The sequence below is a fragment of the Drosophila subpulchrella genome, chromosome X (assembly GCF_014743375.2).
Source record: "Drosophila subpulchrella strain 33 F10 #4 breed RU33 chromosome X, RU_Dsub_v1.1 Primary Assembly, whole genome shotgun sequence".
In the NCBI taxonomy this organism is placed as follows: domain Eukaryota; kingdom Metazoa; phylum Arthropoda; class Insecta; order Diptera; family Drosophilidae; genus Drosophila; species Drosophila subpulchrella.
The window spans coordinates 11,081,227-11,225,405 of record NC_050613.1 but is presented as its reverse complement, the minus strand read 5'-3'; the positions used below and the strand labels follow the sequence as shown (position 1 = coordinate 11,225,405).

Here is a 144,179-nt window from a genome sequence, read left to right as displayed (position 1 = left end):
AAAACTTTGACAGCTCCATTTTTTCTCTCTCGCTCACTCTCTTTTTTTTTTTTTGGTACGCTCATTGTAGTAAATTTGACAGCAATTGTTTTGTTTGACAGTTTGTCGTCTCTGGCAAAATGATGATGTCAATATGCAAAGCAGTTTTGCGGAATTGCGAGGGTGATGCCAAAAAAAAAACGAAAAAAAAGAAAACCCAATCGAGGGTTCTCAGCCCGAATGAATGCATGCATAAACGACCGAATGAATGGGTTATTGGCGAGTTGACAGCAGACGTTGACAGCTTGCAGAATGTCTTGGCCTGGAAACAGATTTCTTTGATCTTTGAATATGGGTTCCGGTAGCTTAAGAACTTTTAAAAATCAAATAACAATGGTAGGTCACTATAAATGTTGTATATATTTTTTGAGAATTTTTAAAGGGCACATATGACTATCATTAAAATGTCAAAAGGTTTTTCAAGCTTGACCTAAAATGCTAGGAAAATTAGGAAACAGCTATTTTTTTCCTCTGATTCTTACAATCCAATATGACAATAGGAATATCTATTTCATTTTGAGAGGTAATACCATTATATACATTTATAGAACCAACATATCTTTTATCCTCCCATTGAACCTTAAGCTTTTGCCATTTCACGTTGACTGGTTTTATAAATCGTTGAATATGGTTTCTAGTAGCTTAAAGAATTTAAAAAAAAATTAAAAAACAATAATAGCTACAATCATGACAAATGGCTTATAAAATTTTGAGTATTCTTTTGGTCAACGTCCAACAAAATTTGACCAAAAATGTAAACTTATTTAACAGGTTTCTTTATTTTTGAATATATAGATATCAACAGCCTTACAATACCAAATCCTATCTAATTTTGAAAGGTAATACCATCACATACATTTAAAGAACCATTATATCCTCCATCCCCCCATTAAACTTTAAACTTTTAGCCATTGAACTTTGACTGGCCAAGACCATCTTCAATTTTCTTTCCAATTCGAGTAGCAAGCACCTAAGCCACCATTTTCCCCAACATTTTCACAATATTTATGTATGAGCAGAGCACACACACAATCGCCAGAGAGGGAGAGGAATATTTTTTATGAGACTGTTTCGTTTTTCGCTTAATCGCACTAGAAAATCTCTAGAAATGGTAGAAGGAAGATGGTTAAAACAAAAAAAAAAACGCGGCGAGCGTTCAACTTGAAAATATGCCAAAAGACAATTGGTTGTCGGGTGGTTTGGTTGTTCGGTTGTTTGGTTGTTTGGCTGTTTGGAACGCTAAGGGCACGGCCCAGTCACCAGTCTTCGGTCTTCCAGCCCCCCAGACTCCCCTAGTCTCCCCCCGCAGACCCGTCGACCTGTACATAGACTCTTCTTCCGACTCTTGTCTTAGTCGCAGTCTTAAGTTTTCTTCAATGATTAGCGAAGCGTGAATATTATTAGAGAGCCGAATGGGGAGGCTTCTTCATCGCCAGAGGGACAAAGGGTGGGCAGGCATTTATTAATAATTACCACACCGACTGCGAAAGAGCGAGCGAGATCGACTGTATATAGTTGGAAATTTATTTGTTATTTATCTTTTTGGCATTATGCATGAATGGCAATAAAAAAGAAATACACACACATATAGTTTTATTCTAGCTGCCTGGCATAAATAGTTAACCAGAAATATGCGGCAGCAGCAGCGAAAAAAAAAAGAAACGTATCATAAAAAACCTATAACAATCCATTCGCTCTCGGGTTCTCAGTTCTAAGTTCCAAGTTCTCAGGTGGGTACGACCATCGTACCTCTCTGGGAGTTCAGTCAATAGATTTAGATCACTTTGCAAAGCCAGAAGATGAAAAAAGACTGGGCCCCGGCACAAAGAGTCATAAAAATAATGAGCTGGGCACGACGACGATGGCGACAATCATGATGTAGATGATGAACAGCAAGAAGTTTTACTGGGCACAAAATACCGGGCAGTGCGTATCATAATTATACGGGTTTTCCCATTTCGGAACAGGAAGCTTGTGCAAACTTAGCGTTACAAATATTTAGTAGAAAAAACAATGTTTACATGAATCATATATATGTATTTATTATTTATTTTATGTATTTGGATTTCTACTCAATATATTTCTAAATTCCCCTAAAAGAAAATTCTGGATCCGCCACTGATTATTATATTCCATTACGAAACGCACCTTATATGCAAGAGAGCATTTCGAGGTCCTCTAATTTTGATCATGACGAGTTGACTGATGCTAATCTTATTGACTTTCGTAACTGTACTAACCACATGTCAGATGTGAGGAAAAATAATTGTACTTTTTTGTTGTTGAGCTTCCACTTATTTGTGGCTGAGGAATTCCTTATCGCAGGGCAAACAATGAAATAATTTCTATGATTCCGAATGTGAAGTGCTATTATTGTTTAGGCATTCGCTCTATTTACTTATTTGTTCGGGGGGACAACATCCCCTTAAAAAACCGAAAACGAAATCACAAATTATTCTTGGAAAATTGGCCTCATGGCTTTGGCATGCTGCGGTTAGCTGATGAAACCCAAGCTGAAGCTGAAATCCACAAAGAAATAATAAAAAAAAAAAGTGAAGTAAAATAAATGCCCAGGAAGGCGGAGAGTTCTCGGTTCTATATCTTATCGCTTTTACCGGAGACACAGGCATATACAGAGACCAAATAAACCGAATGCCGAACAGAACACCCCCGCAATTCACGCAAGCCGGGCCTGATAATTCAGGGCTTATCAGTATCAGAGACCCGAAAGTGTGTACGTACTACGGAGTACGATACCTACGATCAAAACAGGGTGTGTACTTTGTCAGGGATCGCATTGTTCAGCGTGGAACTATTTGATATTTGCACCAGATCAACAGGTGCCAGCGAGGCAGCAGCGTCAGCATCCCGAAAATGAAAGATGACAGCGGTTGCGCAACGATAATGGGGCGTACACTGAGCGATATGTTGTGTAAAGTCTGAGATTAAGTTGGAAAAAAATATATTTAAAGGGTTATTAAAACCTGTTATCCTTTGGCTTATTTTAAAAAATTTATAGCAATCCTTAAAGACGTATGTGCTTTTCATATCCCGTATCCTTGCTTAAAATAATCTTAGCTGCTTATATTGTGGCATATGAATAGATAAAAACAATACAATACTTAACTCTACCATCAGAAATAACACAATTTCCTAAAGTATGTTTATATGAGCTTTTTATATCCTGTAGCTTTCTTAATAACTAACTCACCTGTTTAAAATTTGACTTGTGAACAGATAATTACAATACAATACCTAACTCTTCTCTACCATCAGAAATAGTACAATTTTCCAATCGCGTATCTTTTTTAAAAACAATCAGATCTACTCAAAATTAGGTATATCAATTGGAATTAGTATTAATTACTATTAGAAATAATATAATTTTCCAATGAGTTCCCCAATTCTATACTTATAATCACTTTGAAACTTTTCCATCACCATCACCATAGTATCCCTTGAAAAATACTATTTTCCCATGAAACCAATCGCACTAATCACACAATCTTCTACCGATTTCAACAACAGCGAACCCAAAAACGAAAAAATCTCATCAAAAGTTTTATAAGGAAATACCCACAAACACCTCTCTCCTGAGACCCCACCACCATCTCCCCATGGGCCGTTGCATTCGAGAAATTTCAATAATTGAGGCTCATTAAAAGTGCCCGGATAATGGGGGCCCGCCGCAAAATACAAACACACACATTCTCCTTAAAAAACAACACTTGAGCCCACCTAACACTTCCGATTATGAAATTTGTTCGTTTGACAAAATGCCATAAGAGAGTCAGTCAGTCGTCGCTGGAAGTTGTTGCTCGTTCGACAGACAACGGTAATCACAACATGGAAATATCTATAATGTAATTACGGCCAGATCGAGGTGACTGTCGGTAGTTGTTGAGGAGAATCAACTAAAACGCCAAAGCGATCACAGAGAAAAAGGCAGCCAACCAACCAGCGAAGACGACAACGAAAACGACTAAGGCTCATTAAAACAATTTTAAAAAATAATACAAAATAATTACAATAAATTATGATTACGCTTGACAGTGACAGTGGACCTGGACTCCATCGATGGTGGTTTTTGGTGTCTCAGTTGGCATTTTATATGGTCTGAGTGTGGAGTAGTGAGTACTAGAGTGCCGAGTACCGAGTACCGAGTACCGCTACAGGTGCAACCAAGAGACGGCGTCACCGGCTGGTGACGATGAGCAGGCAACCGCCGAAGAAGCCCTGAAGACCAGAAGACCAAAGACGATGACGACGACAACCAAGAATCACTCAACTGTGGCCAAAAAGTTCGTTGTTCATTTGCGCTCAACTCCCGGCTTCATTATGCTGGGTAAACGGAATAGTTATGGCAGGGTATGTTGGGCTATGGCGGGGTTTTAGATATTGCATCTTGTATATAACATTATAAAAGGTTTGTATCCCAAAAATTCTAGTAATATGTAGTTAATTTTAAAGAATCTTGTTAATAACATTATTAAAGGTTTGTGTCCCAAAAATGCTAGTAATATGATGGTTAATTTTAAAGAATCTTGTTAATAACATTTTAACAGGTTTGTGTCCCAAAAATGCTAGTAATATGATGGTTAATTTTAAAATATCTTATTAATAATATTATAAGAGGTCTGTATCCCAAAATTGCTGATAATATGATTGTTAAGTTTAAAGAAAGTTTGATAGAACTTTATATTTAATATAGAATTCTATAATACATGAAAAGTGGAATATAAGTATCGATATAGCGTGTGATTTTATAAGCATTTACATTTATATATTATAATATAGTAGCAAAATATCATTATTTAATAAAAAATAGTCTCTATTAATTTTTTTTTCGAAATTTCCTGGGGACTGAACTTGGAACCCTGGGTATCTATAGGTCGAGTCGCCCCTTCTTGAGACCCATTGCCTGCCCTGATGGTTTCTGCCATTGCTCTCCGTGTGCACTTCACCTCTTCGCTTTAATTCAATTCAATTTGGCCACAGAAATAATTACAAACTGTCCAGGTTAACGCGCAGCGTGTGAGCGTAGCAAAGTGGCGCCGCCCAGCGCTGATGACATGTACTACCCGTTCCAAGGGCAAATATACATACATATACATATATATATAGTCATCCGGTATTTCACATCTTCGAGGAGTTCTTTAGGGGGGTTTTTGGTAGTCTTCGTGGTCTCCAAGGTGGGGGGAATTTATCAAAAGGCCATTAAAATCAAATTGAGGCGCAGACAAGCGACAAACAAGACCAAATAAATGGAGAGATGGAGATGTCGAATGTGATGGACTGATGGAATGATGGACATGTGTATTGGGCCCATACATCAGGCGACTCGATGCTCTGTCAAATGCATTTCTGGCGACATAAAAATCTCCTCGAATCGTTAAAAATGCATCATCATCAATTTTTGATGCATATTTAATGTAACGAGAGGCTCGCGAGTATCTTTGTATCTCTTCGATGGCATCTGTGCACGGAAAGAAAAAAATGGGATATAGTTAAAGCATAAAGAAATTATTTTAGCTATCCATTTGTTACATATTTATAATCTTTTAGGTTTTGTTGTATCAACTTTTTAAATTTTATGGATCACTGAATTGTTTTACCGTGCAAGGTGTGGCACAAAATAGAGTTGATAAACCTATAAATTAATACTATATGCCTCCTATTTATTCATATTTATTTTATTTTGAAGATAATATAATCCAGTTTAAAAAAATTTAAGATCTATTACTTTATTTTCTATTATCAAAAACTCTATAATTTTTTCCCGTGCAGCTGTGTGTCCCCACTTTAACTGCAAAGTGCGGCATAAAAATTGATTTACTCTCAACGCTGCGTCGGCACACGAAAAGCGAGCCAAAAGCCGAACGACTACGATTTTGGGGCCATATCGAAGACATTATGGCTCAATTAGAGGCGTTAAATCGCTGACCGATGGCATCTGATCCCCCCACCCGCCGGATATCCTAGGAAACGAGAATCCAATGATCCTTTGCCACTCCTTTGTCGGCATTTCCAACTCATAGTACCTGTTTGCCAGGTCGATTAACCTCAGGTCTGGTAATCTATTGAGCCTATTGAGCACACAATGCCCCTAAATGCGACCGCAGCAAGTGAACGCGAAATTTCACAGGCAAACACAAATATCCACTTCCCGGAATCCTCAGATCCTTGGTGTTTTATTATAGGCTGTGGTCGGTGAAAGTTCTTAGGGAATCTGTAACATATCAGAAATAAATAAACGAAAACCACACTTCGATGAAAGTCTATGTGATCTGGAATCCGCCTAGTTATACATATTTGCCTGCGAAACACTTGGCTGCTTTCCGGTGGTCTGTTTCGTCTCTTCCCCTAACCAAAATGAAAAAAGAGAAAAAAACCAAAAACCCAAAATTAAAGTCAAGTCAGGCCAACTTTCATAAATTAGTCATTGAACCCGGCAAATGGGCAGCCACAATGGCGGCGTGAAAAATACAAAATCATAATAGTAATAAGCTAAATGCGAGCATAACAACAAAGAAGGGGCACAGCTAATTTTTTTATAGTGTGAATCTAGCGCCAAAAGCCCACTAAAACAATATATAAGTATATACGCATCGAGAGCGGGGTCTACGCTTTAATAACTTTCGGATCTCTTGGGTTCGCTACACGACTTTTGGTGGGATGTTTCAATTGTCAAATGTAGTAAGATAACTAAAAAAATTGGTAAATGGTTTTCCAACCATTTTGTTTTTATTATAAAAATACATTTATTATAAACGAATATATTTAAACTAAGAACTATTAAAAAATATTTCTATCATATTTCACCCCTTATATTTAAGTTTTTCTTTAATTTCCTATCTGGAACATAAAGTTAATCATCGTTTTACCATAATTTATAGTTTTCTACTCCCTAAATAACCATGTATAGTATCTCCTCACCTGTAATGGCACTAGAATAATTACGTATCTTTCGAATTAAGACCAGAACTCAACCGAACCTCTCACCCATTATCCAAAACCCAGGCCCACACCCCATTGCCACTCGACTTTCCTCCACCATTTGCCATGGGCAGGCATTCCCCTACAAACTCTTGAGATTCCCGAAATGCTCTCGGCTCACCTTCGAATGCCCAGTCAACTGGGCCAAAAAGCCACCCACCGGCAAATGGCCCAACCGAAAAATATTTAATTTATGCAAAAAAAACAGAAGAAAAAAAAAGAAACGACTATAACCTGGATATGGATATGGATGTGGATGTGAATGTGGGATTATGTGTGGTGTAGGCACTACTACTACGTGTATTCAAGGGAAACTCGACTTTTGAGAGCTGCGGGCGGAGGCCGAGGCTACGCTAATTAGCCAAAAACAAAAACCCGAAAATAAAAAATACATAACTAACAATGAGCATAAAATTTGAAAAATGTTTTCATTTCTTTTCCATTTTCTATGTTCTGCTTCTTTTTTTTGTTTATATGTATTTCTTTTTTTGTAATTTTTTGTTAACTCATATTAGAGGCATTCGTCCAGAAAACGAAATTCAAAAATGGCGCATACTCGAAAAAAACGAGCAGGTGGAATTTGAGCAGCCACCGATAAGACAACTTGAACTCGGAGACGCTTGGCTGACCGACTGACTAAGTGACTAACTGACTGAATGACTGACTGACAAACTGACAAACTTACAGACTGACAAACCAAGAAACCAACTGAATATCTGACTGATTTCGGCTTATCCGCGACTGTACGCTGTATTTTTTGGCTTTTTCGTCTGGGTTTTCTTGTGTTTTTTTTTGTTTTGGGCTGTGATCCATGACCATCGCCATTTTTATGATTTGCCAAAATAAACAGAAACTTTCTTTTCACCTTTGGTCGGGTCAAAAAGCCAAGAGATTGCCGCCAAGTTGCGTGAAAATCAAAGCTATGATCAAAGGTCGCCCAAATGAAATGCTGGGCGGTGGAAAGTTTGGAAAGGCAAAGTAGACACATAAAAGTGGAAGCAAATTTGCTTAAAAATAATATAAATTATGCCTTAATTATGGCTGCAAGAAAAGTCTTTGATAAAATAGCACATGAACAATTTAAAAAAATATTTTCAAGAACTAATTCGAATTAGTTCGAATCCGTAGTTTTAAGAAAATGGTAAATAAAATACATTTTATCAGCGGAAAACCTTGGTTTTTAAAAACATTTCTTATTAAATTTGAAGCTCCAGATTGCTTGGTTTAGTTTATTTCCAAGAACCCACAGTTTAGTTTGCCCCATTTAAATAGGAATTCCTCACAGATGACGCCAAACAATAAACACGTGTTTTAGTTTTATTTAATTGTTTGTCATGGTCTTTTTTATGAATATTTTTGGGGCGCCAGATTTGCAAAATAAGAAAAAGAAAAGCGGATGCAAGTCACAGGATGTCTTCAATAAGCAAATGATCTGCATCAGCATACGTATTTCAATCTGTAAATGTATCTTTTTCGCCGCTCTGCATCTGTATATCTCGGAGACCACGAGAGCATTAGCCTACAGGCACACACTGGCAAGTGCAATGCATTTTTAGTGTAAGCAATAAAATTTACTTTTATTAAAGAAAAACGAAACAAATTCAAAAGAATTTTACGCGACTTGTTTTGGCGTCGACAACGACAACGACAACGTCGACCACATAAATTTAAAACCACCTACACATAAATTTTTGCTAGATACAAAAAATAAACTGCAATAATAATCATTGCAGCAGCAACAGCAAATGCAAGTGCAACTGTCAACTATTAAATGACATTTAACATGCCCACGAAGTGTCGCAGGGTGGAGATCTGGTGGGGCAGTTGTGGGGGCTGTTTGAGGGTGGATAAGACAGGCCACCGCCCCCACCCCCCACATCCCCGCCGGGCATTAGTTTCTTAAAATATCATTTCAAATTTGAAATCAAGTCATCAACAGCACCGTTTCGTTTCGCCTCGTACCATTCCCCCTGCATCTCCTCCACTTGTCATGATATATCATATATATCTCGGATTCAGATTCAGATTCTGATTCGAGGCAGCGCTCTTTATCAGCCAGCCAGTGTATGGATAATTTCAATTATAATTTATATGCGATCACATCGCTATTTTTAGACAAGTGACATCTCTGCCATTTCCCCGGCGTTGCCGAACTTCATATGGGGGAAAAGCCGGGCTTTACGGAGGGTTGCGAAAATGCCCGTCTGCTAATCCCATTCGTTTTTCATTGGATGATCTCCTTGATCATGGCCTTTGTATATTTAAAATAAATATTATTTCTATACCAATAAATTCGATATTGACAAGCCAATTATTAAAATATAACATTAATGACGTTGTTTTCATTGATATTATAGTTAAGATTCCTGTGAAAATATTATGATCCAAGCATAACCAATTAGCAAAACCAATAATCATAGACACTTTTTGGGTACTCCTCAATTTATATTAAATTTACAAATATATTTATTTTACTTATTGAGGCGATTTCGACAAGCCAAATTTTAAAATAGAACATTAATTATGGTTTAAGTCTTCTGAAAAAATGTAACTAATTTATGAACAAAATGATCGAAATCATTATTTCTTATACCATTTGATTTGATATATTGATTTTAGTTCCTCTGAAAATACCTATTAGCCAAATCAAGCAAATTAAATTTTTGTACCAAATTATTATTAATTTCTCAGTGTATATGAAACATATTAGAGTGGCCAAAGTTTACAAAAAATTTTAAATGCTAAAAATCGCCATAGCCGAATATTCGGAAGCTGCAGCTCTCACTTGGACTTGGAATCGTGATTGGGATCATTATTGGGATTTTTAGGGGAGCTGGGCGAAGAATTCTTCAGAAACAAAGATTCCTCTAGGTCAAGATAGTTCTGCATGATGATTTCGTTCTTCTGCCTTTCGGTTTGCAGTTCCCTGGCCAACTTTATGATCTCCTTGGCCAATGCCTTGGGATCACTGACCTGTTCGAGGAGCGCTTCGGGACTGTCGTAACGTCTCTTCAGGGGATTCTCCGGACCAGAGGGAGTCTTGACGAAGGGCACACACTGAATTGTCATCTCAGAATCCGAGGTTCTTTGATGGAGCAAGTCCTTGAGATGGGACTCGTATTGAACTTTCCGTATCTTTCGCTGCTCGAGTTCATTGCGTTTGGGGCCCAAGTGCTGCATTAGTTCCTCGGGTCTACGAGGCTCCTCGGGAAGCAGCTCCGTCTGCTGATCCTTGGACAGATGGCTGGTGAGCACTGTGGCCGAGGTCTTGTCACATCCCTTGGTCCTGCCTAACATCTGATGATGCACACCCAAACGAAAGGATCTCACTCCTGCCAATGCCAAGGCCCTTTGCTTCGTGGAAAACATTCTTGCCAAACACTGCGATTCTATTAAACGTATGGCTCAAGAGCAGGAAAACAGAAGAACTTATTTTGCACTCACCAAAAAAAAATATTTATTCAAAATTATAATATTTTACTTTTTTCCAAAACTAATGCTTTTGTTGTGAAAGGCAATGACTGACTGAGCCCAAAGGTTCACAGCTTGCCTATGACAGCAGGAATTAGATTTCAAGGCCTACTGGATTCCGAAAAAAGGCCAAAAAATCGAAAAGCGATGGGAGTTGGGTGTTGGAGAGTTAAGAGTTTCTGCCATATGGATTTGCGGCATGGCATAGAGCACGCCATATGAGCATTACCACCCCACTTTGCCCAGAAATCGGGCACATTACTCATTATTTCGAACAACTTCATCAGCGACGAAGAAAACGTTGGGGAAATTCTTGCATGAACTATTTGCCACATATACACATTCGATGAAAAATTAGATTTACGTTTTGCATACAGCTAAGGGCTCGAATTCCCCCCTACAAAAATACAAAAAAAAAGAAGAAATAAGTATATAAACATAACTGTTAGAAGTCGCAGTAGCATTTTGATTGATTTGAATGTTACGTTGAGTGCGCAGCTCTGCTCCGACTTGGATGTGTGACTGATGATTGATGGACTTGCCAGTACCCTGCACTCCCCCCACTCCCAAAACCCGATTACCGAACCCCAGACGACCCTCAAAAAAAAATATTCTTATACCCGAAAAAAAAACAGAACAGCGTTTCCTTCTTCGGGAGAAAAAAATACGAGAGAGAGAAAAAATAAATGTAATTTCCAGGGTCTGACAGGCGAATGTCAAATTCGACGACATGCGAATTTTAATAAACAACAAATTGGCAACAGAAAAAATGCAGGAAATATAACAAATATTAGTAAATATAGTGACGAAACCTCAACACTGTTTTCTGGGAAGGGATTTTGAGTGTGAAATTATATTTTTATTTTATCGATCTATAGATCCTGTAACATTAAAAGGCATATTAGCAAAAAGGTGACCCACAACTATTGTATAAAACCCCATATATTAGTCGTTATAAAACCTATTTCAAAGTGAAATGACTTTATAAGTTGGTCGATTCATTCTTAAAAATTTGCATTCTTTTTTGAGCCATTATATGACAACTATCTTACAAATTTTTCAAAACTTGTAGAATGGTGACCCAAAACTTGACTTTTAAGGCTCATAACTTGTCCATCTGTTAATCGATTTAAAAGTAATATACCTCTAGATTTTTCTAGCTTAATATTATATTACAAGTAAGTTAACAAATATTGTGATTTAATAGTCCCATCTGAAAACCACCAAAGTTCACACATTTCCCACAGTCGACGACTCCTTTCGAAACTGCCAAGTGAATGACCGAAAGCAATGTTCTGGATAATATCTTCAAGTGATAACTGGCCCTCCATCCAGCCGATTTGGGCCTGACCCAGTGAACTTTCTCGTGTTTTCCAGTAGCAGCTCCACAACACTCACGTGTGTGGGAGCCGAGACTCCAAGTCAAGCTGAAGACTTGGTCTCAAAGCCAGCTCACTCACTCACAACTTCCCCCAGAAGACTGGGGCCGGATGTGGTTGCGTAGAAAGAGTGGTGACCCCACCACCAAGTCAGCCTCTTGAGGGCCACCGAAAAAGCCACCACATAGAAAAAAAAAACGCAGAGAGCCAGCCACTGAAAATGTCAGCGGCATGCAATGCGGACTTTCTGTTTGTCTAAGGCCGCTCCGGGTAACTAAAATAATAACAATAATAGTACATAATACTAAGTCAAAATGCCAACTTCCGAAAGACGAACTCCGTCATTACTCCATTTTTACCACAATTAAAAGGTGGATGTTGGATGTCTTGAGTGTCTGGGTGAATGTCTTTCCTATCTCTCCCCACTCTATTTCATTTCGTTTTATTTATTTTTTAATTTCCATGTGTAGACCTTTCATCTCGCCACTCTCTGTGTTTGTCTGCTTTTCGTTGGACTTTTTTTCTATTATTTTTTCTTTTCTCCCTGGGCATCATCACCCGGACTAATGTCAACTTCCGTGGGGTGAACCCAACCAAAGAAAAAAAGGGAGTGGGGATCGAAAAGCTTATCGGAGTTAGGGATAGATATCTAGATGGGTGGCATACCACTTTCATCAAATTAGGTATAAGATAATTATAATAATCCATTACCATTGAACTTATAGTTCATACTAAAACCTCTAAACGTGCCCATTAAATACAAACAATATTTAAATATCGACTAGATACAATTGACAGAACCAAGAAACCATTGAGTGGTGGGAAATGGATGGGGGAATCACACGCATCCATGGGATACAGATTCACCTTCTCCTTGGTTTTCCCATCGCAAATTATAAGCCACGATGGGAACCCAGCCGATCCATCCAATCCCAGCCAATTCAATCCCAGTGCCCCAAGTATCATTCCAATCCCTCGGTTTCGTGCGTGTAAGGTTTTGCTTTTGTCGCGGCATTGTGTTTCGAAAGTCGCTTAACTGACAATTTAAGCGAAAGATAGATGGAAATGGTATAAAACGCGATCCGTCGCACGCAACAAAAAAAAAATCCCAAAAAAACGGGATGGGCGAGATTTTGAGGTGGGCGGAAAAGTCTGTGGAAAGTCTATAAAAAAAAAAGGATTCAATATAGAAATTAATGTTGGACCGCCTTGCCAGGAATCGCTCCACAAAGGGAATGGGTAACAAGAATGCCAAATGAATTACGATAAGCAGCAGGCGGCCACCCACCAAAAACAACAAGGATAAACAAGCAAAACGTCCAGGGGCGGGGGCGTGGTGAAAGGATTTCCAGGGGGCCGCCAGCGAAAGGGGCGAAAAATTGCACCAAAATTAATAAGGAGTCGGTGGAAAAAAAAAACCCTAAGAAATTTCGACTTGGGTAACAAAATCTTCAGCGGAAAGTTGAGTGAAAAATGTAGGTTTTAATGACTTGGGTAATGACCTTAAAAAAATAAGATCTTAAAGGAATCTATTTCTGAAACATGGATTATATTAAGATATTTTATAATACATTTTTTGATATATGGAATTTTTCTTTTTAATCCTAATTTTTTGTTATACTATATATATTATGTATGGATTTATTTAGGCAGATCCCTATTATCTTTTCTAGGATCAATATAGTCCACTCTTTCGATTGCAGCAATTTTATAATATATTTTTAAATATTCTTTTAAGGTACTATATATAAGGAAATATTTAGCCATACCTCTATTATCCTTTCTAAGATCAATATACCCCACTCTTTCGATTGCAGCGCACTTCAGCCAATGGGCAAAAGTAAAAAATTATTGAAAGTTTATGAAAATAACAAGAGAAGAAAAAAAATGAAGAATGGAAAAACCAAACCAAAAAAAAAAGTGGAGAAATAACCCAAACACAGCCCAACAATTGCTTGCCGGTGTCGGTTGTGGCTTTCTTTCTTTCTTTTTTTATTCTTTTCTTTTTTTAACTACAGCAACAGACGGTGTCGATGGGGGTTTTGGTGGGCGGTTGGGGGCCAGTAGAGGGTTAAGACGGCGTCAACATTGCTGGGCGGCATATTGCAGCCTTTGATTCCTTTTCATTTACTTTTCTCCGCTTTTTTTCCCTGGCCTCAGTTAAGGATACAACCCACAAGGAGGCGGAGAAAGGGGAAAGTAGGAAGGAAATTTTATTGTTACACCAGAAAAATAACAACAAACCAGTGGCGGGGCCAAAAGGGGGGTTGGGCGACTGCAGGGCGTCGCATTTTGGCTACGTTTCCGTTTCCGTCGAAGACGAAGTCAAAAGTCCAAAACCCGAAGTCGAAGTCAAGGGATATCGAAGGCGATTACCGGGAGAACGAGAAAAATTGTAAACAGTAAATGCAGGGGGTATATTATATCCTTATATATATGGGCAAACGGTTGAAGGCGAAAAAAAGAGGAAATTATAATACGTTTTTTTTCCTCTTTTTTTATTTTTTGCCTGCTGGTCAACGGCAGCTGGCGGCCAAGAGGGGTTAAGGAACACTCGGTGGGTTAAGGGGGCAACAGATTGTTAGTCTTGCCTAAGAAACGCTGTTTACATTTTTAATAATGCAAAAGCACCGAATGAAAGCAAAAATCGAAAGGCAAAAAATTAAAATTAAACATTGAACGGCGTTGAGAAAAAATGCCAAAGAAACGATAAGCACTGAGAAAAAATACTAGTTATTTCGATGATATTTGAGTCATAAAATCTGTTTTTTAAGGACCCCAAAAAAATGTCTAATCGGTATTTCAAATATGTTTAATAGTTGCGAGCTTTACAAATGCGTACATATATTCATAAAGTTTTTACCTATAAGATTTTATAGAAAATAGATAAAATATAGTTTATATTAACCATGAACAAATAATCATTGCCTCTATATATTAAGTATAGAAAAAATATAGTTAGGGAATATTCTTAAAATAATTTTTAGAAATAGATTTAAGTTGAATAATTGTAGCCAGAGAAGGATTTATTCGTTGGCGATTAAATAAATAAATAAAATATAGTTCTGCTGTATCGTGAATAAATAATCATTGTTCAATTTCTTCTGAATGTGTTGAAAGCTCTATAGATTTTTTCCATTTCTGTAAGTGCAAAAAAAGGGAGTTCAGCTCAATAAACCCGCAGAACAATTGCCAACCCTCTCCCAATCCTTCGAGCAACTAATGATTGAAGTCTGGAGACCCCCCCGACCACTCCCCTGGTTTTCGCTACAATTTACAATTTTTATTACCCAATTTCTGCGAGTCAAATTAAAAATTAATTATATATGTACCTCCAAAAGGGAAACTGGCGAAAAAAAATGAAAAGGAACCAGAAAATCAAGCACAGAAATCTTTTTGATTTCTTGACGACGTTTTTTTTTCTTCTTCATCAGTATTATTGTTGTTGTTCGAAATAATTCAATTAAATGACGCCACACGATGATTGCCCCCTCCCCCAAAAAAAGGGGCGGTGGGTAAATAACGAGGGGTTTGAAGGGGGCGGGTTTGATATGGTTATGGTTAGCTGCCAGTTAAAACGTACGACGCAATTAAAAACTTCCTGATTAAAGCCCCAAACGAAGGCAACAAAATAATGAGACATCGCAGAAACAAGAGAAATAATAAAAGCACACAGAAACCGAAAACGAATCTGAATCTGAAATGGTATCTGAATTTGAATCTGAATCCGAATCTGAATCGACTACTAAGAGCTACGAGATCGCCGGGCACACACAAAGATATCAATTAAGTGGCCGCACGATGAGTAAGTGAATGTGAATTTCGACTTTATTTGAATTTGAATTTATGATGCAACCGAACTGACAAACCCAAATCCCGCATTTCGGCTCCAGAAGCGGCTACTTAAATAATCCAGTAACTCAATTAAGTTGAAGGAAGTGAAGCGAAGTATGAAATCGAATGAAATAATAAATGTGTCATTTCATTATTTGAGGAATATAGGAAACAGTCCATAGTTTATCCTATAATGATACCTTTTCCATTACATTTCTAACCTTATACTTATAGCAACCGTAGTATTTCCCCACGATCGCCTTGAAAACGATTTCCGAAAACAAAATCACAGACCTACAATACCTTTGTTTGCTGAAAACTGAGGCAACATTTTTGAATTAATCATTTAGCAGGTAATGCAATAACAATAAAATATTATTATATTAACAACCAGTTTGCCCGGCGACTATTATTATTATTGTTATTGTGATTGCTGCTGTTTATACTTTATTTTTTCTCTGGCCTGTACAGTACAAAATGTACAGTCTGGCCCAAAAGTCGCCTTGGTTTCGATGGGCAAAGGCTTTCGGTGCCGTGGTCAGTTTACTTTTGGCAGTCAGTGTGCGCGCGGTCGAGTCATGACAATAAAGCAAATAAGAGTGGAAAAAAGTCACCAGTTTATGACAGCAATTAAGTAATTTTTTAAACACTCTCCGCACTTGGCCAACAGCAGTAGCAGCCCCAAAAAAAAACCAAAAAAAAAAAAACACAAACCTCCCAAGTTAAACAAATATGGATCTCGTATCTGGTTATAACTTTTTGTGTCTTCTGTGTGCGAGTGTCTTACTTAGGCAACAGCATAAGCAACAAAAATTGTCATAAAACTGCCAAAAATATACGTTAATTACCTTTTAAAGGTTTTTCAAATTAAACTCGTTAAAATATGATGATTCCCTCTGCATCTATCCGTCTCTTTCTGTGTGCGAGTGGGACGGCAAGAAAGCACCGTTCCAAAAACAAAAAAAAAAGATCGGAAAGGGGGATTTCGGTCGAGACATTGCATATATAACGTGTGAAGTTAATTAAACCTGTGTACAAGTTTATTACAAAATATGATTTTAGTTCACACACATCCAAAAAAGATCTTAGGGAGTGAGTGCGATGGGTAGATCGGCGTTGGAGCGAGATATACGTCTTGAGTCAAGGCTTTTTAATATGGCGCACAATATGGCGTTCAGTTTTTTTTTAGGGTTTCTTGTTTTTACCATTTGATTATTACGGGAATTCTGGGAATTTCGGAGTCCAGAAATTCTGTGGGAAAATTTCTTAGGTGAATGAAAAGAAAAGAGATTATTAAATAAAGTGCGTAAGGGAGTCGTAAACTCATTAAAGGCATTATATGATAATAAGTTTAGGGAGCCAAAACAATATTATAATGCATAATTAAACCTAATGCAATCCCTAAAATACAAATCAATATTTCTGACCTTACTAAAAACGTGTCAAAAAATATATGAAAAGGGCAATGGAGCTGAAAAAATACGAAAGAGGTTGAGGATACTGCGGCCAACACATGCACTGACGTATGAATGCCGGTGTTATTAATAAATGAATTGCATGTTAACAATAAAAGTTAAGAGCGTTGGCCAAAATGGAGCAACATGGGAATGAAAAGCAGCTGAAAACCCCTGAAAATGACGACGTGAACGGGGATATGTGTGTGTACTTGTTACCGGGTTCCGTTCAGTTTTCGGTTTCGGGTATCAGGTTAAAGCCACCGGCAAAGCAACAACCGCGAATAGTTGGTAATAATAATGAACGAGGTTCGCCTCGAATGAAACGAATAAAACGCTTGGCTCTTTGGCCCTTTTCCCTCAAGGGGGGGGTAGAGAAAAAAGTAGATTAATATCTCCCTCGAGTCCTTTTAGTCAAGTTTATACCTATATATTTGGGTCTATATGTGCATATATATTTTCTGTGTATTCAAGTTGCTTTGCATATGAATTGTATGCGCTTCACATGTTTGGAAGTGGGCAAAATTGGAGTCCTGGAATTGAAAGAAAAATATATTTCTCAGGAGTTTTTAGATAATCATTACTATAGATAATCGATTTTCGAATCATAAGATTAGTTAGACAATGTAATGGTATCATTATAATGATCTTACACATTGCTAATAATAATCGACTTGGTTATCGATAGAAAATCGTATAGTATTGAAGTCGGTTATTCAAGTTATCGATCAATATAACTTATTTGGTTATCGATATCCAAAATATAATCGTTTCATGATGTATTTTTTTCAATATACCCTAAAAAATGTTATAATTTAAATATGTAAACATGATTACTTATTTTTCCCCATTTAAAGCTTACCAAAATCACCCCACTGTTCTTTGTCGCAGCCAAATTTCGGACTTCTTGAACAAAAGCTAACGAATGAGTTCTCACATGCAATGTGTGTGAGTTGGCCACATCGACTTTCGTCATCTATTGGCTCTATATGCAAACACAATACCACCCAATGTAAATGAACACACAAAATGTAAATATATATGCGATATATCCGTATATATAAAGTCAACTATTATCGCGAACAGAGACGGCGAGTTAAAGTCGCCAATTAGGGGGAGGTCATAGATAAAACAAAGGACGATCTGCCCTACACCTTCTTATATTTAATTTGCCTAAGCTGTCATTAGCTTGAGTCCCAATTAGGACCCCCTCCAGAAACTACGCCACTGATCCGAAAAAATAATATAACCAACAAAGAAAAAAGTCCCACAATGCCGTCGTTGACTTTATTCGTATTCGTTTTAAATGAAAATTAATTTATGCGAATCGATAAGCCGTCGGCTGGAAGGTGAACAAAAAGAGGAGAAGAGGTACGAGGGAGTTACGAAAAACCCCCCTTGCGAGTCCCCTAGATGGCCGCTAGGTGGCGCCACGATCATTAGGGCCGCAAACGGCCGAGCAACATTTCATTTAATTTCCAGGACCTGTCAACCCTTCAACCCCTGTAAATACGATGTGCGTGTCCTGCCACAGGGAATTTGTTTTTTCTACCCTCACCACCCCTTAGACTAACCATTTTTTGGTTAGTCACTGGTCAGTCGAATGGTTAATTGAAGTCATTTCTCTGGCCCTCGTTTTGGGCCAACTTGACTCCTCGACTGTTGCCACCAATTGGTCATGTGCATTTTATTATTGAAAGGTGATAACAGTCCTTCGTTGGACGAAACGAGAAACGGGGGTGTTAAACGGGGTTAAGTCCCTGGCAGTTTGGACGCATGTCTGGGCATACCAGGCGGTATTAATGGGGGTCTCTCACCTCTTTTGGCCAAAGGTGGGATAGCCCTTTTTATCTGCTTGAATGCTAATTTTTTTGTTAGTCGAAGCCATTAATCTTTGGGAGCCAAGCAGTTAGGAGAGTTAGTAATTGGTTAATTAAATGCTTAACTTAATATATAGATTTTATTATTGTGTTAAAATTAAGAGGATAGAGGCAAGACTCGGAATTGAGCCATTAACAAAATGTTTTAAAAGAAAGCCCAAGCAGCCCAACCCAAGTTTATATATTTCTCCTAATTTGGCAGCTGGTCCCTCAGAAAATTATCACAATTTGGCACGTTGATCGCAACAATCGTTAACCCCGAAAATCGATAGACCAAACAATGGTGATCCAAAAAAATAAAATAAAAGTCGGGGGCCTAAGAATACCGACACGTGCCCCCGCGATGCCAAAAGCTTCGGACTGGAGAATTCTGCGTAAAGATTCCCATCATCATAAGGCGATCACGATGATGATCCGTACCAATGCAACGCACGCATAAGTCATAAGGGAGAACTGAAGTAGGGATGTGGATGGGGATGTGGACTTGATAAAAATTATTACACCTTTATGGGTGATCACGTACGCGGAGTGAACAATAAATTTCAGCTAGAAGAAGCAAATAAGCTGATGATGGAGCGAGATGACAGATAAGGAGAATCCCGGAGAAGTCAAGAACAAGCCTCTCGACTCTCAACTTTTGCCCTTAATTACACAGAAAAAATAGCTATAGCCTATAGGATAGTTTCACGATTAAATAACCATATATCAAAAAGATTTTATAACTTTTTTAGATTTCTTATTAGCAAAGCATTTGATGTTGTATGAAAAACTAGTAGAAAATGTTATGATATAGTATTAAGAACTAGTGAAATATGGTATGGGGCCCACGAAAAAGTAAAAGGTATTGTGTCACGTAATGAAAATCCTCCCCGATGGCATATGTTAAACCAGTAATAACGTAATAAATATTCAAATTACACTATTCTTCTCCATTCGAGCGGCCATTTTTTCACCATTTCTCGCCTATTTCGCCCATTTCGAATTTCCATTTTTCCACCTGGCCGGCGGGCAAATAGCCAAACGTCAACATTAACACAACTAAATGTATATATCAAGAGGCACACTTTCCTACAAATATATGTAGGAACATATATCCCCGGGTCGCGATAAAAGGTCGCGGTATTGGTAAAAAGTAAGCTATGGCACATTTATAGTTGCATTATGCTAATCAAATGACACCCAATGGTGGCATATCGAGTCCCCGAGCTGGACTTTCGACTGACCCCTGGGTTTTTTCTGTGGGACCCTTGGTCGTACATTTCGTTTATATATATATATTTATATATGTGTATGGGGGTTGTTGCTGGGTCGCATTTATTTTGACATTCAAGTTAATAGATCGGTTTTGGCCATAAATTAGCATTTTATATAGGCATAGGTGTGTAAGGTTCGTTATGTACGAATACATTATTATATACGAATAAACATATACCCACCTTTATAGGTTCGTGTGAGTGGCCAAGCGGGCCGAATGGTTTTGTTCCCCGGTGGCGGGTTTTACTTTTAATTCTATAAAAAAAAAAACAGAAGTTATCGCGACTTAAGGGCGTTGGCGTTGTTAACTTTGCTGTGGATATACGATAATAACACAGAATTCGAAAACCAGCAGGAGCCAAAATTTTATATTCGACTTTAAAATATTTCTTTTAAACGAGAATCAAAATTTAAGTCCATTTTCATGTCCGATTTTTCCGTACTTCTACTGGTTTTTAGAAGGGGAACCCAAAACTGCACTTCTAAATTCCATAACTTTGACGTGGGATACCTCTATGAATTTGTGGTTTAAGCTTCTAATATTCTACATTCAAACATTTCTTTTTTTTAGAGGGTCCAAATTTTAGCCCTTTTTCATGTTCGATTTTTCCGTATTTCCAATGGTTTTCAGAATGGGAACCCAAAACGGCACTTCTAAATTCCATAACTTTCGCTATTGTAACCCGATTTTGACGTGGGATACCTCTATGAAATTGTGGTTAAATTTTCTAATATTCTACATTCATACATTTCTTTTTTAAGAGGGTCCAAATTTTAGCCCTTTTCCATGTTCGATTTTTCCGTATTTCCAATGGTTTTCAGAATGGGAACCCAAAACTGCACTTCTGAATTCCATAACTTTCGATATTGTAACCCGATTTTGACGTGGGATACCTCTATGAATTTGTGGTTCAATTTTCTAGAATTCTACATTCAAACATTTCTTTTTTTTAGAGGGTCCAAATTTTAGCCCTTTTCCATGTTCGATTTTTCCGTATTTCCAATGGTTTTCAGAATGGGAACCCAAAACTGCACTTCTAAATTCCATAACTATCGCTTTTGTAACCCGATTTTGACGTGGGATACCTCTATCAATTTGTGGTTCAATCTTCTAATATTCTACATTCAAACATTTCTTTTTTAAGAGGGTCCAAAATTTAGGCGTTTTTCTTGTTTGATTTTTCTGTATTTTCAATGGTTTTCAGAATGATAACCAAAAACTGCACTTCTAAATTCCATAACTTTTGCTATTGTAACCCGATTTTGACGTGGGATACCTCTATGAATTTGTAGTTCAATTTTCTAATATTCTACATATAAACATTTCTTTTTTAAGAGGGTCCAAATTTTAGCCCTTGTCCATGTTCGATTTTTCCGTATTTCCAATGGTTTTCAGAATGGGAACACCAAAACTGACCTTCCAAATTCCAAAACTTTCGCTATTGTAACCCGATATTGACATTCTACGTTCAAATATTTGTTTTCAAAGAGTGTCAAAGTTTTAGACCTTTTATCATGTTTGAATTTTTCGTATTTTCAATGGTTTTCAGAAGGGGAACTCAAAACTGCACTTCTATATTCAGTAACTTCAGATCTTAGAGCCCGATTTTGACGTGGAATACCTCTATGAGCTTGTGGTCAAATGCCCTAATAATATGCATTCAAGCATTTCGTTTAAAATCCAAATTGATACCCAAAGAGTATTTTATAATTAGTCAAGCTAAGGAACCTCTTTAAGAACTAGTTTTCCACTCCAATAAATCCAAGTAATATCAATATTAATTATGCACTGGGAGGAACCTGAAATTTCACACATTTTTTATCTCGTTGTGTGACCATCAAGTGGCTTTGTAGCTCGATCGGCTACCGTTTCACCTTTATGCGGACGAAATTCAGCTGCCATCTAAGATTTACATATGAAACAAACTGATGAAACTCCAACAAAATTCCGGGCGGAAAGGAAGGAAGCAGGGATCAATCAATAGGAATTTCGGTTATGTAAATGACGAGGAACATATACATATTTTCACTTCCATCCGAGGACCCAAAGTCTGAAATATATCGACACCGACTCAGAAATGGGCCTGCATTTATAATTATGAGAAAATAGCGCTGGCCAAAGGCATCGATCGGGCAGACATCTGCACCCATTAGAAGGAAAGGAGACTGGCGAAATCCGAAATGAGAAATACCCAAAATAATGAAAATAAATAATATCCGCTGGCATTGATATGCAAATGATCGGCAACGCATCGGAAGTGTATTGAAATCGGAATCGGGAAAGGGATCGTCGAGATTCCAGATTTCGTGATTCAGATCAACCCTTAACCTTACCTTAAGACTTGCCTCAAGATTATGATTATGCAAATCGGGCGGAACAACTGTCGCCGCATTATTTATTCGGGGGTTGAAATTCCCCGATAATATATCTCGCATCCTTTGAAGGACCTTGCGATTTGGCAAATTTGCCAAAATCAAATTGATTGTTCGCTTTGTGCGATTTGTGACAATTTCGAGTGGCATTTTGTGGTAATTGATATGAGTCCGAAAACCATTATCGAACCCAAACCCAAACCCAAATCTGAACCCAAATTCTTTTTGTGCGAAAAATTTGCCGGCTTGGAGAATGGAAAGTTGGCAAAACAGCGAAAAACATTTGGCGAAAGGGTGAAAGTGCTGAACCCTAACCCTTTTACCCCCCACCAGAAAAAAAAGGCAATGTGTCATGTAATGAGATCAACTTGGCATTGTTTGGAAAGTGATATGTGAGATCCCAAGTGCCAAACAATAGATCCCGCTGGGATTGTCTCGTTTTCGGGAGTTAATCTGCGTTTATGTCGGGTGACTTTCATATGCTAGATTGGATCTATAAGTGCCAAATTTTTGAAGTGATTTGGCCAAATTAACTTTGTAAGGATCTCAGTTGATATAGAAAATATGATACAAATTATATAAGAATGGGGTTAAAAAAAACAAATTGGCAATATCAAAGAACATCAAAGTGATGGAAAGCTTGTACTTTTATAAGAAATATAGATACTTTATCTTAGAAATCGCCAAGTTATTTTACTTACTCGTTAAGTTAGTTTTATGTAACTAATCAACTTAGTATTAAGGTATTTTAATAATGACATTTATGGCTCTTTGGATTTATTTAGAAAACATTTGGGCAATATAAAAAATCCTTAAAGGAATGTTTGAACTTATATAGTATAGATCTATAAGTATTTAAGAGATCCCCAAGTTATGCGATGTACTAATTAGTTCGTTGTAATTACTCAACATGATATTGAGGTATTTGTATAATGACATCTGTGGCACTTACTTTGGACATTTATTTATACCATACTCTCTGTATCTCACCCTATTTTCACCCTCCCCCCCTTTTTAAAGATTATATCTTTGATATTCCCACTTTATCTGCGCTTTCATCTTTATTTGCCCGATGGGGAATGTCTTGCATTTCGAGATCCACCTCCAAAGTTTTTTTATGGCTGCTCTAGATGCATCCATAACCAATCTGCTGTCAAGATCATCTGTCGATGGAGAACTCTTGATGAACAGCGAAAGAAAACGTGTGTGAATTTTGCAGCAATTCAGTTTTTATTGAGTGGATCAACCAGTACGTGTGTAGGGGGGGGTCACAATACCCCCCCCCCTTGCCCCTTTTTATAAGCCCAGATGGGGATACTACGTATACCATGGGGTTCACGTAAGCTTCTGTGGTCGCAACTGTTTGTCTATTGTTCTAGACAACTCCGACTGTTGCACGAAAATTAATTTCCAACGGCAAGTGCAATGGTTCTATGTGGGGTTTTCAGGGGGTTAAGGGGGGCTGCCAGTGGGTTAAGGGGGTGGTGTTGTGGGAGGGGGCATTGCAGATTTACCAGGCACTGATAAAAACCAGACACTAAGGCTTGAAAAGGTCGTCGTTTGCGGCTGTTGTTGCTGCTGGGTATGTTGATGTTGCTGCTGTGTGTGTTGCATGTTGCTGTTGGCCATGTTGTTGTTGTTGTTGCTGTTGCTGCTGTTGTTGTTGCAAAGTTTTCGCGGGCCGCATAGCAAAATGCACCGTTATGCGAACGGCAAACGGCGTATTGCGAATTGCGAACCATGTGCCCTGCGTATCTATGAGATACAAATGGGCAAAAAGGCAAGTTTACATATGCCGCATCTCAACTGCCGCTGCCTGCTGCTACCACTGCCACGCCCCCATCCACAGCCCATTCCGGCCGCCCCCATTTTGGCCAATGTTATTTAGTAGTTAATAATGAGCATGTTGCCGCTGTCGTTGTTTGTTTTTCGCCCACACTTGCCTGTTTCTTTTTTTTTGGATTTTAGCCAGGGTATCTTGGGGTTAGCCGAGTTTTTAAAAAGGCTTTATAAGCATGGTCTTTAAATTAAAATGGGTTAACTATATAAAGAAGGTGTTATGGGGATTTCTTAATAACTGTATATTGAAATGTTTAATGTAATAGATATGACTGAAATGGGGATAGTAAAATTGTTAATATGGATCTACTATTAGTAATATTTTGAAGTACCTGAACTAAGGAATTTTAAAACATAGGCTGATGGAACATTTTTTAAGTAGCCAACGAATTCTGTTTTTAAAATATAAAAAATTCCATACAAAATGTTTTTGAATATCATAATATTTTTTCGGATTTTTTGTTTGAGGAGAAATATTTTTAACTTGAGCACTGATCCTAAAACTGAAACTTTTTATAGTGTAATCTTTAGTTGGGCTAAAGCAAATTATAATAAACTATATCGAGTCCCAAAATAGGTGTCATTTATGTTCCAAATAGTTGAAATTGAACATGAATACTTATAAATATTTTTTAAAAATATTTTTTTCTAAATAAGGTTGTAGGATATTTATCAGGTGCAACCCTGCATCGAATACGTACCTTCGGCACGCACTTGTTGCCCTGCTTCGCATATCGATGCGTGCATCTAGTGCACTTTCTCCACCCATTTCCCCTTACCCAATAATCCAGCAGTCCTGCTCTAAATTCGCAGGGAGAATCCTGGCTGCCTGTCCTGGCATAATGTGATATAGGTATAGGTATACGAATTCGTATAGGTATAGGTATCTGTTTTTGTGGCAGCGAGGAGGCGAGGAACTCAAGGACATGCCGCTTCTCACGGACTCACAAACCCACCTCCTGAATGGTTATGCAAATTTGGAGCAGTAAATATGTATACCCATAATGCATTGTGCGCTGGAATTCCCACCGTATAACGATAAAGTTAAGGGGGGGGCCTTCGAGGCTTAGGCCAAAAAAGGGAGCCCATTGATTGGCTCACGCACTTGTTGTTCGGGGCCATTAATCAATAGGCCAAACGAGATGACGTCGGTTTCTTTATGCTAATGCTTACCCACGATTCCACTTGGATTCTTGGATTCTTGAATTACCGGAAAATAGGGCAGAGAAAGACTTTTTGCTAAATGCCAGAAAATGCCAGAAAATGCCAATAAATCACATACGAGTGAGGCAGTTGCGGTTTTCTCCTCGCTTCACTTGTCAGCGGCATCATTAATAATCCTTTACTTCACTTGCGCCATAGCCTACTTAACGGCGGAAAAGTGGGGAAAACTCGGTGTGTGCGGAAAAACGGGAGAAAAGTCTGAAGTGGATGTGGAAGGTAAATGATGCAAATAAACAAATGTCATATGCGCTGCGCATCTGCAGACGGTGGAAAACCCTTTTCGACTGCTGTCAACCTCAAAAATGTCATTAGGCAGGACGTGCTCTCTCCTTGCCTCCCTTCTCTCTTCACTTTCACCACTGCTTTCTCCTTTGGATCCTTTTCCCAGCCGCCTGTCACACATATGCTCAATTCGTGTAATTCGATTCAAAAGGACTCGCATTCCTTGATTCGGAATTAATGCAAATTAATGATGCCCAAAACGAATCCCCGAGTTTTGTGTGAAATCAAATGCTTCTTTTTGCCCAAGACTCTTGCAAATAGTTTTTTAATGATTTTTCTTTAGGGTTTTTATTCTTTATATTTTTTGTATTTTCTGGCAAAAGTTTCATGGGAATTTTTGTGCAAGAAGTGAGTTTTTGTGGTAATATATCATTTATTCTGCATAATATATGTTTTAAGTTTTAATTTAACTTATTATTTATTTACCTATTTTATTTATTTCTAAATGTATGTGGATATATTTCACTTATTTCACATACTATATATTTTTAGATAAATTTAAAATAAAACTTTAATTTATTCTTTTTCGAACAACTCTTCCTCAGATCTTTTACTTCTTAAATAAAAATGTCTTTTTATATAAATTTCGCTTATTCGGCATATTAAATATTTTTAGTTGAATGTAAAGTAATTATTATTCATAGCTTATTCTGCATATTATATATTTTTAGTGAAATTAGTAATTATTATTTTTTACCAAACAACTCATCTTCAACCTCATTTTTTCCATTAAAAATCACTCAATATCTTCAAATCTAGCTTGAATCTAACCATTTAAAATTCCCCACACGTTTGCCAGCAAATCTCCAGCAATTTTGGCACTTAAAAATTAATAATCCACCTGCCATCTGCCCTGGCAACAAGAAATAAAGATCTCGAGTCGAGTTGTCGAGTACAATCGACCGGCGAGTGGCACTTAAGAGTGATGGAAACCGAACAATCAAATCTGAATTATTATACAAGCCGTAAATGGGAATTAACAGAAGCTGAAACTGAAACTAAAGTTGATACTGGAAATGGAAATGAAAATGAGACAAGCCAAAAAAACAAAAACAAACGAATGTGCGAACGTATCAAAGTCTGAGCGGGCAATTTATAGTTTGAAGCTGACAATCAAGGTGGGCAAAGGGAAAAATCTCTGCCTTTATTTTATATACATACCTTTATAAATATATATACATTTTTTGGAAGCTGAAACAATTTCAAGAAGCCCCATTAACCTCAATTAGTGACTTCGGCCACGAACGAGATGCAAAACAATGGCAAACACAAACCAAACGCCAAAAAAAAAATACAAAACACAAAACTCGAACTGAAACTGCTAATTAAAATAATGTCAATAAAATTGTTGTCCATTATATGCCAGCCGAAAATTGCATCCGAATGCCGGAGACTCGGATTGCCAAACGCTGAGAGGGCCAAAAGTCGAACGAGAAAACCAAAAAAACCTTAAAAAACAAATACAGAAAAATAATTCAACACAAAACAGAAAATAATCACAAGTTGGCCATAAAAGTCAAACTCAAAGTACAAAGCAAGCCATAAACGAAAAACGAAAGATGAAAACAATAAGTCAAGGAGTTAACTTATTTACTCACACGCCAGCCACAGTGCGTGCCATAAATGTATAGCTTAAAAATAGGCCTATTTATGAAAATTTAATTAGAATTAAAGACATTTATCCTAAATATTATAAGAATATATTAATCAGTTTTCAACAAAATCACACATTTCGTTAAAGGTGATTTCTAGTTAACAAATGTATTATTTGTATCTTTACTTTAGATTTTTAGGCCATTTTTATCATTAAAAGTTTTTATAGTTAACCATTTTTAAAAATAATATTTATACCTTTAAATATAATCAATATTTTAATAATAAACCTATTCTAACGCTTTGAAAACCACTGTATAGCTTACCATATAAACTGAACAATCGAACGGGAAAATATTCCCACAAATTTCGTAAGTCGCTGTCTGCAATTGTGGCTGCTGGCAAAGCTAATTATTAGTTAACTTGTATCTTTAAGATACGCGGCTCAGGTCGCAGCATTGCTTAATAGACCAGAACTCCCCTGCTTCTTCTGCTTCCATCCTCTTCTTCGGGTTTTCCGTATGCCCAGTAATAGTAATCTAAAGACCCCGAAACCCGAACCCCGAACCCCCAAGCCCCGAGATTCCCGCCAAAAGTCCGTTTGTCTGATGGCTCCATTGTCATAACACGTTTCCGTGCAGTTCGTCGCTTAGAGGTTTTGTATCTCATGGATGCACACACAAAGTCCATCCAATAGTACAATTCATTGGCTTTCCCAGCGCTGTCAAATGCATGATTTTCACATGTATCTATTAGATACGTTTGTATCTCTATGATTTTTCCTTCTGTATCTTTTTTTTCTCTATTTTTTTTTGGCGCACTGAGCGTGTCAATGCGTAGCAAACGACACAGTTTACTCCGTCAACTGCCACGCCCACCACTCGAATGAAATTATATAGTCCAAGTACTATATATAACTGCAGCTAGTTGGTAATTTTCCAAGAAAGATTTCTCCCCCTGTGGGAAATAAGAAAAAAATGGGTATCTCGAGAGGTATTGAAGGTGGGCTCTCTAAAAGCTAACAGCTTGCTAAAAGTAGAAAAAAAGAAAAAGGTAAGCGATCATCGCTGGAAATTTGGAAATTTGCATATTTGAAACTGATTGCAGGACACAGATACTTTTCATTGCACAGTGGGTTTGGGGTGGTAAAAATAGGGTGGGAAAAATATTAAAGCTATATTGAGTTATGTTTTTTTTTTTAATATAATTAAATTGCCTTAGTTCTTTTTGATTAAATTATTTATATATGTACATATTTCTGGTAATGTATATTATTATTTACAAATGGTACAATACTACAATCTAAGTTTCAGTTTGAAGACCAATTTTTTTTTAATTTTCATGGAGACTAACATTTTTTAAAGTAAAATAATTCTTTTAGAATCTAGCAATTTAATAAAATCAAAAGGATAACATTTTTACCTTGTTTTAATTTTATTTTAAATATTTTATGCATATACAATTTATTTTTAGGTCCCATAATATTTATTTCAGCCCACTGTTCCTGGGATAATACTCAGAGGGTTGAGGCTGTTGTTGTGCACACTCATTAGAGAAAGGTCAGAAGTGGGTTGGAAAAATCAAACATTTGTGCAGTTGATGTTCCCGCAGGAATCGCGGCTATCTATAATGCGTTATAGAGTCTATCTGCGATTGCCAATTGTGTGTACACTCGTATAGATTTAAATGTTTCGGGAGTCGGTGGCATATGCAAGAGTCATAAATCTGCTTCGAAATGCTGCTGATGATGAGCTATGCGTTTTCCATGCAAATCGCAGCGGGGGAACGAAGGAGGCATCTCAGTTTAATTGAAATGCAAATGCAGGAGATTGGCAACTGGCAACTGGCGACTGGCGGCCATTGTGGCCAGAAGATCACGCTTTCAAAACAATTCCAAAACGAATCCAAAACAAATTCAAAACACGATCAAATGCTAACGAAATCCGAGATCGCTGACGTCGGTTCTATGCACCATGTATCTATCTGTATCTGTAGCTGTATCTGTATCTGTATCTCCATCTGTGGCTTTGGCTTTTGTCTTTTGTCCGTCCGACAGTTATCCAATAGCCCAGCTATCCGCAATTCACAATCCACAATTCACAAGTCCAGGTATCGGTGTCCATTAGACGTAATTAGAACGAAAAAAAAGCTCGAAAAAGATGCAACGGAAATTTAGTGTGCGACTGAAATGCATCTGGCGGATTCTAATTCCAATTAAAGAGGCGCTTACCCAGGCGTTGAAGGATGGTTACCAAAGCGTAATGCGATCTCATCTATCAGAGGCACTCTGAGAAAATAAATATCACAAAATTCGAGTTTATAACTTAGTAAGATTAGGTTTTCGTATCAGTATATCAAATCAAATGTTCACTTTAATATAAAAGTGAAATCTAATAAAACATTTAGCTTATTAGAAATAAAAAATAGAAAAATGGACTCTTATATTAAAAAAAAAAATATACATACTTAGCTTGTTTAATAAATAATGTTTTTTTATAAAAAGAATATATGTATGTGTTAGCAAGTAAGTATTTCTAATTTAATTTACTTTATTTGCAAATATATTTTTATAAAAAAAAATTTCTTACAAGATGGTAATTTTTAAATGTTTGTGTAAATTTATCTTATAAAAAACAGCTTTCTTAGTTTAGTATCTTTTAAATTCTAACTCTTTTTAATATAACAAACTCTTTTAAAAGTATTAGATTTATATTCAGTTAATCGAACTGGGGTACCACAACCTACACAACCTACGGAATGAGTCCTAACCTACAAACCTGGTAACTGGTAATCTTACTCTTCATATTTTTTGTTACATTTTGTATCCATTTGTCAAAGCAATTTTTTATGCAGTGCAGCCGCGTGATCACTCCGATCGAGAGCCACGTTGCCGATTTTCACGGCAATCGAAACTTGAGGCAGCTGGCATCTTCTCGGCACCCTGACACCCTAGACTCTAAACTCGCCACCCTCCCCCCGCTTGATTATAATAATTTAAGCCCTATAAGAAGAAACCGAACCGAAGAAAGCGCCTTCAACAAAGGACAAGAAAGAAAAATTGCTGCCTAGGAAGTGGATGAGGAAGTGGAAGTGGGATGGTTTTAAAGGAGCTCCGAACTGCGCCTGCAATATGCAAATTAGCACGAGCCGAATCGAGATATGTACCTACACAATATATATATATACATATATATCGTGTGTATAGGTTCGAATAAAATACACCCGGCTCTCGTGCGGGCACCCTTTCGATTTGTATTTTATTTTTCTTCACTTTCAAAAAGCGGACAAACCCTTGGAATCGAAGGTGAGTCCAAAGTTCCGAGTTCCAAGTGAGGCGAGTAATGAGCAAAGGTGTTTAATTGTCGGCTGGCAGGACGAGGGAATTCATTATAATTTTATTTTTTTGTATTTTTCAAAAGCAGCTGGAGTCCAAAAAGCGGTTGCTTCGCCAAATGTAGCAATTGCCCGGTAATGGCTAGCTTTTTGAGACGCAATTTTCATTGTGTGAAATATCAATCGCAACGAGGGGTAGCTTAAATAAAGTGGTAAACGATTTTTGATGGTCCAAGAAGGAAATCTCAAACGATTAAATATGGTAGACAAGTTCTCAAGAAAGATTCCTTTTAAATCCCACTTTAAATCGAAGAAAATAGGGTTCGTTTTCTCGACCTCATGTTAAATTAAAAGTAGGTTGTAAACGCTAGGGGGCGTAGATTTTAAACTGCAAACTTTCTTACGGTTTCAATTTCTTTAAAACCCACTATAAGATTCACATACTCACTTGAAACAGACCTTAGAGTTTAAAACCTAATTTTAAAACCTACCGTTAGTTTAACATGAGGTTGAGAAAACGGACCTGTTTTATTTAAATTTTGAGCTGAAGAAGCTTCTTTTTTAATTTTTTTTTAAATTAAAATGTATACTAAACTTTGTTTTTCATTAATCTAGCACTCATTTTTAAAATAGGTTTTTTTAATTAAAAAAATTATTATTTAACCACTAAGACTTAAGTCCCATATCAAAATTGTGCTTTTCAAGCACTTGAGAGTGCTTAATTAATATTAATTCCCCTATCGAAGTACCAACTTCCCCATTAACTCCTGCATTTCATTTCACTCCATCGTTTTTGGCCTGCGGCCGTGTAAACAACAATTCGCGAATCATTTATCTATTACGCAATTACGACGGCGCAACAATTGCCGCCTGTTGCTCGTTTTTACCCCCTTCGGTGAAATTGCCCAGCCCTTCGAAACCTTTCTGCTGGAAATTCGCATTGCTAAATTTGGTGTAATTTTTTTTTTTGCTGCTTTTTTTTTGTTGTTTTTTAAACCACAGCAACAATGCAGAAGCAACAATGGCACGCACTGTTATTACCCCTTGTCTTGAAGTTAAGCACCCCGCACCCCGAAACCCCTTTTGCCACACAACCCTTTACACACATTTTCAGGTTCAGCACCCCTCTTTCGGCCGCCTTTCAACCCCTTGCAATTGCAACACCTTTGCGTACTCGCCACCCCCTTTCCATTTCCCTTTCTACTTTCTCCTTTCTCCTCATGTGTGCAATTATCGCGCATTTATTGCGAAACAATGCAAAATACACGGCGGCAACTCGGCAAAGGTCCAGTTTTATCAACTGTTGCTATATCTTCTTTTAAGGTCCAGAAGTTCGAGTCCCCTTAAACAAAGAATTTTTTTTTATTTTTACATTTATTAAATGTTTTTACTTTTCATTTATGTCAAAAGAAGTAATCTCTTCAGTTCAGTAATGCATCTATAAAAATAGCATGTTTAAAAAAAACTTACATCAACAAAAATAATGTAAAAATATTTTTGGGTGGGATTCGAACTCGGTACCTTAGCACATTTTTGCTATAGTTTGTTAATTTTGGTAAATGGTAGTTTGGCAATTATTATGTCATATAAATATCCATAATTTTAAATGTTTCTCATTTTGTTATTAAGGAAATTATAAAATATTTTATAAATAAGGTGAAGAATTTTTTTTAATTTAGGCCTCATACTATTTACAAAAAGTGTTTTAAAAACTGTAGACCTCGATTTTTTTCATTCTGTATATGTGTGTTATGCAATTTGCCATTCTATTATTTTTTTGGCAAAAAGGTCAAAGGGCAACCGATGTCCTGCGGCGCTGCTGACGCCGGCAGAGCAACTCCTGTAATTGCTGTCAATCTGCAGTCTGGTTGTTGTTGTTTTTTTTTTTTGGCAGCGAAAGGGAAAGCAAAATTTTTTCGGTTTTTTTTTCGTGAGATTTTTCATGTTTACGTCTAATTAACAGTAATTAACGCATTAAATGGGCGTGTGTATGGGTTTTGTTGAGTGTGTGTGAGTGCGAGTGAAAGTGTTTCGCAGGCCCTTAAATAATTATAGAAACCGGGTGTGAAATTTGATTAGCACACAAACATTTTTAGAAATAACAAGGTTAGAATAAAACCAATCTTTTAAAATACTATTGATATATTAACAATAAAGTGCACTAGATTAATAAAATATTGCAAAAAACCTAGAAGAATTATGGAATTTGAGTGTAATTATGATGATTTTTAAACCAAAAATAAATAATAAAATATTATAAAACAAATTTGAACGACATGAAATGACTAACATTATTTAATCAAACTAAAAAAATTAAATAAAATGGGTTAAACTATATTATCCAGCTTACAAAAATCAATTATTATTATAAAAATTCCAAAAATAAACTGAAATAGTCGTACTTTAAGATTAGATCACCTTTTGATTTAAAAAATAAGAATAGAATAACCATACACTGTTCAAAAATGCATTGATTCATTTGTTGCCCAAGAAACCCGTAAAAAGTCAAAACAAATCAAATCAATTTGCGACGCACACACACACACACACACACACGCGCAGCACATGTCGAATCAGCCAACCAAAAACAACGCTAATATGACACTTTAACAGTTAGACCAACACACACGCACACACTAGCCCGCACACACACACGCACAACTAATAATAAAAAATCATAATTTCAATCAGCGACAACAACAACAACGACTGCGAACGTGCGAGCGAGCGAGAGAGGTAGCGAGTTGGAGAGCAAAAGCATCATCGGCACCTGCATATCGCTCACTCCCTTGCACTCGTGCACTCACATTGACGCAGTCGGCAGCGCAGTCGACGCAAAAAGAAATAAAACAAAAATAATAAAAGTAAAGCAACAGCAAAAAAAATATCACTCAAATATTTTTCAAAAGCCGAAGAGAGAGCGCTTGCGCGCATCGAAAGAGAGTGAGTGAGTGAGTGTGTGCGAAACTGAGTGCGAGAGAGAGTGTGATGGCGGTGGAGTGAGTTTTGTTTTTGGAGCGTGAGCGAGTGAGAGAGGGGCAGTGCGTGCGAGCGAGAGGGCGAAAAGTAAACTTGAAAGCCGAAGAAAAATCAAAGCCAAAAGCTGTTCGAAAAAAGTGGGAAAAAAGAAATATAAAGAAGAGACATTCAATGGCGTTTGGTGCGAGCGAGATAGAGCGTGGCAGTTGTTGTTTCTCCCTCCCTTTCTAGCCTTGTCTTGATTTTTTACTATTTTATCACCTTAGTTTGTGCCCTTAAAAATAATAGTTACTTAAGTTAGTTTCTACTTTATAATTTTTGAATTTCCTTGATTTATTTCTTAAGCTTAACCTTAATTTTGGGTTTCTTGTTTACCTGGTTTTAGTAGTTCTTGTAGAGTTCCCTTTTTAAATTATTTTGTTAAATTTAAATTTCTGTTTTTTTTGGTTAAAAATATAGTATTATATATTTTTATTCATAGTTATATATTTTTTAAAATTCCTAAATAGTGAATTTGAACCAAAAAAAATTATGTTTTATTTTTGATTTTTTATGTCGTTTTATTTTATTGGATTTAAAAATAACAGCTTATATAATATGTAATTCCAATTTAATTATTTCATTTGGCCTAAATATTTAAAATAATCTTAATATTATAATCCAAATTCAAAAACCGGAACTCTTATTAAATTTTAAAACATAATTTGATAACTTCAGTTTACTGAATTTTGTAATCTACATTTTATTATCGGGCTTTAGTTGTTTTCGTAAATTTCTAAAACGGAATATTTTTACATTTTAAAACATAAATACAAATGTTTGATAGCTTTATTTAAGTGTGAAATTAATGTTTAATCTACATTTCATTTACTTTGTGCTTAATCTTAGTTTATTTTTTTAAATATTTTTAGCGGAAATAAGTATTAAATATAAGAATATTTATAAAATAATTTAATACTATAAGTATTAAGTGTGTATATTTTTAAGATGGTCCCAAATTAATATATTTTTGATATTAACACATACATTTTAAATATATGAATTAACTTTAATATAGCTTTCTATTTTTAATAAAACAAGGAATTAAGTGATACGATTTTTTACTATTTTTTTTTTAATTTTCCCAGAACTAAATATTGTTTCTCTCGGGAACACCATCATTTGTTGTCGATTTTTGTAAGTTTTTGCGAGAGCAACAGATATTGGATGCTCCTCTGCCGCTGCGCAGGTAGCAGCGACGTCGGCAGCGGAATCGCACACACACATGCACTTGCCACATGTGTGTGTGTGTTGTCCATTGACGTTGTCGTCGTCTACTTTTCTGTTTTTCTGCTTTTCTTTTTGCTCGCCAATCAAATGGGGCGGGGCTTAAATCGTTTGCCTCGCTTTTTTCTTCTTTTTTGTCTGTCTTTTGCCCTCTGCCACTGCCGCTGCCTCGGTCGGCGTCGCTGCCGCCGCGCTTCTTCTTCGACTTTTTATGTGACACTTGTCTGTGTGTGTGTGTGCGATTTGGTTTGGTTTTTATTATGCGAATTATCGAAAATTGAGAGCGCCTGTCAACTGAGTGCTTTTTTCGGCGCTTGAGTGAGCTTTTTCAGAGGCGGGTTAATCGCGCGATCGAGGGTTAAGGATTACTTCGGATTTTTACTTATTCGGATTTTATACATTTTTATAAAATTGTATTAGGGAATATAACTTTAATTAGTAATTCTATTGGTTAAAACAAAAAAACTAAAAGTTTTCCAAAATAATATGTTCTTTTCATACTTGTTTTATGAATTTAAAAATAAATAAAAATATTGAAATAAATAAATAAAAATCAAATAATAATAATACCTAATAATAATGTGCCTTAAAACCTCCTTGATAAGCCCTTTCGTAAAAAAAAATAATAATAACTAATTAAACTAAAACCATAAATTCATTTTTAAAATCCAACATTATTTTGTTTTATAAGAAATTACAATCCAATAACTATCTGGAACCCTTAAATCAATTGATCTTATTCGATCTGGGTAAGCGCTGTTTCAGTGCTCACTTTTAACTGAATCGATGTTGTATTATTGTACTGCCAATCGACATTATCGATAGGAAATATATTCTATAAGATATCAAGCTACTAAGGAATAAATTCTAAAAATACTGGATCGGGATAGAAGCAATCGAACAGGTAAGAGAATCGCCTTCCAATAAATGGGAATTCTTCATACAAGCCTTATCGGCTCAACAAGTTCGAAAACGTTTCGAAAACAAGTTCGAACCCCTTGGAATTTCGACTCAAGCGAGAGACTGGGTGAGTGAAAATATTGAGTGCTTTTTAGATTGAGTGCTTGTTTGGGTTTCGCTGATTATAATCCAGTTGGAATTTCGTTGGTTGGCAGAGACACTTGATTTTTGTGGGAATTTTAAGGGGCTTAGGATGCATTTTATTTATTTTTTGATTTAGAGGGGAAATAGGTATATATTTTTAGATTTTAAAAAGATATTTAGTGTATAATAAATAGTTGCAGGTATGTTTTGTTAACATAATTAGGATAGTTACTAATAATAGATTTATCAATAGATTATAATTATTATTTTAATATATTTGTAAGGTCTTTAGCCAATTATAAAAAAATGTAATAATTTAATTTTTGGGTATTTGGGGAAAATCCTTAATAAAAAAATATGTAGTTATTGTAGGGACTAAATACTTATTTTTAAAAAGGAGTACCATATTTCGACTTGGTTTTTGATAACAATTATTCTATTAAACATGATCATATATAGAATCATATTAAATAAATTGATCAAAGTAAATATCATTTGTATTGATATCTTAGTTTTGAGATATTTTAACATATTATACTATTATAGCCTAAATTTATTAACGAAATTATAGAATAATACCAAAGGGCATAACCAGTAATATGTGGCTAAGAACCTTACCTTTGGATTAAAAAACCAAGGGTAATAAAATGAAACGAGTATTTTTTTCGGGGTGAGTATATTTTTGGTCGGAGTCGGCGGAACCGAGCATCGTTTTTTGTCTTCGTGTAGGTGGCGCTGCCCTTTCTCTCGGCTCTCCCGTTATTTTCGTTATTTGCCAGCCGACGACAAAGTCCCCGAGCAGATCCAAGCCCCCAATACTGCCCGTACACCCCGCTTAACCCATACTGCCCCCCATTTTTACCCGCCTTTCAGCCGAATTTCCTCTCAGACTGCAGCAACGCATCTGCGACTGCGACTTGGTTTCTGAGTTTTGGTTTAGGTGTAAGCCATAACCCCTTGGAAAATCCCAAAACCCCCGAATACCCCCTCCCCCCGAAATCATGGGTTAAGAGGAAAAATAGGGGCGGAAAAAACCAGGGGGCGGGGGCGTCTGCATTGCACTTGGCGCTTCGATACAATTTGAACTTTTCTTTATGCGAAAATCCCGCAACGGGACAGCAAAATTCCAGGGGTGTGCGGAAAAAAGACGAAATACCAGGGGGGGTTGGGCAGGGGGCCCATTTAATATTCCATGGATTTCTGAGGAGCCAAACAGAGGCAGTCATGGGAATTTAGTTGGGATTGTAATTTAAGGTACATTACAAAATTACTTCAAAGGGGTCAAAGATAGATTGTTCTTAATCAAAAAATATTTTTGGAAAATCATAAAATTAGTTTGGGAATTCAATAACAAGAAATAGAAAACTATTTTTTAAAATACATATTTGAATATAATAATAATATTAAGAGCATTAAGCATTTATTTTTATCCAGGCTTTTGTAATAGGTTATCTTATAAATTGAAATATTAAAAAATAACATGTTTTTTACTACATATTATGTTGAATATTTTCAGTACTTTTTTCTAAGAATATACCGTAATATTTTTGTTATTTTTATCTTTGAAATATTTTTCTTTTAACACCTGTAAAAATGTCCCACCTGATTTTAAGTTCCGGATATTACAAAGAAATTTTCGCATTTCCTTAAAAAATTGCATTAAAACCCCCTGGCAATTGCCGAACTCCCGAAGCGAACTTAATACTAATTTCAGGTAAACCCCCTGCACTCAACACCCAAAATAAAAAAAATCATAAGTTTTGAAAAATCCGCAACCGAAATCCCTCTGCCGGCGTCGCAGTCGACGTTGCACTCAATCCTGCGCTCAATAAACAGCAGCAACAACAAACGGGAAGGAGAGGAGCGGAGCGGAGAGAAGAGAGCGGCTGGCTCGTTCGTTTCCAATAAGAAAAGCGGCGTGCGAGCGAGAGGGCCATAGGCCAAGTGTCTGTGAATGAATGAATTTCAATACATGCAACTGACATGCGGCGGCGCAGAAAAATGCTCAAAATAAGAGTAAAAAAAGGAAAATAAATGTAAAAAAAAAATGCGAGAGAAAAAAGGGGAGATGGAGAGGAGAAAAAAAGTGAGAAAATCAAAAAGCTATTGAAAGAAATCAAAAGCAGTGCAGGAAAATTGAGTGAGATTCTCACGAGAGACAGAGAGAGCGAGTGAGAGAGAGAGCGAGAGCGTGAGCAGAGGAGGGCGGGCGTGCGTGTGTGTGTGCCTGCTTGTGGCGCCCTCTGCCGCCGCCGACGCCGCAGCCGGCGCTCTCGGCGGCAGAGGGTTGTCGGCGCTTCGTTAACGTTCGATTTGTTCAGTCATCAACAGCATTCGTGACTGGCAACGTCGCTTCGTTCGTCCGTCGCCGAAAGAAATCGAGAATTTCAGAAGATTTTTTGGATTCTACACGGCCCCGCTGAGAAGGCAGTGCCTGCATTCTTCTGCTGCTGGTTCTTCTTCTTCTTCTCTGGCTCTTCTTCTTCAGCCGCGGCGCGGGTGTGTGTGCGTGTGTGCCCCCTACTCTCCAAAAACCGTGTGTGAGCGTGTGCGTGTGTGTGTGTGTGCGTGTGCAGAAGAATCGCATCCCCCCCCTCACCCCACCCACACAATCAATCAAAATCAAATTATATCAATGGAAATCAATGAAAGAATCTCGCTTGCCAAGAAGAAGAAACGGTAAAGATCATCCAAAAACCAAGCACACAACAACCACAACAACAACAACATCAAAAGCAACCACGAAGAAGGACTAAAACGAACGAAAAGCGAAGAAAGGAGAAACTGTTTATTATTTTTTTCAAGTGTATTTCTGTTCGCTAACAAAAATATGTGCGCGTGTATGAGTGTCAAGTGTAAACAACAACAGCAACAAAAGCTACAGCGGCCACAACAACAACGACAGCAAACATGTGCAAAATAAGCCATAGCCAAAAAGCAACAACAGCAGCAACACAATAATAATAATAATAATAATATTTGTTATAATAATGGCTTGAAAACGAAAGAAAATCACACACACAACAACAACAACAACCAAAACAACAACAGCAAACCCTCACCATTCGACAACAACTACAACTACAACAATCCCCCACACACAACAACAACAAAAGCCCCCTTTATAAGAAATTATTTTTCGGAACTAAAGTGAAAAAAAAATCAAGAAACATAACCATTACAATAATAATAACACACAGAAATTGGCTTGTTTATGAATTTTTTTGAGCACGTAACAAAAACATAATACTTAAGGTGTAAATGTGATGACTATAACAAAAAAAAACAACAAATAAACAAACAAAAATCCAATATAACTAACAACAAAAATCGAGAACACATATAATGCCAGGCCTTATTAGCCCCAAATTGGTAGAATCCAAATCCAAAAACTAAGAGAACACAAAACGAAAAAAAACCAAAAACCGAAACAAGAACTGACTGAGAATTGAATTAACCCAAGAAAGCCCACGAATGCAGCCAACATTGCCACAAGCCGCTGGGACAGCCGATATGGATCTGACGGCTGTTCAATCAATCAACGATTGGTTTTTCAAAAAGGAGCAAATTTATTTATTGGCACAGTTTTGGCAACAGGTAAGAAAAGTCGCGAAAATTCGGAAAACTTGGTATCATAATGGATCCATGCCATATCAGCATCATAAAATGGTCAATTGGAATTTTTAACTTACTATCTGAGTGAAGTTGGTATCATAATGGATCCATACCATACCATATCAACATCATGAAATAGTCAATTGGAATTTAAAACTTACTATATTAGAGAAGTTGGTATCATAATGGATCCATTCCATACCATTTCAATATAATGAAATAGTCAATCGGAATTTTAAAATTTCTATATTAGTGAAGTTGGTATTAAAATAGATCCAAACCATACCATATCAACATCATAAAATAGTCCATTGGAATTTTAAACTCGCGATATATGGGTGATATTACACCTGTTCCTATAAAGGAAGCCAACTAAATGGCTCCCATAAATTTCCATTCCTATAAATAATATTACATCTGTTAATCAGTGGTTTTAAAAACAGCATCTCAACTGTTTTTATTTTTGTCAGTTCCAAAAAGATGGTCTTTTGTTTATCTCAGGTTCTATAAGTGCATTTCAGTTTAGACAACAAAAAGGTGAAATTACACCTGTTATAAGCGGTTTATAATTTGATTCTTGTGGTTTGGCAATATTGTTATGAATGAAATCAAATTTGATTCACAAAATGTGACACCCAAAGTTTTCGAGTGTTGTATCTCAAAAAAATTCCCTGCATATTTTCATATAAATATAATGTTTTTGGTATTTTATAAACCATATAGGATCTTAAGTGAATGTAATAAATTTCTTTTGGGAATTTTAAGTGAAAAGTTTTAAGTGAATTTTAAGTAAATGGAACTGTTTGATTTAGGAACAAGGAAATATTAAAATTTTTAGGAATATATGATAGAAAGTTTTCATTAAAATAATATTTGTTTAGTTTGGAAAACAATAATATTATGAAAACACCGAAATCTAGTTTCATACACAGTTTTTAACGTATGTGAATAGTTTTCCGAGTTCTATGATATTGCTTTTGCTTGAAACTCCCACAATTGACAACAATAACCCTTGAGCGCCCAGCCGCCCACTTTAACCCCCTGCAGCCCCCATATTTTTGCCCCGCCAACTGCTTAACTTAACTTAAGTTAACTAATTGAGTTTGCGTGTCTATGGCAAATGTGTTTTTATTGTTGCTGCCCCGTTATTGTTGTCTAATTTCTTGTTGTAAATTTATTTTCTTGTTATTTCTTTTGTTGTTTTTGCTATTATTGATTTCTGAAAAATTTGTTTACACAAGACAAAGGGGAAAAATGCAAAGTGCAACAAGCAAATAATAATTGAACAATTTATTGCTTGAATAAGTTTTGTTTTTAGCTACCTCAGTATTTTTTTTAAATAGTGAGCCTAAAAAAGTTAAAGCCAGACAAGATCGGCCAGACAGGAGATAATGCTGAGGGATGGGGGCGTGGAAAATCGGGGGGCGGGGGCCAGACGTTGCTAAGAATTTCGCTGGCCAAATGCCAGACTCCCAACAAATAAGGCGGCAAAATAACATTAGATGCACAAAAAAAAAGGGAAAAATAAAAACTGCCAGACCAGACATGGCAATATCAACTCGAATTTATGTATATTTTTGAATATCTCTTTCCTATACATGTATATAAAAATATACCCTCTATATGGTTTGGCAAGTTAATTAGGTTGCGTCGACAGGCGGGTACATTTTTAATTGGAGTCTCTTCTTCGATTGATCCTGAAAAGCGAGAGAGACAGACAGCCAAGAAAATTTCCCGGAAAATCTAGACATTTGCCGTCGGTGAATGGCGTTTTCCCCGCTCTACAAAAATATTTTCCTACAAGATGTGGCGATGCAAACTGCAATCAATAAAACTTGAATAAGCAAAACGCAAAGCCATCCTATCGACTTTTTCTCGAGAACCACAACAAAGAAATAAAAAAAGCGAAGCCGCAGAACTCGTTAGGATTGTATAAAGTCAGGGGTGTACGCAGGATTTTAGCAAAGGGGATTTTAAAATGTCAGAACGAGCTTTTTATAATCATATTAAAATATTTAACTAAATAATTTGTATTATTATATTTGATAATCCAAAGAGAAACCACAGAACTCGTTAGGATTGTATAAAGTCAGGGGTGTACGCAGGATTTTAGCAAAGGGGATTTGAATATATCACAACGGACTTTTATACCATATTAAAATAAGTATTTAAATATTTTGTATTATTATAGTTGATGATCTAAAGAGTTTTTCATGAACCGCAGAACTCGTTAGGATTGTATAAAGTCAGGGGTGTACGCAGGACTTTATCAAAGGGGATTTCTTTAATGCCAGAACAGGTTTTCTGCATCCTATTATAATATTTAAGTAGATGTTTTGTGTAATTAATTTTAAAGATCCAAGTAAACCTTAAAAACCCTATAAAAATACACCCATGTCTTGTGATCTTTTTTCCCCTGTTCCTAACGATCATTTGATGGCTTTCAAAAGCTTCGAGACTCCCAAAACTTTCAAGACCCCTCCACCAATGATCGATTGTAATCAATGAATCAATATTTGAAAGGTTTCGTCATGCCTTCGCAAGCTGATCAACTTATGTATCTTTTTCATTTTTTTTTTGTGAGAGCACAGAACAAAATTAGAACTCGATCCATAAATACCATTTCTCTACGGCGAATAAAAAGGTTATTCAAAATTTCTTAATTTGCCAACCAAAAATAGAAGTTTATTAAGTAAATTAAACAAACCGCAGACAGACGTCTACAGCTGTCCAAATGAGTTGATGAAATACTTTTTATAGTATATCTCTTATTTATTTATTTACATTTCAAGAACAGAGCGCGCACGAAAAAATTGACACAAATCGAAATCGAAAAGGCAACAATAAAAAATGTGCTTGATTAACACAAAGTTTTGTCATTAAATATATAGAACGGTGGCACCGAAAAAAACGATCACAAAAAAATAGTAATAAAAAACAAGAGCAAGAACAAGAAGCAGCTACCAAAGAAGAACCAGAAGTTAAAAAGAGCAAAATTAATTTCCGTAATGCAATCTATAAACTTGACCCATTAACATCGAACAGATTTTTTTTTGTTTGTAGCTTCTACAATTACCGAAAACCAAAAACTAGACGAAAGATGAGGTTTTTTGTCATTGATTTGATTTGTGCTGATCCAAACGAGAAATACTGAAAATAGGGAAAGAAAACAAAACCGAACTAATTGCCAAATGCATTTGCTGACTTAAAAAAAAAAATACAAAATCCAAAATTAAAATGAAAAGATGAGAGAAAATCGAGTTTGGGTTCCGTTTTAATCGAATTGAAACCGGTTTATAGGGTAGTCACCACCACCATCCGGCACCATCACAGATGCAGATACGGATATAAAGTACGAAATACGAAATACGAAGTGCCGGGGACGAGCATTGATAGTTTATAAAGTTTAATTTTCAAAGATGGCGTCTATCCTCCGGTCGAAGGCATTTGCATATGCCGAAAATCGAAAATGAGCAGCCAAGGGTTGTCCTTTAAGCCCTTCGGAAGCCCGGGCGCACACAGATACCCCAGATACGAGTTGCCATATATACCATACCATACCAGATACAGATACAGATACAAAATACAGATAGAGATCCGATCGGTGGACGGAGCGGCGTGTGTCGTATAATTTTTAGCGTTTTAAGTGCAATTTACTCGCTCTCGGGCACAGAAGCCAGCTAATGAGTCAGAGACCCCGGGAAAAAAAGGGGGTTATACCAAGAATCACAGACCGAATTCAACCACCCACACACAACGCACCAGATACGTACGACATATAGACAAACAGAAACACAAAAAACAGACACACAAACGATATACGAAAATATTTCAGTCGGTTCAATCGTTCGATCGCTGGAAAGATATGTTAATATAATTAAATTAATTTGTCAGCACGGAAATTAAAACAGAAGCGAACAGCAACCGAAATATCCATACCATACCATACCGTCCATACATCGTACAATATTATATGGTATCTATAGCAGAATGCGACGAACGAATCGAAACGAAACGAGACGAATCGAAATGAAAATCGAACAATTAAAAGCTTGTGGGTGGAGATGGCGATCTGAACCCGAGAACTCGAACTCGATCTCGATCTGAACTACCACGCAACTAATAATGTGAAATAAAAAATCATTTGGAAATTATTATTAAAAATTGAGTTCATGAACTATGTGTGCCTGTCTGTCTGTATGTGTGTGTGTGTGCTTGATCAATTTTTATTATGATTATTATTTGCTGTTTCCCTCTCTTTCCGGTTTATGGCATTAATTATGAATAGCCATTGAAGCTAATTGAAGCCGGCCGAGTGGAGTGTCCTCAAGTAACTTGGGAACTAGCCATCAAACGCACTTCAAATTTCCCATGTGATATGTTTAGGCGGTAATTAGCCGATTTTCAATCGAATGAAGCATCCATCTATGCAATGACCTCAAGTAACTCAGCTTGCAGTCGTCTTAGTCAATTGAAATTTCACATCATACTAAAGTGGGCATTGAGAAGTATGTGGGTATTGTGTTTGAGCGGTTTTTAATAGCTATCCACAGCTATCCACAAAATGAATCTCAAGGAACTCAGCTTGTGGTCATCAAATCAAATTAAAATTTAACTTATTGCTTTTTAAAATGAAAATTGGTATTATAGTATTCGTTCATCTGTAAAATACCCACATTAAATAACTCAGCACTCAAATAGCTCAACTTTCAGCCATAAAATCAATCTTATATCTGCCATAAACACCGTAATCAGTACCTGTCTTGCCACCAACCTCTTGTAACTCCGGTTCCAGTTATTAAATCAACCTGAAACTTCGCATACTTGTAGTAAACACCAAAATTAGTACATATAAATAGTGTCCAGCAGTCGTCTCTCGACTAACCCCATGTAACTCAGCTTGCAGCCATCAAATCAAGCTGAAACTTCACACTCGCTTTGGGGGGGAGACTGGGGGAAAGATCTCCAGCTAAATCGCCACACGGCAACAGCGACACTAATTGAGCATAAATATCATAAATGCTAAATGCGCTTTGCGTGGTGTGCATCAATTGTCATTGCATCATTAATTCCGCATCTAGAGGACCGAACCAAACTGAACCGAACCGAACCGTCTCACAAAAGCTGGCGATGCCAAAAATGAAGAAGCGGCATTGGCATCAGCGGAAAAGAAAAGATTCGACGGCTTTTGTGTACAACTTAATAACAACTAATTGTCTTTTTATATGCATATATATGTACCTATATATACTTGTACATCCAGAGGGACATAGGAAAAAGCCAAACCAAAAACCGATTGTGGAGCGGAAAAAAGGGGAAAGGATGGCAAACCTGTCTTGGAAATCTTTGTCTTTGTTTTTCTGTTTTTTTTTTTTTTTGTGTGTGAGCCCCGCGCGCTGATGCTTCTTTCATCTTTCAGTTGTCAGTAATTTGTGCAGCTCAATATATCAGTCGATATCTTATGAGTTTTTAATTTCAGGTTTCTCATGTGTGTCTCGCCATCAATTTGATTTCCTACACGGCGAGTTTTTCTTTTTCTCGCTTGAAAAGGACAAATCGTTAAAACGAAGAAGGCAAAAAACTCAAACAGACCTACTGATGTTGAGGATATTGAATAAAATATCATTTTGTGCACGCCCCTTTTTCGAGAGGAAAGCAAAGAGGAAGAATATACATATATAGAACCGAACGAACCAACTGATGATGATGAGTTTTGTGAGCTTCTCCTCTCTAGATCCCCTTGGTATTGGCAACATTTTGTGTGATCGATACGTTGAATGCAAAAAGTGAAGAGCTACAAACAAAAAAAAAAAAGAAAAAAAGTCTTTCGAAGAGTCCCACAGAAGAATCCCCTGAAAAGTTCGTTTCTTGAGTAATGACCAACGCCCGAGGAGTGCACATTAAAAAGGAATCATCATTATTGGCAGGGGGGATCAAGGATTTTATTGGCGGGCTCACTCCATTAAGGCAAAAAAAAAAAAAATTTCTTCTCTTGATCTTTTTTTTTCTTTTATTTTGTACCGAATTTTTGCACACATTTTTACAGCGTTGTCCTCGTGGCGTTTTTCAGATGTTTTTACAATTTTTTATTGATGCTTTAATTAAGTTGTTGGTTTTTGCGCGCCTAACACGCCCACGCCAGACGCGCCCCCCGTTCGCCCACGCCCCTGCAATATATGCATTTCGCCGTCTGCCTCGCTCTCTTTTTATTATTTTTGGCACGACATGAAAATTAGTTTAGAATTTAATTCGCTTTGACTTTTGAGTGCTTGTTACCATTTGCAATCCATTCCTCCCCCCATCAGCCCCCCTCCGCCATCGCCGCCTCTGTTTTCTATGTGCACAAAGCAGTTTTATGTTTAATTTGATGTTATTGAAATATTTGATGTGGCATAACTTTGACTGTTTACCTTAGGAGGAGAGGCCCCCGAGCTGGCACTTCTAGAATAGAGAATCTAGAATCTAGAATCTAGAATCAAGCGTGTGTATATTTCTTTTTCATCGGAATCGACAAACGCTCGATTGAGCTTTATGGTTGCACAAATAACGGCAGCTTGTCGAAATGTTTATATAATTAATTATGTGAAATTTCCCCCAAGATTTCATATCGTTTTGCGGTTTTGCACTGCGGCATTACGATATATGTGTGTGTAAGTGTGTTAGATTGCTGATTGTTTTCACAGGGAATAAGCCTTGAAATTTCCTCCTGAAGAGCGCTTGTTGGAATTTTCGGGTGCTTTTTATTTGCGATAAGGGGTTCCAAGTAAAACTTACTTAGGAACACAAGGCTTTCGCTTTAAAAATAATCATGTGCTGGGGGCTGGAGCAACCTTGTTGATAATTAGTTGGAAACTTGAAACTGTACTGGTTATTAAAATGCGCTGTACAAATTTCATAGTGATTTATAGTGATTTAGTGGATATATATTATGAGGTATAGGTATATTATACAAATGTGTGCGTTTCAAAGGAACCCTTTGGGATGCAAGCTTTACCTGTCAAGCTGCTCCTCTCTATATACTTTTTTCTTTCAAATTGTCTATGGTTGACCTAATTGAATTAATTTTCTCGACTGTACTGCCTGATCATCCTGTGTTGGTTTTCATAGAGACACCGTGTGATATCCCTGCGTTTGCCAGGACATAATCCCACGAGAAGAACTCGTTTTCAGCTCGGATCTTGTCATCGTTCGATTAATTCCCTTTCGCTTCCCCTTTGGAGAACTGTCTTGGGAGGATTTCCCCCTGCTAGCCTCATCTGCTGTTTGACCCTTTCACATGGGTGGTTGCTCTTTTCCGCCGGAAGGGTTGGTCCTGGGGTTGGATTTTCGAATTGGCTTCGGTTTTTCGACCGGGCCTGGGCCAGTTTGTCAATTGTCGGGCCTGTTTCGCTATAATTTATCAGTTGGTATGCAAATGAGTTTGATTTATTCAATGAGCTGAGCACAATTCCAAATTTTTAAATTCGAGAGAAGCGCAGCACCAAAAAAAAAAATGGAAAAAAATCAAACGAAATTATATATTCCTTTTGCTTTTTTTTCATATGGACAGCTGGGATTAAATTCTCGATTTTTGTGATATTTTTTCTGTAGTTTAATTTTTTTTTTGCATTTTTTCTAGCTATGCTTGCAGCATGCCACAAAATGTTGCGCCTCATTGCAAGGCAACATACGTAAAAAAATAAGAGAGATAGAGAGGGGGAGAAAAATATATATCAGCGGCATATGCGGCATGAATATCGGGGGTTGGTTAAGAAGAAGGGGGCATCCCGATTTCGATCCCTATACCGATCCCGAGTAAAATAAAAACACATTTATGCATTTTATCTCAGAGTATGTGCCCCACTCAATCATAAAGCATTGGCAGGCGTAAATCAAATCAAGTAGCAACGGTTGCAGTTGCACATGGAGAACGAGATGTAGATGGAGTTAAAGATGTGCTGCATGTTGCACGCACACGAGCAACACAAAGACAATGATTAAGTAGGCAAAATACTCTCACTTCCCTCATCTCCGATTCTTCCGCGCGCAGCCTCGTCTTCTCCAATTCTCCGGATCTCCAGTCGTTGGTCGTTCGTCAGTCTTTCAGTTTTTGGGCTACCCTTTGCCGGTTTTTTTTTCCCTTCTTTTTTTTATGTTTTTAATTATTGCCGTACGGTGGCTGACAAAAGTCTGCGGCCAAACAGTGACAAACAATGCGCACATGTTGGCTTCCCTTTCCTATATTTAGATTCTTCTTTTTCCCGCTACCATATAACTTGATTTCCCTATTGATCACACGATTTTTTACCCTGTGTGTGTTTGTGTGCTTAACCATATCGTTTTCATCTTTCGCTTGAAATGCAACTTGAACGATTGATAGAACTCAAGAACTTTGGTGGCATAACTCGCATAGCTCAAGAGTTCGATATTCAGATCCCGGGATTTCGATATGTGCGGGGGTATACGAGGAGACCCTAAACGCCTACATGCAAGTCGGGGAAAAATTCTTATCGAGCCAAGCGATTTGCTTTTCACACACTAATGCCTCTGTATTCCGAAGCTTCTTCTACTCAAAACTCCGGCATTCAATTGAAGACGACCCCTCATCAACATCCAGATAGATTTCTACTTCTGCTGACGCGGCTTTTTCAAGTTCCCTCTCATTGTGCGATCATCTTCGCCTGTTGTTCCCAAATAATGCTTAAACATATGAATTATTATATAGATCAGCTGCAAATGTACAGCGACAATGAGGAGAGCACAGATCAACAGGACACTGAAGAAAAAAAATTAACTTGGTACTCCCTATTATGGTCTTTAGTAAGTGATTCTAACGATATTAAACATTTATACCCAAGGAATTTCAATTCTACAGTGATTTAGATGTTTTCATTTTAGCCTGATAAGGTATATATTTCATTTCTGTTCACCTCTTACTTGATTTTGATATTACCAGTGATTTTTTCTCAGTGCCCTAGCAGAGACAGCTCTACTTGAGATATTTGTTGGTGCCCGTGTTTTACTAAATACTTTGTCTGTTTAGATATACAGACACACACAACTGGCAGCCAGCGATCAATGTGATCAATCGCGCTTCAATTTTTCTTCTTTTGAAAGAAGAAAGAGATTTGGTTTTTTTTTTTTTGTCAGCGGAAATCTTTTGTGCCACTCTATATATACTGTGATGGGGCCTCAAGTGGCTGCTTGTTGTTGTATTATTAGCTAGTTTGGTTTTTTATATTTCGGTTTCTTTTTTTTTTTGTTGTTTGGTGGAAATGGGGGGTGTCGGTCTCCAACAAGTGGCGGTTGAACGGTTGCTAAGTAGCTCAGATAATGGCATAGCGTTATGCCCTCCACTCCTCTCCAAAAAAGTAAAAAAAAAACCATATAGACAACAGCCCAACACCCCCGCCCTCGAATAATTGAGTGTCAATTATACACACACATGAGCCATGGGGCTCTTGAGTTTTTGGTGTTACTCGATGTCAGCTGTTGAAAATATTAGAAAAAATTATGGACGTAAATATTATGCATTTCATTGATGGTTCGCTCTTTGGGGAAAATATATGGGGGCGTGGAAAAACAGTTTTTTAATGTGCGGGGGAAAAAAACATCTTCATTTATTAATTTATGGATCTGCAGGCCGAGAGGAAAATGTTTGCGTGTGTGAGAGGAAATTCGGGGAAAAATTAAACGAGTCTTGAAAAGGCGTTTTTCAGTTTATTTCGGTTTTTTTTCTCAAATCGTTCAGCTTCTCCTTTTTGGCAAGTTGATGATCTCAGTTGATTTTTGTGCATCTGCAGCAACTCAACTCTACGGTTCTCGAAATTTTCGAAAGAACAAGGAAACACAATTTCCATACATATAGACATGCATAAAATCAAATTGCACTTGTTGGCAGCCATCGTCACTGGGGAAGAGGCTAATAAAAAATTTTCGCTGCTGCCATATCGAACGACATAAAAACTGATCGACAACGACAAATATAACTCGGTGCGGCGGTGGCTTCGTTTTGTTTTCAGTTTTTGTATACCCGGCATTGCGTTGGGTATGCTGTGTTTGTAGATATCTGAGGTGAGACTGCTGGATCTCAGGATCTTTATGAGCCAGGTGCACTTTAAGAAGAGTATTTTATTTAGGACTACAATATAAACTCCCATACCAAAAATCAAGCAAATCAAACAATTTATAAGAAAGATACTTATGTGACACTAATGGATCTCAGGATCTTTCAGAGCGAAGTGCATTGACTAAAGGTTTTTTTGATTATGCTAACATTATTAACTCACATACCAAAAATCATGCAAATCAGACAATTTATAAGAAAGTGAGCTCATGATGGTTAGTTAGATAACGCCCTTTGGGTATGCAACATATTTTGGTAATGGGTAGCAGGTATTTCCCAGTCGGTCCATTATACTCTTGATATTTGTTTCGGTAGGCATGAAAAAATAATGCCCAGAGAACCGATGGCGCTGGTTGCCTTTTCTGGGATCGGAATCAGAATCGGGACTGGGACTGTGACTACTGGGCCTCTGACTGTGGGGCCTGGTGTTGTTGTAAATTTTAATGATCTGTCATTTCGATTTATTTTATTTTCAACCGAAAACCCCGAAAGAGACAGAAACAGATACGGCGAATGGCCAACAGAGAGACAAAAGCGAACTGACTGACTGATCGGACGGCGATCGTAGAGCGCACGTCAGCTGCATATTAAATTAAAAGGTATTATATTGTACTAAATATATATATATGTATATATCTCTCGTGCGAAAGAGTGTGATGGGAGGGGGGGGCGATTGCGCTCTTCCTCTTTGTTGTTCATGTGACATGACGAAGTGATCTGCTCCGGTCTCGACTCGACTTCGATAAAAATATCCACACATCGATAGAATTTGAATTTGAATTTGACTTTTCTGTGTTCAGTTCAGTTGAGTTTCGGTTTCAGTTCTTGTTTTTTGTTTTTGTTTTTGTTGCTTTTCAGGGCCCCACCCCCTCCACCGCCCGTCGGCGTTCCTTCCCCCAATTTGGCATAGTTTTCGTGGCCCATTGTTGGGGAACTAATTCTTGCCGCCGTATATTTGATTCGATGGGAACTAGAGCGCATTGCATGCTTTGTTCTGGTGTCTCTTCTAGTTCACATGTCGCTACGTTATAATTTTTTTCTTCTTTTTTTTTTTATCGTATATTTTCCTTTTAATTTATTTGTTTTTTTGATTTCACAATATTTCGATCGGGCCAGGCAAATAAATTCTCAACCCAGAATATAAGAATAATAATTTTACTGGGCTTTCAGTTAGAAAAAAACCTGAAAATTTATTGAAAATCCAAGAGGCAGACAAAACAAAGAAAAGCAAAGTTTGTCATAAAATTTTATAACTTTTCCCGACGCGCTACTATATAGTATATATGCAGATCTAGTATATGTCTATATGCTATAGTCTAGGATATCAGTTGTGACAATTTATGGTGATTGCCAATACTTTTGCGTGTGTGGGCGATGGTCCATTGTTATGTTTCGGGGATTAGTTTGCCACTGTTAATTTGTTAAAATTTATTTCAAATGGTTCTGTTTCTTGTGGTGTTGGTTTTCTTTCCCCGGGTTTTTATGGTGTGTGCCCATGATAGTTTTGCTCATTTGGCTGGCTCATTTGGTATCGGGGCATCATAAATATTTAAGAGGTCATAAAAGCGAGGGCAGGACCATGCCCCCTCCCTTCTCATAATTGGCAAGCACTGATAAGCAGCACACATCGTATGTATCGTATATTCCCTTTAATTATGATATAATGTATGGGCCAAAAGTTTTCCCTTCGCTTAATTGCCAAACATTTTTGGCATCCATCTGGAGAGAGGGGGGGTTTTGAGGGTTTTTGGTGAATTTCTATTGAATTCTCTAGTGTTGTGTGTATGTTTTTTTTTCGTTCATAGTTCGAGTAAACCGTTTATGAAGTCATAATTTCTGTCATATCATGCTCTTGGCCCAGATCGGTGGCTTATGATAAGCCCTGCTTCAATAAAACCAACGAAAACAACGAGGGTCAACTGATGAATCTTAAGTGGCCTGTGCCGAAGGGTCTCGAGTGTTTAATTTGATTTCGGCCGAATCAATGTCGGCGGCACAGTGTTTGCTTAGGTTTAGATTTTGCCACTAGTGTGGCCAGCGTTACTCCCACTTTAATGCTGGTGTGACCAGATTTGCACACTACTCCCACTTTAATGCTAGTGTGGCCAGCCTGCAGTGTCATTAACCTACACTCACATTCAGGCACGCACACAACTGTTGGGTTTTAGAGAGCATTAACTGCTTTGGCTTGTGTTTCGGTGCCAGCCAAAAACTATGCCAAAAACTTTCAAGGACACATGCAATGCACGCAGCAGCAGCAACAACAAAGCAAATGGGGGGTGGTTGTTGGGTGGTGGTTGTAGGAGGTGGGGGAATCATGCGTTTGCGGCATTTTCCGAGACGCGCACATGCAGCCACACCACCCATCTCACTCCCACACGCAAACTCTCTCTCTGTCGTCACCGCAAAACGTGCGTAATTAAAAGTGTGTGTGTGTGAGTGTGTGTTTACAGTTAACATTTAGCATTCACAAAAGTCTTTAAGCAAACAGTTGAAATTCTACAAGTAGAATTCACCACTCCAGATTAATTCCAGTAGAAACAAGTTTTGTTACTTTTAAGAGTGACCAGCTTTTAATATTAAAGTGACCAGCTGCATGTGAGAAGCAAGGCAGATCTTCATATTTTGAATTATTTAAACAAGGAACTTTAATAACCAGTTGTGTGTGGCTCTTTCTCCTGGCTTAAACTGTTGCTCGCTTTAAAGTTGTCTCAGCCTTTTAGACATAGGCTCAACAGCTCTCTCCCACAAACACATACACATATACATATATATTTAGCCTGGCATATTGAAGCTCAAGGACGTGGTCTAAGTTTAAGACAGCACACAAAAAAAAGAATACACTCACAAACAAACAACAACACTAATACAAAGCCAAAAGTGCCTTGTCTTTCTCGGGCTTGGAGAAACCCCCTCCCCCAAAACACACTCACACACACACACACACTACTCCACTTCTACCCCCTTTTTTAGACCACGTCTTCGTCTTTTTGCTCGGCTCTTTTTGCTACTAATTTTGCTACTTTGCCTGCCAGCTGAAGAAAGAGAAGGGGCTAGCCGGAGTGAAAGAGAGAGGGCTAGGGCGTTTAATTTACTTCAGGGCGCCTTACACTAGGCAAGGTTTGCTTTCCTAGTTTTTTTTTCCAACGAGGGGGGGGGGGGGGATTTGTAGTAGTGTAGTAGGACTACCTCGGTTTTTCCTTTAAATTTAATTTCTTTTGCTAGTTTTTCGCCGGGCCAGCTGACGACGTCGTTGTCGGCTTGCTTAGAATTTTCGTTATTGTTTTGTTGTCTGAGGTTAGTTTTCACTGCCGACGTAGTCGTCGTCGTCGTTGTCGTCATCATCATCAAAATCATCATCAACCTCATCATCATCATCGCTGCCTCTTGGCACATTTTCCGTCTTTTCCCGTCTGCCATTCTGGCTAAATGTGTGTGTGTGTTGGTGTGTTGGTGTGTTTGCCAGCGAGTGTTTGTGCCTTTTACTGTTGGCTTTAATTAGAACATTTCACTCTTTTTTGGGGTGGCAACAGTTGGGCGGCTTTAAGCCCAAAAACTCCACTCAAGGCCCCATTTAATCGCTTTGAAATTGAAGCCAAAGTCGCGACTTGACACAGAAATATACAAACCTTTAAATTTCCAATTGATCCAATTTTACAGCATTAGCTTTATAAGATAACCCCCGCTTAAACTTGTCTAACTATATGATTATTTCTCTTTTCTTGCAGGTATGTGTAGATTGGACGTGTCATTGGTGTGACCCCCAAAAAGTAGCACTTATATTTGCTTAGTTTCTTAATAACACTTATATGTAAGTACACAAATTTAATGGAATGCAGGCAGGAAATGAATCAGTGATAAAGAAATTAGCTGATTAAAATATGTATGTAATCCTAAGAATTTTATTTGATTTTTTTTTTCGGCTATAGAATTTTAAATGAGAAGTTTTGGAAAGAAAAAAAAAACGGAAACTGACTAAGAGATTAAAAAATTTCCAGTATTTTGCAATCTTACTTGATTTCTTATTAGTTTATGGCAAAAACAAACTACTTTGCTAAATAGTTTTCCGAAAAGTCGACAGTTGTTTTTTTTATGACACCCAGGAATATCCCCAAGTTATTGTTTTGGTTGCACTTATCTCGCACATCTGTTGGACATAACACTTCATAGCTCCTTGGTTCCCATCTTAATGTGGGATATGCGTATTCCCCTCCTTGATCCCGAGCGCATCTCATTGAATTCGTCGCACATCCCGCACACAGGCACTCTATATGCATGTGGATATATATATGATATATGGGCAGATCGGAGGAGCACACCTTTTACGGCTAGAGGGAGACCCCGAAAATGAGGTCTGTAATTCCTGGAGGAAGCCAAAAATAGACAGCCAAGCGCAGCCTTTAATTGGGAGGAAGTCATTGAATCACATATTTCATTGTTGGAGAAACATAAGTCCGCATTTTGATTTATATGCACGCCCGCGCATTAAATGTTCATCTGATTTTATTCTTTTTTTTTTTTTTTTTTGTGCACTACTTTTGCGAGTTAATGTTCGATCGCCACGACTTCATCTGAATAGAGGTTCAGTTCTGTTCTTATGCAAATCCCAACTCGAACCGAACCGAACAGAACTGGAGAAATCAAATTAAAGGCGGGCGAAACGCATCATTGTCAGATGCACTCCCGCTCCCTTATGGCATTCAATTTTAATTTGAATTTCCGCTGAGCATAAAAAGTTGGGAACGTACGATCCGTAAAAGGAAGAGAGGGTCTGGATACTGGGTACTGGGTACTGGGTCTGCCGCCTAATAAATCTATAAAGTGGCAAACGCAAGTACACGCATTATTACTTTGATTTTTTATGATGAAGACAGGAAGCTGCCCACAAACACACACAGCATACATATTGTGGATATGGGAGTAGAACAATAAAATGTTGGCCCCGCTTCTGTTTCGACTTTTGTTTCACTGCTGATTGCCTTTGATTTTCGGGCTATTTATGCTCTGATCTCAGAGCTCAGCTTGGCTTTGCTTTGCTTTCAATTTATTTTGGAGCGACTTCCGTTTGTTCTACATTGACATGCCAAAGTCGGACCCGCTCAGTGCCATCGTAGTCGGTATTCAGTAGTCAGTCCATCCATCCATCCAGTCGTCAAATCGAATTCAATTAAGTGTCTTTCCGCCGCCAACGTCCGGCGGTGGATCTCATATCTCAGATACGGACTCGGCCGGTAGTCGAACTGATTTACCAGTTAAACGCAACACTTTTTCTGCTCGCTGCCCGGGCAATTGATCATACTAATGATTATTATCTGGCCCCGCCGGACGAGACAATCCCAATCCCCATTCCATCATTCCCCATATCCCATAACCCATTCCAAAACAACCAAAAAAAAAAAAAAAAAAAGAACCGAAACCAAATCCAAACCGAACCGAACTGAGTCTGATAATTGAAGTCAACTTAGCCGAGCTTAGGCTCATTGTAAGATTGTTTAACTACCGGATGTTTTAAGCTGCGCGATCGCCATAAATGTGGCTTCGCTTCTGTTGCTTATTTTTTGGTTTTTTTGTGGGTTGGCATGTCTGGATTTCTTTGATTTTTATACATGTTCGGTTTTCCAATCAAAGTTTCAATCGTGCAAAGTTTAGTCATTATTGCTCGAGCAGAAGTCAAGTTACTTGGGTTAGTTTGGCCTAGGGTCTACTCTTGGGGAAACATGTAGGTGGCTTTTGTTTCAAATGAATTAGGTTTAAGGTGAACTGATCAATGATTTGATTATTAGCATTTTGCATGTGGGTATATGTTTCATACATGTTGATTAAATTATTATAATCATTAATCAAGTTTAGTTTCTTATTATAATGCCTTTGCATGTGGGGATTTAATTGATTTGAATATATGTTTGTTGACTTAATACAAGCTTTAATTGGACCAAGTTTCCTATCACTAGCTCCCTCAGAAGCCAAGTTCCTTGCGTTAGTTGACAATAGAGGGATTAATGGAGGGCCAAATCACTCATAAAATCTGTTGCAGCAGGAAACTTCCCCAGTGCCCACAACCCTAAGCTGTCGGAACTCGAAAGATTTTCAGTTATTATTGATGGACCAGGCAGGAGCTTAAGCCTAAGTCAAGTCTCAGCTTCATAGCCACTCAAGTAACCGAGTTACGTGAGGTTACTCCACACGGGGGAGGAAGTATGGGGGGGCCAGGAAGTGGGGAAGTGAAGATAGGGAGCATAAAAATCATCAAATAGCGCTGGCAGAGGGCAATTTATTGCCATGTACACGGCCAAAGCTATTCAGAAAAGTGCTCCAGCCATTCTAGATTGTATATAGCATGCACACAAATATCTATAGCCATATATATGCATGGCTATGTATGGATTGCTGGGCATGTATATATATAGAAAATGGCAAAAATCCTGCGCGCGCTCGAAAAGAAATAAATTCCCTTATTTTTTTTTATTTCTTATATGCCGCGATTGCTTTTTCTTCTTCTCCAACTTCGTTTTTCTTTCATTTTTCCTCGTTCTTCTTTTTATTTTTTGTTGTATTTTCTTTTTTTGTACATATATTTTCCTCCCGATTTTCATTTCTGCTAACGCGCGCAATCAAGAACAGGAGCCACACACACACATACACACACTCATAGAGTGAGAAAGAGAGCGAGTCGAACTCCTAGGACCTCCCAAAGACCCCAAAAGCCCCTACCCAATTTCCTCCCATTTTTCCTGTCTTTTCTTTCGCTTCGAGTTTCTCTTGATTTTATTTCATTTTTTTCTTCCTCCTCCTCGCAGCTCTTCTTTTTCCACATATCGGGAAATATCCTTGAATCGGAATGTACGGCTCCTCCTCCAGCCAACCCCCTATATCCATCGTATATATATCCCATCCACCATCCACCCCCCGAAAGCTGGCAATCATCCCTACCGAACAAAAATCTATACACGTCAGAAAGAAAGAAAGAAAACGAAACCCGAAAGTGAAGATGAAATGAAATAAAGCAGCAGCCAAAAGAGGGGGTGGTGGGTAGGTGGGTAGGATGGTAGTGGGTTCGGTTCGGTCTGGAGGTGGATATAAAAAAAAAAAAAGGAAAAAAAATGTAGGGAGCGCATAAAAATTGGCAGCAGTTTGGGGCAGACAGCATCGCAGACAAGTAAACTTTTTTATGCCACCCCCTCAAACACCCTCACACACACTCATACACACAGTTAGAACCTCCACACACACACACACACACAGACGCAGGCACACCAATACACAGACAGGGAAAGAGACAGCAGCGAACTGTGGGCTAAAGCTGAAGCCATCGTCTCGGCCAAAACGACAAATGTGAAAGGACATTGTCGTCGTCGTCGTCGTCATCATTATCGTTTGTGTAGTCCTCGGCAGGACCCAGTGCTTCCTCTTCCCCCCCAGCTCCTCCATCTTCTTCTTCTTCCTTTTCCCAACTCGTTATTACGACGAGTACGAAGGACGACGCCTGCACTGGGTATAGGATATCCTCCTCTCTCTTCTCCCGGCTGTCCATGTCCGTTCCGTTCTGTTCAGTTCAGTTCAGTCCTGAGTGCGTCGACACTGACTCCCCGAAAGACCCTACCCCATACCATACCATATTAGAACCCCCTCTATAAAACTCCCATCTCTCCCCCCCCCCCCCAAAAAAAAAATCCTTGCGGGTATCCCTCTTAAGTCTGGGGATGGGTCTCTCAGTACAACGCCTTCTTTTTGTATTGGCAGACTTCGTTTATGGCCATGGGGATAAAAGAGGGATTTGTCTCTCGTATGTGTGGGTAAGGGAACTCTTGGGCAATCGGAAACCAATCGGAATCGGTAATCGGAAATCTTGGGAGGAAACGAAAATCTCTTGAGAACTCTGGCTGTATGCGAGTGGAGAGAATGCATCTGATGAGACTAAGCTTAAACTTTTAAACAAAGAGATGTTGTGGTTACTATTTCTATCATTTTGGTATATTGGTACATATTGGTTATGAAGAAGATTAAATTATTATATACTAGGGATAATAGTAATCACAATTTGTTCTATAAGGATACTACTTTAGAACCATCTATTTATGAACTTCAGGCTGATGTATAAAAAGCGTTTTAATGGAACACCCTTTCGATAGGTCCTTCAACTGAAAGAGTCGAGTGTATTTGTTCCAACTTTACACATGGTTGTCCTATAACAACAACAAATCGACACCCAACTAACAACAACAAGTGGTGAACATATACATATGTACCAACATATATGGCCAACTATAAACGACAAACGAAGCGAGTCCTTTCTCATTTTTTACTTGTCCTCCCAAAATGGTTAGTGTGTGTGTGTGTGCTGGGAGGGATCTATGTACGAGGCCAGCCCCTTAAAGTCCCCCTCCCGAAGCCCCCAACCCTGACTTGGCATTTTCGTACGTTTCGTTTCGATTCGTTTTACTCGGTATTTATCGACCAATGATATTGGAAATATGTCAGAGATGCGCACAAGGAGCAAGCACTTGCTGCGCTTGGACCTCCTGATTTTTGTGTGAATTCAAGGGGGGCGTTAGTAAAGAGGGGTTAGGATGTTAGAATAGGGATATGCTCTAATTAACATCAGGTATTTTAGATATATTCCTTTATAATGCATTAATATCGAATGCTGCATTAAAAGCAGCTTTAGTATGGCTGCACTTCATTTTAAGTGTGGCTGCACTTTGTTTTGCACCTCTTTTTTATGCATCTGTCTGTGTGAGCATCCCTCTGACAGCGCCTGTCGTTTACCGTTTTATTTTCTTTGTGTGCCATTTTGATTGGAAAATCGTACGCAATTGGAAATTTTTGCCATTGGCCAAGAGTTCAATACACACAGACACACTCATGGGGGAGCGCGGGCAGCGCTGCCTCTGCCGGCGTCGCTGCCTGGGGTTGGATATTATGGAAAATCAATCAGTGAAAAAAAGAAATAAACAACAAATTCACTAGAGAGCGAGTGCGAGAGGGAGAGATGGAAATGAAAGGAGAGGAGAGAGCGGAGAGAGCACTCTCTCTTTGCATTGCAATCAAGAAACTGCAGGGGCAACAACAATTATTTATTTGGTTTTTTTGCTTGATTTTTTTTCAAGAGAGTGTGAGTGAGAGAGAACACTCAAAATAAGGCTCAATACGCAGCGAATCATTGAGTGAAACTGCCATCGTGAGAGATAAAGACGGGGAGAGAGAGCCTGGTGGTGCGAGCGAGGGAGAAGGAGGATGCGAGGAGAGCGAGTGAGAGAGCGAGCGAGCGAGTGAGAGCAGTTCGGTTCAATGTGTGTTCGATAACCCAGAGCAAAGCAAATGAATGAAAGCAACGGTATAGGAAGCGTTGCCGGGTGGGGGAGGGGGTGGCGCACATTTCGCCTGCATTTGAGTCCGTTTTTCGAGAGGGTCTCTCCCTCTCACTCTCTCTCTCATTCAACATCTCTCGCCGTCTCTCTGTCTTTCACGTGTGTGCGAGTGTGCGGACATCGACTGCGTCGCCGTCATCATGAACATCATATATAGATAGATTTTTAACAAACCTGATTGGACGTTATTGACTGGCGCACACACACACAAGCGCACGGCCGATGATTCGTTCGCTCTGCCTGACTGGTTTCGAAAATCCACACATGTGTGTGTGTGTGTGTGTGTCAGCTATCGACAGGCGAACCGACAACCGAAAAAGGTGGAGGGGCCAATGGACGAGCGGTTCGAACCACATACGATACCATACCACCGATTTTCGATTCCCATTCCGATTACGTTGCGATCTCTGGCATACCAGCACTCTGATTCACGATCGATAACTGGTTTATTTGCAATTCTCACATGCGATAAGCAAGTTCCCCCATGTGAATCATTAATTTAGCGATTTTTATTTAATTTGTATTCCATGGACCCAAGTGCTTTGGGTGTTTCGGTTCTTATTACTATAGTTTTCGATAGTAGGCGGGCTTATCATAACTTTGACTAAGGGAATTCCTTTAAATTACCCAAATATTCAAGATTAGGGAATATTTAAATTCTAAAATAATGCTTTGCCCTGGAATTATGTTAGTCGGTGGCCAAATAAGCAAATTAGAGATTATTCGAGTTAAATAAATCTGACAGAAATACTTGGTATATATGTATGACTAAGCTTATTAAATTATAGATTAAATTATATTAGTAATGCTGCATAAAATTTCATTTAAAAGGTCTGCTAAGCTAAAGTTTTGACGATAATTGGTCTGTAAAGCGGAAAAGTATTTTGAGACTTATCAGTAATTTAGTAGTAGTTTTAGTTCTGGAAGATTAAATTAATCTAGGCTAACATTTAAAATATACAAATATAAGTATTTAAGAAACAATTAAAGTTAAGAATTCATAGGGCTTAAAACTAAAAGTGCTTAGATCTCGACTTTAGTTGAATGCTTACTGTTGTACCTTTGAAATACTTCACATGGGCACCCCAAATAACGTTTAGAAGACAATTGGAGTTGCCAGGTTAATCAGGAGACCAGTTCCTTGGGTTATAAAGCGAACTAAACCATTTTCCTCGCCACCCAATTGGCGCATTTCTTTGCCCTGCTCAAATTCGACACGAAATGGCCCAAACAAGGCCCTCCCAAAGTTTCATCTGGCCAGCTCGAGCAGAAATCGAGTTACTTGGGGTCAACTACTGTGGGAATATATCAGCTACCCCTGCCTCCCTATGTATATACTCGGTACCACGCTGCGTATGTGTGTGCCTGTGCCTGTGCCCGTGCGGTGAAAACCAATCACAAGTGGGGCCCGAAAGGCGTTGCCGATATGTATTGAAAGCAATCCATATATATACGGTATACGGTGGGTATCTCTCTCTGTGTGAGTGTGTTTATGTGCGAAAGGTTAACAGCTTTTCGTTGTCGCTGACTGCGCTGCCAACAGCTCTGCCCTTTTTTTCCGTTCTTTCTTTCGCTCCCTACACACACACACACACACAAATCCAGTCGTGCGTTTCTGGATTCGTCCAATCGAATTCAATTGACGCACAAATTTTTATGTGCGGAAAAAAAGGAAAGCGAGGGAGACAACCCAAAAAAAAAAAAGAGCGAAAAAAGAAAGGAGAGGAAAATGCTGTGCTCCTTCTCAGTCACCCAGTCACCCTCCCCTAGCTGCCAATACACGACATCCATCCAATCACCCAAAAACCAACCCCCCTGACAAAGTTCTACACCCACTTACCTCCCCCCCCCCCATAAACCGAACCGAACCGAACCGAAACTGAAACCAATCCAATTTGGTATTGCCCGTATGGGTTCCTTTTTTTCGAACCCCCCTCCCTTACTTTGGGAAAAGGTCCTCTCTTGCTCAACACTTGCTGTCCCTTTCTATCTTGGCACCCGAACTCGAAAACCGAAGCTTTAGCGTCAGAAAAAAAAAAGAAAATATAACAAGAAGGGAAAAATGAGTGTAAAAAAAAAACAAGACACAAAAAACCAATGAGGGGGGGGACTTACTACCAGACAGCCATAAAACAGAAGGAAGAAGCAGCATTGGGTGGCTGGGTGAAAGATGGAAAAGAAAAAAAAAATTTCACAAGGCGGCACTTTCACTCGACTCAATGCCGAACCTCGTTGAAGCCTTAAAGCTGCCCAAGGAATATTGTCAACCAAGGCCCACCCAAAAAAAAAAGAAGAGGTGGAGAGAGTACCAGCGAGCAAGCGAAAGAGAGAGACCAAACGAGTGAAATTTCTATACTAGGGTGGTTCGGTAAAAAAAAAAGAAGAAAAAAAAAACCGAAACGTAACCGAGAAAAAGGAGCGAAATACATACGAACATCGATTTCGATTGGGAAGCCATCAACAGCTAAGGTCCCTGAAACGGGAGGCTGCCACCCAGTATCCAGTGTTTACCACCCAGTGGCGCCCACCCTCTTCAGAACTACGCTTTTCGAGAGGAGCTTCGTACGCTTCGTTTTTCGGTTCGGGTTCGTTTCCCTGTCGATGGCGATGTCGCTCTCTCTCAGCGCCCTTAAAGCTTCGGTTTTTTTTCCTTTATTATTATTATTTTTCTCTTTTTTTTTTTTTTTTTTTTTTTTTTTTTGGATACCAACCCCCTACAACTCCTACTTTTTTCCCTGTGCGTTTTGGGGCATTGAATTGGGGTGGAGATTGGGTTTTTGGGGGTTTGGGTTGACAAGTTCCAAAGGCGCCCAACCAGCGTTGTGGGGGGGGGGGGATGGTTAACGTCAATATATATTATATACATGTGTAGGGAGCCAAAGGAAAAAAAGGACCAAAGAGGGATAAAGACGAAAAAAGAAGAAGAAGCAGGAATGTAATCAAGTGCACACACACAGATACAGCAGAGCACGTGTGCGTGTGAGCGTGTGTGTGTGTGTTGGTGGAACCCTTGTTGTTGTCAAGTGGCGAGTGGAAAAAATAGTAGCATGCTTTTAGGTGCTAAGCAGCGCACTCAACGAGCGGTAAGGAGGAAAAGCAGGTGTAAAGATGGGGGTGGGAAGGTGGTTTCGAAGGAGGTTTGGCAGCAGGTGTGCGTATGTGTTATTTATGTCATTATTGAATATGCGTTCGAGGCGCAGCCAACCCAAATCCAGCCCGCTTAGACATGTGTATACCATATCTTATGGATACAGCATCGGCTTATGTACTCAGGACACACACACGTATCCTTATGGCATGCGTTTTTATGCTTATTCGATTTTATTCGAGTGCTGGCAACTACGGATACAGATACATCTACAGGCAAAGCTACAGATAGAGGATACTCACACACACGTGTATGTGTGTGTGTGTAGCGACAGAGACAGATACAAATACAGATACATTCGTTGGAGCATCAGGATTTGCTGGATGCTGAGGCTTCCTTCCACCTCCATTTTTCGTCCTCCCCCCCCCCCCCCCACATTTTCCCATTTCCATTCGCATTTCCACTGCCATTCGAGCTTCAGCTGGCTCCGATTTCTTTTCACTTGGCGGATTTTTCTTCTTTTCCTTTCGCATTTCCCATTTCCTTCATTTCTTTTCGTTTCGTTTCGATTTTTTTTCACAATTTTTTTATTTCTTTTTTTTTTTTTTGCCACTTGTGCTCCGCCCCATTTTATTGTAGGGATTTTGCTTGATACATATAGATATATAGATGGGCAACGTACATATATCAGCATGCTCGTTTATATATTCCCTCGATTGTGTGCACAGATAGAGGGGATATATAGGATTTTTTGTTCCTTTGCCATGGCTGCATGTCATTTCGATTTGGTTTTTCATATATTTTTTATCGTTTCACAAAGTTGACATGTCATATCGTAATCCCTAGCTTTAAAAATCAGCAATACCATACATTATAATAGTCTTTAAAATATGTTTTAAGATCTCTTTCTACTCTATAACACCTTTGGTCGCTGGAAAACCTCCAGACGTCAAGAGCAAATACTCCAAGTAGCTCAAGGTTTCCACTTTTCACACTTAACTAACCAACTGACGCCATTGCCTAATCAGAGTGCCACATAGTCACCTCGCCTAATTTATATACCCATATATATATATGTATATATATCTGCACGTATATCTGGCCGATTTCTTACAAATCACTATATGATGGCCGTATAGCCCTACCATAAATCTTTCAACATGTTTAGACAACAACTAAACAATTTATGACGATTGTCTCCGCCATGCGGGTGAATCTGTATCTCGCTCTTGGTGAATTTGAATGTGTGTGCGCGACTATATGGCCCGCCGATTAACTGATATCACGGCTATATCTATGGCTATATCTCGTGCTCGTCAGCCAGATATGACTGCCACTTCTTCTTGAATTGCCTTTGGGGGGCTTATCTGGCTGGCACCCTCGTCTCATTTACTTTTTTGTTGTAATTTGTTTTTATTTATACACCTATTTGTTTGTCCACTAAGCAGGCGAGGAGATATATACTATACGCTTAATATATATCTCTTTTATATAGGCATACATATATATATATCAGGGGCAGATAAGGCGCAGATCTTATCTGTAGTACGGGGCGGTACAGTATCGCTCTGTATCTGTACCTTTGGCCAATAGACGACGCTCCACTTGACTGACTTGATTACGTCTCTATATAAATATGGCAGCTATATGTCTAGATATCTTAAGCACACATTCGACTCTAACTTTATCTGGCGGGTGTACGTGTACGTATGTATGTATCTGTGGCTCTTGGTATCTTTAGCAATACTTAAACATTGCCACACGAAATGTATGGCCTTTATAACACCTGATCCCCTGCGCCTCCTCCGCTGCTGGGCCACAAATAAAATTGATAAAAAAAAGGCAACAGGAATTTAATTTTATAATTATGATGATGATGATGTATTTGTTTAGAAATTGTTGCTCTTCTTTAGCTTTATCCAACTAATGCCACACACACACACACACACACACACTCAGCTTCAGTAGCTGCCTTGTGATTATTTTATTTCATTCTGCTCGTTCCCTTTTTTTTTGGGAGCTTTAGATTTGATTTTATTTTGTCGTTTATCACAAAATGCTGCGGCCATTGCGTGTGTGGATTTATATACACACACACACAGAGTCACATGTGTATTTATATGGATTTGATATATATATATTTATGTGGGTATTTGTCCGTATGTCTCGGTGGGCTCAAGTTTTTTCGCGCTCAGAATATTTTGTCCAGTGAATTATCTACATCAGTTGTTAATTGCTATTTGACGCGTTATATCGGCTACCGACGTATTCCGACCGACTTGGTTTTGGATCTTAAATACTTCCAGCCCACTTTGTGTTTCTACCAAAAGAGTTTCGATTAGTTAAATTGGCTTAAACGATTGCCAAGATCGATATTCGTGCTTTATTGATTGGTGATTAGTGGGTATGAATTCACAATTTATATTTTTTTTTTTGTGAAATTCCCAGATGACGGAAGCTGATATTGCTTAATATGGCAAAATACCAGACCATTTATATGTAGGTATATCGATTGCTTTAGCTTGAAGAGGAAATGCCAAGTGATTCATTAGCTATACACTTTTTTTAAAGAGAAAAATGATATCTTTGTAGATTTAATAAAGTGATATTACCTAACCTTGATCACAGGTTGATACAATGTATATTGAGTACATTAGTCAGCATGCGTGGATCTAGAGGAGGGGATTTGGGGGAAAGATCCCCCAACTCGGGGGATATTATTCCAAATGTATTTTATTCTAAATTTTTGATTTATACTTAACATTTTTCTTTATAACAGAACTAGTTTTTACGTTTTTTTATCTTTTGGTTAATGATGTAAGATAGTATTAGTTAATATTAAGAACTATTTCTTCTTGAAAATGATATTGAGAATGTATCTTTATTTTATAATTATAAATACTACTATTATATTCTTATTAATACTGATTGTATTTCTTCTTATTGCAGGTAATATACCCACTTCATTGGTCTCATTCAGAATTCGTAAGTTTTTGCCTGGATTTTTTTTTGGCCAGACTCTGTGCTCCACTTAAGGTGGTGAGCAAACTAATGATGTTTGTCGCGACTGGCTGTATAATGATAACTACACACACACATGCGATTGGGGTCCTGTTTTCAGATTTCTCTTACTCTCCTTTCTTTTTTTTCCCCTCCATATATATTTATATTTTTTTTGCTGCCTTCGAGCCGCATTTCATTCATTTGCGTTTCATTCATGTCGTGGCTGTTGCCTTTGCTGTTCGCTCCATCCTCCTGCAACAAAATATGTCAAAACTTGTCTCGTCTGTCTGCCATTAGCAGCAGCAACAGCAACAACAGCAACAGCACGGCAGCAACATCGCAGACACACCAGCAACATCTCGCCCACACAAAGTGGGCGCAACGGCAACATCATCATGCTCATTACGGGATGATCATCAATTTGCGGACCAGTTTTTTGGGCTTTAGGGTTTCTTCTTGTTTTTTTATTTTTTTTTTTTGCTTTTTCAAGGTACCCGGGGTTACTTCACCTTAAATGTAATTTATGTTGCCAGTTCACAATAGACTGATCCTGGCACCGAAAGAGTTAGCACACGACTTGATTGCAGCTACTGTGCATGAAATGCTTCATTCATAAAGGGAAAAATAAAAAAAAATATTGTAAAAAATCTTGAAAAGATACAGCATCGCGCCCCCCCACCCCCTTTATTGAACGCCCCCAGTGTGTCGCCTTCATTATATGCAAATTTCAATTATTTGCACAAATCAGACGCTCAAGATCTGGCAAGATCCCAGCCACGACCAGGCATTATTATCAATCCCCCGCAAAATAAGAAAGGCCAAAGAAGAGAGCGAAAAATATTGTTCAATTTCGTTCTTCGGGGCTCTTCTTCTTGTTTTTTATCGGGGCAAACAGGAAGAGCCATAATATAATTTATTGTATTAATGCTGTCCCGCATAACGTCAGCATCATCATCATCAACGACATCATTATCGCCATCAGAGTTCGTTCAATGGGCAGCATTTCATTGATACCCTTCTTATATTATATATATATATATATATATATATTTGCCCGGTTCTCTTGTATTATTATTAATTTAAACATAAACATGGATTTCCTGTTTGCCCTTGTCGATATGCAAAAACCAAAAAAAAAAAAAAAAACAGAAAAAATTGCCTCAGCTTTTGAGCGATTCTTTGTGGGGCTTTTTGTTTTTTCGGCATACAAAATGCTTTCGATCGAATTTCACATTTTGTCTGGAGGAAATTAAATTAAGCGTTCGCCTCGTTTCGGTTTTTGTCGTATTTTTTTCTTTTTGCTCTTTGTTGGGCAGATCATCATTAAGCATTTATCCATTGAATGCGTGGGAGCATTCGATTTTAATTTTGATTTTGATTTCGCATTGAAGGTCAGGCCATACGCTGCCTGCTCAGCCGTTGAAGAATTGATAAAAAAAGAAGGAAAAGATTTGAGGAAGTGGGAAGAATTGTAAACTGGAGCTCAAAGAATGTCAATTTCAAGGGGAAATAGATATTGCAATCTATACATTTTAAAAAACAAATAGAGGATAGTTTTTAATAAGTTCTTTAAAAATTCAGAATCGTAAGTCATTAGAAATCTAGAAATTTGTTCAACTCCTGTTTAGAGAGTATAGATATACGTAGATTTTAATGGCAACGTTTAAAAATCAGAATATTATATCATTAGACCTTTAGAAAGAATCCTGGTTAGAGACTTAAGATATACAATTTAATAATACCTACAAGTTAAAGGTTATAGATTAAGAAAATGTTTTAGATTTCAGAATCTTATACTGTAAGACCCCTTGAAACCTCTTGAAACTCCTGTTTATTATCCTCATTAACCTTAACTTGACATTGAAAAGTCATAGGCCTCGGGAGTTCCCCAAAAAGCAACGAACTGGGAAATTACCCAGCCCCCTTTTTGCGAAAATTCGCGCAACCTGCGCATGTTGTTGACATTGTGGACAATGTGTGGGTGTTGTGGGGGGTGTGAAAAGTGGGGTGATGGGTGGTGGGTGTTGGGTGGTGACATCTCCCAGTGGCCACTGCAATTGACACAATTTCGCAGGGAGACAAGGCCGACCGGCAGTCAGTCGGCTGGCTGGCTGGCTGGCATTGACCAAAAGGCACTCGCAATCGCTATGGCTATAGCAGTCCAGCACAGCACGTGGCCAGCTTGTCACAGTATGGGTTAATATCTGTGCGACTCTGTGTATCTGTGTGATGTGCAAATGATACACACACGCACAGTCACCGCAGCATACACATGCAATTGATTTGTACTTTGGGGTCAGAAGCATACCAAACATGCCAACGCAAAATGCCGAGCAACAGTTTGTCTCTACCCCTCTCTTTTGCTCTTGCTGGCATCCCCGAAGCCCCCCCCCCCCCCCCCCCCCCACACACACACACACACATACACACACCCAATGTTGTGCGTAAAAACCGCAACATTTGCAGACTCTGAAACCACCCACCTTATAGCCCATTCCCCCCGATTCTGTCTGCTATATGCTTTTTTCCTTTGTTTATCCGCGAATTTTTGCGAGGGCTTATCTCTTTTTTTTCGAGTAGCTTTAAGTCAGCTAAACAACCTCGAAAATCAGGTCAAAACTAAGCCTGGGATTGGGAGCGTACCCAAAAAAGATATAGAAAGTGGAAGAGGGGTGAGGGATGACCTATTATGATGTGATATTAAAAATATAACCATCAAATTAATTGGAATTTTACTATTAAACCAAGGAGTATCCCAAAAAAGATATAGAACGGGGATAGTATTATTATGTTTCCGAATTTTATGATATTATTATAAATATATAGTAGTAAAAGTTAAAATATCATAGTACTTTGATATGCCTTTTTAGATTCATATTATATTTCAGAGTTTTATGATAAAGGATAATCTATTTTGATATTATTATAGAAATATACAACGAAAACTTTATCGATACCATGTCAGAGTTTCCATACACAATCCAATTCCCTGCATTTCAATTCTCCCCGCTTTGTTCTGCTCTGTCTGCTCTTGTTCTTCTTGTCAATTAGTGAAAATCGAATTAATATTGTAATACTTTAATGAAATAATGCATGCATCATGCCAGACAGAAGACCGAGGACCGAGCGGGCGAGGAGAAAGGGAGAAGGCGACAGTTATTTATGCGGAACGACAAGATGAATCTGAATATGCGAAATGTCTCTCCATCGCGCTGTCTCTTTCTGTCGCATAATAAGTGCAAAAAAGGCCAAAAACTAAAGTTGATAAAAATAAACGAGAGCCACACATCAGACAGACGTGAAAATACAGGCGGTAGAGGAGGGCAGAGGTGTAGTTGTAGAAAAGTAAGAGGGGTGGACAGGGGGGGGCTTCAAAAAGGAGTGCGATGTCTCGTCTCTTTCTGCCCTCCATCTACCCGTCTCTTTCGGCAAGCCTTTGTGCAACTTTGTCAATTGTTAGGGCGGTGACACTTGAATTCTACGGAGGTTGGGTGATTTTCAAAGTGTGTACATGGGCGGGGAGGGGGGTCTGACTAAATGGCAAGGTGTGGAATGCGTGTATGACAAGAATTGATATAAAATATGCTAATTGCCTTCTGCAGATAGAAGAACTGTCGCACTGTATAAAATCTAGTGGTTTGGAGGGAAGTCCTTTTGGATATTCCGAATATATCATATCATTTGTTGTTTAAAAACTCACTTACCTTCTCTGGTTTATTAGAAAACATTAACATTCCACTAGGTTAATTAGAAACAAATGTTAAATGCATAATTAGCATTCCATTGACTTCATTAGCTAGCCCTCGAAATCATTATCTAACTTGTGAACTGCACATTAACTCATCATATCAACTGAATGACATTTCATTACAAATACTTGACTTCATTCCCATTTATCCAATTAAAATCGCCCATTAAAATAGCAATCTTAAACTCTCTCCCTCTGTTTATCGTAGTTTTTTTTTGTAAGTTGCAACAAAGTTGCAACTTAGTCTTGGATTGTGTCTCCTCTGAAACATAGAAAACAATTGCAATGTCTTTTGTGAGACACGGACCCCGTTCGCCATTTATGTGAATTATTGGCAAAAATGCATAACGGCAAACAATTGAAAATGCAATCAAGTGTTGGCCAAAATGCCTCATCAGTCTGCCATCTCTTTCCCCCACACCCCTCTTTCCAACTCTTTCACTCGCTTTTTGCCAAACGACGGCGGCAACATTTGCATGCCCCAACAACTACAGCAACAACCACAAGAGCACCAACTACAACAGCAACATCACCAACAACAACATCAACAACAACAACGTTGCCAATTAATCAAGAAATTCTTAAATAATTATTTGCCTATTTTTATAGAAGAGTCGAGGGATATGAAGACACAAATGCATGCATATGTATGAATATATATGTGAGTCTATACTATATCCCAACCGATATGGGGAATATGGGACGGAGGCGTTGGGGGGGGCGGGGCTGCATTATAGACAGCCGCTCTGGCTGACTGAGTGACTGGCACGACGACATCGTCTGTTGGAGTGTAAATTTGTTGTTGCCCCCACTCTCGGCTACAAAGTATATGGTATTTTGATATACATATACATTCGCAGATACAGATGCACAGGGAAAAAAATCTAGACAGTTTTGATAGATCATAAATAAATATTTGCCGATGATAGGATGTGGGGTCTACCTTGAAAAACTATAATATAGCTTAATATAAATATATATCATCTATAAAGAGATCAGATAATACATTCGCATATAAAGATTATAGTTTTAAAACATCAGTATAAGATCATTTTTAGTTATCCCTATACTTTAATAAATGTTTACTGATGATAGGAAGTAGTTTCTACCTTGAAAAACTTTAATATAGCTTACTAAAAATATATATATAATATATGAAGAGTTGATAGTTTCAAAACATCACAATAAGATCATTTCCATTTATATTTATGGCCCAATAAATGTTTACTGATGATAGGAAGTGGTTGTTACCTTGTAAAACTATAATAAAGCTTAATATATTACATATCAAGAGATCATATAATAAATATTTAACGATAGGAAGTATCTTTTATCCTGTGATCTTTATAATATCCAGTCTTTGACCTATATATTTTTCCCTCTGTTCATTATATATATATATCGTATATGCATATTTGTGTCTGTTCATTAGCCTGATATTATATGGGAGAAGCATGCACTTTTCGATTTTCATTTCTGTGATTTGTGCTCGCTCTCTCTCACTCTTTCGCTCCACCTCTCTCGCTTGCTCTCTGGTTCATTGTTGTTGTAAAAATAAGTTGCCCGCCAGCCAGACCCCCCCGTTAACCCCCCAGTGCCGCCCCTGGTCCCCTTAACCCCATAATGCTCCCTTTTCCGATACGTTCCTCCGGCCATACAAACAAATTTCTATGAAGCATTGCAGTTAGATGAGCCGTTTAGTGACAGTCAAGTCGTTGAGGGGGGTAAAAAAATTAAAAAAATAAACAGGGGTGCCGGGTGTTAAGGGGGCAGGGGCGTCGGGGGGGGGGGGGGGGGGGGGGGGACTCTTCAGCCAGTGCGAATCAGTGGCATGCATTTTTATGCAGATATATAAACATATATGTATCGAGTGGCTGGCTGGCCGAGTGCATTGCCATCGCGATTTGCGGGTCGACTAATAATAATAAATATTTTTACAGAAATTAATTAACATCGGTGGCAGCAACAATGGCCAACAAAGTGTTAAAAGAAGTCTTGTATATATATAGTGTTGTCTGATTCAGTGAGTTGCAGTCTATAAAGAATTGATTTTCTTAAGGAAAAGAATCCCCCTTTAAATGTAACCCAAATAAACCCACTGAAAACAAAGCGAATTCTCTCCTAGTTGGGCAATTATTCAAATTCAAATTAAGTGGCAGGCACACACACATACATATATGTATTATATTTTGCAACCCAGAAACAGGAACCCAACCCCCAAAATAGCCCCCCTACCCCAAAGAAAATTCCGAAATGCCGCAACTTGTCTCGTTTTGTAAATAACAAATCAGGCATTTATAAATGATGTGAGCATAAAATTTTGGCGCCACCACCAAAAAGTTCACCCTTAACCCGCCCGCCCCCAAACAAATGCCACCCGAACTCATCGAAATTTAACCCACTAAGCTCCTCCGCTGGCAGCACTTGAAACAAAAGCAACTCTTTGGCAGCTGACACGCGCTGTTGTTTCACTTTGCCAGCAACCAAACTGTCGTCCTTTTCCCCAATTTTCCTACTCCCCCTTGAATTTTCCAAAGGAAAACTCCTTGGTCGTCTTCGTCGTCGTCGTCGTCTCCTTCATACGTCTCTAATAAGACATGATTGTAATTAATTAAATTAATTCGTTTCGGTTTTAATACACGAAATGTTTTTCGATTTTGCCAGGACAGCACAAGCCACCCCAATTTTCCTCCCCCCTCCCCATTCTATTAGAATTTCGCCTCACAAAAGGATTGCCAAATGAAAGCGAAAGATTTCTGATTTACGTTCTCAAATATTTGTTTGTCACACACTCTTTAGGCTAAGCCGGCGCAAAAAGGTGAGGTCTCCCATCTATCTAGCTATAGAGATCACAAACCCAACTTCAAACCCCCCCCACACCCAACAAACTATAAAATCTTGTCGATTTTGATTAGGCAAAACTTGACAGGCAACTTTTGGGCTTCCATCGCCATCGTCGTCGTCGTCGTCGTGGCTTTTCATTAAAAATGCCAACTGAGTTTTGTCTTTGGGGTTGCTTTAGTAGCAGAATTTTGAAGCAGCCATCCTATAACCACCATCACCTCATCCTCGGGTTGCCTTGGTTTTTTGGGAATAGAGATGGAGCAGCTCGGCATAATGAATTGACATTGATTGGAAATTTTGATTGAAAAAGGGTCTCGTCCGCAGGAGCCAAGAAACTTGTCTATAAAGCGCAAATAATAAATTGCTTCATTTTCGGTTTAATTAAGAGATTTTTCATCAGCCTCTCTTCTTCTTCTTCTCTGGCACCCAAAAGAATTATTGATTCTCTAGTTGTGGGTTGGGGGGGGGCCTTAAACATTAATACGTTCATTTATATTAATGCTTTTGCTCTGATTAAGGCCAGAAAGGATTCACATAATATTTAATTAGGTATTCACATTCACATACGCAGACCTTTTGTGCACAACTGTACCACATGGGCGAGCAAAAACTGAAATCATTAATTTCGTTTAGATTTTAAAATGTCAAATTTTAGGTAATGTGCACAACCCTTCGGCTTTCCCCTTTTTATCCCCAACTGAAAGCATTTTGAGGCCCGCATAAAAATGTCAAAAATTACAAGGGTCTCGGGGGCGGGGTTTTCTAATCATTATTTGTATGGCCTGACCGAACCAACACACACACATCCTTCAAAACCCCAAACCCCTTTCGAGCCCACACAATGCCCACATATGAGTTATATTTATTTGTATTTGTCTGGGCCCGTTTTCTGCCTTGACTTGACCATCCCCAAACCCCCTTTATTTCGTGCTATTTGGTCAGTGTAATGCTTAATTATTTACTTAGCAAAAAAAGAGAGAACAAAAAAATACGTACAACAAAAATCCTAACCAAAAAAGGCCTATCGAAAAAATGGTTGGTATGAGGTAGACAGAACAATGGGTCCAAAAACACCCACCCACCCACTGGATCACAAAAAAGGGTCATCTAATACATACATGTGCGATGTCCAGCATTCATTTTTGATGTACGATTGGTCCTGTTTTCTGGGTGGAATGGGTTCTACAAAAAAAGGTATGCATACGTTATGTAATAATAAGGATAAGCCAAAAAATTATTATTACTTTTGGTCACTCATTGTGGGGGGGGGGGGGGGAGGTCGAAATTCCAAAAGGGTTGCTTAGAAAAAGGGGGGCTTGCAAAGCCCTCGTTAATCACCAAAGGGCTGGGAAACTTGGTATACCTATATTAGCAAAAGGAATTAACATTTTTTGTCTAATGAAGGTGGCTGAAAAGAAGGGATTAGCTAAAAGTTTACCCAAACTGTGCTTTATAACTCATTCTATAAGAAAAAGTTAAGGTATATTTTTATACATCATATATTGATCAACATTTCGCTTGATATTAATCCGCCATTTGTATTTCCGCTGCTTGCTCTTCTTCTAACCCCTTTTTAAAACCCCTCCTCTACGCCCTTGGCAATTAGAAATCCTCTAATTTGATGCCCACTCACACACACTCGCAGATGTTTGGGTATTATGAATACTGTAACTGTATCTTTTGAGCTCCGCACACACACTCACACACACTTTGACACTTTTGGGCTTGGAAAAAATCGTAGGAACTTGAGTTTCTCCCCCCGAAATTCTTTTTCGCTGTCATGTGACGCATTAAAAATCGAAACCCCCCCCCAAACACACACACACACAAAGTCTCGTCTTCTTCTTGCTTTGGCGCACGCATTAATCCTTTTTTCCAGCATCTTTTCACACAAAACAGACACATATGCATGGCACGCGTGTATATAATCCTTTTTTACAGGGTCCCCAACCCCTATATCACGCCCCATCTTTTAAAACCCCCCTTCCAATCCACACCCACACCCCTGACTTTTCTCATCTTCGTCAGCAGCTTCGCATATCAAAGCTAATTTATATTTTGTATAGCATACATTTGGGCGTGCACGCAGTTTTCAGTTACCAACAGAACCCCCAACCTCGAAAATAAAAATAAAATAAAATAAAAACAGCAACCCCTTCTCAATGCCTTTTGCCTGATTTTTGATAAGTAAATAGAAAATGTTATAAATTTACATATGTATGTGTGTGGATGGGGGTGGCTTTGTCTCTGTGTGTGTGTGTGTGTGTGAGGCAATAAAAAAGAAACAGAATTTTAAATTAGAAAATATTAGTTAGCCAAAAAAGAAGAGAGCTCAAATCTCTAACGGTATCTCGACGAGTGTACAGTTATGTATTTGCACACACAGGCATGTCTATCTGCCTCTCTTTCTCGCCTTTCTTTTTCTTCTACTCCTCCTTGTCTTCTGTGTGTGTGTGTGAGTGTGAGTGTTTTTTATTTGTGTGCAGACAGGATCCCCATATCATCGCCCCCTCTCTTTCAGCATCAATACATCATTTTCGTCTTTTCTCTTGCTCTGCATGTGTGTGTGTGAGTGGTTATTTCGGTGTATATGTGTGTGTGTGTTGATTTTATGCCACTCTTTTCACTTTTTTTTTTGGTTTTTTGTTGCAGTTTTATTTATTTTCTTTTTGGGGTGGGGTTTGAACTCGTTCCCTCTCTGTGTGTGTGTTTTTGGGTATTTTTTGTTTAATATTTAAATAAATAATTAGCAAAAAGGGATATGCACATGTGTGCGTGTGTGTATTTCCCAACTCCCCGTCCCCCTTTCAAAAAAAAAACCCCACCGCCTCTGTGTGCGTTGCTAATGATGTTTGAAATTGTAAAGCAAATGCAAAGGCATGCCTCGAATCTGAAGAATATTCTTTGGGGAGGGGGGGGCTAAACGAAAAGTGGGGGATTTTGAGTTGAAGTTGCTGGAGTATTTAGTCGAAAAGCAGACCGAGCAATTAATGGATAGCAGTTGAGCTGCTTAAATAAGCCATGGTAAAGGATTATTAAGGGGGTTTGGATTGTTGGTTGGAAAGGGGCTTATATTGTGTTGGTATATAAAAGAATTTAAACTTGAGATATATTTTTTATATTTTATTTTAGTTTCCTGTTTATTCAATCCATATTCTATCTGTGTAATCTTATTATATCTTATCATATGTGTGCTCTATTTTTCCTCCGATGTATACATACCATTTACAAAGATATATATCCTTATATCAGCATTTGTGGCTGTCAAAGCGTAGGCTTAGCCTCCATTTCCACTTTTTTTTAACCCCCCTCTTTGTCTGCGCCTAATGTCAGGCTACAATAATTTTTCGCTCTCATTACACAGACACATACATATATATATATATTTAACCCCTTCTAGACATCTTCTACTTTTTCCAGAGCTTTATCTTTGGCTTGTGCTGTTTAATGTGTGTGTAATTGTGAAAAACGCTTTGGGTTCGTCGTCATCTTCTTTCTTTTTATTTTAAAATGGGGATTGGGGGCATAGCTTCTTCCCCATGACAGGCTGTCATGTCATGTAGGCGTTTAAGTGGCAGTCATGGGTTAAGGGAGGGCCTCTTTTCAAGAGTCCTTCGACTCTCGCAGCTAACTAGAAAGTTCAGAATACCGGGCTTCAAAGGAGTTACGGCGTGTGCCACCTTAACCCCCCCTTAACTCCATTTGTTGTTGCATTGATTTGCTTTGATTTATTGTCCAAAAACCGCACAATGCAGGCCTCGCGTGTTAACCCTTTCCAAAATAAATGAGTGAAAGAATGAATGAATGAATGTAGCTACACAGCTACCCTTTTTCGGGCAACAGGGGGTTGAACGAATGAGGCCCCCGTGGAAAAGGAGAAGAAGAAGATGACGAAGGCACTCGAGCTTAAGTTGAAGCACAATTCATAACATTGCCTTCGTACTAATTACAAAAAGTGCTCTTGCCCAAACTCCCCCGGTAGAAAAAATGTTCAGAAATCGTGTAGCTAGAGAAATCCCGAGGTCCCGAAGTCCTGACAGCAGCTGCTGCTGCTACAGATTCTTGCCCAAAGAGCGAGAAGAATTCCCCGCTCGCGGGTCTTGAGGCAAACTCACTTCAGACAAACAGCTTGAGACAATGCCGCATGCTGCAACTTCGGAGGGTGTGGCAAAACGGGGTGGCAGGGGCTTTTTGGCGAATGAGTTGACATGTGCCAAGCACACGACAATTGCGAGCAAACAACTCAAACACACACACACGGCCATGGAGAGCAGAAAAAAATAATATGAAATAAAAATAAAATACAGAATCAGAATCAGAAACAGGCGCTCAAAATGCTATAAGGACTTTCGAGTTGGTCTTGCCAATAGTTGATACAATTGCAGCCTGAAGATCCTAACAAATGAGCCATAGAAATTGAAATTGAAAAGGGGGAAAGAAATATTAAATTATTAATTACTAGCTGAAGTTTTATAAGAGGATAAAGAAATATTACATTTTTAATAACCATATATGTATAGTTATGTTCCCATAGCTTTTATAATACATTTCATTAAACCCTTTACCATATTTTGAATTCAATTTTAGTATGACTGGAATTTTAACAGATCCTTAGACAAGGGACTAACATTTCACTTAACATTTCTGGTTCGCGCGCGAGAGTTTTTTACCCATTACCCTGTAGATATATATATATTTATTTTTTTTTTGGAAAAGCTCCTTTGAAGTGGCAACCGGCAAAATATTAAATGAAACCCAAAATAAAAAGGGGAGCCGGGGCACGCTAAAAGGGTGCTCAATACGAAAATACGAAAAGCCTTGCCTTGCCATAAGCTGACCACACACACGGGCCAAAAAGGACGAGGGCCATTGAAGTGGGCAGAGCCCCCCCCCCCCCCCAAAAAAAAAGAAAAAACCAAAAAACCCCTCTCCAACTTGCAAAAAAAAAAGAAAACCAAAAAAATGCCCAGCAAAGCCACCCGCATTTTAGTTAATTAACTCATTTGGTTGGCAACTGCTGCCAGGCCGAACAGGCCAAAGTGGGCCAGAAATCGTTAGACTGGCTGGCATTAATTGATTTGCCCAGACTCGGCAAGAAAACTATTTTCCGAGGTGGAAAAACCCGGACACCAACAAGTGCCGCCTTTCCCACGGGGATTTCGTTTCAGTGATCGATTTTGGTGGTCCTTTTGGTCCAGCAAAAAGTCAGCAAAAGAAATGGAAACCGGGAATCAAAATGAAAATGAAAACGGAAAAGTATCCTTTTCTCTGCCGTCTCTTTCACTCGCTGTGTGCTGGCCATTATGAAAACAATTTTCAAGCTTAAGCAGCTCACGGGAAAATGGCAACAACAAGACAGCGGCCGCCAACCGAGGTCTTAAAACAGAGCAACCACTGAACCACCAAGAGAGCCACCCAGCACCACCCATTACCACCCAAAAATCCACCCATCGGTAGCCAAAACACCCAAACCACCCACTTTCCAGCTGTCTGCCTGTGTGTCTGGCATTCGAAAGGACGTCGGCCGAAGGACAACGAAACTGCACCCAACCACTTGTCTGTTGTTTGTACTTAAGAGCTTTTAAATATCATAAATATATATCTATGCGATTCCAACTCCAGCTCCCGAACCCCCACCACCCTACATTCCCCTCGATTCCTTCGTAATGAGGATGATGATGTTGACAAATATGCCTGGCAGGGCAAGAAAAATGATTTGCTTTTTGCCATTCGGTTTTCCCAGGGATATTGTCATTAAGCGTACTCGAAATCATCGAATGTCGAAGCCATTAGGGGGAGTTCTGAAAGAAAAAAAATTTACTCAAGCTGGTATTTAAAAAATACACCATTTTAAGTATTTTCAGTATTTATCTCAAATTCAGATAAAATACCAAAATTCCTCTAATATCAAATCCCCAACCTCCACAGAACCCTTATAACTAACTCCCTTTGCCCATTTCTACACTCTGTGTAACGACTTCCTGCTTAAGTTTATTCCTTAAATCGTTGGCAGAACAGAACGAAGGACCTTCATCGATATGAAGTAGAACTCTTGGCCAAGAACCGAATGGCAAAAGGCTTAAAACTCACACCAAATAGTTTTTGCTAACAGCACTAGCCCATCGACTAATTTCCAAAGTTCTTTATTGCCTGCAACGCCCACTGAAGTCCTGGGTTTTTTGCTAGCTTCCGGTATTTATACAAATAAAATTGCACAAAAACCCAAAAACAAAAAAAAAATAGGAAGAAAAACCGAACAAATCAACGGAAAATCGAAGCAAAAGTCATTGCCATTTGCTTGAGCTTAGGGAAATGTGGGGATTGTAATGGAATGGAAGCCTTAAAACTTGGGGGAGATTGTGATTCTGGTCTGGGTCCCAGACTAATTTGCCAAAAAAGTTTGCACCGCATATTTTTGTAACCTTCTTTGGGAGTTCTCCTCTCTTTTTTTTTATTATTTTGGTTTCTGTTTTGTTGTTTTAATTTCTCATTTGGCATTTTGGAATCCAGAGAAAGCAGGAACCATCGAAGGTCAGGTCACTAATAGCAGGGAAAATTTTCAAGTTGGGCTTATCGATACCGACGATAAACTATAAATTTGTTGGTCCTGGCTGTAGATCCTTGTTGTTGTTTTGGTTGCTAATGCAGACGGAAATACCCCGGAATGTTTTTTAAGCCTTCCGTCTGACTCCTTTTGGCCTATTTGGTATTTGGTATTTAGTTTGTGTTTTGGTTTGGGCTTGGGCTTGAAGACCAATCGAAAATGTCATCCTTATTTTTATATAATTAAGGAAGATGTATTAATTTGATGGTATTAGAGGTGAATTCAAATGAGCAATATCTATATAATTCAAATTAAATCTCTTAATATTAACAGTGAAATAAAGCCCAGTAAATTAACGCCCAGTGAAATAAGGCCCATATTTGGTGAAATTACTTTTTTTTTCCTTGTTGTATTCTTTTTTACTCCCATGGGCGTAATATCACTGAGCTTTTTTTTTAACTGGGCGTTAATTCACTGGCCGTTATTTCACTTGGGCGTTATTGCACTAATTCCTTTTGTCAAAATAAAATCCAAATCACTAAATTGCCTTGTTTAATTGATATTTTCCAGCGCGCTACCCTGGCCGAAAAGGAAGTGAACACACTCAAAGAGCAGCTATCCACCGGCAATCCCGACAGCAACCTCAACAGCGACAACAGCGACACAGCAGCAGCAGCAGCAACAGCAGTTGCAGCAGCAACCAACGACAGTGAGGAGGATCAGCAGCAGCAGCACCAGCTACATTTGGAAAGCGACAGCGACAAGCTGCTGAACAGCTCCATTGTTGCAGCGGCCATAACGCTGCAGCAGCAGAACGGCAGCAATCTGCTGGCAAACACAAATACGCCGTCGCCCTCGCCGCCGTTGCTCAGCGCCGAGCAGCAGCAGCAGTTGCAGAGCAGTTTGCAACAGAGCGGCGGTGTCGGTGGTGTCGGCGGCGCCTGCCTCAATCCGAAGCTCTTCTTCAATCACGCCCAGCAGATGATGATGATGGAGGCGGCAGCTGCGGCAGCGGCGGCGGCATTGCAACAGCAGCAGCAACAGCAATCGCCAATGCATTCGCCGGCGAACGAAGTTGCAATCCCCACAGAACAGCCAGCAGTAACGGCAACAGGAGCAGCAGCGGCGGCAACAGCAACACCGATTGCAACTGGCAACATCAAGAGCAGCAGCAGCAGCAGCAACATCAATCACACCAGCAACAACAGTCACCAGGACGAGGAGGATCTGGATGAGGAGGAGGAGGAGGAGGATGAGGACGAGGACGATGAGGACGAGAATGCCTCGATGCTATCGAATGCTGATGATATGGAGCTGGATGCACAGCAAGAAACCAGAACTGAGCCAAGTGCAACCACACAGCAGCAACAGCAGCAGGATGCAGATCTTGAGGAGAACAAGGATGCGGGGGAGGCTTTAAATGTTAGCAATAATCACACAACCGATAGCAATAATAGTTGTAGTCGAAAGAACAACAATGGTGGCAATGAGAGTGAGCAACATGTTGCCAATTCCGCGGAGGACGATGATTGCGCCAACAACAACACGAACACCAGCAATAACAACAATACCAGCAGCACCGCCACCAGCAACACCAACAACAACAACAGCAGCACCGGCAACAGCGAGAAGCGCAAGAAGAAGAACAATAACAACAACAATGGCCAGCCTGCTGTTCTATTAGCTGCCAAAGATAAAGAGGTAAGTTTAAGTTAACTGGAGGTTAAGTGGGAAAAAATAAGTTTAATTTTACCTAAGGAAAATTGACAGGAAGTTAGGAAAAAATACATTTCCAGCTACTAATCTGTTAGAACTGTTAGAAAGCGTTAACATGAGGTTAACCAGAAGCATATAAACCTAACTACAGGTTAGCTCAGGAGTTAAATATTAGTTTTTAGCTAAATGGAATTTTTAAAGTAGTTTAACAACATGTAAACCTTTAAGCTATAAGTCACACCTTATCAAAAAATTTCTAACTGGAAGTTAACCCCTTGTTAGCCAAAGTACTGAGGATTAAACACCAACCCATAGACATCAAACCTCTGAAGTCTGCCCATCGAAAAGAGGCAACTTTAAGTGACTTTTTAATTTAATAAACTGTAGCGGACTAAGGTCGAATATCCTTAAAAACCCAAACCCCCCCTCCACCCGCCGACAGACAATTACCCAGCGCAATGAAATGTAAAACCGTTAAGATTAGACAAACGTCGCCGCCCACACCGGAATTTGGAGTGTGCTAGTGTGTGTGTGTGTTTGGGGGGCAAAAAGGATGCCATGGGCTGCCAAAAGGAGTGAAAGAAGCGTTAAAATAAAAAAAAAATACGGAAACCAAGGAGAGGAATTTCAACCGCAGACGACGACGCACGACTGACCGACCGCCGTCCCCTCAAACCAGTACGCACAATTGAGAAAACACTTGCACAAATAAACAAAACCCCCCTCACTTTTCCACCCACTCGGCCACTTTTCTTGTAATTTTCTAGCCAAACAGAAAAAATGTTGCCCGAGTACGACGAAACCGAAGCCGGAAAAAATAGAAAACAAAAAACAAAAAAATTGTACAAGGCAAACAAATGAGCGGCGGGACTTTTGACTTCTTCTTTACACGCCCAAGAACAAGAAGAAGCAGCAAAAAGGGACAAACAGGCATTATATATATAAAAAAAGAAAAACCCAAAAACTGGAAGCATAAAAAAAACATACAGCCAGGGATTTGAGCCTTTTTCCCTGGGACTGTAAAAATCAACCCAACATCAGGCCAAGGGAGAAAGTTAGAAGGAAACTTTTGCGGCAGGCAAATAAGAAGGGGGTGCCCAAGGACAAGGACTAAAAACACGGGGGTGTAAAGTGATATCATTAAAATATTGACAAGACAATTTTTACGCCTACAAATTTGTTGAATGCCTTTGTTTACACAGTACCAGATGAGAGGGGGAAAGCGATACAATAGAGAAAAGAGATGAGATGGAATAAGGACTTTATAAGTAGGGGTGCTTAAGTTTAGAAATTATTTGAGATTTTAAATATATTTAAAGAAGACATATTTGTATAGAGCCCATACCCCTTATAAAGGGGGTCCAGAGACAACCTACCAATTTCCCTAATGTAAAAATAAGTACAAATCTTCCCCTCTTTTCTTTATTTTTCCTCCTTTTGTAACAATGCACACCGCATTGAATGATTGCTTATCCAGAAAAACCACCCGTGAAAAGCTTCGACTTGAAGTGTTTCGTGTGGCTTTTTGTGCTGATTTGAAGATGTGCACACGGGAGTGGTGCATTGCATTTTAGCATCAATCATTATCATTTGCCATTAAGTGCAACAGCAGCAGCAGCAGCTTCTTTTCCATTAGCAACCCCTAGGTGTTGCTTAAAAAAAAGAAGAAAGCAGAAAAAAGGAGAAGAAGCGCATTTCTTTAATGTTTTATCACTTCACTTGGCCAGACACCCTACCACCCAACCAGTGGCTTAGACGGGCTTCTGGCAAGGGGGTTTTGGGAGCTCTAAGTGATTTTTAAGCACGCTTTTTGGTATAACAAAATATATTGACCTGGGCAGTAAGAATATATATATTCCTAAAATGTATAAAAAATTATAGTGAGCAGGTGTTAAAACCGCCCCCCCTGGCTGCACCCCTGACCTACCGCGCGACTTTGGCTTTTAGCCCGCGTTTTGCTGGCGTTTTGTGCGCGTTTTCTTATTTGAAATCCATTAAAAGCTATTTTTGCCGCCTGCTGGTGGGCCCAAGCTCATTAGTTTGATTACTGGCGCCCGGGCGACACCTCTTCCACCCCCTCGCCAGCCTGAAAAATGGAAACCGCCCCCCTTAACCAGCGTCCATGCACAGCTGTGATAAATGCACTCGACTGACAACTAAATCACTTATGAGCGCTGCTGTGTGCGTAGATTCAGATTTATCTGTTACACATGTTCATAAATATGCGACAATATTTTTTTGTCCTCGAAGCGGCAGCCAAAGATGATCGACAGGAATATGAACGGAGAGGCCCTGGGATATATCCTACAGTCGAGGGCAAAATAATAGACGTTTTGGGGAAGGTAAAAAAAGAAATTCAAAAATAAGTGGAAAATAAACATTTTCGTATTTCATATTAGGTTATTATAGGAAGATATAAAAAATCACAAAATACATTGGAAATATTTTTAATAATTTTTGTATTTTATATTATTATAGCAAGATATACATATAAAATATGAAATAAATTATGTGATCACTAAGAATGTATTTTAAAAAACCCTAAATACAATTGCACTTGCATATGATTAGGTATATTAGTATATATTATGTGCTTTGTGATTTTTCCACTACTAGTATTTTCAACTCAGCTGTGTGGGGCTAAAATTTTTGCCCAGAAATCATGTTAAATGGAATTGCAACAGTTGTTTGTTGTTAGAGTCGAAGTGCAGCAGCTCCACTCCTCATTCCTCACTCGCAGTGCGTTTGTTTTGGCTATGAGGCATGTGTTTATTTTTTCGCAGAAGTGCATTTTTATAGACAAAGTGCTTTGGGCCGCGTCTCGCTTCCAAAAATAAAACGCATCCAAAAAAAAAAGCATAAAAAAAATAATCAAAAAATAAAGAGCAGAAAAATTAAACGCTTCTTGACAGCGCAAACAAATGAACAACAAATTAGCAGCCAGCACAGCTTCCGCTTCGATTTTGTTTTTTTTTTTTTTGGTTACTAATACTAAGCACACATTATTTTACAAAAAAAAAACGACACGTTCGGTGGCACTTTGTTATATTTCTCTCTTTTTTTTTTATCACTTGCGGGCAAACAAAAACAAATAGCATATGCGGAAAAAACCAGCGGAATACAAGAAATGTATTTATTAAATAACATTCTCGATTTCGTTTAAAATTTTTTTTTATCTGCCCCTACAAAAATGTGTACTTATTTATAGAATTTCTTTATCGACATATTTCCACATATTTATTTTATGCACAACAACAAAAAAACAACGAGGGCAAAATAAAAAGCCAAACCCCAAAACGAAATCAATTTTTTTTCCATGAACTTTGCTTTGCGGCTAGTTTAAGTTGTTTATCATAACACTAGGGCGTTGGTAAAAAAAAAATATATGAAATTAAAATATATATCTGATAAGCAATAGAGAAAACCACAAACATTTATGGAGTCCCCCATGAATGGGAAGTCATTGATAAGTCTGAGGTTTTATTATATGAATATTATACGGTTTATCTAAAGAGTTAAAACTACAAGTGAACAGAGTGCTTTAAACTTAAAAATATGAAGTATTTTTAGAACATTGAGCAAAATTTTGGACTGATAAGGGAACCGATTATTGAGCACTGGGTTTTTGGGTCCCGCATCTCGTCGACACCATCCATCCAATCATCCATTGACCAGCATAAACCGACAGTTCGGGCGTGATAGATAATCGGTTTAGAAATAATAGAAATAATCATAATTTTTCATGCACAAAATTCGATTTGTGCTTATCATCGCGTGACTGCTGCCGATTGCCCATTTAATTCGATCGCTCAAAAATAAAATATAATTATAATTTCAATACCAATTCACGCATTGACGGATGGGCTTTCTCGGCTAATTGGAATTGGAGTATATGTTTTCCATACACGGGTGATGTGCTGACGTCATAGGCAAAACCCCTATAGGGTTATACTAGATTATTTGCCACAATTTGGCTAACAGAGCCAAATATTTGGGTACACGCTCCAGGCGAAAGACAATGCGAGTATGTGTTATTTTTAAATGCAAATCGAGCGGAAAATCCATCAAATGTCTAACGCAAATGGTCTAAAATTAAACCCAGCCGGCAAGGCGGCAAAAAACCAGATCAACTGTTTAAACAACTCATCGATCCGCCTGAGAAATTTGTTGTCAAACTCTCATCCATTTCACTCGCCCTCTCTTTCCCTCATGCCCTCTTTCTCTCTTTTTCTAATCAAATAATCCGTAATCTTTGATTCCAAGGCAAGAGCTCAATTATTTTAGATTTTTTATTAATTTGATTCTCATCAAGTTTATTTGTTGCTTTTTGCACTTTTGACAGATGTCCCAAAAAACAAATTTGAATAGAAACGAAGCAATCGAAATATTATTGGCGATTATTCGAATTTAGTATGAGTTATTATGCCAATGGAGGCAAAAGTTTGTCTACAAAAAAGTAAATTATACCGTGTAGTGCTCTCCTTGAGAAAAAATCAAATATGAAACGGGTGAGGGTAAGCAGATATATACATATGTTTGAATTGCGTATTGGATTAGCTAGTGGTTTAGTTATTGAAATGGTCTTTCCACATGTCATTAGTCTCAATTCGAACACAAAAAAACGAACAGAAAGACATGCGGCTATACGGGATAATAATAATAATAATAATGCAAATACAAATACGAATACGAATATGCCAGCCGCACAATTGCAATTATTCAATTCAAATCAATCAGCACACGAATACCATAGCACATGGATTACTGGAGACATTGAGCTTAGTTTAGGACTACTAGTGCCTGCAATGATTGCTGCTGTATGCTGATGTTGCTGTTGCTGTTGTGCTTATCGTGCTGTTGTTGCTATTTGTATTTGCTGATTAAAGTGAAAAACAGTCATTATCGTGTGCAGTGGCGTGGGCAAAAGGGGTTTTTAGGTTGAAAATAGGGAGTTTTTAGGGAACTTGAAAGGAATACTTAGTTATAAGGTCTGTTCTGATTTTTACTTTCGAGAAATGTTCACCTATTCGATATCGCTTTAAATATGTTTTTTAAGATAATAATAAAATAATATATTATATATTTCTCTAAAAAAAAAACATTTAAAGAAATACTCGAGAATAAAATGCGTTTATCTCTAAAATATCATAAAAATATAGTATCATATATGATAATATTATATTATGCCTATTATATTATAATGTATCATATAATATCATATCATATATCATATTATATCATATCATATCAAATCATATCATATCATATCATATCATATCATATCATATCGTATCGTATAATATCATATCATATATCACACTATCTTTATCTCCAAGAAGCTATTAACATTGTAAACTTAAATATAAATATCTTTTACTTTGTTTTCAATTTTTTTTTTGAAAACCCCCTGGGGATCCCCTTTTTCGGTGCGCCCCTGATCGTGCAGCACACACACCCACACTTTCAGAAGCCTGTAGACACCAACCCTCTGGCTTTTTCGACCAATTGCGGATAAATTCAATTTATTTATCGCATATGGATTCTGATCAGCGAGTGTCTGAGCAGTCCGGCCATATAGATAATGCCTCTCTATCTGGCCGACCAGGCCCCTCTCTTTCGCACATTGACTGATTGCCGCTGTTGTTGTTGTTATAAGTAGTAGTCGTAGTTGCTCGTAGTTGTTGATGTGTACTTTTAGTACCTAGTATAGTTTTGTGCTGGGTAAATGTGTGATTTTGATTTTTTTAAATTGATTATTTCCTTATTTTCGTTCGCCGGGCTTTTGTTGTTGCGTGAGCTAGTTCAGTTCAATTTGGAATTTAAAAAAATTATTATTGTTGATGCGACGGCGGCGTCGTCGTCTGTGTTGCATCAGCATTATTGTTGGATTTTGAACTTTCCCGCGGCTCATTAAAGGGAAAATCGTTTTTTCCTCGTTTTTTTAATGTTTTCTATTTTTTTCGGTTTTTTGTTTGCCCCCTTAAATAAATATAGAAACATGCACACGGCTCTATCTAATTGGAGGCCATTAAAACGGTGACAAGTCGAAAATGCAATTGGCCAAAAAGAAAAACCGAATTGCCTGTGATTTATGGCCAACAAATAATCGAGCGAAGAAGGTTGGGTTGGTTGGGGGTGCTTAAATGAAAAATCTGCCAAGTCTTGGCCCAAAGTCTTGTAGCCATTAATTTTTTGTGAGGGGGGCAAGAGGGGTTTTCGAAACTCGCACGGAAAATCTCTGGCAATTTCTGGCAATCTGCAAAATTGTCAATTTCGATTCCACATCGCACCTCTGGGCCTCCAAGTCAATTACAGGCATGAACGGAAATTTAGCATTTCAATTAGCACAAGAAGCACAGACACTCCTACTTCTTCTTCACCTTGCCTGTCGATAAATCAAATTGCATTTCTTTTTATTAATTAATTTACCATTAAATTGAGTTTGCAGGCACAGGCAGTTTGCTCTTTCTTTTTTTTTTGCTTATCCCACGGCAAATGGCAAACTCGGCAATTAATAACTTTGCATTTGAATTTATTATCTTGAAGATAGTGAGTGGCAAAAAGCGTTACCAGATATTATGTATAAATTCTCTCGCAGTCATGGCTAAAGTTAAAAGTGGCTGCCTGATGTTGCTGATGTGTTTGATTAGCCTCCGTTGGCGTTTTTGTTTGCTAACCTTCGGTGCGATGTGTGTACGTGTGACAGTCCAAAGCGATTATTATGATAGATAGCCAAGTATAGAAGCAAAAAAACAAGACCAAGAATTTGCTGCAATTGCCCAGAGAAGCGGTAGTAATACGCGATTAAATATGGCACAGAAATATATAGAAAATTGTTTATTCTACGTGCCCCCCAAAAGAAAGCTAGACGGAAGCCAAGCAATTAACAAGACAATTGATTTCAAGTTAAAGGGGGGATCAAAAAAACACCCTGATGAAATGTCATTATAGCGCCTGATGCTCTGCATTTAAGTTCTTTATATATATACAATTTTAAGACCATCAAACGCAGGTCCAAAAAAAAAAAATAGCCAACGAAATTCGAACAATTAAAAAAGGCTAAGCATAAAAATCATTCAATTTGGGGCGGTAAATGGCTGGGCTTTAATTAGTTTGCTATGCTGTCGCTTCAATTTTGATGCAAGTTAACCGCGACATCGTCGCCATCCCCATCACCATCTCATCTGAACTCAACTCATCTCAACGTATCTCAACTCATCTCATCTCCGTTTTCGTCGTCGTCATCATCCGCATCCGAGAAATCTCCAACTCAACGCAAATTAAGCGTCGTCAAAATAATTGCCGTGGCTCGGTCAAAATGCGACCGCAGTCCCAGACGCACAGTGGGCGTTGTGGGGTTAATTTAGAATCAGTAGAACATGCTTTATTTTATATTACTTTAATTAAGGATGGTATTAGTACCAAAATATTACTTGCTATAGCAAATACCATCTAATATAAATCAATTTAACAATCTTAAAACATATTCCTTATATTTTCTCTAAGACTTAACCCACTGTTGGCTAAGCCAAAACCTCAATTTCACTGCCATTTCCTTTTTAACCCCCCTGCAACCCCACCTCTGCTCCCAAACAAGACGGGCAATTAAAATAAGCTGGCCATATCTATTTTTCCCGACTTCTTTTTCGGTGCTTTTTATGCATTTCCATTGGCATTTAACCCCCCCATGGCCCTCTGTGGTCCGAGCGACTACTAATAGGAATGAAATTGTCATCAAACGAAGATTGAGTTTAGAAGGAGACGAGAGCAGCAGGCGAGTTAATCGATGCACAGACAGCGATGAGGGGCTGAAAATTCAATTAGAACTTGACGCTGATGTTCAAATCAAATTAGTGTCCCGTCATAGTACTGCCGCCCCTAACTGCCACGCCTACAAAAAAATTGCCAACGACTTTCTTTGGATCGAAATAAATTTCGTATTTGCTTAGCGGCTTTTTTGATTTCATCGATATCTTCATTTTTTCGCCTTTATTTGCCCTGCCAACTTGCAGCTGTCGAGCGTATGACTTTAACCCCCCAACTGACCCCCCTCCCCTTAACCCCTTAAGTAGCTTTGTGTGTTGCAGTTGCAGACACCTGCTTAACCCCCTACTTTTTTGTTTTTCGAAAAAATCTCACTCGAAGCACACAAAAAGCTGGCAAAAAGGACAACTGCAAGCGGAAGGAAGTTGAAACCATTAGAAACTGACAAACCCCCCCATTTGGAATTTTATACCCATCCGTGCTCATATTTTCATATACATATCCATTGAGGGCTAACAAAAAATAACCGAAACATACAAAAAAAAAAGAAAGGAGAACACAAAAATGAAAGGCACACACAGAAAACAATGACAGCAGGATCATCAGACAGGATGGAGAGGACTTTCGGTTCGAGCCTTACGACTGTTTGCTCGAGAGATGTTGATTGGCATTCGAGGGTTAAGCGCAGGGGGGGGGGGGGGGCGTTGGCTTTCCTCCATGCGGGCAAAGGACCAAAAAACCAGAACCGAGAGATGAGCAATGTGCCGTGCTCATAAATTATTGTCTAGACTATGATTTTAACGTTTTTTGATTATGAAAGACCTCTCAAACCCCCCCAAAAACAGAGGAAAAAAACCAAAAAACCCATATAAAATAAAATTTTGCTGGCATATACAACCTTTTTTCGCATTTTTTTTTTGTTTTGTTTTGCGTGTGCAGATATCATATCAATAAGCAAAAGGATTAGACATGTGACTGGGCCCCAAATAACCCATGGGCCACCCATCTCAGGTCGAGTGCTTATCGACAAAAAATATATAAAAACCTGATTCAACTTTTTCTATTTTTCATGTTGTTTTTTTTTTTTTTGGGCAATATGAATAAAAGTCAAGGGCTTTTTTTTCTGTGCCGGCCAGACAATTATTAAGCAAAAGTTTAACGAATTAGAAACAAAAGTGCTGGCGAAGTGTGGGTTAAAGGTGGGCAACTTTGATTAAAAATATACACATGTCAAGGGCTGGGGGGTTAAAGGCAAGCAGCTAGCCCACTCAAGGGTTAAATGCGAGACAAGGGCAGAGGCAAAAATCCACGAAAAAGGGGGGCAACCCTTTCTCACGCACAAAATGGCAGACAATAAAATCGAAACATAAATCGAAAATTGTAAAATTCTAATAAGAAAATGCGCGGCAAAGAAGAAGATTTTGCCCCCTCTTAAATTCTAAATGATAAGGGGGGAGGGGGGCAATATAGGGGGGTCCTGGGAATTGTAAAGCTGTCAAATTTTAATTACAAAACTTTATAATCCAAAAAATACAACAACAGCGAGGGAAGGGGGGGGTTGAAGAAGAAAGGCGAAAGACGAACGAGTTGCGAATTGCGTGCCCCAAGGGGGGTTGGGGGCTTCAAACCCCCCTTCAAATCAATTCAATAACTCTGAAACTGTGTGCGTGTGTGCGTAAATAAGCGAATGAACGAATGACTGACTGACTGAATGACTATTTGACTGACTAACTGACAAACCCCCCTCTCCCCAACCCTTTTTGAGCCACCAAGACCCCACGTTTTCGTGCCAACTTCAACTTGCAAAATGTTTGATTTATGCCTTTGAATTGTTGTAAATTGCCAGGGCCTCCCCCGCCCCCCCTTAAATTTTCCGAAAAACCCCCCGCCCCAGAAAACGAGAGCTCCCCCCTCTTAAACGCCCCCCGGCAATTGACAAATAATGCAAAAATTCTGGGGAAATTACCTGCGATTTGAGGTCTTTAAGTTGATGAATTGTCTGTCAGTGGGAATGAATGAATAAGTGAATGAATTAGGCGACTGAGTGAGTGAATAAGGGCGTGCAATCAAAAGCACGGGCGAAATATTCAATTGAACTGTTTGAATTGTTAAATCCGTAAATATTCCGAGTGCCTTAGGGGTTACCTATGATAATATTGCTTTAAAAAACAGTGGCAAAAATGTTTGAATTGAATTTAAGCTTGCAAAAGGGAAGGGAAAATTCTGAAAGTACCATCTCATAAATATCATAAATACAGAAATCTTCCAGATGAATCATTTTCGATGGGGTAAAAGTCGAGGGAGGCTGGGTTGAGGTACTTACAGTAGGGACTCCTCCATATGTGACCTCTTTCGGGTTCTTTGTTTCTGCTTTGTATTTCTGTTTGCCTTTCTCCAGCTTTTATTTTTATTTCTTGTTTTGTTTTCATTTCACTCTTTTCTTGTATTATTTTTTCCATCGTTTCTGTTTGCGCTCTCGCTCGTCATATTCTTTGTTATCTTTTGTTGCAAATTGCCAACTTGGGCATTGCCAGTTGCAAAAATGCAACATCCACAGCGATACAAACAAACAAAGGCCTTGGCGTCAAAGCTCTGGGGTGCACTTGGCAGACTTTAAAGCTTCCTCCCCCGGCAAATGCCCCCTTTTTATCACTCGAAGGCCCCGTGCCCCGTTCTCGTACCCCTTACCGGCCATCCACAGCCCGTCGAAACAGCGCGAGCTATACTCCTTTGCCAACACTTGAAACAATCAAAAATCAATGACAAGCTGCACGGCCAAGAACGATCACTGAGAGAAAAGAGATAATATAAAGATTATTAAAAAATATTTTTAGAGCTTCTTAAAAATCCAAACAGAACTATATTTCACTTTATTCTTTTAAATTTAAAATAGAACAATATCAAATCTTAAACAAAGTTCTAATAATTTCTAATAATTGTTAAGTAAATATAAAGTAGGTTAATACTCAAAACCATAGCTGGTATCTACCGATAATACCATTTTTTTTTAAATTTTATAATCATAAAAGTGAACTAAATATAGTGTAGGTTGATATTCAAAACTATAGCTAGATATTCACTGATAATAAATTTTTTTTAATTTTTTTATAATCATTAAAGTGAAGTAAATATAAAGTAGGTTGATACTCAAAGCCATAGCTAATTATTTACTAATAAAAATTAAAAAAAAATTTTTTTTTTATTATCATAAAAGTGAAGTAAATATAAAGTAGGTTGATACTCAAAACCATAGCTTATTATTTACTGATAATACATATATTAAATTTTTTTTTTATAAAATCATTAAATTTTCTTCCTGTGTGCCCCATAAAATTCAGCAAGGAGCGCCTGAAAAAAAACCAGTTGACGACATTGAGACGAAGCTTCTTCCCCGGCTGTTGCCTTTTACTCATTTGTCTTTTGGCTTTTTGGAAATTAACAACAGAGTCAACCCCCAGCCAGCCTTCCAGCCTCCCCCACTGCCACCTGATGTTGATGTTGCCGCTGGCAAAAGTTACCCCTTTTTTATATGCGCTATCTCTATCCATCACTCCACATCCACATCCACATCCACTCTCCCTCTGCTGCCAGTCATATATATATTTTAAAATTTTTATGCCCGAATGAATTTTAATTCCTTTGACGGTTTTTGCCTTTGCCATTGGCAGCTGACGGCCTAAAAGTCTAGAACAAAATACAAAATACAAAAAAAAAGTAGAATACAGAAGAGAATTATTTTATAAGCAAGCCCTGAAGAGCTTCGTTGCGAGAGTGTGTGTGTGTCTTTGATTGCTTATTGTTAATTTGTATTTGTAGATTGGTGTCCCTGTGTTCGTGTGGGTGTGTGTGTGAGATGCTGCTGCTCGCTGATTAAACCCTTTTTTTACACCCCCACCACCACCCACTCTGTCGGTTGAAAACCCTTGCCTCATGTGGAATATACATATATATGTACAGAGACAGACTGAGCCATAACCTTAATTCCTTTTGGCATTTTATGCTTCCTTCTTCTGCACTTGGAGAAATGTTTGTTGGTTCTTAAATATGGTACTCTCGATATAAGAAAAATTTCAAGAGGTACCCGTTCTTGATTATAACTACTTTACCTTAATGCATAAAGTTAAAACTTTTTCTCTTGATTAATATGTATTTTTAATTTTTGTAATAGTTGGAATACTTGTTGGTCTTGTAGGTTTTTTATTTAATTATGTTACTCTTCATATAATACAAATTTCAAGAGGTTTTCGTTCTTGATTATAACTACAATACCTTGATGCATAGAGTTAGGAACTTTTCTCTTTATTAATTTGTGTTTTTAATATTTTTTTTATTAAATTTATAGTTGGAATACTTTTTAGTCTTAAAGATTTTTTAATTATGGTACCCCTTTATATTAAACAAATTTCAAGAGGAGTTCATTCTTGATTATAACTACTATAACTTAAGGCATAAAGTTAAGAACTGTTCTCTTTGTTAATTTGTATTCTTAAAGAGATTTTATAGTTAAAATACAATAGTCTTTTAGGTTTTTTTAATATTGGTTTTTAATAATATAGTTTTTAGGCCAATATTATAATATTTGTTAGGTATTATTCCCTGTGTAGGCGAATCTCCTGCTGCCAATTGTGCTACGTTTCTCGTCTTTTGCCTTCGAGTGTTTGTTATTGTTGTTTCAGATCCCAAACTCTCCTCTTGAAAAACCCCCAAACCTCTCTATCTCCAGGAAAATCCCCCCATATATGTATATTGACTGCTTTGTCAATTGTTATGCAAAAGGGTAAAACGAAATGCACGGCGGAATGAGGTACTTTTCGGCTGCTTGGCAATTTTGTTAATTACAAATCGTTTGCTTTTCGCTCGCTGCTAATGTTCCACATTCCCGTTCTATCAATGCGTAAGGCAAAAATTATTACCCAAACTAGGGAAAATCCAGCAGGAACACAACTCTCCGGTCCAGTCTTTTGTCCAGCTTTGTGGGTTGCCTTTTTTGGGGAGTGAGTTGGGAAAAATGTAAATTTTCATAATTTCACAGTCAATACAGGAGGCAAAAACCAACACAGGAGTTGGAAAACCCCCTCAACCCCCCTTCCAAAAGTATTTGTTATAGTTTGTTTGATTGCTGTTAGATGTTACATATATAATAATAAACCCCACCCACAGTTTGCAGCCTCATCAACCACAGAAGAGTTGCAGAAAGTTTGTGCTCAAGGGTTGAAAATGATTTCTACTGTCTATCTGTGTGTGTGTGTGTGTGTGCTGTTCAAAATCCAGAAAGTTGATTTATCGTTTTAATATTTCTTCTTTTGGCCAGGGAGTTTTTCGAAAATTTTGTGGAAATACGATCAAACCCAATGACAGTATTTCGCCCCTTAATTTTTGGCATACAATTTGCATATTTGCCAAACTTCATTGTCATTTCTGTTTTTACTAATTAAGTTTTTCGGGCTTTTGTTGCCAATTTTGTATGATTTAAGCTCAAGGAATTGCAGATATATTGGTACAGTTGCCACATGTGAGGACAAGCTCATCTTTTCACAGAAGTACGTGAGATGAAGATGGAATCTACCCCGCGACTTTCGCTAATTACGTTTATTTAAGAAAGCTGAAAAATTTCATTTTGCAAAAGGGGCAAAAGGGGGTTGTCTGCCAAGCAGTTGGCAATTAGGAGAGCCACCCCCCCATGGGCTTACCGCACCCATAAGATTTTTATGCAATTAATTTGAGTCGTCGTTTGTCGTCTTGTCATGTCTCTACTTTCCAAAAAGGGTGGCTCTTTCGTAGTCTCCGGTATCCCGTATGCTAATGAAAAATCGAACACGCATGCCAGCATTTTCGTAGACCATCCTGTCATTCCAAAAACCCCAGACCCCAGAACCCAAAACCCTAACTTAAACCCCCAACCCTTATCCTTTCACATATCCTGGGGTCCTTTGATTGATAATAGAATTAACCGGCTGGCGGCTGTTTTGCATTTTTCGGCATGCCACATGGCCATACACGCATGTTCTTGATGCTTTTTTAATGCCAATTATGTGCTATGGTTCTGGCCCATTGTTTATGGCCAATAATCATCAGGGGCCCCTCCACAAATATTGATAAAATAGACACATGAAGTGGGGCCCCATGTTGGTTGGTTGCTGGTGTTCCCATGTTGATGAAATTATTGTTTATGCCCATGTTCGACACAAATCACGCAATGACACGCAAATTCGTAGTTAGAATTATGTTGATTCCACAACTTATACATTTTGCATATGGGTTAAAGTTGGAGCCCACAACAACCGCTCGATATGGGTAGTTTTCTTCTAGATCAGCTAAATATTAAAAAGAAAAATTATTTGATTGATTGGCTAATCAATTTTCATAGGGGTTTAATCAATAATTAAACTTTTTGCTAGTTTGATAAATTCCAACTTTGTCTTTCAGGTAAAGTTTGTGTGTTTTTGGGCCCTCTGGCAGATGCGTCAATTAAAAACCGCGCCATAAAATTAATTTTAATCACATAATAACAAATACACACACACAAATAGATGGGGGCGGGACACGCCCACCTGGCTGTCATTAAAAAATTTCGTTGCATACCACACGGCGCTGTCGAAAAACTTTATCTTGTCAACTTTCACCAAGAAAATAAGTAGGGAGGGGGGGGGTTATTTTAGAGTGGGGGTTACACGAAAATTAAGAAAAGGGAAGAAGAAATACATATGTGTGTGTGTGTGTGTGTGTTGTCGACGCACTTAAGAAAAATTCCCTTGTCAAATTTGCCAATTATCATATTTTCATCAAACAAACAAAGTTCCCAAACAAAGCCCACATCGGCAAAGCCTTGGGGGTGTGGGCCATTCGCTGGGCTGGGGCTTCACTGTACCTGGCGGCATTTGGCGGTTGGGTGGTTTGTGCCCTGGTGGTGGTACATATCTGCTCCATACACACCACCCACATCAGCATCAGAGTCCCTGGCAATCACCGCCGAGCGACATTGACGTCGTTGTTAATTTTATTAAAAATTATTTTATAACTCTCGAGAACTTTTCACACACACACACACACACCACACACGCACGTATGCACATGTGAGGAAAATGTGAATTTTCCCAGAAGGTAAATGGGTAAAACACAAGACAACAGCAATCAATGGGAAATGGCAATAACGTTAGATAAGGGTGGATCTATAGGTATTTTCTTTTAATTAAATAAGTTACAGATGTATAATAGATCAGGCACATCTATGGGTTGATTCTTAAAGTATTTATATTTTAACGGAGAAAATTATATCTTAGAATTATAGTTAGTTGTTATAATAAATGAAGCTATAGTATTTTCAAACATAAAATGGTTATATCTTGGTATTCAAAATTTGTATAGCTTATATATAATATATTAAGCTGCAGAAATTTTAAGTGCAAGACTTTGTTTTATAACTTAAAAGATTTATATTCTTTAATGGAGAACTGTATATCATATCATATATTATAAAATTTCCTATACCTTATATATTATATATTAAGCTGATAATATTTAAATGCAAGTCTATAGATGATTAGATCCTATCTTAATAGATCATATTTTGATAGATCCTATCTTAATAAATCATATCCTAATCATATCCCTATCCAATCATGATATATCCTATCTTAATAGATCCTATCTTGATAGATCTTATCTTAATAAATCCTATCTTATGATAAAAGTCTTAATAGATCCTATCTTAATATTATAGAGTTTCCTATAACCTATATTAAATCCCCATGTTTTCCCTCTATCCTTTTCAGATTAAAGCACTTCTGGACGAACTGCAACGCCTGAGGGCGCTGGAGCAGACGCACCTGGTGCAAATCCAGCGACTGGAGGAGCACTTGGAGGTCAAGCGGCAGCACATCATGCGATTGGAGGCCCGTCTGGACAAGCAGCAGATCAATGAGGCGCTGGCCGAGGCAACCGCCTTGGCGGCAGCTGCTGCCACCAACAACAACAACAACAGCCAGAGCAGCGACAACAACAAGAAGCTGAACAGCACCACCAGTGGCGGAGCTCCACTGGATGCCTCATCATCCATATCCATTGGCGATCTGCCGGAGGCCACAAAGGCACCGATTGCACCAGCGGAGGATGAGGACGAGGATGAGGATCAGGCCATGCTGGTGGATCCCGAGGAGGCGGAGGTTAAGCCAGAGGAGCAGCCGCATCATCGCGAAGAGGAGGATGACGAGGAGGAGGAGGAGGCCGAGGATCGGGAGGCGGTCAATGCCACCACAACCGATAGCAACGAGCTCAAAATCAAAAAGGAACAGCAGTAAGTGTCCAGCACAGCCGAGATAATCTTGTGAAAAACACATAATATTAAGTTTAATTTGTTTATATTTGCCTTGATTAAATCGGAAATCATTTCTCTTAATATCCACTTGCAGCAGTCCGCTGGATCTGAATGTGCTCAGTCCGAATTCGGCCCTGGCCACTGCCGCTGCGGCCGCCGCTGCCGCCGCCTGCGCCAATGACCCCAACAAATTCCAGGCGCTGCTCATCGAGCGGACCAAAGCCCTGGCCGCCGAGGCGCTCAAGAATGGCGCCAGTGATGCCATCAGCGAAGGTGAGTCCCGAGTTCGCGTTGCAGTTATCAGCTGGGTTATGTTTTTGAGCAGGGTGGATCGTTATTTAAAGAATTGGTGCTAAAAGTACAACAAATATATACAGACAACTTATAAGTTGTATAACAAAAGTCTATTAAATGATTCTTTAACTCAAAACATTGAAACACAAACAAATTTTTTTACTTTCCATAGAAATTTTTTTTTTTCAATTAAACAATATTATAGTTAATTATTGGCAAGTTCGTATTGGTGTTTATAAAGCAAAATTTAGTAGCTTACCTTGAAAAACTTAAAAAATTTTACTTGTTTTCAATAAAAAGAAAAAATTGTAGGCTTAACAAATATAACATCTTAACTATAATAGGCAAGTTCATTCATTTTTATAAAATTATTTTCTTTTTTAAGTTACATAAACTCCTTTAGATATCGGTCCACCCTAGTGCGTACTGTACTTCCGGTTTGTCTTGCTGCTGTTTGCCTCTCCTACTTCTTGTTCTTCCCACCTCCATCCTGCTTCCTCCGCCTGTCCGATATTTCTTGGTTTATCAATCGCTTTGATTTGAAACCGACGACGACTACGTTGTATTTCTTCGTTTTTTTTTTCTTTTTATGGTTTATTTAACCGCTTATCGCCGGCGGAGGATAAACCGTCCAAAGAAGAAGAATAATTATATCTGGGTGGTGGAGGGGGTGGACATTGGTAGGGGGCTTTCTTTATATAAAGGCAGACGGCGCCAGATTTTATGGGCCAAAAAGGCAAACAGCTCTTATATTTTTTCCTTTTTTTTTTTTTCTTACTTGCCTTTTATTTCCACCTCTGACAAAATATTTGCATCGAGCGAATGTGAGCGTTCGATGGTTATTGTTGCTCTTGTTGTTGTTTTGTTGATATCAATGTTATCGTTGTTGTTGTTGATGTCGAAGTTGTTGTTGTTGTTGTGTTCTGCATGTTTATCGATAGCAGAACGACACACTCCATCTCTCTTTATCGCTATTTTCAATCATAAATCGTTTTTATATGCCATACAAAATATATATTATATATATATTATACTCCAACACACCAGAGATTCTTTGTTATTTTGTTGCACTAAATTGGCGAAAAAAAAGAAAGAAATTCGAAAGTAAAAAATTCAATTAAAGAAAAAACAAAGAACCGGCTAAAGACAAATTTTGATTAATTTTTGGCGTTTTGTTCCTTGGATGTTGTTGACCAAAATATCAAATTATGATCTTGCTTTCAAAAGCAGCAACAACAAATAGCCCAATTTGTTTGTTGTTATCCCCAGAAATCAACCGAAATGAAGCAGAAGAAGAAGAAGAAGATGATGAAGAACCAGCAACTGCAGCACTTGCAACACTGGCCACACATGCCACACCTGCAACACTGGCCACAACAAGTGATGCAACACTGGCCAACGAAAAGGAAACGAAAGTTGGCCATGAAATGGCGCCCAAACAGGAAATCGAAGAAGTGGATGATGAGGAGGAGGAGGAGGATCCGGTGATCCTGCCGGAGCAACTGGTCAACGATTATTGGCGAAGGGGCTTCGAGTCGGGGAATAATACAAATAATACGAATAATACAAATGCCAGCCAAGGGAGCAAAACGCCAACAATTTATCAAAATCTTAGGGCCGAGCAGCAGGCACAATTGCTGCCGCCACCGCCACCACCGCCCCCGCAGCAACAGCAACATCTACACTTTCCACAGCAACAGCAACAGCAGCAACTGCAACTGCAACAACAACAACAGCAGCAACAACAACATGGACCATCGTCCACAGCCTTGCTTAGTCAACTGGTTAACTCAACATTTTCCAACTCTTCCAACTCTTCTCGCCTAGATGCCCACCACCAACAACAGCAGCAGCAGCAGCAGCAACACCACCAACAGCAGCAACAGCAACACCACCAGCAGCAACATCACCAGCAACACCACCAGCAGCAGCAACACCTCCACCAGCAGCAACATCATCATCACCTGCAAAACAGCGGCAGCAACAGCAATCCAGCCACCAACGACAGTTTGAACCACCATCATGGACACCATCTGCATGGCCATGGCCTGCTGCATCCTTCGGCGGCGCACCACCTGCACCACCAACAGGCCGGCAACGAGTCCAGTTCGAATTCGAGTACACCCACTGCGGCTGCCAACAGCGGCAGCAATGGCAGCGGCAACACGAATGCCACCAGCAATGCCACCGCTCAATTGGCCGCCAGTTTGGCCAGCACACTGAATGGCAACAAATCGCTGCTCCAGGAGGATAGCAATGGTTTGGCCGCCGCCGCCGCCATGGCCGCCCATGCCCAACATGCCGCCGCCCTGGGTCCAGGATTCCTGCCCGGTCTGCCGGCATTCCAATTTGCCGCCGCCCAAGTGGCCGCCGGTGGCGATGGACGTGGTCATTATCGTTTCGCTGACTCGGAATTGCAATTGCCACCGGGTGCATCGATGGCCGGGCGTCTGGGTGAATCCCTCATACCCAAGGGTGATCCCATGGAGGCCAAGCTGCAGGAGATGTTGCGCTATAATATGGACAAGTATGCCAATCAGGCACTGGATACCCTGCACATCTCGCGGCGAGTGAGGGAACTGCTGTCGGTGCACAACATCGGGCAGCGACTGTTTGCCAAATATATTTTGGGGCTGTCGCAGGGCACCGTTTCGGAGCTGTTGAGCAAACCCAAGCCGTGGGACAAGCTGACGGAGAAGGGACGCGATAGCTACCGCAAAATGCACGCCTGGGCCTGTGACGATAATGCCGTCATGCTGCTCAAATCGCTGATACCCAAGAAAGGTGAGTGGATTAGCCTGTAAAGCGGGTGGGTAGAAGGGGTAAAGAAGGGGTTAGGGAAGGGGATGAGAATGTGTTATGGAAGGGGTTACGGAAGGGGTTACGGAAGGGGTTAGGAAGGGGTTAGGGAAGGGGTTGATATAATATGAAGGGCTTAGCAAGTTGGACAGGTGGGCATTGCCATAAAGTTTCCCGCTTTCTGCCCAACTAAATTAGTGAAAAGGATGTAGAGGATATTTTGAAAATATTTAATTACTAACTAAAAATATTTTTTTTAAATCATGATTATATTTGAAAAAAAATTCAAATGAAATTCAAAAATTTAAAAAGAAAATGAATTAAATTTAAAAATGTATTTATTGGTATCCCCATTTAAGCTTATGGTTTTCTAGAATTCTTCACTTATCAGTTCATTGAACTAGTTTCGAAACCAAACCCGATTCAAACCGCAGGCCATAACCGATTGAGGAAAATCCTTCAACTCGAACTTCAAACGATGTCCTCGCTCTGTCCCCTCTCTTTCTTTGGCTTTCTCTCTCTTAATTTTTTTTTTATTTTGATTTTTTGCGGCTTTTGGCGTTTTTCATTTCGTTTGGCCGGCGGCCAAAACATTAAATTGTGAAATTTTAATTATTTTTGATTTTTGCGTATAATCAACGTGCCAACAGCAGCCACACAGCAGCAGCAGCGACAAACTTGACGACGCCATTTTCTGGGGGAGGGGGGGTGGCTGGTATGGGCTGAGACTGCCAGTGGCGGGGGCCAGGAGGGGTGGGCGGACCAAAGAGAGACATTTGCGGTGCAGTTGGAGCGGCCATTTGCCTGTCGCCATAAATTTCGGCAAATTCGCACATTAGGCGTGAAAATGAACAGGAATTCGTTTCATTTTGTCTCGTTTTTCGATTTTTTTTTTTTGCTGTGTTTAGTTTAGTTTTTGGTTTTCATTCACAGTAGATCCTAAGAACAGCATTATAATGGGTACATATCTATAGAGATGTCTAGAAACAAGAACTTCTCAGTTTTATACTTTTAATATACATATCTTCAAAGATAAGATTTTTTTTCTATTATTTTTAGGAGTCACAGTTGAACATTATTTTGTATCTAAGCCCCCCTTCAAGTACGCCCCTGTCTACTCTTGTTATCTAGTTGTCTTGGTTTCCCGCTCCCTTATTGATTAGTCATCAATTTTATGGCCGGAAAACTTTCTGACGGCGGAAAAAGCGAAAATATGTCAATGCAAAAGTATGTTTAAAGTGCCAGCACGCATTGGAGACCCCCCCTCTCTACACATTTTTGCCTACGCCCCTTTCTCCTCACCTGCCACAAAGTTAATCAAATGTGTGTGACTGTGCGTGTGTGTGTGTGTTGGTCTAAGTGCATGCAAATGTTGACAATTAATTTATGACGATTACTCATGGCAGCTAAACTAACTGTGACTGTTTATAGAGAGGAGTTACTGATGGCAGGGCAGGGGGTTAAAGTTGGCCAGCAGAGGGTTAAGGGTGGCAGGATTGCGGTGGGCCAAAGGCTAAAGTGCAACAGAGGTTATCCTGCAGTTTTTTAGTTACCCTTTGCTAATTATGGGCAAATATAAAGTTGGTTCTATAGGAACCTAGTTTGGAATTTGATAATACAACAATTAATTCTGTGATATTAGTAATAATAATATAATATTTCTATTATCTTGATCTTCGATCCTAATTTTTTCCAAGTGAACTCTCAACCCCCCCCCCCCCCCCCCTAACTTGCGCGCCCCTGTCAACTCTGTTGGTTAACAATACTTTGAAGTCATTGTGGCAAAAGTTAACCCAGGATGCGCGTCAATGAATTTTGAATTGTAATTGTTTAAAGCGCGTTATGAACGAAACGGTTAAAAAGGGGGGTTAGGATGGTGAAAAGTGAGGTTATGGTGGTGAAAAGTGGGGTTAGGGGGCGTTCGACGCGACGACTGCCGTGACAATTGGTCTGTGAAAGGCTTGAAACAAAATACAACAGAAAAAAATCATAAAAAAAAATAAAATACAACAAAATAAGCATACATATAGCGAACAACGTGAAGTTGAATTAAATGTAAACAACAACCAGCGATGACGACAACAGCAACAACAACAACCAGAGCAACAACAATAACAACAGCAACAACAAATACCAACTGCAACTGACTTCAACGAGGCATGCAAAACGCTGACGTGCCGAGCGTTTGAAGTCGTCTTTGTGGCTGGCTAAAAGGGGGTGAGGGGGTTTGGGTGGCATTTCAGGGTGGCAGTGGGTGGTTTAGGGTGGTCTAGGGTGGTTGCCTGGCATAGGGACAGAGCACCACTAGCTTGACGCAAAAGTTTTTGCGTTTTCGGTTTGTTTTCCCTATTTCTTTGCCGGCTTCTATTTGCTTCCTACTTTTTTTCTTCCTTTTTTTTTGCATTTGCAACATTTGACGACAATTGTTGCATATTAAAATGCAGTCGTAGGGTGAAAGAGTTCAAAACAGGGCAATATCGATAAAAGGTTAGGGGTTTAAATTTGCCATTTACATTGGTTTTCAAGCTAGGCCTATAGAAGATTTAATAGTTAAAATTTGACTTGCGAGGCTATATCTTTCTTAATAGTTTGATATTTTATGGGATTATGCAGGAAATTTTGCTTTTATTTTTTTTTAGTAAACCCCCCTTAGTAAACTTTGCTCAAACCACAAACGCACAAAAAACTGTTGACAGGACTTTTGCAGAATGTTAAACAGAGGAAAAAAACCTAGGAAAATAGGAAAGACCAGGGGCGAGTTAAGTGCTCAATTGAAACTCGTTTAGCAGGGCGCTCAAAGCCAAGGCAAATAAAGCGAAAAAAAAGAAGAAATTACGCGGCGTATACGTAATGACAAAAGCGCCGAATGGAGATGGGAGTTTTATTTTTTATTTTAGAGGGAAAGTCAGGGGAGTCGCAGGCCGGAAAAGTGGGAGGCTAACGGAGCCATTATAGCAGCTAATAATACTAGCATATTAACACATAATTTTCAGCAGACACCGCCGTTGTCGTTTATTTGCTTTTAGCCAGGCCAACTCGGGCCAGGCCAAAAAAATAAAATAATAAGAAGCAAGCAAAAAAAAAAGAGTGCGAGTGCCTAAGAATAGAACACACAAAAACACACGGGATTCGACAAAACAAAAGCATTCCAAACGCCAGAAGATGCGGCTGAATAAAAACAAAAAACCAAAGAAGCAAGGCAGACTGCCACACATTTATTTGCGGCCGCTTCACAAATTATTTGTCACAAGCCATAAAGCGGGCTAAAAGTGTGTGTATGGGTGTTGATGCCACACGAGGAAAATAAAAGAAATACTGGGAGATATTGCTCTGACTAAGTGACCAACGGGGCGTATCAATTCCTTCGCCTTTGCGCGATTCTTGGCCCCCTCTCGATAGTATTTCATTTTATTTGATTTTATTTATACACATTAAGCACATACCTGTGTTGTGGATGTGACTGAATCGATAGTCTGGGTGAAAAAACTTATCGGAAAAAATATAATTTCGATAATAGAACGATAACATTTAGAAATTATGAGAAATCATATATATTTTTAATGATTTGTAATGAAAATAAGAAGGATAAAGATTTAACACTTGTACAAATTCAAACTTAACCATTTATGTCTATATAAATGTAAAAGATTATTTATCGACACTTTATAAATCGATATTTGGGTGACATCCCTGAAATACCAGCTCTGGGCCATTAAAATTTTGTGGCATCGCTTAAGTGTGGCGACTCATTGCGGTAACAAAAACAGACAGATGAGGTGGTTTTCTTTTTTCCTTTTTTTTTTTTTGGGTTGGTAGGGGGAGGTTTGACTGCGTGGGCCGGTCAAACAATACGCATAAATTAGCATAAAGCTCGCTCAACAATTTTCATAAATCTGACGATCGCCAGCAAGAACAACAACAACCACAACGAGCGTAGCTAAAATTTATTTTATTTTGAATTTCTTTGATATCTTTTGTGATGAACGAAATGAGGCAATCAGGAATGAAAGAGCCCCGGCCGAAGAGTAATGGCCTCCGATCAGGGAGTGCTAATAATTTGATGAGGACTAACCGAAAAATACTGTAATAAAAAATAAATAAAATAAAAAATATAAGCAGACTAAATGGGAAAGTTTTTCCGAGCCAGACACACACACACACACACACAGCAAATTAATGTTGCACATGTCGTGTTCGTGCTTGATTTTTGTGATTTTTGTGCTTTTTATTTTGCATATAAGGCAGCTAATTACTTTGTAATGAACTTTGACAACAGCAGCAAAAGGAAGGAGTAAAGAAGTGGTTGCCTGAAAGGTGGAACAGAGCGGGAACAAAGCGAAATCATGACGAAAACAAATTAAAATGCAAGACAAAGTTGTTGCACGTTACCCATTTCCCATTCCCATTTCCCTTAGCCCCCCCCTCCCCCCCCCCTTAAATGAAAATTCCTGGCTGCTGTCTCTGTCTCTTTCCCTCAACCCCCTAGGCCGTCTCTTTCTCTCATATTTTCTGCTTAATTGCAAGACAAACAATGAGTGCGAAGGTGCAATTGGAATGGGTTAAATGGCAGTGAAACGCTTTATTTTTTTTTTTTGATAACAGGTGACGACTCTCTGCAGTGCAGAAGGAACCCACATTCGTTTCTATAGGACAAAAAAACCCTTTTCGTCCTGTCGAAACTCTTCAATTCTGCATGCTACGTTTGCTTTCTGCTCAGCTAGAAGAACAAGCCTCCAATTTCGTTTCCAATTCCATTTGAAGGCACTTCTTCAACCTTGTCTTCCCTTTTTTTTTATTTTTAATTGACACTTTTGCTAATACACAGAAACAAGAACACATGGAAATGGGGGCCCAAAGGAGTCACTGGTTCACGGGGGGAAAAAGGAAAAACAAATGACTGGCATTTTAATTAGAAAATTTTTCTTGCAATTAATGCAAATTGCGTGCGTGTGCCAATTTCAATGTGCCGTTCAATTCCGACCTCCTATATGTTTTTTTTTTTTTTTTTACACCATCCCCTTTACATATTTATATAGAAATATATAACCCTTTCGGATCGACGCGACATGCTGAAGTATGATTACATATTTGTGTGCTGGCAAATATTTATTGTATTAGAATAAAAAACAAACGAATCAACCCCAAGGCCCCAAGACCTTCTGGAGCTGAAGGCAGCCACTTCACTCCACTGTCTGGGTGAATCTCGTGGCCCCGCTCCCGGGTTCTTGGGTCCTCTGATTTGTTATAAAAGGCAAATATTCATCAAGCAAATTGCCAGGGGTACGAGATGGGATAGATTGTCATATAAAAATTGTACAATATAGATATTCCCATATATATATGTATGTACATATAAATGTATGTGCTAGACAAATATGTAGCTCATATCTGGTGCGCATATTTCTTTCCTCCTTTTGCCGGTCCGAAATCCCTTTGAATGACAATTTGGACAACATGTTCCTCTCTAATAAATTACAAAACAAAAAATTCAAATTCAGCATCTGTTGGTTGGGGAAAACAACACACAACGGAAAAAAAATAATGTAAATCGCAGACAAAAAAGTGGCCAACGGTAACGACAAATATATATCCATATCTGCTGCCCCAACTACCGAACCACCTCGCTATCTATATTTCTATATATATATTTATATATAGTAAAAAGTTGAATGATGGCCATAAAGGATGGCAGCGAAAGTTGGTCCAAAAAACTGCGGGCAACTTCGGAGGAAATGGGGTAAAGTCCTTTGGAATATATAGAATTTGTGGAGGGGCGAAAGCTTTGTCTGCGCCACGTGGGACTCTTGAATTTGTGGCTAAATATTAAAATGATGTACCATTACAAATAAATATGGAAATTGGTTAACAAAAAGTTTCGACTTTACTAATTGGAATTTCAGTTTTTGGTCAAATGAACTCTTAAATAGAGATTTATAGAGCAAGTCCCTTAAAGCGACCCATCCCCAGCTATGCCATAACTCAACCCAATCCCAGCCAGCTGGCCACAATCATCCGTTAAGACCGCTTAAGCTGTCTGTGTCTGACCAACGCCATACCATCTCTGGTCTGGGTCATTCCAGGTGTCATCAATGTCATCTTCGACTTTATAACACAAAAACACTTTGTAATCCCCAAATGAAGCGACGACAAGGAGCAGTCCACACATAAGATGAAAAAAAAACACACTCCCCACAATATCATTTTTCCAATTTTTATGCCATGGCAACGAAATGGCAGGCAAAAATCCAAATGGGAGTGAAGGATCTATTGTAGTTGGCCATTTTATCGCCTTTATCCATCTACTCGTCGGCTTTGGGGTGTGGGTGGTCGCCTCATACTAACCACCTATTTTTCAGATCTCTCGCTTCAATGGCTGTCGGCCAGGATGTTGAATGGAGGAAAGAGGAAACGTTAGCCGGTGCCTGGACATTTGTCATTCATGTGTTGATATCCGTTTCCGCTGGCGTCCAATTCTTGCAGTTTTATTTGCGGCCAAGTGTTTGCTCCTTTGGGCATCGATTATGCTTGGCAATTGTAAAGCGATTTTCAGTTATTTCATTTCGCTGGCAAACCATTCCATTCCGATTTCTACTTATACCATACCAATCCCATAGCACATTGCGTTCCATTCCGCTGAACGTGTGCGGCTGATTGATGTTTTTGCTGTGGCAGCCACAAAAACATGCCGCAGGACATCACACAGGAAATTCAATGGTCCCTGTTTGGGCGCCATGTCGCATTGGTATGGGCTGGTCCCCTGTTTGGGCGCCAGTTGAAAGTGTATGTGTGGGGGTGTGGGAGTGTGGGTGGGTGGCTCGAACCACTTGTGTGATTATTTTGCAATTTACCACTCGATTCTCTGTCACGAGAAGCAAAAAGCCAAAAAGCAAAACGCTTCTCCATTTCGTTTTCAATTGAATTTCAGCAAAACAATTTTCAGTTTTACAATTTTTTTTCGCCTACCCTTTATCGTTGCGATTTGTTTGTTTTTCATTTTTCATTTTTCATTTTTCATTTGCATTTCCTCCGACCGCCCTCTCAATTGCAATTGAATTCATTCATTTATTCATTTCGTTTCGTTTCGTTTATTCAACTCCTGGACGCTCGCTTCGATGAGCATTTTTCCCAGGGTTTGGGGCTTGGCGCGTGCCAAATTAGCGCAACGCTTTTGCATCGAACAACTATTTGAGGTCCAAAAACTCGTGGCAAGGGAGTTACAACCAAAAAAAAAAAATACTGGAAGGGAATTTACACAAATATTTTTTATACACCCATTCATGTCCAGCGTTTGTGTCCGGCTGGTTATAATTGAGCGGCCCCTGCCCCCCCACATTCGAAATTTTCTGTCAGTGCATTGGATGGAGGCGGTTAGGGAAGAGGCGTGGCTTTTTGGTGGACACTTGGCGGGACCCTTTTGAACTGCACAGCGCCGCTTTATGGCCGCAAATTCGCTTTGGCTTTTTGAACGCTTTATGGCTTAATTGGTTTCGGTCTGGTTTGAGTTCCAAATACCAGAAACCATCATGTGCTGCCAATCGAGCGAGCATACCCCATATAAATGAGCCCCGGCTTGGCATAAATTTTTACAGCATTTAATGGGCTTTACGATCATCTCGGCCTACCTCCTCCTACAAATACTAATCTGCAATATCACATCATCTTGCGTTTCTTGCAGATTCTGGCCTGCCGCAGTATGCGGGTCGTGGTGCCGGCGGCGCTGGCGGCGATGATTCCATGTCCGAGGATCGGATTGCCCACATCCTCAGCGAGGCCTCGTCGCTGATGAAGCAGGGCGGAGTGGTGCCGCATCGGGAGCAGGAGCGTCGCAGTCACGGCGGTGAGGATTCGCACAGCAACGAGGACAGCAAGTCGCCACCGCAAAGCTGCACATCGCCGTTCTTCAAGGTGGAACAGCAGCTGAAGCAGCACCAGCATCTCAATCCCGACCAGGCCGCTGCCGCCCAGCAGAGGGAAAGGGAGCGGGAGCAGAGGGAACGGGAGCAGCAGCAGCGACTGCGGCACGAGGATTTGGCCCAGGACAAGATGGCACGTCTCTACCAGGAGCTGATTGCCCGCACTCCCAGGGAGACGGCTTTTCCAAGGTGGGTATACAAGAGAGAAAAACGACTCTTACTTATTCCAGAAGAAACGTTCTTGAAACCAAGACAAAAGTGCTCTCAAATTTGTTCTTCGAAGTAAAACAGTGATAATAACTCTTCTTCTTACTTATTCGAGAAGAAACGTTCTTAAAATCAAGAAGAAAGAGCTCTCGAATATGTTTTTCGGGGTTACTTATTCAAGAAGAAACGTTCTTGAAACCAAGACAAAAGTGCTCTCAAATTTGTTCTTCGAAGTAAAACAGTGATAATAACTCTTATTCTTACTTATTCGAGAAGAAACGTTCTTAAAATCAAGAAGAAAGAGCTCTCGAATTTGTTTTTCGGGGTGGAAAGATTATAAAATAGATAGAAAGTAGTCTTGGTTTAGTTTTTCAAGAAGAAAATGATCTTGCAAATACCTATCTTAATGACTACTTTTTCAGATCGAGAGAACCTTTTTCAAAGCATTATTAAATTGTCTACTTTGTTTGTTTCGCCCACAGCTTCCTCTTCTCACCCTCGCTCTTTGGAGGAGCAGCTGGCATGCCTGGAGCAGCCGGCAACGCCTTCCCCGCCATGGCCGATGAGAATATGCGTCACGTGTTCGAGCGCGAGATTGCCAAGCTGCAGCAGCACCAGCAGCAGCAACAGGCTGCCCAGGCGCAGGCTCAGTTCCCCAACTTCTCGAGCCTGATGGCCCTGCAGCAGCAGGTCCTCAATGGCGCCCAGGATCTCTCGCTGGCCGCCGCAGCCGCCAAGGACATCAAACTGAATGGCCAGCGATCCTCGCTGGAACACAGTGCCGGCAGCAGCAGTTGCTCCAAGGATGGCGAACGGGATGATGCGTATCCGAGTTCGCTGCATGGTCGCAAATCGGAGGGTGGTGGCACTCCTGCCCCACCAGTTCCACCATCTGCCGGCGCCGGAGCACCACCCACAGCGGCACCACCAACTGGGGGAGCCAGCAGCAATTCCGCGGCACCCAGTCCGCTGAGCAATTCGATCCTGCCGCCAGCACTGAGCAGCCAGGGTGAGGAGTTCGCCGCGACAGCAAGTCCGCTGCAGCGCATGGCCTCCATCACCAACTCGCTGATCACCCAACCGCCGGTGACGCCGCACCACAGTACACCACAGCGACCCACCAAGGCGGTGCTGCCGCCGATCACCCAGCAACAGTTCGATATGTTCAACAACCTGAACACCGAGGATATTGTACGCAGGGTGAAGGAGGCCCTCTCACAGTACTCCATCTCGCAGCGATTGTTTGGCGAATCCGTGCTGGGCTTGTCGCAGGGCTCGGTCTCCGATCTGCTGGCCAGGCCCAAGCCCTGGCACATGCTCACCCAGAAGGGCCGCGAACCCTTCATCCGCATGAAGATGTTCCTGGAGGACGAGAATGCGGTGCACAAGCTGGTGGCCAGCCAGTACAAGATTGCGCCCGAGAAGCTGATGCGAACGGGCAGCTACAGTGGCAGTCCGCAGATGCCGCAGGGATTGGCCAGCAAAATGCAGGCCGCCTCGCTGCCCATGCAGAAGATGATGAGCGAACTGAAGCTGCAGGAGCCGGCACAGGCGCAGCATCTGATGCAGCAAATGCAGGCGGCGGCCATGTCGGCGGCAATGCAGCAGCAGCAACAGGTGGCCCAGGCGCAGCAGCAGGCACAGCAGGCGCAGCAGGCCCAGCAGCATTTGCAGCAGCAGGCGCAACAGCATCTGCAGCAGCAGCAGCAACATCTCGCCCAGCAGCAACATCCCCATCAGCAGCACCATCAGGCGGCCGCCGCAGCAGCCGCACTGCATCACCAAAGCATGCTCTTGACCTCGCCCGGACTTCCGCCGCAGCATGCCATCAGTCTGCCCCCTTCGGCGGGTGGCCCTCAGCCAGGTGGTCCCGGCAGCCAGGGCAACGCCAATGCCTCGAACAGCGAGAAGAAACCCATGCTGATGCCCGTTCATGGCACCAATGCCATGCGCAGCCTGCACCAGCACATGTCACCCACCGTCTACGAAATGGCCGCCCTCACCCAGGATCTGGACACCCACGACATCACCACCAAGATCAAGGAGGCACTGCTGGCCAACAACATTGGCCAGAAGATATTCGGTGAGGCCGTCTTGGGATTGTCGCAGGGATCCGTCTCTGAGCTGCTGAGCAAACCCAAGCCCTGGCACATGCTCTCCATCAAGGGGCGGGAACCCTTCATCCGGATGCAGTTGTGGCTCAGCGATGCCAACAATGTGGAGCGTCTGCAGTTGCTGAAGAACGAGCGACGTGAGGCCAGCAAACGGAGGAGAAGCACGGGCCCCAATCAGCAGGATAATAGCAGTGATACCTCCAGCAATGATACCAATGACTTCTATACCAGCAGTCCGGGTCCGGGATCCGTGGGCTCTGGCGTCGGTGGAGCACCGCCGAGCAAAAAGCAACGTGTCCTCTTCTCCGAAGAGCAAAAGGAGGCACTGCGTCTGGCCTTCGCTTTGGATCCGTACCCAAATGTGGGCACCATAGAGTTTCTGGCCAATGAATTGGGCTTGGCAACGCGAACGATCACCAATTGGTTCCACAATCATCGCATGCGATTGAAGCAACAGGTGCCGCATGGCCCTGCTGGCCAGGATAATCCGATACCGAGTCGCGAGAGCACCAGTGCCACGCCCTTCGATCCCGTCCAGTTTCGCATCCTGCTGCAGCAGCGTCTGCTGGAGCTGCACAAGGAGCGAATGGGCATGAGCGGTGCCCCCATACCCTATCCGCCGTACTTTGCTGCCGCCGCCATTTTGGGACGCAGTCTGGCGGGGATTCCCGGTGCGGCAGCGGCAGCCGGAGCAGCTGCAGCGGCCGCCGCTGTGGGAGCATCGAGCGGTGATGAGCTGCAGGCCCTGAATCAGGCCTTCAAGGAGCAGATGAGCGGCCTGGACCTGTCGATGCCCACCCTGAAGCGTGAGCGCAGCGATGACTATCAGGATGATCTGGAACTCGAGGGCGGTGGCCACAATCTGAGCGACAATGAGTCACTGGAGGGTCAGGAAGCGGAGGACAAGACCACCGATTATGAGAAGGTGTTGCATAAATCCGCCTTGGCCGCCGCCGCCGCCTATATGTCCAATGCGGTGCGAAGTTCGCGACGCAAGCCGGCCGCCCCACAATGGGTCAATCCCGCTGGGGCAGTGACCAATCCAAGTGCTGTGGTTGCAGCAGTTGCAGCGGCAGCAGCAGCAGCGGCGGACAACGAACGCATCATCAACGGGGTGTGCGTGATGCAAGCCTCGGAGTATGGACGCGATGATGGCGATGGCAACAAGCCAACGGATGGCGGCAACGATTCCGACCATGAGCATGCCCAGCTGGAGATCGATCAGCGCTTCATGGAACCGGAGGTGCACATCAAGCAGGAGGAGGATGACGATGAGGAGCAATCGGGCTCGGGATTGGGTCATCTGGACAACGAGGATAGTGCCGGCGATCAGAAACTGAAGGTGGTCAACGAGGAGAAGCTGCGAATGGTGCGAGTTCGGCGGCTGAGCAGCACCGGTGGTGGTTCCTCCGAGGAGATGCCTGCCCCACTGGCGCCACCGCCACCGCCACCACCACCATCGTCATCATCATCTGCCTCTGCCTCTGCCAGCGGGGAGAGCTCCACCGGCAGCAGTAGCAGCACCACCAGCGGCACCACACCGGCAGTAGCCACAGCTGCTGCGACCACGGCAGCCGGTTGGAATTACTAGATAAACTAAATATGAATTCAGTGCAATGTAGTGAGGAGCGGAGATGGAAACGCGTTTACTTGTGATTAAGTTTGAATGTTTAAACGATGTGAGGACCCCGGAGACATGCATACATACATTATATATAAATATATATATATATAGTAAATAGCACTTAGGCTCTAGAAAACTCTATTTTTTTTTGGTTTTTTTTATTAAACATTAACTACTAAATATAGGCGTTAGTTGTAGCCAATAAGATAGCCTTAGGTTGAGGAGTTGTAATAGTTGTAGCTAAAAGTTTAGAGACGCTATGCGATGATTATGATGGTGAAGATAATGATGATGATGATGTGAGAGAGAGAGAGCAGCGCAAAAGTATTAATGAAGGAAAACCCCATTTAAGAGACCCCCGACTTGCCGAAGAACTTTAACCAAAACGTCGAGATCCAATTGATAGTGAAAGATTTGATCTTGCAAAGATTTTCGATTTCGATATTTCGATTTGTTTCTACTTGAAGACTGTAAGCAAAGGCGGTAGGATTGATAACTACACACGTAATTCTATTCTATATCTTTTTTTTTTGAGAAACTATTATATGATTATTAGCAGTTTAGCTGGCTAAGTGTAAATACATAAATAAATGACGATGATGTTCGATGGTGTACATAGATTTCTCGCGAGGCACATGATCTTGCTGTCGTTCTTCCTAAAGAAAATCCTACCTTCTACCACCCTCAGCAACCGACTTGTTTAACTATCTTTTGATCTCAAGCAAAAAACAAAACAAAAACGTAACGAAACAAAAAACAAACCGATATTGAAAGGGAATCGTGTAGGAAGGAGTGGAGTGAAAATCCAAAGTAAAAGATAGTTAAAGGCAAGGCAGAAATGCATCTTGCAGAACATTTCCCCCTTTTTTTGTTGCCCAAAATCATAAAATATGACGATGAGAAAGGGAAAGGCAAATCGAGAAAAATATATAACAATAAACTTTGTAAATTCTGAATTTACATAAAAATCACACACACCCACACACAAACCACACTTACACAACAAAGAAACACACACACACACAAATTGAGTAATTCATAATTATAGCAAAAATAAACATGCAAAATGCACTAAATTATTTATAATCTAATTATTCTATACATAATTATATATAATTATACATATGCATATAAAGCGAAAAGCGGAAAATTTATCAACTTAGCCTAACGGTAATTTAAATTTGCATTAAACCCTAGCATAAATAACTACAATTTTTTTCTGTGAATCTAAAATATTTAAAGATGAAAATAAAAAAACACAACCCGCATATCGTACTAAAGAAATTACATAAATGAAAAAAAGTAAAAAAAAAACAACACAAAAACCCTAATCTAAGACAGCCAATTTTTTTTTGCCTAGATCTTAAGTTTACAACGTAATCGTAATATTAAATAAATTACAAAATAAACAAGCAAAAAAAAATTAAACAAAAAAATGAATCTGTTTTCCTATACGAACAAGAGACAACAACACAGAAAACCAAGAAGAGCAAAAAACAAATTTTAAGAAATATTTAAACCTTTTTTTTCCTAGGCTAAATGTTTAAGCTAAACAAAAAACAGATTTCTCAAAACCAAAAAAAAAAAGCTAAATAAATTAAAACTACACGAAAACCATTTTTGCATAGGCCCAAAATTTGCCGCGTTATTATTATTATTATTACATACATATATATGAGATGAAGAAATAAAGAGAAAAAAAATTACCAACATATACCAAACACATTTCAAAAACCTAATAAAAATACAATTTGCGTCTTCAAGCGAAATTTATACAAGAAACAAAACTCAAAACAAACAAAAAAAAAGCAACTAAGAATATTTTTAAAAAATATGCAAACAACTTTTGCCCGCTGACAGCGAAATTTGTTACGATCTTCTTTAAATTATAATTTTTCTCCTTTCCTCCTGTTTGCGTTTAAGTTATCGAGTTAAATACTTTGCATTTTCATACGCTTTAGCTAAAGAATAAATTACATCTATATGAATATGAGATAAACAAGTAATAAATAAATATATATAAAATATATACAAAATATGGATAAAGAAAGTTGATCTGAGACAAAACCGACACGACACGTTGAAATGGTTCGCAACTTTTAGTTTTAATTATTTCTTAAATACAATTTTTTTGTCTTCGTATTTTTATTATTATTATTGTAATTATAATATAAATATTATATATATATATATATATATATTAAAAGAAGGAAAGAAAGCGAAAACACAAGCGACAACATACCAATAATACATGAACATGAACGAAACTTTATCAAATAAAAATGTTTTCTTAAACGAAAAAAAAACCCATCGATATCCTTTTTTATTTTCCTACAACAACAACTAAAAAAAAACCACCAAAAATCGCAGAAAATGCCGCTGAGGAACGAAAGTACTCGCAATCTCTTGTAATCCAATTCCCGAAACCCAAAAACCCCTAAACCCACCCTCACCAGAAAAAAAAAAGCAGATAAGAAACACTCTGAAATTGTATAGCATACTTTTGGGAGTCCCAAGAAGGCGGAATCCCCTCACCCAGCCGATATAAGCCTATATAGACCTAGTTATATATATGCATGATCAGCATTTTTATACATACCATAAATAGTTATATTTACTAACAATATGCGGTGCTAGCCAAGTAAAGTAAAACGTACAGATATTAAAGAAGGAATGTCGCTGACCCACAATTATATATATAAATATATATATATATACAAAATATGGTAGAAACGTAGGCAGTGGAAATTTTTGGCATAGATCCGTACTGCTCCAAAAATACATACGTAATTAATTTTAAACAAAGCAATTTAAACGGAAACGGTTATTAATTCAAATCAAAAGAGTTGAGCTGTAAATACGATATATATGAAATTATCCTTCCAATTCAGAACACACACACACACACAAACAAAACACGCGCCACTTTTTTATACCAAGTGAGAAATAATTGATTCTTTTTTTTTTTAGAACTTATAGACACAGATATCTATATGAATATGAATGAATTTAAGCCCATGGTGATATGCGCACACACTCCACACACTCTCTCCAGTTTTGAGACTTTGCCAATTGTCCTACCTTCCCTTCTTTTTCACCCACTAAATATTAGATGTACATAAGGAAAAGAAAGAAAACCCAAGAATTAAACCGAAGAGTTCAGATCAGAAAGTAATAACAAGAGAAAACAAAAACCAGACCATATCAATATTATGTTTAAAGCATAAGGAATAGCAAGTCGAGAGGATACACAAGCAAGTTATTTTAGCAGATCGAAAACCAGAATATAGAAACCGACTTGAAATAACCACATAGTGTTAACCAGCAGATATATATACAAATCTCTATATAACATAATAACGATTATAAAAAATACATGCATTCAGAACTGTTGAATGGCAATGAGAACAATGAGAACAAGAACAAGAACCGTAGTTAACACACAAAACCAATCGATCTATCGATCGATTAATCGATCTATTGAACCGATACCAAGCCGAATCCCTAAGTTTTCAACCGACAAAGATCTTGATGAGAAGAGCCAGCTCCGTTTTTCAGTTTGAAATCCGCCCAAAAAAATGCAATGAACAAAAACCAGAACAAAATAAAACGAAGCGAGGGGAGTGACAAAAGTTAAGAGGATTCTTAAGCAAATTAGCAAAATGTGCCCAAAAAACAATTGAAAAAACAAAAAAGCAGCAAAAATATCAAAAATATACATATAAACAAAAGTAAATAGAAAACCAAAAACCATATATAGTTATATATATATTATACATAGATACTAAACTTAAGCACATACACTTTTTGGCAACCTCGAAATCATTTTCTAAGACCTAAGCAAAGCAAAACATGAAAATTAACCGAAATAAACTTAAAAGACAAACAAAAAACAAAAGCAAACATTTTTTTGTAGCATTTCTTGTATAAATGCACACGAGCATAAAATTAACAACAAACCCAAATAAATTAATGGTAATGAGTATTTTTTTTAATTAAGCTAAACTGTAATTGTGTTTTTGATTTAACACTTATTGAACGTATTTCCAGCAAACGATTTGCAAAGAAACAACCAAAGCGAATTAAAAGAAATCAAACGAAAACGAAGACAGAAACGGAAACGGAAACGGAAACAGCCACGAAAACAATTATCAAAATAAACGAGGGACATGAGAAAAGAAGCGAGACATTTGAGATGTCGCCGAAATGAGAAACACGAAATAATGCGAATATAAATAATAATAATATGAATAATAAACTAGTTTATATAGCATGTAAAACTGAACAGAAAAATCAAATTCAATAAAGACGAATCTACTGTATTCCAATATGAAGGTTATATTTTATTTTGGAAAGGGTTGTGGGTGAGGAAATATTTTTAAAATGGATTTGGAATTAATTACTTGCTGAATTTGGAAAATTTTCTTATTATCAATAGTAACAGTTTTTTTTTAATTTTAAACGAAGCTCATTGATACAAAACTATTTGAGGACGTCTACACGTCCGTTTTGTAGTGCCGTTTTACGACGCCAGATGTCGCCTTTCAACAAAATGTAAAATTGTGTGTAAGATGTATCTTACATTTGTAGAAGATGGATATTTTCTGAAAAACTTAGGAACCCTTTTTGGGATTCAAGCCTAGAAAATGGTTTGGAAGCTTGGACTCCAAACTTTGGAGTTTAAAACCTACTTTTAGTTTGACATTAGGACTAGGAAAAGGTCCTCAGAAAAGCTATTTAAAGTGTAAGCTTTTCATAGGAAGCTTTTATTTTTTAATCTAATAAAAAACCAAACAATTTTAGAACTAAAATTATTTATTTAAATAATCAATTACAAAACTAAAACTAAAATACATTTAATGTTTACTCACCCGTGTTCCATATGATTGTTTTTTTAGAATTTCTGAGCTTGCCATAAGGAAACCTTTTGAGCCGCCTTCCTATAAACACCATTCTTTGAAAACAAATACCTTTATCAAATCTTATTCAATAAAATATTTAAAAAATAATCAAATGCCGTCTCATTTTGCTCGATATCAACAGATGGGTGGAGAGTAATTTATTTATTGTATGTCATACACAATTCGCTTATACACAAAGATACAGGCCCAAAGTTCAGTCCCAAATCTGTTTCGCACTTCGTTTGTTCGTCTTGATCCGTGATTTTCTATAAATTAGCAACAAACTAAAATTAAAAGTGTTTTCCTTTCATATGCATACATTTTTATACATTCGTTTCTTGGTTTGTTTTCTTTGTTTTTGTCTTGAGTTTTACATCGTCCAAAAAGTAGAAAAATGTTATGTCTAAAAAAATACAGGGTAACATTTTCTTCCTAACTTCTTCTTTTGTTGTATTCGCTTTCATACATATGTGTATGTATATATATAAATATAAATTATGTTTGATTTGCTTAATTTTTGCTTGGTAATTCTTAAGTGTTTCATATCTTAATTGATTTATTTTGCATTTGTATATATTTTGTATGTAATATTTTGTTTGGTACAGAGGTTTTAAAGACATAAAAACAGGCGCTAGTTGAAACCTTGGAGGGCAAACAGATTGATCATCCTATTCATCAGAGATATATGTATGTTTGTGGTGTGGGGCAAATATATCTCAATCCCTGCGGTTTTGTCGAGATGTTTTGGATACCCTGTAGTCTGTACATTGTGTGTAGGTGAGTGTCTTAACTTTGTTCTATTTCTAATCGAGGCTAAAGCAAGGCGGGGCTTAAGGATCGAGTTTAATCTAGCTTCAAGCTAACACTTTAACAAACGAATCTATGAAAATTGGCAACAGTGCGTCAGTTAATCAAAGCTCTACTCTGGTTTCGTCCCAGGGTTTTTCTTTTATTTTTAATCATTATCATGGGAGGAGGCAGGCACTTACTATAGTTCAACAGAATCCGATCTCTCTATTTAAACTCTATATTTCTGTACAACTATAAGCTATATACACATTGCTATCAGCCAATTTTTAGGCAAAAGGCTACACAAATGAACAAGGATCAGTTAAAAACCCATAATTAATTTAAAGAAATATAACATTTTCATAGGATATACTCCAATAAAAAGATTATTAACAAATAAAACACATTAAATAAAGAAAATATTTCACATTTTGATTGGTGTGTATTTGGTACGCAAAAAAAGTTGTATAATCAATTAAATATATAAGTATATATACCAGCATGTATATATATACTGTAATAATAATAATAATAATAATGATGCGATATAATAATTAAAATAGAAGAAAAAACACGTTAACAAAACTGGTTAGCTCATCGGTTGTTTTCGGGATATATAGGAGATATAGGGACTTATAGGACTTGTGGGTTCGGGAAGATAGATCTCCAGCTTTCTCGGCTAAAGCTTAAGGTTGTATAACCATATTTGTCGTATATGTACTTTGCTATTGCTGTCTGTAATTTATATATAGATTACTCGTAGGTGTCTCTATAGCTACATAGAATTTGTTTAAACTTAAGCGACAACGACAACAACACGGGCGGCGATTGTCTTTCACTGTGTGTCGTGCGAAGGGGGTTTATAAAAGGGGGTATTTGGGTATTTTGGGGGGGGTTTCTTTGTAGGACCTTAAGTTAAAGCTAAGTGTACAATTATTTTGTTGTTCTCGCTTCTGGTATTTAGTCACATTCCTTTCCCAATAACATGCTTCAAGGCAATATTCTTACGTAACTAAACTAGAAAACAAAAAACCATAATCTTAATAATAAGTTTTTGAGGAAACAAAATAGTTTTAACATTGTTTTTTTCTTTCTTGTTTGTTTTCTTGTTTGTAACAACTAGCAAATTGGTTTCTCTTTGACATCAACATTTAGTTTAGTTTCGTAATTGGTAATTTAAATATAATATGTATGTATATAATTTTTAATGCGATCTTTGCTTTTGCGTTTTTGCTTTTTGCTAAAAAGGTACATGAAGTGTATACACTTAGGGCGTTCTTTGTCAAGTTCTTCCTTTTGCTTATTTAAATGTTAATAAGTATTTCTTGGTTTCCACAATATGCCTATGTAAAGATGTGCAGCATGATTTTTCAACAGCTTATTCCATTCTGTATATACACCTGGGGCGGGGTAAATTGTTGGAGGTTCATTCAACTAAAATCGGCTAGCTTACGGTTTGATTCTCGTTAACAAATGTTTAGCATTTCAACTACGTAACCATCTAAATGAAGCTTACAATTAGGTTTCTCGTTTTACTCCCTGGCTTATCAACTAAATATCTTTGATTTAACATTTGCTTGAGTGTCGTGGGGGGGGATAAAGGAGAAGGGGGGCCTTAGTTATATATATTTTTAGAATATATATGTACTCATGCATTCGTATAACAAAGCAGTTCAAACAATTCAACAGATCTCTCTTTCGTTTTTAGCTAAGGACTCAATATATAAGGCGCTAAATGTGTGTTCCTTTGTGGGTTTCTTGCTTGGCTTATCTTAAGTTTCTCTATATAACTCTCTTTCTATATGTATATGTGTATATTTTCTTATATCGCTTTCTTTAGATCATGTAAGTAGGGTGTTTTTTGGATCTTATAAGTGTAGGAAAAACATTTTCTTGCGGCCCATAGCCGAAATAAAAAAGAACCTATCTTAATTCTGGTTGCTCTTTGTACAAACGTTGCGTTTGCTTTTGCTTTCTTGCTTTTTTCTCCTTTTTCTGGCGTTTTTACAATTTTTTTGTTTCGTTATTTCGTTTCATGTTTTCTTTGATTTTTCTTACTTAGCTCAATTTGTTGGTGTTTTTCGTTTATTTTCCATTTGATATAAACCTTGTCACTGATACGCTGGAAAAGTTTACTTAGTTTGTGTCCCTCAATTCGCGAGTTAAATCGAATAAACTAGATGTTTTCTATTAAAAGCTAACAACGAATGGGGGGGGGGGGGGGTCTAAAAACCAGACACTTTTCCTCTATAACTCTGGTTCTCTCATCTGGCATTTTGTAAAAAGTATTTTCTTTTTGCGATTGGTCTGTAAAATATTTGCACAATTTAAAATTACAAGCTAAAAAAATCAGAATTGCACTTAACAGCTAAGAGTTATAAGAAATTGCAGCTAGGATGGCTAGTAAATCATATAATAATAATTAATCAAGTAATAATTAAATGGCCAACCATCAATTGCGGGGCAAAGTAAGGTAAAAAAAAAAAATAGTTTAAGTCTAAATTTAAAATAATAATCAAAAAAAAAATAGTCAATAATTTGTATAACAAACACGGAAGGGGTAAAAACACACAAAAAATCTTGCAGAAAAATAGAGCAAGGAATAGAAAAAGATGGGCCAACTTAAAGCCCCCATTAAGGTTACGAAATTTAGTCTAAATGCTCTGTGATTTGAACAATTTTTGCTTTAGAAAGAGACAACAATAGGTCGATGGTGGGGGGGGCGGGGCAGGGCGGTTGGGGGCGTGGTAATTAGGCGTTTCCGTGGTGGCTGTATTAGGTGCATTTGCCGCCAGCCTGTCGCCATATTCACCGCATCCAGGCGGACTTTCGCTTGATCTTGGTGCGTAATCCTCGAAGCGGTTTCACCTTGTTCTTACTCGCCGCCGCCGCCACCATGGCAGCACTCAAATGCTGTGGCAACATGCCCGCTGCCACGCCCACCGAGCCCACACCGCCCGCGGCGGGCAGACAGTGATTGTTCAATCCACTCAGATATATGCTGGCATTGTGCCCGCCCGTCGAGGAGTATAGATCCTGGTGAATCTGCTGCTGCTGTTGTTGCTGCTGTTGGGCAAGTGCCACATTGGCAGCGGCACTGCTTAATAAGGCCATCTTGCTGCCACTGCCATTGGTGTAGACCGCCTGATTGCCATTGCTGCCAAATTGCTGATGGAGGTGTTGCTGCTGCTGGAGATGATGCTGCTGCTGTTGCTGCTGGTGTTGCTGTTGCTGCTCCCTGTGCTGCTGCAGGTGCTCCTCCTCCAAACTGTGACTGGAGGCGCGCTTGTGCGGGGATCCGTGACTGCTGCCACTGCTGCCGTTGCTGTGATAGTGGGTGGTGGCCACCGAGCCGCACTCCACAATCGAGGAGCGGGAAAGGGAGAGCAGGGCGTCCACGCCGTCGCGGTGTCGCTGCCGATCGGCCATCTCCTCGGGCGTGATGTTGTGACTATTGGAAAAAAGAATTACCAAAATCATGCATTAGTTTAACTTCATTAAAAAAATTTATAAGAATAAACAGTATATCTGATTTCTATATCTATATAAAACTTATACTGTTCACTGATACCAAAAATGGAATAGTTAATATCTATATCTTTATATTGACTTTAAAATTTCGTTTTAAATTTATACAAATATTTGAATTAGTTACGAAAATATAATATTCGAAACATATTGAATTAAATTATTTTAAATCAAAAAATAATAAAATCAAGGTAACGAATATAATAAGATAGGACATTAAACAAGGGAGAACGCTATAGTCGAGTACCTCGACTATCAGATACCCGTTACTCAGCTTAAGGGACCAAAGGGAAATGGAGATATGCAAGCAGCAAAGCGAGATTTAAATGCGCCACCTACCGGCGGAAGACAGATTTAAGCGTTGTGGGCGTTAGGGTAGGCGTGAAAAATTCATTATTCAATAGAATAAGTTAGCCGCGCACTTTGCTCTCTCTGAGCGCCGGCAGTGCTTTTTTCTTTGCCGCTAAGTTCGGCCGGCAACTATTTACATACACACACATACACGCGTAAAAACATTTCGCATTGTCTGGCTCTGACGTCATAGCTTTTTTTCTTGGGAGGTTTGTGGGCGTTAGAGTGGGCGTAGCAAAATTTTTTTTGGGTCAATCGGTAGGTATTGACAAGACTAATACATTTCAGTTAAAATTTTCTATCTAGCATCAAAACTGTAGGAGCCACAGTTTTGGGCGGTTTGTGGGCGTTAGAGTGGGCGTGGCAGTCTACTGAAACAAACTTGCGCTGCGTAAGAAGCTCAGGAATCTGCACGCCAAATCTCAATAGCCTAGCTCTCATAGTTTCCGAGATCTCAGCGTTCATCCGGACGGACAGACAGACGGACAGACGGACAGACGGACATGGCTAGATCGACTCGGCTAGTGATCCTGATCAAGAATATATATACTTTATGGGGTCGGAAACGCTTCCTTCTGCCTGTTACATACTTTCCGACGAATCTAGTATACCCTTTTACTCTACGAGTAACGGGTATAAAAAGTAGTTTATATTAAAATCAAAGTTTAGTCATTAAATGAACAATAATTTTTAAATGGTTTAATTCCATGTTTAAACCACAAAAATATAGAAAAAATATTACAATTGAATATAAACAACTTGGGATTTACTAAGGTTTTCTTATCAGTGCACCAACATTTCAGACATTTCTACTAAATGACAAATACTAATGTTCTTCTTGATTTAAGATTTAAAAAACATTTTTTAAACTTGGTATATGATCTATAAATCCCAGTCGAAAACTCACTTCTCTTCGCTGCTATCGTAGGCGGCATCCGAACTGGCACAGTTGCTATCGGAACCAGCTCCTCCCTGGTTGTTCTGGGCCTGAACCACAGCCTGCGCCACGTTGGCCAGGACATTGCCATTGGTCAGCGGCGTGGAGGAGCCACTGTCCGCATTGCTGTTGCCGCCCGCCGAATATGTGTGATCCTCGCTGGGAGAACTCGTTATCACCGGGGCACTCCTACAAGAAAAGTAATAATAATCATTAACACTTGACCAACACTATAATCTAGTTATTCCCAATGCTAACCCATTCTGGAAGGGCTCACTAAAGGCCTTTGGTCCGTGTTTGAGGAAGAGCATCGCCGCTGCCGCGTGCACATCATCCATGCTGTCCGCTCCGCAATCGCGGGCCAGTCGCTCGAAGTTAATGCCATCGGAAGCTCCATTTGTGGTGGCACCAGTTGCAGCTCCTCCAGTTCCATTCAAGCCCACATAGTTGTACTTGCTGCCATTGTTGTTAACATTGCTATTATTATTATTATTGTTATTGTTGTGATAGTCCCCGGACGCATCATCATCATTGATGACATCCTGGGGAAGTGGCTGCCCGGCTGAATCCTCGCGAATGTTGCGGAAAGCCTTGGACAGATTGGGAAAGAGCTTGGGATCGAAGCGGGCATGACTGCCACTGCCGCCGCCATTGGGACTGTGTGGCCTAGCTGCATTGGTGGCCTGACTAGCACCGTTGGCCAGCACCAGACCATTGCTTTTCGTGGGTGTGGACAGGGCCACGGCGGCAGCGGCGGCGGTGGCAGGAACTCCAGCTCCCGCAGCCACCGGCTGAACCGAGGACGACACGGCGCCACCATCGAGGCTATCGTAGGCGGATCCACCACCAGGACTCTTCAGCGAGGGACTGATCTTATCCACCGCCGAGTTGGGGAAGAAGGGCGATCGATTCAACGCCTGGATGAGATTCTGGCGCTGCTGCGGCTCCACTCGCCACAGCGAACCCTTGCCCATATTCGGCGCCTTCTCCACCTTCACAAAGCTCTTGTTCAGCGACAGATTGTGACGCACACTGTTCTTCCAGCCATTGGGCGCCGTCTTGAAGTACGGAAAGTGCTGCACGATCCACGCATAGATCTCCTTCACAGGCAAAGCCTTCTCGTTCGAGCCCTCAATGGCCATGAAGATCAGGGAACTGCAAAGGTAAAGCACATTAGGTACTGGTTACATTATATTATTAGTAGTAGTAGTTACCTAAAGCTATATGGCGGCTTGTTATTGGTATGCACTAGCGGATCGTATGGCACGTTATTGGGATGCTTCTGCTTCTGCGGCGTATTGGAACCGGCTCCAGCACTATTCACATTGCTGTTGCCACTGCCATAACCATTGGCTCCGTTCTTGGATACCGAATATTGGGGTGTGCTTGTGTGCATCCGTGAGCTGACCACCAGATCGAATTCCTTGAGCGAATCCTCGTTGTCGTAGCTGGTGTAACTGTTGGGACTGCGCAGGTTGACTCCTCCACCGCCTCCTCCACCGGATCCTGCAGGACCACCTCCTCCTCCTCCCAGAGATCCATTGTGCACATGACTCGTGGTCGTCATATTTGGCGGCGGGGGGGAAACGGATAACTGCAGACTGCGCGGCTGTAAGGTCGTTGTGGTTGTGCCCGCTGCAGTGGTGCTGGTGGTGTAGTAAGTCCCAGGCAACAATGCAGCTCCTGGTGGCGTCTCCGGTGAGGCCACATGCGCTGGCGTGGAACTGAAAAAAGGAAGCATAAGTTAGTGGTTTCCCTAGCAAATTCCCGAATCTAGTACAACTCACATGACATGCGGCGTGCTGGCCACGTGGTTAACAAAGCTATAGCCCGGCGGCAGGGATCCGGCACTGATCAGAGTCGTTGTGGTGACCACCGACGCTGGCTCCTGGCCATGGAGCATCGCTTGGCTGCTGGGCGTGCTGTTGCCATTGCCATTGCCATTACTGTTGCTGCTGCTGGCCGCCGAGGTGGCATAGTTGACCGCCTCGAAGACAGTGCTAAAACTACCCGCCTTGGGCACTGGGCTATTGCCACCATTCACGGCCGCCGTCGAGGAGCCCGAACCGGATACGGAACCAGAATTGGAGCTGCTTATCGAGGAATTGTTTGAGGAGGCAGGCGAACTGACCACCGTCACCGTTGAGGCCACCTGACTGCTGTGATCCATCTGGACGTGCATCTTCTCGCGCAGATACTTCTTGTGCGGATGGTGGGTGGTGGTGTTGCTGCTGCCGCTGCTGTTGTTGCTGGTGGTTGGCGAGCACAGGGCCTGGCTGGCCGCCTTGTATACGGCTCCTCCCCCGGCGGGGGTTACTCCTGCTGCACTCCCATTGCTGGTCACATAGATCTGCTGCTGCTGGAGTTGCTGCTGTTTGGCGGGCGAGAGTAGAGTAGTGGGCGCGGAGGCACTGCTCACCACCACCGGCATATAGCCATGACCCACCATTGTGGTTCTCGTTGGCGTTGGCAAATAGGTCGTCTGCTGCTGCTGCTGCTGTTGCTGTTGCTGCTGTTGATTGGCCTTGCTGGCTTTGTACTCCACCACCGTGGTGGTGCCACTGGCTCCTTTGTGCACCGTTGTGGTGCTGTACACAGCTGCTGACCCACTGGCTGCACCACCGACCGCCTCCTGTTCACTGGTTTCACCCAGATTGGTGGGCAGCTCTTCTATCAAATCGCTCACTATGCACAGATTGCCATTGGGCGCTGTTGATCCTGCTCCCGCTGTCGTCTTGATGGCCACCGCTGCACCACGTTTCCCTGCCTGTCCCGCCGTCGTGGTCACAATGCCCTTGATCAGATTGCTATCGTTTAGCCAGGACAGCGAACGCAACTCGCCATCGTCTTCGGTGGTTCGCACATTGACCAAAGTCTCTCCAGAACCCATTTCCAGGGGCTCGGCAGCAAGGAGCACTATATTGCCACCGGTGGAGCCAACTGTTCCGGGACTTTCGGTGGCCGCCGTCGTCGTTGCTGGGGCAACGGTGAAGCCACCATTGTGATTGTGTTGCAGAAATACATATTTTGAGGCACTGGCCGGCATGTTGCTATTGCTTGTGAATATAACTGGTGATATAATTGATGGTGCTGCTCCTGCTGACGATGTTGCTGTGGTGCTGGTGGTGCTGCAGCTGATGCTGCTAAGGCTACTGCTGCTGCTGCTGCTGATGATGGCGGGTGATTGTGGTTGTGGTGGTGGTGGTGCTGCTATGGTGCGGTATCCATGGGCGGCAGCCACTGGCGCCGCTGCCACCACAGAAGTGGGCGTGGAGGCCACCGCTGCGCCGGATTGCAGATGGCCACGCAGTTGGCTCAGATCGCGGGTGGTCAGCAACTGTGTGGGATTATCTGTGGACATGCTGCAATGGGACAGGGAAATGGAAAAGGTCAGCTCATGTCACAAAGTAGTATAACTTAAATATGAGGTTCTTAAATATTAAAATATTTCATTATGATAAGTACCTTTTTAAAGCTTAATATGAATTTTAAAAATAATATTATGATATAACCCCATAACATTATAATAAATTACTACTATCATCGTATCATCGATGAGTATACCAAATATTATGCAACATTTAATTTAAGCTGTATGATTTATCCAACCAAAATTATTAATTCTTACATCATCGGGCCTTTGCCATTTACTCTGAGTCAGAATTCGTAATCCCCCCTTGTTTAACTTAAGCTTAACCAATCCTAAAAACCATAGATATCTGGTCTTACATCATAATCAGATATGGCATATGGTAATGTTCATTGCAAAGAATAGATTGTGATATTGGGATCATGACCCATTCTTCCAGACATTCTAGAATGCGATCATCGTACATTATGAATTAATAAACAATTTAAAAACATTGCCTCATTAATGTAGGTACGAAATTCCTTATAAATAACTATTGGTGATCCGGCAATTTCAAGCCAAGTTTGTATTTTTAGCCAAGCCCAATCCCAATGATGATCTAATGATTGACTGATGAAATGATCAATTTGCTGCACTTTGTTCGGTCATCAAATTGGTTTTTCGTGAGTAAACGAAAAACCGCATAATTATTTAGCAGCTCGTGTTTATTGTGGCTTGAACGTCCTTCGCCATTTTTATTGCATACTTTACTGGGTATTTCCCCCGGGGCACTCTATCTATAAGGCCTCTCCTCATTTACGCAATCAAAGACATATTTTTTGTGTTTTCTTTGTTTTTCCCCCCTCTTTTGTTCCTTCTAATTTACGCGTGTTTGCTTTTTGTGGCATTTTTATGACGCCAACATCGTTGGCACTTCACCTGCTCTCTTTCTCAAATACTCAACCTGTCTCGCTCTGTTCTTCTAGCCCCCTCTCTTTCTGAATTTCGTTGGGGATTATCTTATCAGCATTTCTGTGTGCGGGTGTACCTTCCCTTAAAGTTTCCCCCTATATGTAGTTATTTCCTTCAACTAATGATTGAGTATAGGTTCTAATTGAATGCGAGTCCAAAGATCAATGATCGAAAACCAATTTAGTTAAAAGTTATCGAATAGTTTCTCATTAAGAAAAACAACTGTAATTAAGTTTTTGATTTCTGCTTAAACTGAGAGCTTAAAGATCATTGATCGTTTATCAAAAATAAGCGAATTTACCTAATTATTTCATTATTCCAAATAAATCCGATTACCTAATTAAAAGATCGATCGATAACCAAAATAATCGGTTAATGCACTCATCATTTATTCATCCATTCAGTCGTATACCCATCACATGCCATTACATCAAGGGCAATTAACTTAAATATTCATTTGGCCCGAGGGACAACATATATTTGCCGTTGGGCTCGCAAATCGAAAGAGCGAAAGAGAGGGCCAAAACGTTGGTTAAACAGAGAGGGGGCGAGCGGTAGAAGGGGTGGGGCAGCCAACAAAGTGTATTATTATTTATTGATTTTCATTTGAGGCAGGCACAACAAGAATAACTACGGAAACTAACAAAAAGTCAACAATAGAAATGTCCAAGGAGCAAATTTACTTTTACTAGCTGATACAGTGGAACTGCAATAAAAGAGATCTAGTGCATCTAGTGTATGGTGTTGGGGCATTTAATCGAAGCTTTTTGTTCCATTTTATCACCTAGAATATTAGAATATTATAAGATATACAGTTTCATCGATAAGTGTTCCATAACCTATCGATAATTTCGATTCCTTTTAAAAGATCGATAATTTCGATTAATATTTAAATGGTTTATAAATGATCGGTACAACACAAACTTTGAAGTCTTAAATATGTTTGTCTAATCATTTTAAAATCCCCCCATTAGAGGCCTCACTGTATTTCCTTTTCTTCTTCTTGCTAACCTACCTTATTATTACCCATTGTTTTGCATGTGCAAAAAGTATGGCAAACGGGGGGCCAAGAGACGAAGGGGGAGAGGAGAACGAGGAGAGGGAGAAAAGTACCCGCCACAACAAAACCGTAACCGTAAATGCGAAAAACACAACAAACGCTGCGAGAACGAAACGCACGAGCAATAAAAACAACAAAAAAGTGCTCCGCTGACCTCCAACTCGGACAGCGCTGTCGACGTCGACGTCGACGTCATTACACTGGCCGTCCAAACAAATAGTACAGCCTGGAATTTATTTACTATTGTACACAGAAAAAATAGAACATTTTTCTATGATATAAATATTTTATATTATATTAGATATACTAGAATAGTGTGAATTCAATAACAATATCTATTCGATATTATTTTCAGCAATGGCACAGGTTCAAATACCACCGCTGACTTATTTTTTTAAAATTTAAATTGGTATAGTTTTTCTATACTATTAGTTTAATTTCGGATATAATTCTAATAAGATTAGCCATCAAATTTAAATATTGGCCTTGCCACAAATGATCTGTGTAAAACCTATAAATTTCTCATCATATTCCATAAATGTTTAATTTAGTGTAGTCTGGAATTCGCTTATTGTAGCAACAACGACGCAATTTTGTTTTCTTTTTTTTTTCGAAAGTCTGCTCGTTGTCTTGGCAACTTTTTATTGTGCCTTTTTTTATAAATTTTTTTTTTGTATTTTCTCAACAACAACAAAATAATAACAAGACGCGTACGAATTTTATTTTGCAGCGTCGCAAGAGAGCGGCAAAAAAAAGAGAGCGAGCAAAAACAACGTGTTTGAGATAAGAAGAGAATTGGGAATGGGGGGAGAGGGTGGTTTGGGGTGGTGCGTTGCCTTTGACATAATTAATTAGCAAAAATGGCCGCATGGCGACAACAATAACAACAACAACAACAATAAGAATGGGAGAAGCAACAGCAATTTTGGGACAATGCAACACTGTAAAGACTCTCCATCGAAAAATGCCGATACATATACCCTACCACTCTCTTTGCCCGGTGAAAGGCTCTCTTTTTCAGTAAATTTCTCTTGAAATTGTTTATCTCTGCTTTTGTTGTTTTCCAAAAGAGAGGCAGAAAGAGAGAGTGAGGGAGCGAAGCCACGCATTTGTTTTTGAGCCGCTATTTCGGTTTGTTATTACAGTGAAGCCTTGCTATCACAAACAGATTCAATCAAAAATTTCAATTTAAATTAACGATTATGAACCAAATAGTACGTTTCAGTAAGATCTTTTTTTTTATAGTTTCTCAATAATAAAAAACACAATACGTTAAAAAACCTTTTCTTTTGAATCATTTTTTGAATTGGAAAAATTTGGATTTTAGTCAAAAATACTCTTTTTATAGCAGTTTTTCTATCGTAGTTTAGATCAAATCAAGGCGTACGAATGACTCTTCTGAACAGCTTAGATCCCAAGCTAACAATCTGCATCTTTTTAAAGAAAATTTATTTTTTGACCAATTTTTTGCATTTTTTATAAGGGGGTACCTCGGGTTTCTTTAAGATTCAGATTTTTGCCAAAAATACTCATTTTTTAGTGGTTTTTCAGTCGTAGTTTACCCAAATCAAGGCGTACAGCTAAAAGACCGACTGTTTTGAGCAGCTTGCTATAAATGCTATCGATCCCCATTACTTTAAGGAACATTTATTTTTTGACCAATTTTTGCATTTTTTGTAAGGGGTTACATCATGTTTTTTTGCGAAAAATGGCAAAAATGAAACATTTTCAGGTTTAAATGCAAATGTATTGGAAATTAAACTACGAGTTCAACAAGGTATGACATTCCTCGTTCTGAACTTTATTTGCAATTTGCCAGCCAAAACACTGGGTTTTAAGGGCAAAAATACTCTATTTTTTACAAAACTTTTTAATTTTTAACTTTCAAATTCTTTTATAAAATTAACACCTCTGTGGTTTTCTCATATTTATTTCTTCCCTAAATTTGGTTTTAAGTTTTCATTCACTAGAGCAGGCACTGTAAGCCTTTCGAGATTAGTTTTGTGTTCTAGAAACCTCAACGTCACCGTCAAAATTGCTCTCTGGTTGGCTTTTTGGCTATGACCTGCGGACCTTTCTCCAGCATGGAGCTCCTTTAAATGTCAACCGAAACCCCCCCAAACATGCACCCGCAAAAAAGAAAGGGAAAAAGAGAGTGCCGGAGAGAGTGCAAGTCTTGCATTTAGGAATTTTCTTCGGCGAGCCAATTAACAGGCAAAAACAAACCAAAAAAAAATCCAGCCGTAACTGTACCTGGGTAAACTGCTTGCTAAAAAACAAAAGCCAAAAAAAAAATGAAAGAATAGAAAAGTAGAAAAGTAGAAAAGCAGCCAAGCTAATGAAACGCCATGAAACTACTGAGGAGAACATGATTATGATGATGGCGATGGAGGAGGATGAATCATCCAGATATATGATATATACTAAAGTGTGCACAAATGCGGCACACGGATGCTTATGAGCGTGTCAAAAAAATAATCGTAAGGGAGCCACTTAGCAGCGAATAAAACCACCGACTAGCAAGTGGAGTTCAACTATGGTGCATGGTCACAACTCGTTGATACCCTTTAAAATTTAGAATAATAAAATAATTTAAAAAAAAATAAATATGATCAAAATATAACCAAAAAAAAATAAAAATAATACTTGCCATAAGTCTTAAACTTACAGAGAACTAATTTTTATTGGTAAAATGAACCAACACGGATAGTTACTTAACTGTTAAAAAAGGTTTACAACTATTAAAGAGAGTTATGTGTATTTTATTTTTGCTTTGGTTACTGTTTAATAGTAAAACTACCATTAAATAGTAAGTTGTGTGTATTTTTTTGTTGGGAAAGCAACTATTCGTTGGTCAAATTGATAATTCAATGGTTTGGAACCATTTATGTAACTATTATATTGGTAAAATTTACCAAAAAGTTGTTCAAATTTATTATCCATGCAAAAGTTCTGCTTAATATTCTTACTATACCTTTGTATACTACTATACAAAACAATTCTTCGTCATTCATAAGAATTCTAAAGACTGTACTAACTTCATCAGAACTTTATCATGAATGCAACTACCATAAGGTTCCCCTGAATTCCCACTAATCACGAGTAAATATCAACCCTTTTTCCGCTTAATTTTCCTGACCCACTTTTCTCTACGACATATATGTATACAAAGTTTTTTGTTTACCCAGATTTCCCAGTAGAAATACCCATTGATACCCTCGAAACGTTTGAAAAAATGAAACCTCGTGGAGTAATCAGCGTGCGACTGGTTCAATAATAATAATACACACACACAAACAAACAAATAATTGACAGCCAGCATGTTTTGTTTTTGCTGCTGTTGTTGTGAAAATTGTCGCCCAATTGAAATGCCAGTGGGGAAAATGGGGAAAAATCTATGGAAAAAATGTTAAATGAGTTATTTCCTCTTTTAATAAAAGTAATAGAAAAAAAAAAACCAAACAAAAAGAGACCGTGAGATGAAAAAAAAAAAATGAGAAATATATAAATACAAAATAAATAAAGAGCAACCAAGAGAAGCCGGCATTTCTCTCTCTTTTCTCTCACTCACATTTATTGTTGAATAAAATATGATTGTAATTGCCTTTAATTACAACGCTTTGTTGGCAATTCCTTTTTGTCTTCGACAGTCAAATAAAATATACAATAAACAATAGGCGAAAACATTGCAACAGCTTTCAAAACATTTCACGTAACAAAGAGAGAGAGAAAGAGAGAGAAAAGCTTTTGCATACTTCCGGCCATCAACAAGATAACATAGAAGGCAAAAGCTAAAAAAAAAAGAGGAAAGAAAAAAGTGTAATAAAAGCAAGTAAAATAGCGAAAAAGGAAAAGAAAAGCAGCAGCAGCATTTTTTGAGAGAACTTATCGCACTTCTCTCTTTCCTCAGTGTTATGCGCGCTCTCTTTCGCTCACATTCGATGAAATATAAACAAAAATGTCTGAATTTCATACAAACAAGAAAGAACAAAGGTGAATTCAAAATGGTTTTTGAAATGTTACATTTGTGGGAACGTTTATTGGATTGGAATGAATGTAAATGGTTTTTTTTGGGTTTTGGAATTAAAAAAGAAAAAAATTCAAGAACTCTAGACTCTCAATTATTTAAAGAGCTGTTTGATGGTGATTAGAAGTTTGTTAATAAGGGGTTTTATATTTTTTCTCTTAACTAGCAGAATGTTTTAAAGTTCTTTGACTTTATTTAGTATATTTAAACCATTTAAACTGAAATTTGGAATTTTTATAATATTCTTTAGAATTTACCTTTGCAAATAATAAAAAACTCTCAAAAATCAAAGTATTTCACCTTTATTGTCCGTATTTAAATATATTTCAGAATTTTCTCGATAGACGTTGGAAACAACAACAAAAGAAAGGCACATGAAAGAGGAAAAGAAATGCGATGGCGAATGGCGACAACCACGCGGCGTATACGTAATGCCTGACGTTGTGGCCGCCATGTCTGTGTTGCCGCGCTGGTGTGCGTGAGTGAGTGCCCGCGCGCGTATGTGTGTGTGCAGTGTCTGTGTGTCAGTTCGCTCTCTCTCTCTCTCTCTCTTACGCTCCTTGCCTTGCACATTACGTATACGCCTGGGTCAAATCATCGAAAAGAACAATAAAACACCGACAACAGGGCGTATGAGTTATGAAAACTATGAAATCAACAAGAAAATCATACTAAAAATAATTCATTTAAGCAATGACAATATTAAAAATATATTTGTAAAAAAAGCTTAGTCTAGTTGTTATAATAGACCCTAGTAAAAAAAAAACAATCCCCAACCCTCTATAAATACACATGTATAAACAAATGATTGCAAATATATTGTTCTATTTGGCCTAAACTATTTACCAAAAACTAGGCGAGCAAATATTTTCTTGGAAACAATAAAATCGAGTGCTTGGCATAAATATAAATAAAATGCCAACAAATCTATACAAGTTTGGTTAAGTTTTCTATATACACGCCGCCTCAGTTGTATTTGTACAATTTTTTTTTTTGTTTTTGTATACACTGAAAAACGCAACAAGGCCGCTAGAAAAACGCTTTTGGCGTTTATAATTGCTGTTGATCGCTTTTGTTGTTGTCTATTTATTGTTAGTTTTATTGTTAGCTTTTTCGCGTCGTTTTCGAAAAAAAAAAAAAAACAAATGTCATTGCACGTGTGTGTGCGAGAAAGCGTAAAAGAGAGAAAGAGTGCGAGAGGAGGAGAGAACTAATTTTTTTTTAGTGTGTCACCTTTTTTTCAATCTACTCTTTTCAAGATCTTGAGCAAATTACTCATGAATATTAATTTTATTATCATTTCTAGAGAGGTACAGTAAGTATTTTTTAAAACCTAGTACATGATACTTTAAAAATAGTGATTTCTGTTCATTGCAAGAGCTTTCACTGTAGAAAAGCAGTTAGAACTGCTTCAAATGCAAAAGAGTAACGAAAAGAGAGTGGCAAAGAGAAAGGGCGGCCAGAGAAAGAGAGAAACAAACCAAAATTTCAACGTGGTTTTCTTTTCTTTGCTTTTTTAGTTGTTGTTATTTTTATACATTTAGTTGCTAAGTTTAATGCATGATTATGAAATCAGAGAATGTGTAGAAAATCGGGCATTACGCAAAATAAACCAAAAATGGGGGTTTGAAAAGATGACAAAATGCCAAGTTATATATTTGATTGGAAAAAAACCAATTTAAAATTCAAATTGTAATCTGCCATTCTGCGTCTCTCCCTCTCTTTCTCTCTTTGTTTGCCATTTGTGTTTCTTATTATTATTTTTGTTTTACTCACACACACACACACAGACACCAACAAACAAACACACACTTTGTTATTTCTTTACTTTTATGGCCCGCTTTAAATTATTTTGTTTTCTTTTATTTTGTATTTATCTTTACTTTTTGTGTTGATTCAGATTCACATACCTCCATACAAGGCGTTCTCGCAGTTTTGTTGTCGTTTTATAGGCACGCAAAAAAAAAGAGTGTATCAAAAGTTTAGGCAATTGTTTAAGGCTTTTGTCATGTAATTTCCAAAATTTTGTATTACATTAAGTTTTAGAAACTAGTGAGGGAATTTGAAGTTTTTTTTGTTTTAAAAGGTTTTTACAAGATTTTCTCGTTAATCTCGAACCGTAAAGCACGCGAGCAGGCAAACGAATGAAGCGAAGCGGCGGCAACAGCAATTGAAAAACCGACCCCCACCAACACACACACTCCCCAGCACACACACACACACCACCACACCCCCCCCACACACAACACTCTCTCTCTGGCGAAAATCACACAAGGCTTTCATTGTGTGCGGCAGCGAGAGCCAGAGAGAGCCGGCAAAGCGAAAAATAAATAAAAATAAATAAAAGCCAAAGCAAAGTCAAAGCGTCGTAAACAAGCTTGTGAGTAGGTACAGTAAACATCAGTAAACAAAAAAAAAATAAACAAAAAAATTGAATGAATTTTTGTTATATATGTACATAAATTGATTAACAATTAAATTTAGTTATTAAAATGTGACAATAATTCTATTTTATTTTAAAAAAAAATTTGTTTGGGCAGCAGTGGGTTTTGAACTCGTTACTCTTTTTTGCAAAGTAACTATGCAAAGTAGTTTTTTAACACAGAGAGAATTTTTATGAAGTTGAAAATGTTTTAATTTTGCTTGAATCAAGTTGAATTGGCTTTATTTACATTGTATATCTCAACAACTAAACTATTAGTCTAGTCAGTAGCTTAAACTTATTAAAAAATTGATTAATAAACTCAATTTAACTTTAACTCCTCTCACCATTTCGTTATAATATTGAGAACATTGATACCAAAATGTACTTACACGGTTTTTAAGAACGAATGTACTCAATTCAAGAACAATGTATTTGAATATTTCTCTCTGTTAACATATATCAAATATTATTCCCTTATTTTAAAAAATGATAAATGTATGTAGTACATCCTGAATTCACTTATCAATAATATCAATACCAAATCAAATTCCCCCTATCGAGCGCCTACTGTACACCTCTCTATATATTTATAAGTGTGTTGTGCGTTCGCGCATGACATTGCCATTTATTGAAGTGAGCAGAAAGAAATACAAATACGTCGAAAAAATGCGAAATAAAACTATAGTTTGACAACAAAAACAAATTGCTTAAATTTGTGGCTCATGGAGGCCAGTTGGCCACCCGTCTCTTTCTCTCTGCAGCCCTTTGCGCTTTCTCCTCCCCGCCTTTCCTCCCTCAACCCCTTTTGTTTGCTCTCTCTCTTTTTTTTTGGGTTTGCCTTAACATAAACAACTTTTGGCAAGGATCTCGGGGCAACAACAAAGGGCAGAGGCAAAAACAAAAATAAGGCACAACAAACAGCTGTTTGGGCTAGGCTTGAATTGCAACTCTTAAGTAAATAACTCTCTTTCAATCGGCTCTTTATGGCGCGCTCTCTTAAGTTAGCCAAGTGACTCACAAGACTGTATTTTTATTACAATCCTCTAAATATTTATAAATAAACAAAATGGCAATAACAAATTTATGCCAAAAAAAAATACGTCATTGTTTCTGCTAAAAAAGATTAATTGTTAAAGCTTAACCAAATAAATTTTATGACTTAAACAACCAAATAATCACTAGTTTTAAAGCTTAAAAATTATGCATACATAGCAACAAAAATATGCCATAGTTTTCTTGGTATAATTTTTGATAAGTATTTAACCCAAAATTTATAAAAAAAAAAAATTAGAAATGTACTACAAATAGAAAATATAACTTGAATGCTTATTAAGTATTATTTTTCATTAGGAAACTAAAATCTATAAATTTATTTGCCTTTAAAAACTGAACAAAATCTAATAGATTTAATAATAGACTTTTTGGCAACGAAAAATAAAACTAGTCAAGCGCCTAATTAAATTAATGAAAAGTATCCCAAGCCAAAATTCGTTTCCCTAAAATGTGAATAATTCGAAATACACGTCATAATTAAAAGCCTTTAAACCCACTTCAAATATTTGTTTATTTTCCTAACAACCAAAACTAGCGCTGATTGTTGATTAAATGCATAATTAAATTAATTAAAGTAACGCCAACATTTTTCCGCAACGCCAAAAAAAAAAAAACAAAATCTAAAACGACACGTGCGACAAATAAAGGGGGTAAACGGAGGGGGCGGAGGGGGAGAAGAGAGCCAAAGAGGAGAGCGGTAGAGCAGGAAATACAAGAAGCCAAAACACAAACGCACACACACTACAAAAAATAAAGCAAACGCAAAAATTCCAATACCAACAAATAGAATGCAGCAGAGCACTGAAAAAAATAATAATATTTTGGAACATATCAAAAAAATATTCAAATTTAATTTATTATTTAGAGATCAATAATTTTTTAGAGTTTTGTTTTATGTTTTTTATTAATAGTAAAACATTTAATTCCAATTTTGCTTTTAACTAAAAGTTCCATAGTATATTTTTTGCAGTGCATTAATTTTGTTTGGGTTGTTTTTAGTTTCATATTAGTGGCTTTTTGGTGTTGCTTGTTTAACCATATTTAATTTTAGCAATAGCAGCGAAAAATTGAACAACGACGGCCGCTTATGTATCATCCTATATTTGTTGAATATAAAAATAAATTTATACAACTTTTTCCCCATTCCACGGCGCACGCACAACAACGAAATTGAAAATGAAAACGCCAAGACAAAAAAAAAGTAAAAGAGAAAATCACAGAGAGAGAGCGTCGTTCGGAGAGCTTAAAACGCCAGAAAAGAGCGTAAATAAAATGAAGTTTGCCGGCTTTTTGGGCACACCAAAAAAAAAACACAAAAGTAAAAATACAAATAAAAGAAATACAAAAAAATTGAAAAGAAACCAAAGGAGTGGAAAGAAGAAGACGGTGAAAACTGCAGTAGGAGAGAAAACAAAAGAAAGAACTAAATATAAGCGTATGTATGTTAGGTAAGTATTTATATATAAATATATACATATGTACATAAATATATATACTTATATTTGTATGCTTGCACATATCTATGCACTAATCTGTTCACAATTGTGGCTAAAAAAATAGTTACTTTAAGTAATATCACTTGCCAAAAACTTAAGGAAAAAATATTTATTATTCTCAATAATAATAAAAATATATTTCACAATTATTCAAAACAATTAGACTTATGTAAGGCTCTACACAAAAAGCCCATTACCTTTTTTTATCCAAAAGTTTAATGTAAAACAAAAAAAAAATTTTTTTAATTTTTACTCTTTAATATTTTTTTATAAATATTTGTTTTCAAAAATGTAATATTTAGGATCCGTAAAAATCTAATATCGATAAGCCCAAGTTCTAGATCTAATAAAATTAAAAAACTTTATTACAAAACCTAAAATTGAGGTTCAAATGCAATCTACCAAGCTAAAAATAGTTAGTTATCATTTCTATATTGAATTTTCAAAAATGTAATATTTAGATCCGTTAAAGAAATATACTTTATTTGGTCTAGTATCGATAATACTGAGTTATAGATCTAGTAAAATTGAAAATCTTTGCTACAAACCTACAAAATGAGGCTTAAATGCAATCTATCAAGCTAAAAATAGCCCAATATCATTTCTATATTGATTTATTAATTGATTTTTGGAACCATATCACATAGTTTGTGCAAGATGGTGTGGTATATATTCTATAATATATAGGAATGTGCACACTTAGTGCCCACATATATTTATGTATTTATGCAGTCTGGTTGCTAGTACATTTTGTTTGCTGTTTTTGTCGCTTTGGCATTTAGGTCTTTTTCGCTGTTGCCAGGCAAACTTACAGTCCCCGATAATCCACACAAAAGCAGAAAGAAATCAAATCAAAAACGAAAAAACGAAAAAAAAATCACCTCGATCATCTGAGACGACGAACGAGGGACTCTACCTTTCCAACTGACAATTTTGGTTTTATACCGCTCGATTTTACTCAATTTCGTTGGGTCGCCTGCAAATTTCAATTTCAATTGATTTCGTCGTCTTTCAACCAAAATAAACCCATCATGTGTTCTTTTTGGCTTTTCCTCGTGCACATCTGCATTTCACTATCTGGTGTTTTTAGATGAGTTTATTTTTGCTCTTGTTTTTTTTTTTTTTTTTGATTTTGCTCTAAGCAATTACACAAGGCGTCGCCTGTGCAAGAACAACAAATTGGGTCAACCGCAATTAATACAACTAAATATAGCCAAAGCGCACATTTCCCTCGCGAAAAAAATAGAAAAAAATAAAAACAATATGTGCATACAACAAAAGCAGGGGAAAAATAATAATGAATAATGAGTGTGTTGAGTGTTGACAGAGCACAAGTTGTTTACCCTTTTGTGGGCAGCAGGCAAAAGCGCTCTGAAATTAAACAAAATGCAAAAAAAAACACATAAAAGCGCTGATAACAGTGAGAACTATCTGCATCGGTGGCGTATACGTGATGTGGCCAAATAAGGGAGCCGAGTGTTCCGGGGGGTCCATAAACAAAGCTAATCGCTCTCCTCTGAAATCCACAACTGCATTTCACACACCCCACCAAAGTGTCACCAGCTATATATAAGAATATATCATAACAAACAGCTGGAAATTGATCGAAAAGCACTTTTTTGAGCATCGCAAACTACAGTGGGCCCTCTTCAAAGAACTTTTCTATGTTTTTCTTTTATAGTACTACATTTGGGCAGCCCTAACTTTACACATTTTCATCAAAGTTTATTAAAAAACATATTTCTAATAAAATGATCTCATGTAGATCGTTAATATCGATATTTTTTCATTAACGATATTCAGCGATATGAGCCCTCTTCAAAAAACTTTTATTTTTCCTTTCATAATATTTGGGCATCCCCAACTTTACAAATTTTAACCAAAGTTCATTCTATTGTCAAAATTTCATAAAAGCTTATATCGATATTTTTTGATCAACGATATTCAGCGATATTAAAAATGTGGGTACTTGTAGGTTTGATATGATATAAATTTACATTACATTATACAATCGATATATTTATAAAATCGATATAATTATAATATTGGTATTTTTCATTGACGATTTTCAGCGATATTAAAAATGTGAATATTTGGATATTATATAGTATATATGATATTATATATATTTTTGAATTTTATTTTCAATATCTGCTTTATAGCCTTATGACACCTACTTAAATTTCGATAAGCTGACTAGATTTTCTCAAACAATCAGATAATAATAAGTAGTAAGCTAGATACAAAACATTTTATAAATATCCAAGAGGTTCCCATTGCGTTTCTGAATGAAGAAGTCGATATTTAAGCCAGTGTCACATGGCCTTCAACACGAGTGACCACTGTAGCCCAACAGTGCGTGCTGGCAGATGGTTAGCAATGGGATAAAAACTTTCGACCAACACTGTGCTCGATTGCCTCGTTCTGTTTGTTTGGCACACTCGTACAGTGGGCATCAGGCACAGTGGGTTGCCCTTCAATCAACCAACTTAAACCAATTGACACAGCCTCGTACGTTAAACGTTTCCCACTAATTAGCACATTCGTATATGCCGAGAGCAGGAAAATACAATAAAAACGAAGAAATAGTATGGAGAACTAAGACACGTTATTTTTCGTTAAACATTTAGTTAAATAGATGGAATTGATAATTGATGAAAATAGGAGCAAGTTGTCGGGCGTTACGTATTCAAACTGTTGGCTAACGATTAACGTTATTTTTTTATTTGTATAAATATACATATATATTTTATAATTTGCATACTGCATTTGCTCAGCATTGAATGAAAAAACGAACATGTGAATATGTGCTAACAGCTGGGAAAACATTCCGTATTATTCTGAATGAGAGAGTGGGAAACAGGTGTATTCTAAACAATTACTAATGGAAAATAATTATGCTCCCTTGAAAATGTATCGCCGTGAAGTGGGATCCAAAATTAAAACATGAGTATTTGCTTTAGTTCGCATTATCTGCAATTATTCATCCTTAAACAATGCTTATGAAACACATCTTGGAATTAGTAATATAGGGTTTTAAAAAAAGGCAGTTTTATCATATGGACTTCTGTTTCAAGTAAAACCTCATTACTTAATTGACGTCAAGAAATGGTTTTGCTATCTATTGAAATATATTAGCTAAATAAATAAATGAATATTCATAAATATGAATGAAATTTGAGTAATTCAAAAAGCGAGGTAATCATTATATTTTTAATATCCCATTCACAATTAATAATAAAATTTTATGGTTCCTATGAAAGGTATCTTAAGTCAAAAAAATTCCTCTGATTTCAATAAAATCTACCGCTTATCGTATTTGAATATACCATCTTACGTATTTTCCTATGTAAGGGATCTTAAGTCAACCTGGTTCCTCTGATTTTATTAAAATATTCCGATCGTATTTGAATATACCATCTGATGTTTCTATAAATGAGCGCGTTGCTAACTTGCTTTTAACCTGCTATATCCGCCGCTTCTATTTTAAATCCCATTGTAATTGCAATTCGAATTCCAATTCTAATTTTGATGCACATGCGTTGCTCTATTTTCTCCGCCTTTGCTGTTGTATAACAAACAACGATGAAACAACAAAGTTGTCGTCTCCTGTTGCTACTTTTAAGTTGTTTTTTGTTTTTTTTTTGTTTGCATTTTGCGCACTATAGCCGCCGTTAAAAGTTGTTGTTTTAATAGTCGCTATATCTTATCGCGCTAACAACTTGGCTGTGAGTGTGTTGGCACAGCTCTCGTTGCACGTGTGTGCGTTTTAGTTGAGCACCAACACACTGGCACACACACAGCAATCGCACACACACACCCCATTTGTACATACATAATTATTTTCATTTTTTATGTAATCAACAAACAGAAAAAGCAACGCCTCAGCCTCAGTTCGGCTGCCTTTGCCTTCTATGCTGAGGTTCTCAAAAAAAGCACACACTACAGCGGTGGTCACGTGAATAGTTCTCAAAAAAAACTTTAAAAAAATAATTGTAATAATATTAAAAGATTTTAGCAAATCATCCAGTAACTTTAAGCTGTACTCTTAGTAGGCTAGCAAGTCCAGAATTAAAATAATTGGTTCCAAAGTTGATATAAAAATATTTTTTTTTAATTCAGAGTTTTGCGAAATATGATGATTTATAATAATTATAGTGCATCATACCTAAAAATTTTTCTAATGGAGTAAAATCGAATTTATTAACTGTGGCTAGACCTAAAAATATGCACTTGGTTGTAATGATAACAAACTAAATATGGGTACAAACATTTTTAAGAATTTGAAAATATTTTCAATTTTATATTGACATCAATCTGATAAAATCAAAAATCATTTGCACTTATGAATTTTGTAATGCTTTTATAGTAAAAAAACATATTTGTCCTAATGTTTCATAATTGTTTTCGTACTTAAAATGTATTTTCTTATGTACACCCAAATAATCCGAAACCTTCAGTGTTCTTCGATATTTTTGAATACTTCAATGTAGAAATAGGTTTAAAAAAGAACACACGAGGTTAAACTTTGGCAGCACGAGTTTTAAGGTTTTTCCGTTGTTGGTTTTGGGTGGTGCGCGTCTTGCGTGCCGACGACAACCACCCAACCACCCACTTTGCCGCCCCCGAAACGTCGGAAATGTTACGGCCGATATTCAATTAGTTTTTAATCCCGCCCAGCGTCAAGGAATTTCAATTTCCAATTGGTTTTTAAGTCGGAAATTGCCGCCACACGCACACACGCAACCTGAAAAAATAGTGAAACAAAAAATTCACAAAAAAAAAAACATAGAGGAAAAACAATAAACAATACATACAACACCAAGAGCTTTTAAAGTTTCAAGTATTCATTGGATTTTCTTGAATGCTCGTTGCATAATCGCCCAGCTAATTGCACAATACTTTAGGAACCCTAAACCACCCATTCCAGAGCTAATCCCAAGTGATCTTCAAATCTGCATATATATTTCACCGATTTTTTTTTTCGTACATTCCATCGACGATACAACAGAATTTTACAAACTATAGAAGACGGTTAAGTTTCTGGGGGGAAAAAATAACAAAAAGCCAGGCAATGGCGAGGTCGCTTTATCAAGACACGACGCTATATGCTATATAGCACCACTAACAACAACAAATTAGCGTCTCGGTCAGATAGAGAAAGGGAGCAGGCGAGCGAGCGAGCGAGGCGGAGAGATGGGGAGAAAAAGAGAGCGAAGAGCGGCAGCAAATCACACGATCGCAAACTCACACACGAAATATGCAAGAGCAATAACAACAACGACGCCAAAATAAAACCAGTAATGAGTTCTGTAAATCAAATATAAGATACCCTATAAGTATCATAATGCCGAATTGCGGTCATCACCCAGATAATAACGTTGTCAAGCACGAGATTACAGGAAAAAACCCCAATTTCGGGTGTCAACTTTGGGTAAACGACTACCAATCGTTAGGAATTTTGGTACATCTTTGTGTTTCAGTATTCTGAATAAGATAAGTTCATTAAAAATGTAAGATATGATTAATTGCCTTGCAAAAATAGCAAAAACCTTTTGGAAAGTCTTCAGAGTATGATACGTTTTGATAGAGATGGTATGTATACATGAATTCTGAAGCAATAATCGGAATCTTGATATTCAACGATGATCATCCAATATAGCTCTCTAATATACCTTAATGGGGTATAAATCACAGGGTATGATAACGACAAAGCGTTGTCGATATTCTGCGCCTCGTTTCTCTACCAGAACATTTTCTTGCTGACGCAGCGGCGACGCACACCCCCTCCCCAACCATCCCCACCCCACCCCAGACACACACACACACACACACACGAACACACCCTGCATGTGTGTGAATTTGAGTGTGCATGTGAGGGTAACAGGCCAACGCGAAACCGAGAAAAAGCGACAACAAACCAAAGTAGACTACAGTGGAAATTCTATACATCACCAAGAATGTACCATATCATCACTAAAACCATGAGATACGGATTTGTTTGAAAAATAAACAAATCATTTTGTATTTAAAAGCATATAATAAAATTTGTATGATCTTAAAAAACTAATATACCTGGATATTTTAAAATAACAGTTAAATATATGTTTTTTAAAGACAACACCACATTTGTAATTTTAAGCTCACGGAAGTTCGTCATATAGAGGTACCCCTGTACTGTCTCAAGCTATTTGTGAACCAAAGCGATCGAAACTTTGATATGATCATCAATTTAGGACTTGACAAGGTTTTTAACAAAGGAAAACAGGTATACAATACGAAATCTAATGAATTAGTAAGAATCTTTATTGATTACATAAATTTAAAAGGTTCCAACGCAACCCCTTTTTAAAGTTCAACCTGAAGCTGTTTAATTTGCATGAAATTCGTCATAGTCAGTACTGCCTGTAGGTGTAAATTGTAAAGCGCAACCATTAACTTTTTGGGGTAGAATCGGAGAATAGGCTTAGGTAAAAGGGTGTCAAACATTCGGCATGGGATTTGCATTAGAATCGAAGTCGTAGAGGGGAAAATAACCCAGATTTTGATTGATATGCGTAGTTTGATTTCGTGTGTGTGTGTGTGTGTGAGTGTGTGCTTATATAAAAGCCCAACAGGTGGCGACGATTTGGATTTACTTTTTAAATGATTGATCGAGAGGATCTTAAAGATTCGAAATTTCAATTTTAAAATTCACTTTAACATAAGTTATTTAATTAGCTAGACATGGAAACAAAGTAGCCTCGTTTTGACATTTAAATTCTGGTATGTATTTAGTCTAAAAATAATATCAATTTAATGTTGTTTTCTTTCCCTGTATATAGTATGTATATTTGAACTAACAATTGTGGTTTTGATTATTATAAATTCCATGCGGGTGCCCCGCCCCCTTTTCTGTTTCAGTTTTGGAACGCCCCTATCCTTTTCTTTCCAGGGATCATTGATAATTTCGCTAGCTTCCAATTTTCCCGTCTTTCCAAGCGGGGGGCGTGAAAAGAAGTGGAAATAACAGAGGCAGCAACAACAACTACAACAACAACAACAACATAGCGGGGGACACACACGCACATTTGGTGACACACAAACAAACACACTCACACACACGAGATAGACAGCACTAAAAATATTTCTTCAATATTTGTTGTTGTTTCACCACGTTTTTTAAGCTTTTTTGTTGATTTGGTTTTGCTTTGCCTTGTTTTAGTCGTGTTGTTGCTGCTTTCCCTGTTATTTTTATTTTCCTGTTATTTATTTGGCACTCACTGTTTTTGTTGCTGCGCTCTCTCTTTTCTTTATTTTCTTCGACTCTCTCTCAATGTTTTTTTTTCTCTCTGTTTCTTTCTTGTTTTTAGCGGGCGCACTTGCAAAAACGCTTTTTTTTCGGTTGTTGTATTAATTATCACATAAATTAATTAAACACATACACTTGTCAAAAAAAAAAAAGGTTTGGCATACCTACTCAATTACTTTTGGTTCATCAACGACGACGTTTTGTTTGTTTTCTTTGCGTTGTTTGTGGATCTTGTTTTTTCGCTGATGTTTACTTATTGCAGTTTATTGTTTAAGGGTTTGACTTCTTTCTTTTGTTTTTTTGTTAATAAGTATATTTACGTCCGCTGCGCTGAAAGGCAAAAAAATGAATGCGGCAAATACGAGAACGCCAACCAGACAAGCAGCGCAGTGGGCGTCGACGCCGGCAGCGCCGTCAGCTGAGACGGGGGCAACAACAAAAAGCGCAAAAAAACAAATAAAACAAATGCACACACAGTTCGATTGCCTTTCAATTGGGAATGGAGTTGGAAAATAAAACTCTGACATTTGTGATATTCGAGATGCCAAATTAATATAAGCCCAATCAACTAATTGATTGAAATGGCTGCGATTTGTTGATTTTGATTTGTTTTCGACATACGGCAAAATAAAAAACAAAAACACATGGCATCGAAGAGAGTTTCCCTCTAGCTGCTCTCTGTGTGGGAGAGCGGAAGAGA

The 144,179-nt window shown here is 38.7% G+C and overlaps 3 protein-coding genes across 7 annotated transcripts; 1 reads left to right on the top strand and 2 right to left on the bottom strand.

Annotated features, from left to right (window-relative positions):
- Nucleotides 1-9,741: 9,741 nt before the first annotated feature.
- On the bottom strand, nt 9,742-10,586 carry LOC119557208. The gene is made up of 2 exons (XM_037869864.1): nt 10,480-10,586; nt 9,742-10,424 (listed from the first exon to the last, which is right to left on the bottom strand). The coding sequence occupies exon 2, from the start codon at nt 10,402-10,404 to the stop codon at nt 9,817-9,819; it is 588 nt and encodes a 195-aa protein (XP_037725792.1). The 5' UTR covers nt 10,405-10,424; nt 10,480-10,586; the 3' UTR covers nt 9,742-9,816.
- A 27,982-nt stretch (nt 10,587-38,568) lies between these two features.
- On the top strand, nt 38,569-113,082 carry LOC119558326 (homeobox protein cut). 3 transcript variants are annotated; one of them, XM_037871744.1, is made up of 7 exons: nt 38,569-39,837; nt 79,126-80,256; nt 95,808-96,328; nt 96,444-96,622; nt 98,471-99,427; nt 107,118-107,544; nt 108,045-113,082. In XM_037871744.1, the coding sequence occupies exons 1-7, from the start codon at nt 39,715-39,717 to the stop codon at nt 111,265-111,267; spliced, it is 6,561 nt and encodes a 2,186-aa protein (XP_037727672.1). In that variant the 5' UTR covers nt 38,569-39,714; the 3' UTR covers nt 111,268-113,082. The 3 variants fall into 3 exon arrangements, with proteins under 3 accessions (XP_037727672.1, XP_037727671.1, XP_037727674.1); XM_037871743.1 differs by having other exon boundaries at nt 97,913-99,427; XM_037871746.1 differs by lacking the exon at nt 98,471-99,427.
- Nucleotides 113,083-117,402: 4,320 nt separating this feature from the next.
- On the bottom strand, nt 117,403-143,816 carry LOC119558401 (mucin-19). 3 transcript variants are annotated; one of them, XM_037871931.1, is made up of 6 exons: nt 143,644-143,816; nt 123,594-125,168; nt 123,021-123,530; nt 122,065-122,961; nt 121,777-121,995; nt 117,403-120,441 (listed from the first exon to the last, which is right to left on the bottom strand). In XM_037871931.1, the coding sequence occupies exons 2-6, from the start codon at nt 125,165-125,167 to the stop codon at nt 119,799-119,801; spliced, it is 3,843 nt and encodes a 1,280-aa protein (XP_037727859.1). In that variant the 5' UTR covers nt 125,168; nt 143,644-143,816; the 3' UTR covers nt 117,403-119,798. The 3 variants fall into 3 exon arrangements, with proteins under 3 accessions (XP_037727859.1, XP_037727860.1, XP_037727858.1); XM_037871932.1 differs by having other exon boundaries at nt 143,648-143,816; XM_037871930.1 differs by lacking the exon at nt 143,644-143,816 and adding an exon at nt 133,125-133,343.
- Between the last annotated feature and the right edge of the window lie 363 nt (nt 143,817-144,179).

Excerpts from the sequence above, each read along its gene's own strand:
- LOC119557208 (XM_037869864.1), bottom strand. The coding sequence starts at position 10,404 with ATGTTTTCCACGAAGCAAAGGGCCTTGGCATTGGCAGGAGTGAGATCC.
- LOC119558401 (XM_037871931.1), bottom strand. The coding sequence starts at position 125,167 with ATGTCCACAGATAATCCCACACAGTTGCTGACCACCCGCGATCTGAGC. Across the intron at positions 123,531-123,593 it reads GCCAGCACGCCGCATGTCAT|TTCCACGCCAGCGCATGTGG; the intron begins GTGAGTTGTACT and ends TCCTTTTTTCAG. Across the intron at positions 120,442-121,776 it reads TACGATAGCAGCGAAGAGAA|TCACAACATCACGCCCGAGG; the intron begins GTGAGTTTTCGA and ends TTTTTCCAATAG.
- LOC119558326 (XM_037871743.1), top strand. The coding sequence starts at position 39,715 with ATGCAGCCAACATTGCCACAAGCCGCTGGGACAGCCGATATGGATCTG. Across the intron at positions 39,838-79,125 it reads TGGCACAGTTTTGGCAACAG|CGCGCTACCCTGGCCGAAAA; the intron begins GTAAGAAAAGTC and ends GATATTTTCCAG. Across the intron at positions 107,545-108,044 it reads AGGGAGACGGCTTTTCCAAG|CTTCCTCTTCTCACCCTCGC; the intron begins GTGGGTATACAA and ends TTTCGCCCACAG.